The 144,179-nt window shown below is 47.4% G+C and overlaps 3 protein-coding genes, 1 long non-coding RNA gene and 1 pseudogene across 4 annotated transcripts in view; all 5 read left to right on the forward strand.

The window, feature by feature from the left end:
• The first annotated feature begins 14,449 nt into the window (after positions 1-14,449).
• On the forward strand, positions 14,450-28,781 carry LOC119443203 (neprilysin-2). The gene is made up of 2 exons (XM_037708367.2): positions 14,450-14,720; positions 26,578-28,781. The coding sequence occupies exons 1-2, from the start codon at positions 14,450-14,452 to the stop codon at positions 28,779-28,781; spliced, it is 2,475 nt and encodes an 824-aa protein (XP_037564295.1).
• Positions 28,782-63,830: 35,049 nt separating this feature from the next.
• Positions 63,831-83,527, forward strand: LOC119441283 (estradiol 17-beta-dehydrogenase 8). The gene is made up of 3 exons (XM_037705906.2): positions 63,831-64,053; positions 77,230-77,429; positions 83,126-83,527. The coding sequence occupies exons 1-3, from the start codon at positions 63,885-63,887 to the stop codon at positions 83,525-83,527; spliced, it is 771 nt and encodes a 256-aa protein (XP_037561834.1). The 5' UTR covers positions 63,831-63,884.
• A 2,484-nt stretch (positions 83,528-86,011) lies between these two features.
• LOC119440841 (ras-related protein Rab6-like) lies at positions 86,012-86,650 on the forward strand (annotated as a pseudogene).
• Positions 86,651-115,434: 28,784 nt separating this feature from the next.
• Positions 115,435-131,518, forward strand: LOC125943693 (aminopeptidase Ey-like). Its single transcript, XM_049663157.1, has 4 exons — positions 115,435-115,727; positions 121,265-121,417; positions 128,528-128,639; positions 131,390-131,518. The coding sequence occupies exons 1-4, from the start codon at positions 115,435-115,437 to the stop codon at positions 131,516-131,518; spliced, it is 687 nt and encodes a 228-aa protein (XP_049519114.1).
• A 4,564-nt stretch (positions 131,519-136,082) lies between these two features.
• The window catches only part of LOC125942868 (uncharacterized), a 16,486-nt gene continuing 8,389 nt past the window's right edge, over positions 136,083-144,179 (forward strand). The window contains exon 1 of the long non-coding RNA XR_007465384.1: positions 136,083-136,197. This is a non-coding gene — a long non-coding RNA (uncharacterized LOC125942868). The remainder of the gene's footprint in view (positions 136,198-144,179) is intronic.

Consider the following 144,179-nt stretch of genomic DNA (forward strand, 5'->3'; position numbering starts at 1 on the left):
CGCAGAACTGTTGTCGACGCCGTCGCCGTTTTGCCCGCGTTCGCACCCAACGCGCGCGGCGTTAGTGACTGTTGCCAGGGCCTCTGGGGGCAGCTCGGAGGTTTTCGACGAGATCAGAACGGGAAACTCATCGGGCAGCGTCAGAAGTCTTTACCACCTTCTCGCCTCGCAACGTTTTATTGAGATAGTAATTATATGGACACTCAAAGCGGATTTCTGCCATTGGCGTCCCCGTCGCCGTGAGGTTCCGTATGACGTCAACGGCGACGAAATCGTTGCCGCGCGGTGGACGCTGTATGTGCGAGTGAAAGGGAGCGAGGGACGCACGCTTTCATGGGGAGCGAACGCACGGCGGAGAACAAACGCGCGTTCTGCGCCGTGCTCCCTGAAGGGCTGCAGAATTAAGCGTCTCTTTCCTCCTTTACAATCACCATATATATATATATATATATATATATATATATATATATATATAGAGCGAGCGCGACTGCTTCCGTCGCACGAAAGGCCGTGGGGGGGGGGGGGAGGCAGGAAGGGAGGAGACGTTTAGCTGCGGCACCAAATGTGTATCTTTATAAAAATGTCGCAGTTTCACCCGAAAGGCGAAGCATCAGTTGCGATAGCAACTTAGTAGGGAGCTATACAGAGTAAGGATAGTAGTTGTATCAGCTGTATAAACTGGGACATGCAGCAGCACCAGCAACGCACAGAACTGTTGTCGACGCCGTCGGCGTTTTATCGGCGTTCGCACCGAACGCACGTGGCGTTGGTGACTGTTGCCGGTGCCTCTGGGGGCGGCTCGGAGGTTTTCGACGAGATCAGAATGGGACACTCGTCGAGCAGCGTGAGAAATCTTATCTAGCTTTCTAGGTAGGTATTTCTATGGGGGCTCAATGCAAAAAAAAAAAAAAAAAAAAAAAACCCCACTGCCCAAGCACTCCGTACAGATGGTTCACCATCGTATCTGAAACGCGCGGCCCTGGTGTTTAGCAGTGGGTTAATCCCGACGCTTCTAGTGGAACGTAAGCGCCAATGGCGGGTGGATGCAGCTAACCATGATGCCGAGCTAACTCGAGATATCGAACGCATGCGACAACGGCGAGCCAATGAGGCGGCGTTACGGGCAGAGCAGCGTCAACGTGGCAATGGCGGGAACGCGTTCACCGGGGCCAACGCCCGCTTTCGGCGGGAGTTTCTCGAGAGGCACTTTGGCTTCGGCTGCGACGAAATGTCCACGTTGAAATCGCTAAGTGGAATGCAAGCGCCAATGGCGGGCGGATGCTGCTAACCACGACGCCGAGCTAACTCGAGATATCGAACGCATGCGACAACGGTGAGCCGAGGAGCCGGCGTTGCGGGCAGAGCAGGTACGACTCAGAGAACGACGTCACTAACGGCGCTGCCAATGGCGCGCGCGCTTGGGTGCGACGTAGAGAACGACGTAACTGACGGCGCAGCCAATGGAGACGTTTAGCGAAACATGGGACGAACGGTTTTTCGTTTCGCCTAGCCATATACAGCTTTCGCTTAAAACTCCCGTGTACCGTGCATTTGGGGGCACGAAGAACCCCAGGTGGCCAATATTAATCCGGAGTCCCCAACTACGGCGTGACTCATAATCAGATCGTGGCTTTGGCTCGGAAAACGACATAATTTAATTTCACTAGATATAAGTAGCGTTTCCACACCCTCCTAAAGTACTGTCCGTCATCAGTAGCCCTTACATAAAAAAACTTCCCCGACGATTACGATACTCCATAGTGCGAAATTTGAGCGCAGCTCTATACGTGTTTTCATTTCACGACATATTAGCTGGCGTGGACAATGTCTCGTGCGGCACATTGCAAACGGAGCGAAGTGTGGCGCGGCTGCCTCGCTAATCGGTAGATCGCAAGAGGCAGTGCGGGGGTGACGCGTGTAAGCGATTCACAGCAAGCCGCCGCACACAGACCTCCGCTCATGCAGCGCTTTGTTTCCATACAGACGACGCGCGCTACTCTGGCGCAATCATCGTCGCCGGAATGCCCGTCTGGCGCGGCACTACGTATTTCTTCTCAGGCTTTCGCCATGCCCCCCTCCTCCGCTTTCCTCTTCGCGCTCTCTTCGCTGTTGCTGTCTTTCATCTGCCGCAGCGCTCTGCGTTCGCTTCCAGCCTTCGCTGTGCTCGTTCGTTCGGTTACGAGAGACAACGCCGCCGCTCGCCGCAGGAGCGAGCGCCTAAGCTGCGCTCTAAAAAAGAGTCGCAGTTTCGCCCGAAAGGCTAAGCATCGATTGCACTGACAAATTTGTAGACAGCTATACGATGTAAGAATAGTAGTTTTATCGGCCGCATAAAGTTGTAAAAATTCGCTTACTAACTAAATTAACAAGCACGGTGTCACGCGCCCACTAGTAAGTGTGGACGCATCTCGCTCGATGACCAAGGAAACTCACTGTCAAAACGCTGGAGTGAGCAAGCGCGGTCGCAGCAGCGAGCGAATTGACCTTCGTGCTGTCTCTCGCTTCAAGGGGAAGTACACGTCGAAAGCACAGTGCATACGAAGCTACCGGCACTCGGCAAACTTTGTCGACATCGCTGATCGCTTTGAAGATGAGGCCCGCGTGGGCGCGAACTTTGTACATCGCAGATCGCTTTCAAGATTCGGCGGCCGCGCGGCCGTGCCGTAAAAAGTCGTTGCAGCAGGACGCACCCCCTCCCTTTCCGGCGCCTCCCCCCCCCCCCCCCCCCCCCCCCCCCCCCGGTGCCTCGCGCGCTAAAGAAGACGGCGCGCTTCCGCCCCGCCTTCCTCCCTCGCGTGCGCGAGATTGAGAGCCGCGACCGTCGGCTGACCCTCGCAAGCTTTCACTCGTACGCACAGTGTACGGCGCGCAGGGACGATGTTATCGTGTTCGGACTTTGTACGGAACAGCACGGCGACGACGACGGCAAAAATGCGCTTGGATCGTGTCCATATAATTGCTATCGCAATGAAAGCAAATGAGCATCTGTGCTCGGCTAGCTATACCTTTTCCAGAGACGATCGGTGGAAAAATCAGATGAGGCACGCTTGGCTACAGCCACCGCAGCTCTGCGTGGACAGCTGGCATATATGTTCCTAAGACTCCTGCTCTGATTAATATATTTAACGTGTGACCACCGCGGCGGTTCAATAGCGGTGGCTTTCGATTCTTGGCCGCGGGTTCGATTTTTGGCCACGGTGGTCGCATATTGCAATGGGGACGGAATATGCGACCGTGCACACGAAACGGCGAAAGTTCCAAAGCACGGTCGTCGAATATGAATTTGTGGTCACGGATCAAGTTCACCTGCTATTTGTGCATGTACCACATTACTCTCCAGCGTAATGTGAACTCGCGGTCACGGATCAAGTTCGCCCGCTATTTGTACATGTAGCACATTGCATATACCAGCGTAATGTGAACTCGCGGTCACGGATCAAGTTCGCCCGCTATTTGTACATGTAGCACATTACTCTCCAGCGTAATGTGAACTCGCGGTCATGGATCAAGTTCGCCCGCTATTTGTACATTAGCACATTGCATATACCAGCGTAATGTGATCTCGTGGTCATGGATCAAGTTCGCCCGCTATTTGTACATGTAGCACATTGCATATACCAGCGTAATGTGAGCTCGCGGTCACGGATCAAGTTCGCCCGCTATTTGTACATGTAGCACATTACTCTCCAGCGTAATGTGAACTCGCGGTCACGGATCAAGTTCGCCCGCTATTTGTACATGTAGCACATTGCATATACCAGCGTAATGTGAACTCGCGGTCATGGATCAACTTCGCCCGCTATTTGTACATGTAGCACATTACTCTCCAGCGTAATGTGAACTCGCGGTCACGGATCAAGTTCGCCCGCTATTTGTACATGTAGCACATTACTCTCCAGCGTAATGTGAACTCGCGGTCATGGATCAAGTTCTTCTGCTATTTGCGCATGTAGCAAATTGCATATACCAGCGTAATGTGAACTCGCGGTCATGGATCAAGTTCGCCCGCTATTTGTACATGTAGCACATTACTCTCCAGCGTAATGTCAACTCGCGGTCACAGATCAAGTTCGCCCGCTATTTGTACATGTAGCACATTACTCTGCAGCGCAATGTGAACTCGCGGTCACGGATCATGTTCGCACGCTATTTGTACATGTAGCACATTGCATATACCAGCGTAATGTGAACTCGCGGTCATGGATCAAGTTCGCCCGCTATTTGTACATGTGTAGCACATTACTTTCCGGCTTAATGTGAACTCGCGGTCACGGATCAAGTTCGCCCGCTATTTGTACATGTAGCACATTGCATATTCCAGCGTAATGTGAACTCGCGGTCACGGATCAAGTTCGCGCGCTATTTGTACATCAGCGTAATATGAACTCGCGGTCACGGATCAAGTTCGCCCGCTATTTTTATATGTATAGTACTTTACTTTCCAGCGTAATGTGAACTCACAGTCATGGATCAACTTCGCCCGCTATTTGTACATGAAGCACATTACATATACCGCGTAATGTGAACTGGCGGTCACGGATCAAGTTCGCCCGCTATTTGTACATGTGTAGCACATTACTTTCCAGCTTAATGTGAACTCGCGGTCACGGATCAAGTTCGCCCGCTATTTGTACATGTAGCACATTGCATATTCCAGCGTAATGTGAACTCGCGGTCACGGATCAAATTCGCCCGCTATTTGTACACTTACGGCATTACACATTCCAGCGTGATATGAACTCGCGGTCACGGATCAAGTTCGCCCACTACTATTTGTACATGTAGCACATTGTACATATACCAGCGTAATGTGAACTCGCGGTCACGGATCAAATTCGCCCGCTATTTGTACACTTACGGCATTACACATTCCAGCGTGATATGAACTCGCGGTCACGGATCAAGTTCGCCCACTACTATTTGTACATGTAGCACATTGTACATATACCAGCGTAATGTGAACTCGCGGTCACGGATCAAGTTCGCCCGCTATTTGTACATGTAGTACATTACATATTCTAGCGTAATGTCACCTCGCGGTCACGGATCAAGTTCGCCCGCTATTTGTACATGTAGGGCATTACATATGCCAGCGTAATATGAACTCGCGGTCACGGATCAAGTTCACTAGCTATTCGTACATGTAGCACATTACATCCCTGCGTAATTGCTGTTTACTCCCGTACGCTCGAAAAGGTATACCCGCTGCCGTGCCTGACATGCCACGGCATTGCACTGCTGAACGCTCAAGGTCACGAGTTCGATTCTCGACCGCGGCTGCCCGTATTCCGATAAATGCGGAATGCAAGAACGATCGTGTATACCGTGCTTTGGGTACACGTTAAACAACCCCAGGTGATCAAAATTAATCCGGAGATCCTGGTTTTGGCACGTAAAACCCAGGAATTTAATGATATTGCTACATGCAAATTGCTTGTTTCTTGGGGACGATGCGCGCGGGCGCCCCGACGAAGAAGACGAACTGCTCCTTGTTCTCGAGCTGTAGGCTGAATTGGCCAGCGCTGCAGTTGTAATCCAGCGTAATGTAAACTCGCGGTCACGAATCAAATTCGCCCGCTATTTGTACATGTAGCACATTACATTCCAGCGTATATATTGTACATGTATAGCACATTAATTACTTTCCAGCGCAATGTGAACTCGCGGTCACGGATCGAGTTCGCCCGCTATTTGTACATACATGTATAGCACAATACTAGAGTTTACTCTCAATTAACCGCGTCCGAAACCACGGAGAAGCTCGCCGTGGTCGGAGTTTTATCAGTTTACCGCTGTAACCGCATCGTGGAAAACGTTAGGGTCCCCACTGAGTCTGTTATTGCGACTTTCGCTGGTACATCGTGCCCATCAGAAATCAAAGCATGGCCCCTTCTCTTCGGTGTTGAACATCTTGCTTCACGCCCCCTGCAATGCCGCAATTGCTGGAGATTTGGTCAAAGTGCAGGTGGATGCAAATCTGCATTGCATTGTTGCACATGTGGAGAGGGACACCCGAATACCGGCTGCATTGCACAAGATGAGAAATGTTGCCTCTGTGAAGGTTCGCACGCAGTGGACTACGCAAATTGTCCCGTTCGTGCGCAAGAAATCTAAGTGCTTGAAGTTATAGATGAGAGGAGGTGCTCTAGGAGAGACGCTATGACGATTGTAAAGTAGAGGGCCCACGGATATGCTGGAGTTACCGCACGTCGGCCTTCTTTCACGGATGCGGCCTTTGCGCAGACAGTTGAAGCCGCAGTTGAAAAGACAATGACAAAAGCGATGGATCGATTGGCCGACAGCCTCTCAGAATGCTTATGCCAGCTAATAAGTGCTCAGATGGCTAAACTCGTAAATATAACGCCATCTCATCCTATTGTAACTTCTAAGCTAACGCCACCAGAAGAAATAAGCAATAATACCAAAGAGAGTTCGCTTCCCTCAAATGACAGCCGTGGGATATCTAAAACCTCGGCAAGTTCTGATCAAATTCACACGTTGGACTTGCACGTCTCTACTGACGTTGAACTCGATGCTCGAGTTCAAAAACGTAGCCGATCACCTTTAAAAAAATTAAATTATGGGGTTTTACGTGCCAAAACCACGATCTGATTATGAGGCACGCCGTGGTGGGGGACTCCGGAAATTTGGACCACCTGGGGTTCTTTAACGTGCACCTAAATCTAAGTACACGGGTGTCTTCGCATTTGACCCCCATCGAAATGCTGCCGCCGTGGCCGGGATTCGATCCCGCAACCTTCCGCTCAGCAGCCCAACACCATAGCCACTGAGAAACCACGGCGGGTGTAGCCGATCACTTATAAAATGTGCATCTTCATTGTTGCCCCAAAATAAGAACAAGAAGTCTGCGCCAAATAAGGTCCTCAAGGAGAGTATTTTAGAGAAGGGTGTTGCTAGTGCAATACTATCTCCACCATAGCAGCTTTAAAAGTATTGCAGTGGAACTGTCGTTAAATTTGTGCAGCTTCCACAAATTTATCGTGTCTCGCTGCTCAATTAAATTTGGATATAATCATTTTACAAGAAACTTGGTTAGCCGCAGAAAAAAAAGATTTCATCTCCGAAATTATCACTGTTTTCGTTTAGATCTGTCTATAAGAGGTGGTCGATTACTCACATTAGTATCAACCAGAATTTGCCACAAAGCTAAGATAGCATTGATACTTATGTCCCCTGAATTCGAAATTATAGTAATAGCCTTAAGTCTACCTTTATGTCGTCCCTTTTTCATCGCGAATGTATACTATCCTTCAGGGGTTCACGACACACGACCTCTGGATAGTGTAATTTCTACTAACGGAAATGATGCCATATTGGCGGGTGACTTCAACTCTCATCATCTGGCATGGGGCTTAAAAACAGATCCGTGCGGTACTCGACTATGGCATTGGACACAGGACAATCTCTTATTTAAAAATACGGGACGTCCTACTTTTGTTTCTACGTCCGCTTCTACTCTAGATTTGACATTCACAGGGTCAGGTCCTTGCGTATCCTCTTGGACGACTGTTGACTATGCTACAAATAGCGACCACATTCCGGTGATCTTGAAGTTATGTGCCCAGTGACATACGTATTATCTCAGGCGCGAACATACATAAATTACAGTAAATTTCAAAGTAATTTGAGGTCATCATTGGCTGCCATATCTGAAGCGAATTCTGAGCAAAAGCATTAAGCATTTGTTCATTCTTAAAGGGGCCCCGTAGGAAAGCTGAATTTAAGGTTCACGCAATTAAAGATAAATTCTCTTCGCGCTGGTGGAATGATGATTGCTCGCGAGATTATAGAAGAATAAAGGCCGCCTGAAAGAAATTATTAAATAACCAATGCCCTAAAAATTGGTCAGACTATAAATTCGCTGCCGGTACATTTAAACGTACTGTGTCGAGAGCAAAAGATGAATATGACATAAAGCATTTTGATTTTCTTGCCAAACCCAATAACAGACGCGCTCTAGTTGACTTTCTTAGATATAAGAAAATGCTTCCGTTGCCCGTAAACGTAGCATCTACAGTTTTATCCCCACAAGACATGATGGAGTCATTGGAGATTATTGCTAAAGGGCTTGAGCATCGCTTTTCCTCTAATGTTCCTCCCCCTACGTTGATTTCCGCCATAGATGAAGATTCTAAGGAGATATATGCAGATGCATTGTCAAATGCATTAAGGAAAATTCCAAATGCCGCTCCAGGCCCTGATGGAGTCACTTCGCCCATGTTAAAAATCTTATGCAAAGAGTCGCAAGAAGACCTACTAAACATCATAAATTACTCTGTCAGAGAAGCTTCAATTCCACTAGAATGGAAAATTGCAAAGGGTATACCATTACCTAAGAAACCTTAGGCAACATTAGGCCAATTGCCCTAACATCACATTTTATAAAGCTAATAGAAAGAGCCTTACATGTTCGAGTTATGCATATTATAAATAATAGAATTATTCTAAGCCCATGTCAAATTGGGTTCATGCCTGGGTGCTCAACATGGCAGGTGCATATTGACCTGGAAACTCGCATAAAACTTGCACGACGCCAAGGCCAATATGTGGCATTGCTTACACTTGATACCACCTAGCCATACGATAGCGTTGAACACGGGATAGTGATAAGCCGACTGCAGGAACTTAAATTCCCCAAATATTTATAAGCTTGGATTACGCAATTTTTAGAGGCAGACAATTTTATTGCTTTCAGAACGGCTTTTTTCGAGTACATATAATCAGGCAAGAAGAATTCCATAGGGGGCAGTGTTATCTCCAATATTATTTAATATATTGCTGAGCTCCATCCCATCTCAAGAGGACGTGCATACTTAAGTGTATGCGGACTAGCATTCTTCTCATCGGCAGAGGACATTCACACACTTTACGAAAACATGCAAAAATATTTATCTGTTCTAGAACATTGGCTAAATTCAATTCGTCTAGCTCTAAACGTGAACAAATGCTCATTGCTTGTATTTCCTCTGAAGGACCCAGTACATATATCTCTGTCGTACCAGTTCGCTATCATTACACAAGTAGATGCTATCAAGTATCTTGGAGTTCTACAGTGTAGAAATGGGTCGCTCAGGAGCGAGCCGGATCTTGCGAGCGGCTCTTTATAAAGAGCGAGTGAGCGGCGGTTGAGCAAAAAAAAAAAAAATGTCACAGTTTCGACCTAAGGGCGAAGCAATGAATGCGATAGCAACACAGCAATGTCATACGAAGTAAGGTGAGCGGCTTTGGTAGCAATATGAATTGTACTAAACATGAGCAAGCAGGTGTGCTGCGGCGTAAGTAGACCGACATGGAGAGAGACTCGATGACCACGAGAAGGCGCGTGTGAAACGGTGGTGTTGATGACAAGCGCTGCCCGTGGGCAGCGCGTGCGAAGGGACACACCTGTAGCGCTGCACTGCCGATCCGGGCAGCATTGCATGTGTAGCGTGCGTTGGAAAATGTGGCCCGACTATTACTAACTGTGGTGTGAGCGCGCACAAACAAACATGAATAGATCACACTGAATGACTGCAGACAACGACTGTCAAAACGCTGGCAGCAAGCGCATATACGCCGCAGCGGCCGAAGGTACGTGCGGTCTATCGCTTCAACGGAAACTGAGCGGCGAATGCACAGCGCATAAAGGTCAGAGCCGTGTGGAGATAAGAGATGGTGCGAGCGAGCGACGAGCGCGGTTGTTGGCAGAGTAGAAATGCGCCCCCTCCCCCCGCTCCCTCCGGCGCTCGCTTCCCGCTTCCTAGCTTGCGCGTGGAAGATTGAGTGCGTTCGCTCTCCGTGACCGCGTGCGTCCCCGCACGCTTCCGCTCGGGCATACGGCGCGCGGCTAAGATTTTATCTATACGGAACCTCACGGCGACGGCGACGACGATGGCGACGCCGACGGCAGAAATCTGGTGGAAGTGTCCATATAATTGCTATCGCAATAAAATGAGCGGCGATTCTTTTGGAGAAAGGGAGCCGGTTTTCTCGCGTTCAGAGAGCCGTGCCGATGCGTTCCGTCAGAGCCGTGTCTTCTGCTGGGTGCGACTTCCGCGCCATCTATTAGCGGTACGAGAAAGCAACTGCCCTCCCACCCTTCCTCGCAAGAGTCGCCTTCACCCCCTCGCCTTCGGCGGAAGAACGAAAGAACCGCCGCTCACTTACTGAACCACGGCTCCCTCGCTCTTCAAAAGAGCGGCTCAAAAGATCCGGCTCGCTCAGGAGCGAGCCGCTCTTTTCGCCACGGCTCCCTCGCTCTTCAAAAGATCCGGCTCGCTCCTGAGCGCGCCGCTCTTTTCGCCACGGCTCCCTCGCTCTTCAAGAGATCCGGCTCGCTCCTGAGCGCTCAGGAGCGCGCCGCTCTTTTGAAGAGCGAGGGAGCTGTGGTTCAGTAAGTGAGCGGCGGTTCTTTCGGAGAGAGGAAGCCGGCTGGGCTTTCTTTCGTGCCGGATCTTTTGAGCCGCTCTTTTGTAGAGCGATTGAGCCGTGGTTCAGTAAGTGAGCGGCGTTTCTTTCGGAGTGAAGAAGCCGGTTCGCTCTCCTTGAATGAGCAGTGCCGAACCGTTCCGTCAGAGCTGGGTCTTCTGCTAGGTTTCGAGGTTTCGATTTCTGACCGACGAATGGTGGCCGGTGTGGGCAGACTCGCGCTACTGGTACTGGCTCGCAGTGTACGTGTGGTGTGAGCAGCAGTCCCTTTGGTTTTTTGTGCGTCCTATGGTGTGGCACCCGATGCCACCGAGGGGAGAAGTAAAGAAATCTTAATTGGCAAAGGATGGTACCGTTCGTTGCCTGCTGCTGTTCGAACGATGTCTCACGACTCTCACCGATCGCACATAGTGCGCTGGTCCAATAACACTTCGAAGATGGTCTTCCATGTCTTTAAAGACAACAGGTGAACGTACAGTTTACGTCCTGGTCTTCATTTGTGCTAATTAGTGTAGTCATGAAAATGTCGCCTATGACATCCACTTCAGTGCATTTTCTGAGCGTGTATCATTAACACGTCATTAAAACGAGGCCAGTGATCTGTTGAGTTGTAATAGAACTTCATTTCTTTTTTTTTCTTTTTGTCCTGGCGTATGATGGCATGATCGCCAGTATAGCGCGTGCACTCAAGAGGAAAAAAAAAAAAAAACCAAAGGTACGTGCGGAAGTTTTGTGGATCTTTCGTATGATTTTTGTATATTACTTCAAGAAATGATTTCTACATTCATTTTGCATGGCGTTACAGCTTACTCATTATAGTGAACGTACGTATGTGAATAAATGAATAAAGTTGAAACACAATGTACAATCATTTTGTGTTTTTATTTTGACAAAAGTTGATTTTAAAGTACCACAAAAACAGACAAGCTTCTGTAATGACGATGAAGTTACATATTTTTTTTTTCTGAAAAAGGTACGTCGCATTTTGCCTGTCACAGTATTATAAACATTTTATCCCCAATATCAGAAAAGAAAGTTTCATTTCATTACAACTAAAAATTCACGCTTTTAATATATGTAAAAATATTCTCTATACATAGCGAAAATACCAATAACACGTACGGTTATTAAATTATGCATATATCGTTTTTTCAAAGCCAGATAATTATATAATATGCATAACACAGGTTACACGTTTAAGTGAACTGGTGAGCCGTTCAAATGAACCGGTTCATTTCAGTGAGCTGAGCCGTTCCGAGCCGCTCACTGAAGTGAGCCGTTTTGCCCATCGTTTTGCCGAGTGTGACAGGGGCCCGCGAATACACGTAGAATTGCCGCGCGACTGGTCGCTCGAGGCACTTTGCATTTATTCGTGGGCTTCTTTCACGCTCGGAAAAACGCTTTTATGTAGCAAGTATTGAGCAACAGAAAGCTGTATCGGGAATTTTTCATGCTGCTCTACAATTTTCTCATTGACACTTTGACAATTAGCACAGTACTTCTCGAGTTAGATAACTCATTACAATTAGCTAATTAAATCTGGAAACAATACGCACTAGGCTTGCTTCGCGTAACGCCGTACTTCTTTTTTTTTTTTTTAAATCGTGCTGCGTGATAGCTGGGACACCCTGTATATAATAGCTCTCTTTCATGGCGTACGCACACAGATTATATTGCAGCAAAGGGCGTTCGAGTGGTGGGGTTATTACGTATGCTGAGAAACAGTTGATCCGGGATGTGCAGGGCCGCCTTGTTGTCAATCTACCGTATGTACGTACGACCTGTCTTGGAATTCGGTTCTGTGTTATACTCTGGGGCGCCTGCCTATAAGCTTCGCCCTCTTGTTTTTTTATAGAAAAGCAGGCATTAAGACTTTGTTTAGGGCTACCTAAATTTGTAGCAAATTCTATTTTATATCTAGAAGCAAGAATTCCTTCTCTTATAATTCGATTTCGCGTACTTGCCGTACAAACATTATAAGGGCGTACGAATCACCAATAAGACGTTGCCAAAAAGTGTTCATTTCTAAGCCTAGTATGTTTTTCGATGTACATTGGCCTCGATTTCGTACACCTCAAGTTATTTTTGTTCAAAGTATTCTTGATCCGTTGAAAGTTAGAACCAGAGAGGTAAAGCCCATTTGCGCGCGAAGGGAAAAATTCTCTTCACATACAGTTTGACGATATTTTTCCAAGCAATGCAAAACACCTGCCTTACGAAATGTTAAGTGCCACTCTACAAGATTATTTAATGCAATCACACACTTTACGAAAACATGCAAAATCATTTATCTGTTCTAGAACATTGCCTACTTTCAATTCGTCTAGCTCTCAACGTGATGGTATCATCTTGTCTACACATATGACAAATCGGTGAGGGCGCCAGACCAGCTCTGTGTCAACAGAAATATAAAGTCCATGATATTTAAAATCTGAATGCAAAATTTTAAGCCTGCTTTTCTTTTACAGAAATATAATTTTAATTGCTTTATTTTTATGGTTATGGTAAAATATTCATAATTACAAAATGACGCAGGCTTTAATCTCCATCTTCCCATTCTACCTTACCAGTATAAAAGTTTGCACTTTACTGGACATTTAATTTCTACCTACCCGGTTGTTGGCCACTCTCCTGGAGTGGGTACGTGCCAATATATCCCACGGATCTACATCTACATCTGCAGTTATCAATAATCAGATGTCGTAGTAACAGACTCTCGGTCGGTATGTGTGTCGCTTTCCTCGGCAACGAATACAACTACCTCAAATGTGTTTCAAAATTTAGTCCCTACAACGTCACAAAAAATTAATTTGCTCTGGGTTCCTGGACACTGCGGTTTATACATAAACGAAATGGCAGATTTATTAGCCAAAACATCTTTAAATGGACATGTGCTTCATATTTTACCGGATACAGCTTACGTCACTGCATCGAGATTCAGAACGTTTTGCCTACGAAATGACTTAAGCAAATTATCGCTGATCCCATCTACAGACTTTCAGCATCTCGATTTTGGCTGGAATAATCAGCGGTGTCCTTCTCGGCAGTTAGAAGTTACAATGTCCAAATTACGCTGTTGCATCCCGGAATTGAATTTCTATTTACATAGAGCTGGTCTGACGATGTCCCCTCTGTGCCAAAATTGTAAGGAAATTGAAAGAATAGACCACTACTTTTTATGTTGCCGACGTTACTTAAACCAGAGAAAGATATTACTCGAAGCTCCACTCTGCAAAATTGGATTAAGATTAAATACACCAGTATTATTATCATTTGGGGCCTCCACCCTCGGTTACTATCACAGAGACGTTTGTTTCGCAGTGTTTGAATTTTTAACTGAAACAAGACGATTACCCTGTTAATTATTGTAACTTTATTCTACCTATCAGATCAGTATTCATTTCGTTGAAATTTGTTTCTCCAAATTCGTTAGTAACATTGTATTTTTTCTGACCTTGATAGTAACCTCATTCCCCGCCCCCCCTCCCCCCCCCTTCAGTTAGTCTGACAGCTCGTTGTCACACTATTCTAGTTATAACAAATTTTCTCTGTTTTTGTTTTTGCCTTCTTTTACTTTGCGTTTCTCATCGTCAAAAATATTTTTTTAGCTACCTACTGCCGCCCGATTCTTGGCCTATCCCCCTCAGTGGGTGTTAGCCATGATAAAGGATCATCATCATCATTATCATTGTTGTATAAGGCATCGCTGCCGACTGCAGCGCCATTAGATGGCGCGTGCTTGGAGCCGGCCTGAAAAGAAAGAAGAAGATAGAATAAACAGTCAGGGACTGAGTAATGGCTGTAATGTCTCCTTCCAGTATCCTGCACGATACAACATATTTGGCGACGAGGATTTAACAGCCCTTGTGCTACCGGCTTGCCCCTCATCTGTGCCTTCGATTGCTGCCTATCATCCTATACGATGAGTATTTCGGGACTACAACCGCCACCCCCTTTCCTATCCTCACCTGGACACCCGGTCATTCCATGGGAGCAATGGATTCAAGCGTTCAAGAACTACATGGTGGCGTCGGGCGCCTCCGACCTACCTGCCATGCGTCGGATGGCGATTCTGCTCAACTGCTTGGGCTTGGAAGGTCAACGTATCTTCCAGACTCTGACGTCGGAGGACGACCCGCGCCTTTTGGCTTCGAGCGCCGCTGGAGAGACGTTGACGGCTCCTGGCCCTGATGAGTTCGACCGCGCCATTGTGATCCTTGCAGACCACTACAAGAGCTCTGTCAACGTCACTGCAGCGCGTCACCGTTTCCGTCGACGTGCACAAGCCCCAGGTGAGACGGCCGTCGATTACGTCACCGTGCTACGAGGTCTCGTTGGAGCATGCAATTTCGGTGACTTGGCGGACGATATGATACGCGACCAGCTCATAGAAAAAACTACCAGTGAATATTTGCGCGAACGTCTTCTTCTGGAAGAGTCTCTTACGCTTTCTCGGGCTCTTACCATTGCGAGACAGCATGATCAAGCGACAAGAGAAGCTAAAGAACTTGCACGACACGAAGCACAAGTGCATCACGTTAATGACGAAAACACTTCAGAGATCAAAGAGAAGCACTGTGGCACGTGCACATGCTATAAGAAGCAAACTGAAAGTCGTCGAGCCTTGCAAGAGCAAGAGTGTTATCGTTGTGGTTCTTTAGACCATCTTGCGAATAGCCCTCTCTGCAAAGCTAGGACACATAAGTGTCGTAAATGTGGAAAGATTGGCCATCTGGAAAAGGTCTGCAAGTCTCTCCGAAAGTCTGCGAAAAAAGTTCAGCATGTCGCGGAAGACGACAAAGATACAGCTGACCCAGACGATCACTTAAGTGTTTGTCACATCTGGAGCCGTAAGAAGGGAATTTATGCCGTGTTGGAAATTGAAGGAGTTTCCGTATCGTTCCTGATTGACACCGGATCATCGGTTTCAATCCTAGGCGAAGAACTTTACCAACGTCATTTTGCTACTGCATTTCCTCTGACATCAACATCCGTCCAGCTCCTCGATTATTCTAAGTCAGCAATTCCAATCAAAGGATGTTTCATTGCTCCAGCCACATTTCACGGCCGATGCACTTCTGTTCTTCTGTACGTTGTGCCTGGAGGAACAACCATACTTGGTTTAGATGGTATCGCAGCTCTGGATATGAAGATTCAAGGATCGCCGCTCAGGTGTCTGCTAATGACACAAGAAACTCCTGTGCTACCTCCTGAATTACGTTCCGAGTTCGAGCACTTGTTTGAAAAACAGCTAGGAACTGTCAAGGGTTTCACTCACAAGGTCAGAGTTCGAGCGTCTGTTCAACCAGTGGCCAGCAAGCTGAGACGACTACCACTCGTCATTCGTGAGCAAGTCTCGGCAGAAGTACAAAAATTAGAAGCTCAGGACATCATTGAGCGCGTCGACTCTTCAGAGTGGGTCTCACCAATTGTTGTAGCCAGAAAAAAGGATGGCTCGATTCGCATGTGCGTAGATCTACGAGAGCCAAACAAAGCTATAGTGGTGGACAGTTTTACCCTGCCACAAACTGAGGAACTTTTGAACAGCTTGGCTGGAGCACAGCGATTCTCCAAGCTAGATTTAGCTTCGGCATATCACCAATTGCCACTAAGTCCAGGAAGTCGTGATCTTACGACGTTTATAACACACGACGGCCTATTCCGCTTCAAGAGGGTTTGCTTCGGACTGGCATCGGCACCGTCAGCGTTTCAGAAGATGATGCATATGATCCTCAAAGGATGCAAATGCGTGTTATTTTACATTGACGACATAATCGTGTACGGACGCACCCGAGAGGATCACTTGGTCAATTTGCGCGCGGTTTTGAAACGGCTCTCTGATGCTGGTCTCAGGCTCAATCATAAATGCGTTTTTGACGTCGCAGAGTTGACTTTCCTTGGCCATGTTGTCAGCGCCAAAGGGTTATTCCCACTGACGTCATCTATCGAGGCGATAACCAAGGCACCATCACCTACAAATATCAATGAACTTCGTTCGCTGCTGGGACTTGCAGGCTTCTACTCCAAGTTCATCCCGCATTTTTCTGATGTTGTGGAGCCAATGCGTGCTTTGCTTCGAGGAAATGCGCCTTTCGCTTGGACTGCAGCAGCACAAAGCGGCTTGGAGCAGCTGAAAACTCTGATAACGTCTTGCGAAGTTCTTCACCTTTTTGATCCTCAGTTACCTGTGTACGTTACAACTGATGCCTCAGGATATGGATTAGGTGCTGTACTGCAGCAGGCTAACGGAACATCACTGCAAACTGTCGCGTTCGCCTCTCGTACTCTGCAACCACATGAACGGAAGTACTCGGTCGGTGAACGCGAGGCCCTTGCCTGCGTCTGGGCCTGCGAGCACTGGCACGTTTACCTGTGGGGCCGACCTTTCATTTTGCGGACAGACCACGCTGCTTTGGTTACGCTCCTTTCAACGAAAGGCACAGGTCACCGTCCGTTAAGGATTGCGCGCTGGTCATCACGGTTGCTGTGCTACAACTACACCATGGAGTACAAGAAGGGTAGCGAAAACGTCGTGGCTGCCTATGCCTGCCGGTTTTGCTTCGCCCAGCCATGGCGACTCCACTCTATCCCTTCTTTCGCTCCCACTTACCCCTCCCCGTTGGCGCTGAGCCGTGCTCCCTCAAGGGCTGCAGAAGATAGCGCCAACCTTTCCCTTTCCCTCAAGAACCACTTATCGACGCACTCTCCCGGCTGCCCCTAGAGAATTTCATCCGCGATGCACCCGAAGAAGAATTTATATGTCTTCTGTCCCCAGTAGTTACCATGCAAGAGCTTCAAGAAGCATGTGCCGCCGATCAGGTTATCTCTCAAGTGAAGCAGTTTATCACTACTTCTTGGCCTGACAAGAAATCCCTGTCAAAAGATCTGCTACCGTACTTTCACGTGCGATCTGAACTCTCTGTTGTTAGCGACGTTCTGTGCCGGGGTGACAGGATTGTCGTGCCTACAACTTTGACACGCCGTGTTATGGATCTGGCACATGAGTCACACCCAGGAATTAGTCGCACCAAAGCTCGTCTTAGAGAGTCATATTGGTGGCCATGCATGGATAATCACATTGAAGAACTTGTGCGCACATGTGTAACTTGCCAGTCATGCGACAAATCCGCGCGTACATCTGCAGCTCCAATGCAGCCCGTCACTCTTCCCGAGAAAGCTTGGGAAAAAGTCGCTATCGACATTGTGGGACCTTTCACGCAAGCTTCAGCCGACTGCCGTTTTGCCATCACAGTTATTGACTATTACAGCAAGTGGCCAGAGGTGGCTTTCGTACGAGATGCGACAACATATACAGTGAAGAAATTTCTACTTGAACTTTTCGCAAGAGAAGGATATCCACGCGGTAGCGTATCCGATCATGGACCACAATTTTCTTCAGCGAATTTTGAAGAATTTCTCACAGAGCGCGGAATCACGCATTATAACTCTTCTGTGTATTACCCGCAAGCTAATGGTTTGGTTGAAAGATTTAACAGGGTATTAAAGTCATACATTCAATTGGCCCTGTTAGAACGCCGTGTTATGAGAACAGCAATGCTTGATTACCTGCAAACATATCGCTGTACGCCTCATGCGACTACTGGTGTTGCACCCGCTGTTCTTCTTCATGGACGACAACCTCGAACCAGACTCGACATTGTGGGATTGCCTGACAAATGTTTCAGCACGGACCCTTCAAAGGCACTGCAGGAGTTGCGAGAGCGCATCAGGAACAAGCAAATCAAGTCGAAGCGTTACACCGATGAAAAGCGCGGTGCCAAGGAACCCAACTTCGTCGTTGGTGACTACGTCCGGGTTAAATTACCTGCAGTTCATGGGAAGCTATCTCCACAGTTTTCTGCGCCCAAGAAAATTATTGAGAAGCGTGGACCCGCCTCTTACCTGTTAGAAGATGGCCGTGTCTGGAATGCTTCCAAGTTAGCGGCCGTTCACCGCGAAGCTATCAGCAAAATGAAGTTCGGTACCTCTGCTGTCATGAACTGGTCACCGGCATCCGATAATTCCGCTACTGTAGCTGTAAATCACCCTTCACAACCTGGCACGTCAAGCGCGGATAACTATGAGAATGCACGCTTTAACCATGAACCACCTGCTGCAGAGCGCACGCAACAAGCTTCATTTAATCTGCCGGGATGCGAAGCCCGCGTGAGAAGAAGCGCCCGTAACAAGAAGACGCCGAAGAAGCTGCAGGACTACATTAGGCAATAATGGACAAACAACCGTTTTCTTTTTTTTTTCTTCGTGTTTTGTATTTTTTTTTTTCCAAGAGGGGATATGTTGTATAAGGCATCGCTGCCGACTGCAGCGCCATTAGATGGCGCGTGCTTGGAGCCGGCCTGAAAAGAAAGAAGAAGATAGAATAAACAGTCAGGGACTGAGTAATGGCTGTAATGTCTCCTTCCAGTATCCTGCACGATACAACAATCATCTCTTGTAAATATACATTTTCAGTAGTCTCCATTGCATAATCCTTCGTTCGCGTAACATTTTATGGAGCGTGCCGTTCCCCGTCTTCGTCACGGAGCTCCGCAGCGGCCGCACCGTCCAGCTTTCCACCATGGCTCCCGGTGACGACACCTCGTCTGCTTCTACTCCTGCGACTCCAACAACAACGTACGTCCTGGTTGCTACTCCCCGCGATCCTGGCATATTCTCCGGTCAAGATAATGTCGACGTTGAGGACTGGCTCAGCTTGTATGAGCGTGTTAGCCGAAATAACCGCTGAGACCCTACCATAATGCTAGAGAATGTCCTCTTCTATTTGGGCGGAACACTTCGTGTGTGGTTCCGGACACACGAGGACGATATCTCTAGCTGGGATGCTTTCAAGGAGTAGCTCCGCGACCTCTTTGGAAATGCGAACGGTCGGTAGCTGGCTGCGAGAAAAGAGCTTGCTACCCGAGTACAGTCTTCCAGTGAATCGTATGTCTCGCACATACAAGACGTCCTCGCTCTTTGCCGGAAAGTCGACGAGAACATGGTCGAGGTTGACAAAGTAGGCCACGTTCTCAAAGGGATCGCGGACGACGCGTTGAACTTGTTGATCTTCAACAATGTGTCCACCATCGACGTCATTGTCAAGGAATGCCGCCGCTTTGAGCTCGCCAAAAGCCGCCGCGTCACTCCACAATTCTCCCGTCTCCCTAACACGGCTGCGACGTCGTCGTGCGTCCACCTTACCGCTTCACCCCTCCCTCCCCTAAATGAGAACGTCACACGTATTGTTCGCTGCGAGCTCGAGGCTGCAAGTCCTGCCCCGTTCCATCCACGCCCACTTGACTCCACCATTGACCAACCAGCCCCAGCGATCTCCCTCATTCAGGCAGTTGTGCGGCAAGAATTTGCCAACCTCGGTTTTCCTGCTGCCTGCTCCGTCTTCCTACTTGACGCCAGACCCGTGCCGACAGCTGCGCCTCGCAACGATCTGTATTCCCCTCCCAGATACCGCAACCCTGCAGAGTGGAGAACTCCGGACGACAAACCAATCTGCTTCTGATGCCTCCGAATTGGCCACGTCGCTCACCACTGCCGCAAGACCTGGACGTCCCCGCGTATTCGAGCTACTTTCCCCCATCTCCTCGCTCATATGCCGACACTTGCCACTACTCTCCTCGCCGTATCCCTGCTATCTCTGACGTATCCGTCGATGACAGTGGTCCCGCTCGCTCGCCCTCACCACAGCGCCGTCGGTCTCCGTCGCCCCAGCCACGCCGCTATTCGTCGCCGACCAATTATGGCCCCTCCCGGACAGAAAACTAGACCATGCAGCTCCTGGGGGTGGTGCTGCATTATCTCCATCGTGTCGAAATCCTCATTTGACGCTTCCAACGAACCAGACCTTACTTGATGTTCACTTCGACGGTGTTAATAGACGACGGTGTTTGACGGCGTTAATAGATACTGGAGCCCAGGTGTCTATAATGAGTTCTAACCTTTGTCGTCGACTGAAGAAGGTTCTCACGCCTGCTACTACACGAGCCGCACGCGTCACCGATGGCAGCACTGTTGCCGTCACTGGAATGTGTACTTCCCGTATAAGTATCGCCGACCGCCACGTTCCAGTTCTTTTTACACTGCTGACAAATTCTCCCCATGACCTAATCCTTGGACTAGACTTTCTTACGGCGCATTCAGCTATGATCGGCTGTTATGATAGTACTATTTGCCTAGAACTTCCTCTACTCGCGCATATTCGTGCCGAACTGCCGAACAACTATCGTATACGACCGCTTTCGTCCGCCTGCCGCCTAAAGCCTTGACGTTCGTCGGTATGCTACCATCTTTCCCTGCGCCCGATGGTGATTATGTCGCCACACCTGTTCTTGATGACCTTTTGATGAGCAATATCACTGTGCCTCACTCTGTCGTAACCGTCACCGATAACCGGACATGCCTCCCCGTCGTCAATTTTGGCCTGACAAAGCAAGTTCTACCCCAAGGCATATCGGTTGTAACGCTGCGTGCTATAGGAGATGACCACATCACGGCGTTTTCCGCAGACGTCTGCTCCGATTCTTCATGTCCACAGGATGCTCTTTGCCCTGACGCAACATTTAGTCCCATGATTGCTGCGGACCTATTGCCTGAACAAGCAGCAGCTCTGTGTCGCCTTTTCGTTTCCTACCACGACATATTCGACCTCAACAATCGACAATTGGGCCAGACTTCAATTGTTAGGCATCACACAAATACTGGTGATGCGAGTCCTATTCATCGCCGGCCATATCGAGTTTCTGCTTCAGAGCGTAAGGTTATTCAAGATGAAGTGAACAAGATGCTTGCCAAAGGCTTTGTTGAACCCTCGTCGAGCCCTTGGGCGTCGCCTGTTGTGCTTGTTAAAAAGAAAGATGGCACGTGGCGCTTCTGCGTAGATTATCGTCGTCTAAACCAAATTACCAGAAAAGACGTGTACCCCTTGCCTCGCATTGACGACGCCCTCGATTATCTCCACGGTGCCAACTACTTTTCATCAATAGACCTTCGGTTTGGTTATTGGCAAATTTCTGTGGATGAAAAGGACCAAGAGATGACCGCGTTCGTCACCCCTGATGATCTATATTAACTCATAGTTATGCCATTTGGTCTATCCAACGCCCCAGCCACGTTCGAACGTATGATGGACTCTTTGCTTCAAGGGTTCAAATGGTCAACATGCCTCTGCTACCTAGACGACGTTCTCGTATTTTCACCTACATTTGAGACACACCTTGAGCGCTTATCAGCGGTTCTTAAAGTCTTCCGCGCGGCTAGGCTCCAACTAAATTCCTCAAAGTGTCACTTCGGTCGTCGGCAAATTACAGTGCCTGGCCACATTGTCGACGCTTCCAGTATTCAGCCAGATCCGGAGAAAATTCGTGCTGCCACGTTTTTTCCTGTACCTCAGTCTGTCAAAGACTTCCGAAGTTTTGTAGGACTCGGCTCCTACTTCCGACGGCTCGTTAAAGACTTCGCAGTGATTGCCCGACCACTTGCTGATTTTCGGTAAGGACGTGCCGTTTACGTGGGGTCCCGCTCAAACTTCCGCGTTTGCCCACCTGACCAACATTCTCACCACGCCACCTATACTAGCCCACTTTGACCCATACTCTCCTACAAAGGTCCGTATCGATGCCAGTGGTCCCGGTATCGGAGCCGTCTTAGCCCAACGCCAACGGTGACGCGTGATCGTGTTATCGCCTCCGCTAGCTGCCTCCTCACAGCAGCGGAGCGCAACTATTCGATTACAGATCGTGAATGCCTGGCTCTCATCTGGGTGGCTTCCAAATTCCGCCCGTACTTGTATGGCACGCACTTCTCTGTAATCACGGACCACCACGCGCTCTGCTGGCTTTCCTCACTCAAGGATCCTACCGGCCGGCTTGGTCGCTGGGCTCTGCGGCTGCAAGAATATTCCTATGCAGTAGTATACAAGTCGGGCCGCCTACATCAGGACGCAGACTGTGTCACGCTATCCAGTGGAAGAACCACCCGCTGACCCTGACACCGATGCCGACGCTTGCGTTTTCTCCGTTTCTCCGCTGTTACACGTCGCCGACGAGCAACGTCGTGATGCCACCTTACGCACCATCATTGATCGCTTGGAATCTTCGCCCTCTGTTTTGTCCCTGCACTTGTTTGTTCTCGGGGACGGTGCGTTATACCGCCACAACGTACGTCCCGACGGTCCTACCCTACTCCTCGTCACTCCTAAGCACCTCCGTTCAGCTGTTCTCCAAGAACTTCATGACTTACCAACGTCAGGTCACCTCGGAGTCTCGCGCACCTACGGCAGGATTCGCCGACGCTTCTTTTGGCCAGGCCTTGCCCGCTCCCTCCGGAAATACGTTGCGGTGTGGGAGAGATGCCAGCGCCGCAAAACACCATCGACGCTCCCTGCCGGGTACCTTCAACCGCTCGACATTCCTTCGGAGCCATTCTTTAGCGTTGGCTTGGACTTACTTGGCCCTTTACCTGTATCAACGTCTGGCAACAAGCGGGTCGGTGTCGCGACAGATTACGCCACGCGCTACGCCATCACCAGAGTGCTTCCAACAAGCTGCGCCACAGATGTCGCCGATTTTCTTTTACGCCACTTGATTCTACAGCATGCAGCTCCGCACCGACTGCTCACTGACCGTGGTCGGACATTCCTTTCTAAAGTCATCGCCGACATCCTGCAGTCCTGCTCAACCCGGCACAAGCTGACTACGTCTTATCGTCCACAGACTAATGGTCTCACGGAGCGTCTGAATCGAATCCTGACACACATTCTTGCACAGTATGTCTCGTCCGACCATACTGATTGAAACCTTGCCCTACCCTATGTCACATTTATATAGTTACAATTCTTCGCGTCAACACACTGCCGGTTGTTCCCCGTTCTTTCTGTTGTTCGGCCGAGAACACACATTGCCACTGGACACATCCGTTCCATCCGCCGCAACAGAGACCACCGATTATGCACTTCACGCAATCACCACGGCAGTCCAAGCACCCGCGGGCGCCCCGACGAAGAAGACGAACTGCTCCTAGTTCTCGAGCTGTCCGCTGAACTGGCCAGCGCTGCACTTATCTATTGTAAATATGCATTGTAAATAGTCTCCAGTGCATAATACTTCGTTCACGCAACAATATTAAACTCCACAATTTGAGTTTATTATAAGCGGTATATATTAACTACTATGTCTTTACATCGTGTGCGCTATCTCATTAGACAAGACTTTACAACATTAAAGAAATTTCTGATAATTACAAAGCCTTTTCACGGCAATCACGTGGCGACGCGCCCATTACTTGCCTCGGCTCGCGCCGTTGCCTCCATGCTTACATTGGATGTACTATCGACCAAAAAAGTTTACGGATCATGAATTCTCAGAAAACGCTAAATATCCGAGCAGCCTTTAGATGTAACCAGTAAAACCATACATCACAATGTTGTTCGCATATACCAGTTGAGACTGGAAATGGCAATACCAGGCTGCATTTTGAGGCTGCGGAGATACTCAGCTTTTTGTCAGATTCCTTCAGACATAGTCATGCACAAGACATAGTCATGCTCATGACTATGACTTCTACCACCATCCTTTAGTGTTTCCTTCACCTGGTACCCACTTCAGAACCCATTTCAGTGGTTTTTGAGTGTAAATGTTTTTGCGCTGGGTCATTGTCATTTTAGTCGACTGTTTTATGACCTACATGACAGGCAGGTCATGACATTCATGTCATGACCTATCATTCATGTTCGTCATACACTGTTGTCATAGTATGCCAATTTTGGCACTTGCCAAGTTAACGATACGACCATGAGAGCACAAAGACGTAGGCGGCTAGATAGATAGATAGATAGATAGATAGATAGATAGATAGATAGATAGATACATACTGTCAAAGTGGCAAATGTTTGCCAAGAAATTCACATTAATATACATAGATACAAACATATCTACAGCCCCCCAGAAATTGTGTGACGTACCCAAAGAATGCTCACGCATTAAAGTTACGGCAGAACTGATCTCACGATGGCTGTCGATGCAATACGATCAACCTTCGAGTAATGCAGTGAGAAACCGTACTTCTGAAGTCATGTTTACATCTGAAATTGACCCGGTTTGCTAAACTGGTTAACCTCCCTGCTTTTCCTTCTCCACTCTTTCCTTCCTGGAACTCCAAGTGCTTCGGCTATATGCGACATACTCCGGTGTAATCCCACTTTGCTATGGTAGTCGCTTGTCAAGGTTGCTCATGAGCATGGCGGCACGACGATGACTGTATTTTGCCGACACTGTGACGACAATGGAATGACGATTCCACAATGACGATGGTATAAAGACTACAACAGTGTGACGGCGGTGACACGAGGAAAACGGAAAAAACGCAAGTGCATGAAGACGGTGGCGTGACGACGACCATATGAAGACAACCGAATGACGAAGCTGGAATGGAATGACAACGATGGAACGACCACGACGACACTACAACGACGCTATGACAACGGGCGTCGATGGGGTGACGATGATGGAATGACGACAGTAGAATGATAAAGCTGAAATGATGACGATGCAATCACCGTGACGTATTTAGCAAAGAACGCTTATCGCATTAATATATAATTGCAACTGTTGCGTCCACGTGTGACGAGAGAGCAGGAGAGGCATATTTTCTTCACACCTTGGCTGGTCGAACCAGCCAAGGTTACTGAGCCAATTTTACCTCTATTTTCCAGGCTGAATTAATGACCATCATTCTAGCCCTGCGCAAGTTGCCATCAAATGCGTCGAGATCCGTTATTTTAGCAAATTCACTATGTGTGTGCTCCGCGCTTACGGGCAAAGAGACGCGAAAATGTTGCGGAGACTCGATTATTTAGTCCCTCCACATTTATCGGTAACTAACTTAATTTCAGCACCAGGTCGCCGTGGAATAAATTTAAATGGAATGAGAGACTCTCTTGCCAAAGTTTCTCTGGATGTCCCGGTAGTTGCCCTTTTGCCGGTGACGGCCTACGTCACTTCAGCAAGATACAGAAAACCCTGCTTTAATCAAACGGCTACAAAACAAACCATACTATCGAATGCGGACTTCCATAATCGGCAGTTTCCCTGCACTTCTCAATGCTGTCCATCACGTCAATATGACGTGGAATTCGTCACGTCAATATGACGTGGAATTTACTGCGATGCCGCATTTTACAGTTAAATATTTATTTGCACAAAGCTGGTCTGACGTATTCCCCTCTCTGTCACTTGTGTAATAAATCGGAGACCATCGATAATTTCTTATTGTTCTGTCGTCGATTTTCGCTGCAATTAAAGATATTTCTCGAGGCTCTGTTTCACGAACTCTAAGTTTCACGAACCACTAACTTCCCAAGTTACCCTTTCTCTCAGATCCTCGGCTCTAGGCTTCAGCTACAGGGATGTTTGCCTTGCCATATATGGATATGCAATATCAATGGCAGCACAAGAAGGGTGGTCTTCTCCTCATTTCTTATTTCTTGAATATTTCTCATGCAAAATCTGAGTTTGATTTCGTTCACTTTTTATGAATTCTGCAGGATTCCTCTCCAATTTCTATTAACCCCTTTATTGGCCTTTATTTCTCCATATAATCTTCATCATCATCATCATCATCATCAGCCTATATTTTATGTCCACTGCAGGACGAAGGCCTCTCCCTGCGATCTCCAATTATCTTACCTTACGATCTCCATATAATCTTACTTTACTTTAATTGTACTGCCCGCTCCTTGTCCAGCAAGCCCACGGCACTGCCAAAAAGCTCTGCCTGCCGGTCCAGACGTGGGAGCAGCCCACTTTGTGAGGCAACTCACAACTTGCAGGACCCAATAAATGTTTTCCTTCTTTCCTTCCGTGGCCAATGCCCCGTGGTGGGTATCTGCCACAATAAGGAAATCATAATCATCATCAGATGAGACACGTGCAAATGCAGCTCGCATATTCGAGCGCCGGCGTGGCTCGCAGCGCGTTCGGTGCGATATACGTATGGCTGACGGCGACCAAAGAAACACCGAAAACGTCACAACAGGTACGGTTAAGTCAACGGCAAGACCACCAGTTTTAAGACGCAACGCGCAGACCCAACGCGGTGGTTGGGCAGCAGCCGTATGGAGTCTTGCGATTACCACCACAGCGTTGCTGCTGGTGTCGATCGTGATCACTGCTTTCGTTTCTACCACCGTGCTCGGCAGCCGGGCTCTTTCGCAACCTGGTGCTCAAGCAGCGGCGTCTGTGGTGGTGTCCACTCGCCCAAACAGGAGCAGCGTCTTGAACGCGATGCCCAACCGGAGTGCAGTCGGAGCCTGCTACTCAGCGGCGTGCGTGGAGCAAGCGCGTCTGCTGCTTCGCCAGATAAATTCCAGCCGCGACCCCTGCGACGACTTCTACGCGTACGTGTGCGAGGATTGGGCGCTGACGCGGCCGCTGCCTCCAGGATCCGAGCGGCTCTCCATGGACACTATTCTGGTGGACGGCTACGCCGAGCTGCTCGCCGTGGAGCTGCGCGAGAACGCCACGAAATTCCCCGCGCTGCGCTTCCTGATGGACAACTGCCTGCACCCTCAGCCGAACCTCTTCCCCACGCTATGCGCCATGTTCTTAGACGCGATCCGGCTCAAGCCGTGGATGGCCCGAGCGTCGTCGAGACACCGGAGACCAACGGCGACTGAAGTATCTCGCAAGCTTGCCGTCGCCTTCCGCGTATTGGGAGTTGACGCGCTCTTCAAGCCCTTCGTTTTCAAGGGCGGCTTAAGCGCCAAGCGCTTCGTCGGGCTTGCAGAACCATCCACAGTGCTGATGTCGGGCCCGCTGGATAAGAAGGAGTACGAGATGGTCCGAAGGGCTCTCGCGCCCCTCTTGGCCTTCTTTCAGAACGTTACGGACACAGATCTGCTGCAATTCGAGGAGCGCCTTGCTCTGATGCTGAGTCAACCTCAGATCGACGCAGAAGCGCTCGCCAACGGCAGCACTGTCAAAGTTCGCGACCTTCCTATCTTGCCGAACCTCGAGTGGACGAGCTTCCTGCAGAGCGTCTTCGACAAAGGTCTGCGACCCATCACTGACAAGACGTACGTAAAGTTGAGCTCGCCCGACTACATCGTGCGTCTGACGCGCAGCGACTTACTGCAGTTTACGAGCGAGCTGCTGGGATATCTCGTGTTCCGTGTCATGATGGTGCTGTCACCGCTGCTCGATGACCATGACGCGCGCGACCAGCTGGCCTCGGTGAGCTACGCGCGGCACCCGGAGTTCCCTCAGGTACTGCCGCAGGCCCACTACTGCCTGCTCCTGCTCGACCGCTTCGAGCCGAACCTGCCTCTCCACCTGTCGCGCCACTTTGCCGCGTCTATTCTTGGCGGCGAAAGCGTCGTGGCTGACATGATGTCGACACTTCGTGCGGTGCTCTTGGGAACGGTGCAAGCGTGGCTGAGTCTGACGAGCAACGAGTTGAGGGCGCATCTACGGGACAAACTGAACGCCGTCTCGTGGGAGCCTCTCAGCCCACCGGATCTGAAGACGGGCACCGTGAGGACCGCGTACGTGGACGCCATCTATCCGAGAAACTCGCAAATGCCCGCGGCGCAGCTCTTTTACAACTGGATCCGAAAGTCCCACGAGAAGAAGCTGATGTCGCGCATGAACCGTCCGCGCGGAGGAGAGGACGCCGCAAGCTACCCGGGCTGGACGGGTGGCTTTCTGAGCGCCGAGAGTCGCCTGGCACCGCCTTACGATCGGCTCGAGATACCGCTGCCCGTGTTCGACCTGTTCCTCAACGCGGACCCCGCGCTGCGGCCCTTGCAACTGGCGCGGGCTGGGCCCAAGGTGTACCGATCGCTGCTCCGAGCCGTCTACCACTGGGCCTACAACTTCGAACACAGCTTCGCGGAGGACAAGGAAACCGGCGGCCGGAGCGCGACGGATCGTTTCGACGCACTTCGGCTCTGCCTCGAGCGCCAGTACGCGGCGGTGGCGTGGTCCGATCGAAGGATGCAGCTGGATGCGTCACGCACTTCGTGGTCCGACCTGTGGGACTACCTTGCGGTCAGACCGGCGTTGGACGCGTTTGTGCAGTTTGCTCGGCTCGTGGCGCCCGACTACCGCTTGGCGCTGCTCGAGCACTGGGATGCTGGTCAACTCTTCTTTGTCTACTACGCGGCCAACCACTGCGAGAACAGTAATCAGCGCTTTCTGCGCAGGATGGCCGCTCAGGGTCCGCACAGTACCGCCTGGTTCCGCGTCAACGGGCCTCTAAGAAACGTGCCCGAGTTTGCACTGGCCTTCGACTGCAGGCCCGGTTCGTTCATGAACCCAGTCGACAAGTGTGTCTTGCATCAGTGAGCTCCGCGAGAATGAATGAAACACGGGTCTTGAAGGCATGGCAATTAGACCAACGCTGGGTTCGTTCAGTTCATACTTGCGGTTGTTTATTTCTCTGGCGTTCCCTATAACGAACTGTTGCCATCCGACATTACATATATGTGGCATGTCATTTTGTATTTTTTTTTTGCACCTGTAACGAAGTAATGAAGTAGCGCTCGTCTGTCGTCTCATTTCTTCTGTCTTTGTGTATATCTGCGCTGCAATTAAAGAAGTAAAAATGCACACACACACATGCATGGTACGCGATGCGGCAATGTGTGACACTCTCTTAGCTGTCTCGCTCCACTAATATATAATTAAAATTTAAGAACATAAAATATCTGCTAGACGCTCGAGAGAGAGAGAGAGATAAAACTTTATTGTGTCCATGATGGGGTCTGGGGGCGGTGGGGGTTGGGAGACTAACCCACAGGCCTCCCCTTCCTCAGACGGCGGCCAGCCCTTGCTTTCTGGCGGCGTCTTCGGCCATCCGGACGGCCCACAGCTGCTCTTCTGGGTCCAAGCTGAGCAGCCAAGTCTCCCACTGCTCGGCCGTAGCTATGCGTGTAGTGTTAGTGCGGTGGGTGTTGGTGGGTGTAGCTTTCGGGCATGCCCAGATGATGTGATCGAGGTCAGCGTGGGCCTCGCAGGCTTTGCAGAGTGGGGAGTATGCATCCGGGTAAATTCGGTGGTATAGCACGGGGTTTGGGAAAGTTAGCGTCTGAAGTAGTCGCCAAGTGGTGGATTGTGATTTATTCAGTGTTTTGTGGGCTGGTGGGTAGCGTAATCGCTCTCTGCAGTAGTGGAGGAGGATTTCTCTGAATGTGACCATGCGGTCGCGCGCGTGACCACGGTGCAGAGCTAAGGGCTCGTCAGGATCGGAAGACGCAGGAGGCGGATGATGCGCCTGGTGTGCGAGAGCTCGGGCGGCATCGTGGGCGGCTTCGTTTCCAGCCACACCCGAATGACCAGGGGCCCAGATGATCTGTACGCGGCGTTGCCTTAAGGCGGGTGTGCCGGAGAGAATTTTCTGTGCTTGGGGTTCTATGAGTCCTCTTGTGTAGTTGCGAATGGCCGTTTCTGAATCGCTGATGATGTAGTGTGCATTGGTAGAGGCATAGGCCAAGGCGATGGCCGTTTCCTCTCCCTCTCCCTCTTCGGGTTGAGTGGTGAGTATTGATGCGGCCGCGGCGAGGCGGTGCTGCGATCCCGCGACTACGGCGACCGCCATGGCGTTCTGGTGGGGGTATTCCGCGGTGTCCACGTATAGGCTACATCTGCGGCTTTCGTAGATGTTTAGCTCTGTCTGCACGTCGCTCCTGATTGTGTTCTGGGAGTGTTCTTGGTTCGCTCCTTCTTGTTCCAGTCGTAGGCGTTTCCTTCGTCGTTGGAGTAGGAGGTGTGGTGTCTGGAAGCGGCGATGACAGGCCTTATCGCCAGTCGTGTGGTCCTTGCCGCAGAGCGCGCAGCAAGGGTGACAGGTATGATCAGCCGGCGGATTTACTGTGTCACAGCTCTTGCATTTCTTCTGGGTCGGAGTGGGGCATACATCAGCCCTGTGGCCTACGGTGCCGCAGATGTCGCAGACCTCAATGCTCTTCTTATGTAGATAGCATTTGTATTCTGCTCCGCGATAGTAGACATAGTACGGTACTTGCTTTCCGTCGAATACGATGAGCACTGAATTCGTGTTGCCCATGCGTCGGGCCTGCAGAATCGTAGGGTTCTTCTTGTAAACGAGGCAACATAACATCCCTTCATATGACACAGAGCTAGACGTTCGAAGTTATGCGATAGTCACATAAAATTCGCATGTACAGTCACTTTGGTATTGCCCTGTCGGCCAGGGTTTATAAATGTTATTTTCCTCTAAATAAATTTCAGTTGGGAGCCAGCGCCAGTGTCGTGTTCATTTCTGCCTTGGTCCTTGTGCGTTTTGCGCTGTTATTTTCCTAAACATGGACTGCTATATATTTTCGCAATAAGCTCTGCCTTTATTTTGGCGAGATGTGTCACTATGCTGCTTTTTCTCACATCGCTGTGCTCATTATGCGTCGTCGCCTAACAGAACCATGACAAATTATTTTTCAGTAAAACATTAAGGCGCTATACTTTGTGGGAACGCTGACGTGAATAGTGGATAGGAGCCAACCGTGGACAAAGAAGAGGACGGACGCGCGAGCAGTGGTGCGAGAAACGCGCGAGCTGCGGCTGGGCGCCCTTGGGCGCGGCCGGCCGAGACTGGAGCTGTGGCCGGGGATCGCGGGACCGAGGCGTTTTCCCACAACTTATACAAGACGGAAATTATATACTATACTACAAGCAGGAAACATTCATAAACCGAACGCAGGGGCTTATTATTTAGTCTAAATGTCTGCAACAACGATGTTATCAGTGTTCAAAGGTCGTACATTGTGCCTTGCTATTGCTTTTCACATATTAAAAATGATAAATTCTGTAGTTTTACGTACAAATACTACGATCTTATTATTGGATGTTGTGAAGGACTTCGAAATAGTTTAAACTAGCTGGGGTTCTTTACAGTGCACCCAAATCTAAGTACACGAGCGCTTTTGCCTTTTGCCCCCTTTGAAGTTCGGCAACCGCGGCCGTGATCGAAACCGCGACCTCGAGCTTGCTTTGATTGCGATAGCAATTATATGGACACTCCAGGCGCACATTTACCGTCGGCGTCCACGTCGCCGTGATGTTCCTTGTAAAGTCCAAAGAGCGATAACAGTCGCCACGTGCGTTATGCTGCATGTGCGAGTGAACGCGTGTGAGGGGAGCCGACGATCCCGGCTCAATCTGGCGCGGGCAAGAGAGGAAAGATCACAGGAAACGCGCTGTCTTCCGTCGCTCGAAAGGACGGTAGGAGATGGGAGTGAGGGAGAGGGGGGGGGGCGTTTTTTTTTCGGCAGCAACTGTGTATTTCACGACCGCGCGCAAGGGGAACCGACGACCGCGGCTCAATCTCGCACGCGCAGGGAGAAAAATCAAAGCCCCTTTATTAAACAAAGATGGCTGAACGCGAAGCTTTCTCCCATGCAAAGTGCATCAAAGTCAAACTCTATAGCCAACGACCACGCAACGAACCCCAGAAATGCTCAGCGACCCGATGCGATGCATGTGTGATTTGATTGCTTGTTTAGGATTGTATTTTTTGAACGTTGAAGTTGAATGAAGACACATTTCGTTAAGTTGCATAGCCTTTATTTTAGATCATGTCGTTGATTACACGCACACACCAACACCACCTAGATAGCACAAGACCTACACACTCCGATCCATGACGTCATGCTACCAGGCCCGACTGCCATAGAATCTAATGGGGATGCTCCCGCGTAAGCAACAGTGATTTTGACATCACCGCTTTCGTCACGCCATCATTGGCAATGGAATTTTCGGGGCAGGCAGCATGACGTCATAGACAGGAGTGTGTAGGCCTGTGCTATATAGATGGTGTTGCACACACACACTTTCACGGACGACTCTACACTCGCACAGTATTGCCTTGTGGTCGCTGTGGTAGACGGTCAGAGGCTCTGCTGTTGCCGATACACGGGATCGGCCTTACGGGTACGATCGCGCTCACGCTTACGTTCGCATACGGCCGCCTCTTCTGCCGTGCGCTGCACTCGCGGCCTACCCATAGTGACGGCCGGGAATGCATTGCGCTACGCGCGTAATGCAATGCAGATATATCCAGTTCGTCTGGATCGCGTGGCCTTGCAGTTTCCATTGTTCTTATCGGTGCAACTGCGAATGTAAACTGTAGTGTTCTATGATACGTATGTCGTGCGCCGTTATTCTATTGTGTGCTCAGATGTGCAGCCGTTGTTCTATTGTGTGCGCAGATGCGCGGATAGTTCCATTGTGTAAGTTGGCTTTACTAGCCGCGTTTACATGAATGCGACAGTAGCGCATCGCATTTCCAAGCGCATTTGGGAAAGGCGATGCGACGCCGTTTACATGTAGCGCATTAACTGTCGCGAGAACGTAGCTCCACATGGTGTCGTATGAGGTAAGTGCAGCCCACTTCCGGCGTAACTGGTTTCCGGTAGTGGGCCGAGTGCGTAAAGGAAACGCGAGTTGGCACTCGTGTTGCGAAATCCGAGTGGCCGCGAAGGTTCCATGGATGGTGCCGAGCCAAGTGCCGAGAGGAGAATATATCGAGAGAGAACAGAAAAACGGTTTTATGTAGAAATGTACATATTTTACAAGGTGGGCTCCATGATATTGGAGCCGTCTACATGCTAACATCTTTGCATGTTCTAGCGTTTACATCTCCGAGCGTCTCAAAACACTCAAGTCGCGCTTTTTATCCCTTTCGTTTCCATCTTTCACTCGACGAGGGAATACACTTTGGTTCTTCTTAGCCAATGACCATCTTCGACCAGTTCGTCATATCCCGCTCATGATGTGCCATCGTTTCCTGCCGGGCTCCGCCTCCAATCTTGCTGATCGCCCCCGCACACAGGCAACGGTTGACACCTTAGGAACCAAACGTTGATGTAGTTTCCACGGGAATGCTTGACGCTGGCCCCTTGCAAGAATTAGTCGCCTCTCCGCGGCGGTCAGTTCGCGGAAGTCACCATTTCCAGGGAGAGCGGTGGCTGTTGTCTCAGAAGGGGCTCCAGGTTGGCGCGTCACAGTCGGCGCCGGGCCTCGTTGAAGCTCGGGCGGGCGCTGATGCTTCACGAAACACACCAAGAGCGACGTTGTCGTTTTAGCTACGCACGAGGCCGATGACCCATTGCAGTCTGGGGACTGATTCCACATCCATCAGTCCCAGGTGACTGACGTCGTGACACTTCCCGGCCGCGAGAAACGACAAGCGTGAAGAGCACTTGATATTGTCACGAGCAATGGCAAAGACAAAGACGTTGTAGTGGGGCTGGGTCAGAGGCTCTCTTGTCGGACTGAAAACCTGCTGGAACCTGTGCGCTCTGTGCAGTCTTGACTAGGCAAGCGCTAGCCGTTCACGGTTAATTAAATACTCCCCGTAACATCTTTTTGGTGGAGGTTGCGGGCTCTATTCCACCCGGCCCTGGATCTTCGGAGCGGACGCCACGTTTCTCCCGCCTCCATGGCCGAAGACAGTACGCAATCATCGCAGCCCGCGCCTGCGGCGCCGCCGACCGTGGTCCTTTCGCAGCCCCTCGACCCCGGCACGTTTTGCGGCACGGACAACAAAGACGTCGACGATTGGCTCCTCTTGTACGAGCGCGTCAGCAAGCACCACAGGTGGGATGGGACTCTAATGCTTGCCAACGTCATTTTCTACCTACGGGGCACGGCTCGGGTGTGGTTTAACACGCACGAAGAAGAACTTACAAGTTGGGACCTATGCAAGGAGAAGATGCGTGCACTGTTTGGCCGATCGGCCGCGCGCCAAATGACAGCCCGGCACGAGCTGGCGGCCAGAGCTCAGACGTCCACGGAGTCGTACGTCGCCTACATTCAAGACGTACTAGCCTTGTGCCGTACCATTGACAAAGACATGCCAGAGACGGACAAGGTTGGCCACGTGTTGAAAGGCATAGCTGACGATGCCTTCAACATTCTCATCTGTAAGAACTGCACCACGGTTGACTCCATTATCACTGAATGCCGGCGGTTTGAACAAGCCAAAAGCAGGCGGATTACTCAGCGCTTTAACAGACTCCCGAATACAGCTGCGACATCCTCGTGCGATGATCCCGTGACGCCCCCTCCGTTCTCGCCGCCTAACAACTTGGCCAGGATTGTTCGCCAGGAGCTCGAAGCCATGGCTCCAGCCGCTTATCAGGCACCTGCTCACGACCATTTGGCGACACTCTCTCTCATTCAGGCCATCGTACGTCAGGAGGTTGCCAATATGGGCGTCGTATTTCCACAAGCGCCTAGTTACGCCCCTCCGCCCATGTGCGCGTCCGGTCCTCCCACTGAACACCACAACGCCCCAATTGTTGCTGCTGCCGCTTCCGCTCCCCGGTTCACACCCCGCTACCGCAACCCTTCTGAGTGGAGGACGCCTGACGATCGACCAATCTGTTTTTCTTGCTCTCGCGTCGGCCACATTTCACGCCACTGCCGCAATCGTCGCAATTACCGACCAAGTTTCCCCGGTGACCGCCGCCAAGATCGTGGCCTGTACAGCACATCTTTTCTTGACGACCAACTCCCGGCCCGTGATCCTCACCGTCTTTCTTCGCGCTCAGAATCGACCTACGCCGATATTGCCGCACAAGGACACTGGTCCAGCCGATCGCCGTCACCTCAGAGTCGCCAGTCGCGCTCCCCTCAACGCCGTCGCTCTCCTTCTCCGGCTTCCTCTGGACACCACCCGGGAAACTAGCCAGTGCAGCTCCGGGAGGTGAGGCTGCATTGACGACAAGGAGTGCAAAACCTCTATCGACCCCTACTTCAAGACGAAATTTGCTCGGTGTTCTCGTCGACAGCGTGCCCGTTACTGCTCTCATCGATGCTGGCGCCCACATATCTGTTATGAGTTCTACGCTCCGACGCCGCCTACGCAAAGTGCTGACACCTGCCGTCTCTCCTACTGTGCGAGTAGCTGATGGCACCCGAACACCTGTTCTTGGCATGTGCACTGCCCGCGTTACTGTTGCCGGCCACCACACTTCAGTTCTCTTCGCCGTTCTCGACGCTTGCCCACATGATGTCATTCTTGGCATTGACTTCTTGAGCGCCCACTCTGCCCTCATCGATTGTTCTTCTGGCACTTTGCGGCTCGAACTGCCATTGTGTCCTGATGACACCGCATCAAGTAACGCTCGCCTACGTTCCCAGGAGTTTCTACGACTACCCGCGCAGGCTGCTACCTACGTCCTTATGTCACCGTTTCCCCCAGTCCCTGATGGTGAATATGTGGTCGCTCCCCTCACAGATCTGATCCTTTCGCGCAACATCGCACTTCCCCATACCGTAGTGCTTATTGCCAACAACAAAACGTTGCTTCCAGTCCTCAACTTTTCTACTTCGGCCCATGTTCTTCCTCAAGGAATTTCACTAGCCGAACTGTCACCTCTGGAAGAATGCATTGTTTCTGCATTCGCTGCTGACGCTGAGACCGCGACGAAACCTGCCATACCGGCGCCAACCCAGGCACTTCTGGACAAAATGATATCTCCCGACCTCCTACCTTCCCAAAGTGCAGCACTCCGTGGTGTCCTATTTTCGTACCTGGACGTATTTGATGTTGCGAACAGTCCACTAGGACGTACACATGTAGTGGCCCACCGCATCGACACTGGAGACGCCAGCCCCCTTCACAAGCACCCTTACCGAGTATCTCACTCTGAGCGCGAAGTCATCCAAAAGGAGGTGGAGAAAATGCTTGATAAAGATGTTATAGAGCCTTCCTCTAGCCCTTGGGCATCCCCTGCAGTGCTTGTGAAAAAGAAGGACAACAGCTGGCGGTTCTGCGTCGATTATCGCCATCTCAATCGGGTAACGAAGAAGGATGTGTATCCTCTCCCACGAATTGATGATGCGCTCGACTGCCTCCATGGTGCCAAATATTTCTCGTCGCTAGATCTCCGCTCGGGATACTGGCAAATTGCCGTCGATGACCGCGACCGCGAGAAGACCGCATTCATCACACCCGACGGCCTCTACCAATTTAAGGTTATGCCTTTTGGGTTGTGTAATGCTCCTGCAACTTTTGAACGCATGATGGACACTCTTCTACGCGGTCTGAAATGGTCGACCTGTCTTTGTTATCTGGACGACGTCATCGTTTTCTCGCCCAGCTTTGACAGCCACCTCCCTCGACTGTCGGCCATTCTCGACATCTTTCGCCGGGCTGGCCTCCAGCTCAATTCGTCTGTGTACCTTTGGGCGCCGCCAGATCAAATTACTTGGACACTTAGTCGACGCTACTGGTGTCCAACCAGACCCTGACAAGGTCCGTGCCGTCCGCGAGTTCCCAGTTCCACGGTCCACTCAAGAAGTACGCAGCTTTCTTGGGCTCTGCTCCTACTTTCGCCGCTTTGTTCTCAACTTCGCGGACATTGCTCGACCCCTCATGGACCTACTCAAGAAGGATGCGGCCTTTTCTTGGGGCGCGGACCAAGCGTCTTCCTTTGCGTCGTTGATTTCTGCCCTCACTACACCACCTGTGCTGGCTCATTTTGACCCGGCTGCTAGAACAGAACTTCGCACTGACGCAAGCGGCCATGGCATTGGTGCTATCCTCGCCCAAACACAGAACGGAGCCAACCGTGTGATAGCGTATGCTAGTCGTCTTCTGTCACAGTCGGAGAAGAATTACACAATCACTGAGCGGGAGTGCTTAGCTCTTGTCTGGGCTGTCGCGAAATTCCGTCCGTACCTATATGGACGGCCGTTCGTGGTCATAACAGATCATCATGCGCTCTGCTGGCTTTCAACACTCAAAGACCCCACAGGGAGGCTCGGCCGTTGGGCATTACGATTACAGGAGTACACGTTCTCGGTAGTGTACAAATCTGGCAAGTTACACAATGACGCCGATTGCCTCTCCCGCCATCCCGTTGAACCATCCGACTCCACTGAAACGGACCCCGACACCTATGTCTTGGCGATAACAGACTTCACCCATGTGGCCGACGAACAACGTCGAGATCCATCTTTGCTCTCTCTTATTGACCGTCTGCAATCCGGCACCCTCGACCCTTCCCTCAACATGTTCTTGCTTCAGGATAACGTTCTTTACCGCCGCAACATGCACCCCGACGGCGCAGAACTCCTGCTCGTTGTCCCGCATCATCTGCGCAGGGATTTCCTCATCCAGTTTCATGACGCCCCCACTTCCGGGCACTTAGGCGTCTCCAGAACTTATGATCGCATACGACGACGCTTTTTCTGGAAGGGCCTTTATCGGTCCGTTCGCCGCTACGTAACATCTTGTGACCTGTGTCAGCGTCGGAAGAAACCTGCGACTCTACCCGCTGGTCTCCTTCAGCCAATTGACGTTCCAGCCGAGCCATTTCATCGAGTGGGCCTGGACTTGCTGGGTCCCTTTCCAATTTCCACGAAAGGCAACAAATGGATTGCAGTCGCTACGGATTATACCACTCGATTTGCAATTACTCGAGCGTTGCCAACCAGCTGCGCCACAGACGTAGCCGACTTCCTACTGTACGACGTCATCCTCCAACATGGTGCTCCACGTCACCTACTTACAGATCGCGGTCGCTGCTTCCTGTCTCGTGTGGTTGACGATCTACTTCGATCATGTGCTACTCATCACAGCTTCACGACCTCATATCACCCTCAAACTAATGGACTCACCGAACGCTTAAACCGTACACTGACCGACATGCTTTCCATGTACGTTTCCGATGACCACCATGATTGGGACGTTGCGCTCCCGTTCGTCACATTTGCATACAACTCATCGCGTCATGAAACTGCCGGCTACTCACCCTTCTATCTTCTCTTTGGACGCCATCCCTTACTACCCTTTGACACCTTGCTCCCTTCTGATCCGGCCTCCACGTCCACGACTTCCTATGCGCAAGATGTCATCACGCGTGCGCTCGTCGCGCGCACAGTAGCCCGCGCTCGGCTCACGTCATCGCAGACCGCACAAAAGGCCATCTACGATCGTCGACACCGGGATACTGATTTTCCAGCGGGCTCTCTCGTCCTTCTCTGGCTCCCATCTCGTCGCGTCGGCCTGTGTGAAAAGTTAATGTCGCAGTACGTCGGACCCTATCGCGTGCTGCGCCAGGTGACTCCTGTCACCTATGAGATATCTCCCATGGCATCCACCTCATCGACTGCCGCACCGCGAACTGACATCGTACATGTTTCCCGCCTCAAACTTTACAACTGTGATAATCCATTTTGATCACAACAAGCACCGGGACGGTGCTTCATCGGCCGGGGATAATGTCACGAGCAATGGCAAAGACAAAGACGTAGTGGGGCTGGGTCAGAGGCTCTCTTGTCGGACTGAAAACCTGCTGGAACCTGTGCGCTCTGTGCAGTCTTGACTAGGCAAGCGCTAGCCGTTCACGGTTAATTAAATACTCCCCGTAACAATATGTTCACGTCTGTCGATGAGGCCTCCTTTGTCCCGAAGGACCGCCAGACACAACACTCGCGAGCATGGAGGAAGAAAAACATTTTTTCCTTCCTCCATGCTCACGAGCAACAGGACTGTGCGACGCACCTGCTTTTTCAGCCCCCATGTTTGTTTTGATGTCTCGCAGTGCGGCAGCGGCCGCGCCGCTGGTTGGTTGGCCGGTTGTAATCCCGCAGCGAATGCTTTCCCATAATTCCTGATGCGATACGCCATAGAATATTCTAGTACACTGTAGCCATAGAGCATGGAGGAAGGAAAAAAAAACTAGGAGGGAGCGTCACGTGACAATCTTGAAGCCTAGTCATAAAAAATTTAAAGGAATGGGATGATGGGAAATAGGCCCTCACGTGATAGGCAAGCGGTAGATTTTACTCGGCTCGCTTCGGTGGCTTCGGTTTCGTCTGCTGCGGGGGTTTCGAGTGTGTGAAGCAGTTGAGTCTCGCCGCTTAATTCGGAGACATTCGCCAACGCTGTTGCCAACGAAGGCGTCGGTTAACCGGCATTGCGCCCAGCAACCCGGGAGGACCACCTCAAGGACAACTGGTTGCGTTTCAGTGTGGTTTCAGGGAAACGAGGGAACCTTTCGCCCTGCAAACGTGTGAAGGCAACCAAGCCACCCTTCCGACGACGATTCGTTGCGTTTGACGACGTCTTCTGGGAAACAATGATGCCTTTCGCCCCCGCAACATGTGCAGGCGATTAAGCGAGCGTACAGGGTCCGAAGCGACTATTTCCCTACGAAAAAAAAAAAATGCGTCCCGTCTTGTGCCCAAGGATGGACTGGCGAGCCGGAGACTCCGAACATATTTAGGGCCGTGCCGGCCCGTAGTTAAGGTAGCGCAGTCGACACTGTTGCTCGAGATCTGCTCAAAGTCTTCGTCCTCTTAGCAGACCGGCGAGAACTCCCGTCAGCAGTAGGCGCACCTGCGTGATGAAGTGTTGTATGCCAGGATGCCCTAATCGAACAGAAAATCAACGCGATGGTCTGTCCTTCCATAGGTAAGCACAATGAACGTTTCTTTTATTTATGAAAATGGAACTGCAATATTCGCGATCGTTAGTGACTACGTGCTCGTGTGAATTATAACTGACGAAATAGTGGTGCAATACTATTCAAGCAATTTTTTTTCAACTTTGTCATAATTCCCACTAAGTGTTAAACATTTATTTCTCCTTAAAGTACTTTTATCAGCTAGCGTACACTCCTAAAAAGCCCACAATGTGAAACCATTCATTATTGAAGAATTACATTTCCTGCTATAAAAATTATTATTGACTGAATTTTGTATGTATTTCTTGTGGCTGAAAACAATCAAACTTTCAACAAAACTAATAATTGAAGAAACCATGAAAGATTAGTATTCACATAACATACCAAGTTTTGTAATAGTCGCCAAGAACAATAATTTTGTAGAGAATATTCTGCTCGTAGTAACTCGGCTTGTGAGTGCAAAGTTCAAACATCATGTTGCAAAGTTCAATCACTCCTCATGTTGAGGCTAAATGTCATTTTCTTTTTTTTTTCAGAAGATATGATGTTTGTTGACATATTTTAAACAACAGGTAAATGACAGTTGAGATAAAATAACGCAGTTTTACTTTAAATTACTGGAGTGAACATCATTTTCATTCATTTATTAGTAGTACCCTGAAGGCCTGGAGGCATTACAGAGGGGTATGTGTTAAAGCTATATCTTTGATATTTTTGTGTGAAACATGCACTGCAAAGTTACTACAGCTACATTTTCCCCGAGATTCAATTAGCTGTATGTGTATTTTACAAGCACACTTAGATCAAAGATAGTTTTCTACACAAGGGGATGCGGTGTGTAGGAAAAGCATGCATAGATAATGCGAGGTCTTTTGCATGACTCTGCAAAGTTTGTGTAAATGCATTCCACAGCAAATGTTATTTATTGTTGAACCTTAAAAATATCTGGTGGGTTATTCTTTAACTGCAGACACTTGCAAAGGACGATGCCACAGCAATGAGTCAACCTAAAGTGAAGCAGCTACATCCACGGGAACATAACAGCATCAAGTTGAGCCAGTAAGTTGATGCACAGCTGTATGCAGCCATAATGCATGTTTCCAGTTTGAGCATACCTTTTTCATGACTGTGGTAGAGGTCCCCCACCATTCCTGAAGTGAAATATGCTTGTCTTATATTCAGGCAGGTCTCTCTCAAGCCACAATGAATATGGGCATCTCTGAGGGCTTGTCTGATTGATGTGCTAGCAGAGGGTACTGCTACATCTGCTAGCGCGTCCTTGACTGATTCAGACATCGCTGATGAGCCTTCCGAAATCCAACATGTCCTGGCATGTTTGATTGTCGTAATGATCACAGTGCTTGCTTAAGACATTTTCTCATATGTGTGCCTTGGTTCATTCATGTTCTGATCTGCTTTGCAAAAATCTGGTGTTTCCATGTAATATATATTTTGGATTTCACCTTTAAAGTAATTATTTCAGTTTCAAAAATGCATATGAGACTGTCATACAGCTTTTTGTAAGATGTTTTCGACAGATTTAAAAGATATATTAGTAATGCTCAGAATGAAGAGAAAGATAGAACTGTTCAAACTATCATTGGCTACATTGCAGCCCTTTTTTGACACAGGTGACAAGCATACTGCGTTCAAATCTCATTGTTAACACCGGCAAAAGCAAGTGCTAATGAATGAAAGCCATATATGCTACATCATAACCTCATTTTAGTCAATCTAGGATAAGTACAAGATAAGGAAAATAAAACAAACTGCAGCAAAGCAGTGTTATGTAAGATGAAAAACTACTTTTTTTCAGTAAAGTTGGAATAAGGAAAACACACTCCTTCTCTGAATTATATTTCAGCCATGTCCTCTCATTACAAACATAATTAACACCCTTGCTAGGCTCCAACATTTACTACAGTAATAAAATTTATACCATGCCAACTGTGCTGGTAAGCTTTATCAACCTTTTTTGAGACAGTAGATAAAAAATACAGTACATAGCCACAGCCACTGATCTCCCTAACAATGTCCTGCTTGCTGGTCATTATTGTGCTTAAATTTTAAATGAATCCAATGGTGTCGCTATTAGTCCTGAGTTTTAGCTTCAACTGTGCATCTGGTGTTTTGTTTGCACGGTCAGCAATTTCAAGATATGTTGCAGTAAGCAGACCCTCCTCATTGCACTTGGTGTATTTTGTCCAGTCTCCCAGTCCAAGGCCCTCCAGGACGCTCAGGGTGAAGCTTCTGCAGCACTGCCTACACACAACCCAGCGACACCTGGAACAGCAAGGCATACTATGTATGGTGAGGATAATACTCGACCACTACAATTTTTACATACTTGTTTCCTTAGGTAACTGCAAGTGAAGTGGCATATATTTTCGTGGAAACTGTTTAATAGCTGAAGCATGATAAATGTCACTCAGTGAACTGCACTTGGACACTAACATTTATGATCATGGCAACCATCTAATTAAATACTGAAACATTCATATTCGTCCGCAGCGGTATGAGTTTCCGCAGGGTTTGCATTAAACACCAATTAGCGGCCAATAATCCTTTTTCAATTTCTCTTTTCCATTCAAATGACACAATAACTAGAAGACCAACAGGTTTTTCACAATTTTCTATGCTGTTTATATGTTCAATCGGTCACAATGAGCCGTGATATATGAGCTCAGTATATTTTGCCCACTCAAACTGAAAGGCTTCTGTAAAACATCTCTCATTGAACTATGCTACATTGGCCTCTTCTGTGTTAGTTGTTTTGTACTTCTACCTTTCCTGCCTACAAAATTAAGTGGCACTAGCAAGCTCATGTGGAGGGCAGTTTTATGCCCCCACAGTTTTTAAGTTCACAAAAGTGTAAACGGAAACCACTGTGAGCAAGGTAATGACCTAAAATTAAGCATTATATATTCTTCATAGCTTGCACAAGAGTGTATGCCACAACAATTAAGTAATTTGTTCTGCATACGTGATTTGTGTCATGGTCGCTCATGCACCTGTTACAGCGCGTGATATTTTGCAGCCACAGCCAGCAGAAGACGCACCTGAAAAGGCCTTTCTGAGGCATGAAGTATGGCGTTACACAATTACAAACTGCGACCAAGAAGAAGAGGAAGACTTTACGGCAATCCCCATCAACAGCTTTTTCAAAAGGTTGCTCATCTCGAAAATGTCAGAAGATTTATCTGACAATCGCATTCTAGGAAATGAGGATGTCGCCATATTGCAGAGTCTTGGTGGGGCAAAAAAAGACATGCTCATGCGTCAACTGCCACATAAGTCTGGTGCCAATAATGTCACCCGCTTACTCGCCAGAGCTCAGGCCATTTGCTCTGAATTTGCATTTTTATTCTCCTAGAGCATACAGATATGTACGAGGTGTTTTCAACACATGCCTCCCGCATCCAAAGACACTGTGTAAATGATATCAATCCATTGATAGGGCTGCTGGTTTTAGAGGCAATGACTGCATTGGCTATCAAGGTAAAGCACGGCTCTCCACATTATGCAGTCTGGTTGTGGATGAGATGGCCATTCAGAGAAGTGGTGTGGGATGGGAAAGGCTTCCATGGATATGTTGATATGGGCATTGATGTCAATGATGACAGCTTTCCAGTTGCCAAAGATGCATTTTGTTTTAATGCTTGTTGCAATCAATGGCAGATGGAAGCTGCCGATTGGCTACTTTCTGGTGCATGGCCTTGGTGGTGAGCAGAGGCGCAATTTCTAGTGCACTGCACGAGCTCTTGCTTGAATTCAGGGCATGCTTCGCGAGCTCGTCTAAGGTGCGCCAGACTTCAGTTACAAGGCACAGGATCATCACATGCGACGACGCACGCGCGATACGTCAGCAGCCCTACCGCGTGTCGGCAAAGGAACGCGAAGCGATTCGTACGCAAGTAAAAGAGATGCTTGAAGTCGGCGTGATCGAACCTTCCAACAGCTCATGGTCGTCTCCGGTCGTTCTTGTCAAAAAGAAAGACGGAACGCTACGCTTTTGCGTCGACTACCGGAAGCTCAACAACGTAACTAAAAATGACGTGTACCCACTACCACGTATCGACGACTCGTTAGATCGACTGCGGCGTGCCCAGTACTTTTCGTCACTCGACTTGAAAAGTGGATACTGGCAGATCGAGGTAGACGAACGAGACCGCGAGAAAACTGCCTTTGTGACTCCCGACAGCCTTTACGAATTTCGAGTGCTCCCTTTCGGTTTGTGTTCAGCCCCAGCTACTTTCCAGTGAATGATGGATACTGTCCTCGCTGGATTGAAGTGGCAGACTTGCCTTGTGTATCTTGACGACGTAGTTGTCTTTTCTGAAACATTTGAGCAACATCTTCATCGCCTGCGGCATGTGCTAGAAGCGTTCCCATCGGCTGATCTCACGCTTAAACCAGAAAAGTGCCACTTCGGTTATGAAGAGCTCAAGTTTCTTGGACACGTCGTAAGCGCGAAAGGCGTTCGACTCGATCCCGACAAACTTGCCGCTGTAGCAGCTTTTCCTCCTCCTACCGACAAGAAGGCCGTCCGACGCTTCCTGGGCTTGTGTGCGTATTGTCGCCGCTTCATTGACAACTTCTCGAAGATTGCGGAACCCCTGACTCGCCTTACCAGGGATGACACGCCATTTACCTGGACGCATGAGCAACAGGCGGCCTTCACTGACCTACGACAACGCATGCAGTCAGCACCCGTCCTGGCACATTTCGACGAAGAGGCTGACACCGAGGTGCATACTGACGCCAGCAACATCGGCCTTGGCGCAATACTCGTCCAACGTCAAGACGGCATTGAACGAGTAATAGCCTATGCTAGCCGCTCGCTGTCCCGTGCCGAGGCGAACTACTCTACTACAGAAAAAGAGTGTCTCGCGGTCGTCTGGGTGATCACGAAGTTTCGCCCTTATCTCTACGGCCGCCCCTTCAAAGTGGTGACAGACCACCATGCTCTGTGTTGGTTGGCGAACATACGCGATCCTTCAGGACGACTGGCACGGTGGAGCTTGCGGCTACAGGAATTTGACGTCACTATAGTTTATAAGTCTGGCCGCAAGCACGGAGACGCCGACACGTTGTCGCGTGATCCCGCCGAATCTGTCAGTCGACAGTCAGAGGACGACGACGGCTTCCTGGGCGCCCTTACTACGTCGGACTTGGTCAGATGGCAGCGTGACGACGCTGAAATTCGACCTCTGATCGACCACTTAGAGGGCCGTCAAACAATCATACCACGCCATCTACGTCGCGTCTTGACGTCCTTCTGTCTACGAGACAATGTGCTATACAAGAAGAACGCCCGCCCGAATGACCGAGCCTACCTCCTAGTAGTTCCCAAAGACTTGCGGGACGATATTCTTTTCGCTTGCCACGACGAGCCTACATCTGGCCACCTCGGCTCCTCACGAACGCTTGCTAGAGTGCGCGAGATGTATTACTGGCCCGGGCTGTCGGCAAGCGTCAAACGGTATGTTAAAGGCTGTCGTGAATGTCAGCGACGAAAGTCACCACTCCTGAAGCCCGCCGGGTTATTGCAACCCATCGAACCACCTCATAAGCCATTCAACCAAGTCGGCTTGGACATTCTTGGGCCGTTTCCTCTATCAACCGACGGCAACAAGTGGGTGATTGTCGCCACTGACTATTTAACCCGCTATGCTGAGACAGAGGCGCTCCCACGAGCCACGGCTTCTGAGGTAGCGCAGTTCTTCATGTGTCACATTGTCTTGCGCCATGGTACCCCATCCATTGTTATCACAGACAGAGGAACGGCGTTCACGGCACAGCTCATGGACGAAATTTTTCAACTAAGCAACACCAGGCATCGAAAGACGACCGCTTCCCATCCGCAGTCCAACGGCCTTACGGAGCGACTAAACAGGACCATCACAGACATGATCTCTATGTACATCGACGTCCAGCACAAAACATGGGATCGTATCCTGCCTTATGTGACCTTCGTGTGTAATACCGCCGTACAAGAAACAACGCGCTTCACACCATATCGCCTCGTCTACGGCCGCGAAGTACAGACGATGCTGGACGCTATGCTTCCGTGCCACGACGCCGAGCACCTAACTACTGACGCCGAAGAGTTTGCTCAGCACGCTGAGGAGGCTCGCCAGCTCGCGCGGCTGCACATCGGTGAGCAGCAAGTCTCCGATGCACGGCGCTATGACATCCGTCACCGGCAAGTGCGCTACAGTCCCGGAGACCAAGTGTTGGTGTGGACCCCTGTTCGCCGCCGTGGCCTTTGTGAAAAGTTGCTCAGCCGGTATTTTGGCCCATACAAAGTGCTGCGCCGCATTAGTGACGTGAACTATGAAGTCGTTCCAGACAGTGCGGCGCAAACACGGCGTAGACAACCACCTAGCCCTGACGTCGTTCACGTCGTACGCATGAAGCCGTACGTTGCGCGTTCGTGATCTTTACGCTCCCATTTGCACCTCATGCACTAACGTCTCTGTTTCAAGAGGTAGAGAATTGTTTTTAGCTACGCTGCTGTAGCTATCACTGTGTTCTGTGCGCGAGCATCTTCATTGAGCGTGTTTTCTTTTTTTGTTTTTTGTTGCTGTTTTTTTCCCTTTCCCACACCACTTCTTGAGCATCCAGCCGATGCTCTTTCCGAGGAAGGGGGGAAATGTCACCTGTAGTAGTGGGAATAGGGCAAGCGCAGAGGCGCAAGAAGAAAGAAGTGCGCGTGCTAACCGCCCCCGCTCGATAGTTAGCTCTCGCCGCCATTTTCTCCAGAGCCCAGCTGCTCATAAATAAACGTCGTTAGCCCCCTTTGAAGGCGCGTGGCAATATGCAGCTTGCGCGAGTGTTTTGTGGCTGGATGAATGATGTGCGTACTTTCCATGCTTTATTTGGATCGATATTTCTGCATTGTTTACATCATGTATGTTCCGATTTCAACAGTTTTCAACAGGCTGTCTGCGTATGTGCGGTCGTCGTCACCGTCGTCGTAGCGGTTTTCGGGTGGCGTTGCGCGGACTCCAAAAGCTCTTGCCAGTGCAGCGGTCACCGCGTTGACCTCGGGAGTCGTTCGTTTAAACCGTCGCCTTGCAGCACGCTCGTAGCGCGCAGTGCCTTCATTATTTGCTTTGTAGCCTAGCAAAAGCGCTGGCGCCCAGTCCGGGTTCGTTTCCTCACAGAGCTTGGATGGTCTCCCTACAAATGCAAACAAATGTGATTCTAGCGCAGCGTTAAGTGCGCCTTATGTAATATTGCGCAGGCTCACCTGTTACGAAGTGGGCGCCGCACACTCGAATGTTTGGGAGATCGCTCTTGAGATCAGCACGCTTGATACGCGCAAGCCACAGACTGCGCCGCTTCGAGCTAAGTGCTTTCATTCGTTCGTCCTGTCATTCCAAACCTTCGGAAGCCGAAAAAGGTTCCTGTTTGCCGACTCCTTCCTCGAGCTGCTTTTACTGCGGTTGCAACACCCAACAACTGCGCAAATAGCCATTGCAAAACAGTGCCATTCGCATACGACTAACAGCGTGCTGCCATATGGTGGTGCTCCGGGTGCTCCGATATGGCGGAAACCTAACCCAGCGTTGGCGGAAGTGACGTCAGTGCAAGCCATGTATAAATGGCCCAAGGCGCTTGCTCAGGGGCAGCGGCAGTGTTGACTCGATTGTGTCCTTTCATGTGGTGACGCGCGGTGAGCCCCGGCTCCCCGGCGTTCGCAATGGCTCAGTGCTCTGCCCATGATAAAACGGCAAAAGGGCCAGAGAAACCGATGGTGTGCTCTCTGCATTTCTCGCCCTCGAATTATGTGTATAATCCTGCCCTCGGAAAGCATGTTGGCGTGCCCCAGGGGCCAGTCCTTTCTCGAGCAGCTGTTCCCTCAATGCGGCCTTCATCAAACCCCCTACCGGTGCCCCTGCAGCAGCAAACTGGCGGCTCGGTGAGTGCTGAATGTCATTAAATAAAGCCACGAAATAACCATACCGAGTACGTGCGCAACTTTCTACGCTTGTTCTATCGGGAACATCGTCGCCTGGCGGACCGGACGCTTTGCCTTCCGTCGACGTAAACGAAGCTCTGCTTTCCGCCGGCGGCTCACCGGCATCGCACGCGGAAACACCCACCGCTCGAGCACGGAGGATCATTTCGCGCTCCGTTTCACTGAATATCGCTGAAATGCAGTCCTGCTTCCCTGGCGAGCTCTTCGTTGCAAGGTTCAGCGGCAGTAACGGTATCCATCGCGGCGAACGCAAACGCAGCGACCATGCATGCAGCCATTGATGCATCCAGTGCCCCGGCCGTTTACGCAAGCGCTGATGTATCATGGCGCATTCTGATTCGCTGAGAGCAATGAAATCTGTGACGAAACTGCTTCAGTGCCAAATCTGGGGTGAGAGAAATTGAGGAAGAGATATTTGGTCTTTGTTTACGAATTTCTCCGCTAATAACTCATATTTTTGCACCCAACAAAAACTGCATGCATTCCTGAAGGTCCCTCTTTTATTCCAGCTGAACTCCCTGTTTCTCTTTAGTGTCCCTTTAAAATTAGTTTTGGCTCATAGATGTTCCGCATCAAGTCCAAGGGCGATAACGCCATTGCCACGCGCCGTATGCTGTATGTACGAGTGCAAGCGTGCGAGGGGAGCCGACGACCGCGTCTATGTCTCGCGCGCGAAAGAAAGAAAAGCAGGGAGGAAGCGCGCCTTCTTCCATAGCGCTCGAGGCACTGGCGAGGGAGCGAGGGGGTAGGGATAGCGGGAAGCGTTGCGCCCACTCCAGTTGTGCTCTGGCATCAACTGCGTACTGCGCGGCGGCGCGCGGTCGCGCGGGCCGTATCTTGAAAGCGATCTACGTTGGGGGCAGAGTCTACGCAGTGTAGGTGCGTCGGCGGCTCGTAGCTTTGTGCGTGCTGTGCGTTCTCGGTGCTCATTTTGCATTGAAGCGATAGACAACAGCACGAAGGTCACTTCGCTGGCTTTTGCAGCGGCGCTTAAATTCCACACGCCAGCGTTTGACAGCGCGTGTCGGCGCTCATCGAGTGTGATGTGTTCATGTTTGCCTGTGGGCGCTGATACTATGCTTGTTAATATAGTTAATAAGCGAATGTTTATAAGTTTATACGGATGATAAAACTACTATTCTTACTTTGTATAGCTGTCTACTAATTTGCTATCGCAATCGATACTTCTGCTTTCGGGCGAAACTACGACTTTTTTCGCACGTAGGAATTAAAATAATGTTGTGTGTAGTTCAACACTACTCCCATTTCTCAATTTTTCCTCTTTCCCGGCTCTTACGTTTTTTACGGCCACGTGAAAAACGTATCAGCGGGGCTCTACTGTATTTACTTTTAGCGCTTTACTCAAACTCATCTGGTCACAAGTTCATATTGGTTCTCGCAGCTGCTGCGGTTGTGCGTGTCGCAGTCCCAATTTTTCGACTACGCCATCGCAGCGCAGTCGAGAACAAGAAAACGGACGCTGTATCCGTCAGTCGAAAACGGGAGTAGCAGAAAAAAATAGAGGGCAAGTTCAACTGCCGCCATAACGTGACGCCGCGGACGTGGGTCAACTTAAAAAGTGCTGGTACCGCCACTGCATACCGCCACAACATACCGGTACATGCCAGTACATACCGGTACCGCCACGAGAATTCCGTGTCTTTGTATACTTCCATGGGATTTTGTCAATCCCCAAGTCGTGGCCGTTGTGGCGGCGCGTACCGGTATGCCTCATCCTCCTCATCCACACGTCCGGCGAAATCGGCAAAGTCGGCGAGGCTGCCGTAGCAGTCGGCCATCTTGCTTGCTAGGCGAGAGTAGCGAAAGTCGCACTTAAAGGGACACTAAAGAGAAACAGGAAGTTCAGCTGGAATAAAAGAGGGACCTTCAGGAATTCATGCAGTTTTTGTTGGGTGCAAAAATATTAGTTATTAGCGGAGAAATTCGTAAACAAAGACCAAATATCTCTTCCTGAATTTCTCTCACCCCAGATTTGGCGCTGAAGCTGTGTCGTCACTGATTTCATTGCTCTCAGCGAATCAGAATGCGCTATGATACGTCACCGCTTGCGTAAACGGCTGCATCATGGCTGCAGCGGCAGCATCATGGCTGCATGGCCGCTGCGTTTGCGTTCGCCGTTATGGATACCGTTGCTGCCGCTGAACCTCGCAACGAAGAGCTCGCCAGGGAAGCAGGACTGCATTTCAGCGATATTCAGTGAAACGGAGCGCGAAATGATCCTCCGTGCTCGAGCGGTAGGTGTTTCCGCGTGCAATGGCGGTGAGCCTCCGGCCGCGCCGGCGGAAAGCATAGCTTCGCTTTCGTCGACGGAACGCGAGGCGTCCGGTCCGCCAGGCGACGATGTTCCCGACAAAACAAGCGTACAAAGTTGCGCACGTACTCGGTATGGTTATTTCGTGGCTTTATTTAATGACATTCAACACTCACCGAGCCGCTAGTTTGCTGCTGCGGGGGCACCGGTAGGGGGTTTGATGAAGGCCGCATTGAGGGAACAGCTGCTCGAGAAAGGACTGGCCTCTGGGGAACGCCAAGATACTTTCCGAGGGCAGGATTATATACATAATCCGAGGGCGAGAAATGCAGAGAGCACACCATCGGTTTCTCTGGCTCTTTTTCCGTTTTATCATCGGCAGAGCACTGAGCCATTGCGAACGCCGGGGAGCCGGGGCTCATCGCGCGGCACCACGTGAAAGGACACAATCGGGTCAACACTGCCGCTGTGTCATGGTTACCGTTGCACGAGACATGAATCAGGACAAAGACACAAAACACATTTATGATATACCACACCGATAAGTTCACGTCAAACCTATACACAACCGCAAGAGTCGTTACACTGAGTTTGATGCATTCTTCTTAAAACGTCCTAATCACGTGCGATGTGGCGCTTACATGTCTGCTTTGATGTGCTTCTTGCGCATGGCCCGTTGGAATGCTGGCGTCTCTGATGATGGTTGTCTCCACAGAATCGGCCTGGCTTGTCGAGCGATGTCGTCGGTGAGGTTATCCCCGTAGCATAGGACGGGGCCGTTGTCCTCGGACCAAGCCTTGGCTGGCGACCACGGTGCACAGCCGCGGGGCGTGGAGGATCAAGCCCGACTGGTGCAGGTCCACTGGTGTCCTCCTCCTACTCAGTTCTTCGATATCGATGCCATTGGTTCATCGCCTTGTTGTTGTTGTTGTTGTTGCCTCAAAACATGGCTCGTACCCACGAGGGGGATTGGCCACACTGGATAAAATAAAACATGCACCTAACAACGAACAAAATGGTAAAGGTGAATAATCAAAATTAAGATTTTGGTAACTCCTTAACACAGATTTTAAGATGTCCTATACTTAAATTAACTTAATAAAAATTAAGAGAAAACTAACTACAAAAATAACAAAGTAACATGTCCCACGGTCGGTGCCCTAGCAGCGTAACCTTCCGGATGCTTCAATAAATTTGTGAACAGCAGTGATCATAGAGCCCTGACTTGTGCCTAATTGACAGGCCCCAAAAGACAAAATGTTTGGCGTTGTAAGTGCCAAACCCAGATTACTGCTTGGAAATAACAGAAACATTCTACGGAGGGAGGAGAAGCGGTGGCAAGAAAGAAAGAAATGGTCAATAGTCTCCGGTTGATTACAAAACGAGCAGAGATCAGTGATTGATAAACCGGATCTATGAAGATAAAAATTTAGGCGGGGAACTCTGCAGCGAAAAGTTGACAGCGTCACCTCACATTGGCGTGAAAGGCACTTGCTCGTGTTCCACCGAAATTTTAAATGTTGAAAATCGTCTGAAGAAAGTATGGACGAGTCATGGCAACTCAGCAATAAAAGGCGTTTAAATCTAGCTCCTGTTATAAAAGAGAAATCAGGAAGAATATTTATGACCGGACCATTTAGCGATGTCGAAGCGAGCGAGTCAGCTGATTCATTTAAAAAGATTCCACTATGTCCGGGGACCCAGACAAAGCGGACTTCGGATAAATTTTCTGGGGCAAGAGTCGAAAATATACTCAGTAGGTGTGACTGATTATTGGAAGTTAAATGTGTACAGACCGAAAGCGCATCTGTAACAACTATTACCTTAGAATTATGTGGACCCAATTTTCGGATGGCAAGAATAACTGCCAGAAATTCTGCAAGAAATATTGGAGTGTAATCAGCGAGACGGAGAGCAAAAGACCAGTTGAGTTGATTCGAAAAGATGCCAACACCAGCCTTCTCTAAATTTTGTGATGCGTCCGTAGAAATAACCAAATGAGACGGAAATTGACTAAGATGGTCTTGAAGGAGACCTTCAAGTATGCGCGCAGGAAGAAGTTTTGCGTGTTTTGGAAAAATATCATCAAAAGTTAGTTTTATCTTAAATGAATTAGATTTTGGAGAAATCAGGCGCGGAAGGCTAACTTGAAGTTTAGATAACAGCGATTGAACAAAAATAACTTGTGGCTGTCGGTAACGCCGCCATCCTGTTCTGAAAAATGATTCTGGTGAATTGATGAAAACGGGTTGCAAATTGGAAAGGGGTGTATCATAAAGCTTCAGGAAAGTCAGGACAGTAAGTTGCTTAAATCTGGAATCAAGCGGAATAATTCCAGACTCCAGATAAAGAACATTATTAGCCACAAAACTTGGCAGCCCGAGGCAGAGACGCAGCGCTTGCCTTTCCAGTAGAATTAAAGGTCTTAGCTTGTATGCTGCACATCCTGAAAAAAGAACACAACCAAATTCTAGGATGGGGCGGACGTAAAGCTTATAAATCATCAGCAACGTAGATCTACGCATCCCTGTGTTTTTATTGCTGAACCGGCGCAACAATGCCATTGCACGTTCTCCTTTATTAGCATTTGCTTCTATTTGCTGCTGCCAGTTTAGCTTACCATCATAAGTTATCCCTAAGTACTTCAAAGTTGGAACTTGCGGAATCGGCTGATTACGATAATGAAGAGAAATAGAGACATGATTTGACAATGGAAACACCAGTAGAGCGCATTTCTTTACGTTAAGCGAAAAAGACAGGCCGTCCAGCCAGGACTCGAGTTCAGACAAATAAGATTGCAAAATTTGGTATAACGTATTAATATCCCTTGCTGATGAGAAAAATGCAATGTCATCAGCATAGAGATAGAGTTGTACATCCTGATGGATTGGCACAGAAGATAACAAAATATTGAACAAAAGTGGCGAAAGAACTGATCCCTGTGGTACGCCTCTCGTCTGATTATACGTATCCGATGTCACCCCATCCTTGAAACAAAAAAATTCTCTATCTAAAAGGAACTCTTGTATCCAGGCTACTAAATAGTCTGGAACAGAACAGCTAACTAATCGAGAAATTAAAATTGCATGTTCGACACTGTCATATGCTTTTGCAATATCTAAAGTTACCAATGCCGATATATCTCCTGATTGTCCTGCGAGTCGAATGCGGCTTTCTAAATCAACGTGAGCTGACCAAATGGAACAATGAGGCCTAAATCCTATTTGTCTCGAGCACAGAATACCACGAGAAGAAGTAAATTCAAGGAGCCGGACATGAATTACTTTTTCTACAATTTTGACTAGATTCGATGTAAGTGCAATTGGCCGAATGTTGTCCAAGATATATCCGAGGTTTTCTTTTTTAAGCAAAAGCACAATTTTTGCAATTTTCCAAGAGGTCGGAATCCATGTATATTGTAGTGAACAGTTAACTATATTTAAGAGCTCATCTGGGAAAGAGTCAAACAATAATTTAATCATAGTAATGGTGATACGGTCCGGTCCAGGAGCCGATTGATGGGCAGATGACATCGGATAATTCTGTCATGGTAACTTCTACAAATTCAGATGTAGAAATCTTGAACCTCCTCGGTCTGGGACACAGCGAAGAAAAGCGCGCTTCAAGCCCTTTCGCGATATTATTTAGTGAATCCGCCGCTTCTTTGGGGGATAGAACAGCAGAAAATGACCATACGGACTGTTGAACATCTTTTTTGTTGCGTAAGAACCTAAAAAGTGCCGATCTTCTTTCTCGTTTTGACAAAGACGTATGTATTGCATTTTTTTGTTCATCTTTAGATTTCGCCACAGTTCGTTTAAATAGAGCTGCATAGAATTTATAGTCCATCCAATTTTTCGGTGAATGATTATGTTGGAGACTTTTCCACGCTGCTTTTCTTCGCCTATAATCCCGTGTGCAAGCATCGTTCCACCATGATGACTTCGACGGCGAGCTGCAAGACATAACCGTAAACTCAGCAGGCTGAATAGAAGAGTTTAAAAGCGATACGACAGAGTCAGCCCTCCGTTGTTCATCATAAGTACTCAACGCTGATAAGCCTGCATTTATAGTTGATTTATAAGTTGTATAATTAATGAGTCGTCTTTGTCGTATAATAGGAGCCTGACGTGAAAGCATAATTTCAAAAGTGATGGGTAAGTGATCGCTACTTGTTCCATTGTCAAAGGTGTCCCAAGATGAAATAGACATGTTAGCAGAGGAGAAAGTCAGATCTAATGCAGAAGAGAATCGCCCACGTAGAAAGGTAATTTGTCCTGAATTGTGACATTGAAAATTGTTGTCATGCACCCAATTCCACAACCTCTTTCCACAACCATCCGTTTTAATTCCCCAAGAAGTATGATGCGAATTAAAATCTCCTGCCAGGAGCGTTGCATTTGAACAGTTTCGGAACAGTGAGTCCAGGTGATCAGTGTTCTTGACTCCGTTCGGGAAGTACGTATTAACCACTGTAAGCACAGAGCAACCTGGCAGCAAAAAATTTAATCCTAAAATTTCGCAGTCTGAACACACATGTTCAAAAGTTACAGTTACCTTATGATACATTTTTGATGAAACAAGTATTAGCAGCCCACCGCCCCTACCTGGACGATCTAAACGAAATGTTCGAAAATTATTAATAGTAAATCTTTGATGTGACGAAAGCCATGATTCCTGAAGTAAAATAACATCTGGTATTATTTTGTGTACTAAATAAAGAAGGTCAACGTAACCTGAGGATATAGAGCGGCAATTCCATTGGAGAACCTTTACTGATGCTATGACGATCCTAGAATGGATGACTCCACGGATGAACGCAACGCATCCTGCTCGTGGTGATCATTGTTCTTTCCTTTTTTAGGCTTAGATTTAGGAGTATCCGTGGGAGAAAGTGGGGAACCCTTGCGTCTATTGCTGATGGTCCCAAGCCTCATGTGTCCAAATGGGTGGCTAGGTCCCGCAGTTGCTGAGACCGGAGAACAAACTGAGGTATCGGACTCAACCTCTGCCTGATTTTCAAAGTTCGATTCACTTGAATGGCGCGCGGGAGTACTACATTGGGTTGGGTCAGCAGCAGCAGAGTGCGATTGGAGGAGGCTATTAAATTTGGCAGTTAGCATCTCAGTTATACCTTCGGCAAAAGTATTAAACAGTCGCTCCATAACTATTGGCATTGCCTTGTCAATGGCTGCGGCTACAGCGGCCGAAACTGTGGCTTCTAGGGATGTTGACTGACGGGAAGCAGCTGCCGCGTAACCAACTTCGCGCTCCTTTATTGCTGATATTGCTTCCGCACGGGAACAATGACGTTTCTCCGCGATCTCAAGCACCTGAATCTCATGGCCTCGCGCAGGGCAGTTACTATCTGTAGCACCATGAGATCCATCGCACAAGCAACACCTAGGTGCATCTTCGTCGCAGGCTGATGTAGAGTGAGAGCCGCCGCAATTACAGCATCTCACTGAATATCTACATGCATTAGCACTGTGGCCAAATCTCCAGCAGTTTCGGCACGTCGTCGGCACGTCGTCGGCCTTGTTGTTGTCTTCGCCCACTCTCCCCGCGGACTTCTTCCTTCTTTTCTTCTAGCGGGTTTCTCCCATTTGCCACCTCGCTCCTTGCAGGCCACGTCAGCTTCCTCCTCTTCTATCTTCTCTCTCCTCTTTTTCTTCTTCTATTTCCGCTCGTGACAATGCGCCCTCATTAAGAGTTTTTTCTCCAAAACACTGCTTCTCCATCGTTGTTTCGGATAAAGTCCACGCAATCACCATTGTAATAGTCACCATGAGCACCACACCACACTGAACACGTCACTTTCACATTGCACTTGCACTTCACATTGTCCAATATTACAATCATCTACTTAACAGGTCTTTCTTGCTCATTTAAATGTCTCTACAGATGAGCTGATAATTTGTCTGCGTCACCAAATCCCACATATTTTATGTACATGCGCATAATCAACACACCACATAGTATAATTCAGTCACCTTTTAACTCATCAACCTTTCACTGTCGGCACACGTCACAAACATGCCCAACCAAAGGATTTCATATTATTGTCCTCACACCAGGCGACTTAAACAATACGCTCCCACGTTACCTCTACCTTTTATATATTCTAGGTTGAAGCTATACTCCTGCAGGCTCCAACGCATCAGTCTGTTATTTGTGAACTTGGCTTTCGTTAGATATTCTAAGGGTTGGTGGTCTGTCTGTACACTAAAATGCCGTCCGTAGATGTGAAATTTTTTCACTGCCCACACTACCGCCAGACATTCTTTCTCGATAGTCGAGTAATTTCTTTCCGCTTCACTTAATCTTTTACTAGCATAGCATACCGGGTGCATTATTCCACCTTCCTTTTGCAGCAAAACTACTCCGAGTGCCTTACTGGATGCGTCTGTCCGGAGTACAAACTCCTTTTCCATGTTTGGTGCTAATAGCACAGGAGGTTCTGACATGCGTTGTTTCAAAACAGCGAATTCGTTCTCGTGCACTGCCGCCCAGCGTACAGTGTTAGGTGCTCCTTTTTTTGCCAATTCTACTAATGGATCGACCAGGGCTGCATAATTACGAATGAATTCCCTGTAGTATCCTGTTAATCCCAAAAATGATTCGACCTCTTTCTTGGTATTTGGCCGCTGTGCCGCTTGTATTTTATTCATAACATCCTCCTTTGTTGCAATATGCCCCATCCCCAAATTATGTCCAAGGAAAGAAACTGTTTCGAAGCCCATCTCGCATTTAGTGGGTTTCACTGTCAGTCCTGCATTCCTTATTTTCTGAAACAACGCTTCCAGAGTAGCCAAATGTTCCGGCCAGTTTTTCGTTGCGATTAGAATGTCATCTATGTAGTGTGCGACGTTAGGCAAGCCCTCTAGTACCTTTCTCATCAATTTTGTGAACAATGCAGCTGCTGTTTTTAGTCCAAACGGCATGAACCTGAACTGAAAAAGCCCCTTGGAACATAAAAACGCCGTCTTCTCTTTTGATGACTCCACCACTGGGATTTGCCAGTATCCATTTGCTAAATCTGGTTTTGAGAAAAACTTCTTGTTGGCTACCTTAGCGAACATCATATCTACTCTAGGGATGGGTTCTGCATCCACTACTAACACATTATTCAGTCGCCTGAAATCAACACACACCCGATTTGAACCATCTGGCTTTTTCACCAGTACTAGTGGTGCATGGTATGCCGAATTAGATCTTTCGATAATTCCAATTTCCAGCATGTCTTGGATTTCTTTGTCGATGGATTCTTGTACAGCTATTGATAATGGGTATTGCTTGACATTTACGGGTCTATCAGTAGTTAGTTGCAACCGGCATTCAATGTCTTTTGTTTGCCCAGGCTTGTCTGAAAAGATATCCCCATATCTTCGTAATAGGCTCTGTACTTGTGTTATCTTGTTCTCGTCCAAAAGGCGATTTATCATCACTTTCTCCCAACCCATACTTCTTTGTGCGTTATATATGGGTACCTCTTCTTCTTTTGTTTCTTCAACTATCACCATACATGAAGCTTTCATCCCCTCTTGCCTACTCCTTTCTTCATACCTCTTCAACAAATTGGCATGGAACACTTTCTTTCTCTTATTTATCAATAGCTCATAGTCAATTTCGTTCCTTCGTTGCGTCACTACGAATGGTCCCTTCCACTGCATCAGCAGTTTATTGTTGTCGTTAGGAAGCAAAACTAACGCTTTGTCTCCCTCCTTTAAGCATTTGTCGACTGTTTTCCTATCGTAGTTCTCTTTGTAGCGTTTTTTGGCTCTGTCTAGATTTTCATGGGCCATCTTGCAGGTTTCTTCGAGCTTCTCCCTTAGGTCCAGAAAGTAAGTGTAAGTAATTTTTGGCTCCGATGCCATGGTCTCGTTACTCCACAGCTTCTTGAGTATTGCCAATGGCCCCCTCACTGGTCTACCATATAGCATTTCGAAGGGCGAGAATCCAAGGCTTGTTTGTGGTACTTCACGGTACGCAAAGAGCAGTGCAGGTAGGTATCTGTCCCAGTCCCTTGGTCTTTCTTGGCACATTTTCCGTATCATTGTTTTCAACGTGGCATTGAACCTTTCTACTAATCCGTTAGGGTGGTAGGGCGTTGTAAGCAACTGACGGATAGACATAATTCGATTTATCTCTTTTATTAAATCCGAGGTAAAATTCGACCCTCTGTCACTGAGTATCTCTTTCGGTACCCCATATCTGGAAAACATTTCCATTAAAGCTTCCGCTACTTGCACTGTGTCGATGGTTCTCAAAGGAATGGTATCCGGATATCTTGTGGCCATATCTACCATCGTGAGCACGTATCGGTTGCCTTTGGTAGACATAGGGCTAATAGGTCCTACAATATCAATGGCTATCCTCTGAAACGGTGTGTCAACAGTTGGCATCTTTCCCAACGGTACTCGTCCTACTCTACCTTTCGGTATGGATGCATCTTCTTTCTGTTTCTTGGCAAGGTCGGTAGGAGTGACATTTAGGATTTGTATACCAGGTACCTTCAACAGGCGTATAGGTTGACTTGAAATTGCCGCTCTCGTCTGTACCGCTAATGCAACTGTGTCATCCTTCTTATCTTTGGTGCATGTACGTCATTGGGGCGTATAATTGTTCCCGTCGTTATGATGCCCTTCAGTGGTGATCTCATCTGTCTCCTCCTCTTCTTTCTTCTCTCTCCTCTTTTTCTTCTTCTACTTCCGCTCGTCACACGCTGCCCCCGAGCAAGCGCCTTGGGCCATTTATACAGCCCTCAACACTACACACACGAGGCATTTTCTGGCTGTTTCCCGCGAAGTCGACGTTTTTCCAGCCACGCAACACGCAACCAATCACCGTAGAGCGGAACAGGCGCGCTCAATGATGCATGGAGCGAAAACGAAACTACGAAACTATCACGACTGGATGTAGAGACATGCTATTTTTTCTTATTTATTTAATTTTGTACTAAACTTGTACTTCCTCGCTTGAAACGGTTTAAAATGTTGGCAAATGCTGTTTGTGTACGTTTAAGGTGTATTTCATTTTACGTTTTATTAACAGCGATAAATCGCTCTCGACCAATCGCGACCAGCCTGCGTTTGTAATCTCCGACGTCATGAACGTGTAGTGCGCGAAATTCGAAGGGGCGTCAGCACCTATCCTCCAGTTTTTCGCTATTTTCTCGCTTATTAAACATCTGTTTGTAGTAAGAATGGTATGAATGTGATCGTGAAAGGATAATCTACGATTTAAGCTTAACTTCCGGTTTCTGTTTAGTGTCCCTTTAAGATTGCCAATGGTTGTACTTTACTTTCTGGCACTCAAGTATCGATTAAAGTTTACCATAAGTACAAGATTTGTCTATGAAAGGCGTTAAGCATCGACCGGCTACTTGAGTCATAAGTTAAGGGTAAGTTCCCTTTGTAAATACGGGCCTAAGCATAGCAATGCTGAAAGCAATGCTGGCCAAACTGCGCTCATGTTTTAGCGCGTGGTGCACGTTGTTTGACCGGTCCACGACTGACTACGAGTTGTGGTTGTGTGCTGTGAAATTGTGCGTGTGTGGGTGTTCGCGGTGAGCTAGGGTTGGGTCAAAGTACTGTTTCCCGATGAGTGACAAAGCCGAAGACGTCAAAAAAGAAGATCGCGCTCGCCATGGGCGCAATAACTGGCATAGCACCTGGAGTGCACGGATAAACAAACAAAATGGCGGAACGAACATTTCCTCATGCGGCATGGTGAAGCATTGGTGCACAGGGTACAGACGATGATGTCTTTAAAGACGGATAAAAACTTCCATTACGTGGTGTATTACGCAAAAAAAAACATTAATATTGATAAAATTTAAAGGTGAGCTAGTTATGATGATTTTATTTGCGCGGTTTTCTTCGTAGCTGCAGCTATCTGGAAACGACAGTACTCCGCCCAGCCGTAATGGTCATTGCCGAACTTCGGCAAAAGCTCCATTAAAGTTCCTTAGCAGAAGGCAGACTGTGTGACACCGAGCGCATCTCCTTCGAGACAAAGATGACGAAGTTCACAGGAGTTCGCGGGTGCCCGTGTGACAGAGACATCCAGCGAAAGCGCTCATTTTTTTTCAGTCTCTCCCTTCACAGACACCCGTCACTGACAACGACCGCACGTGACTTAACTCTAATAACCTGTCAAAACTAACCTGCCAAGGATGACAAGGCCGCCTTTGATGAAGACAGGTCCTCCTATCAAAAGGTTGGCCAGACGTTTAAGACACCTTATCTCTGTTTGTAACTTTTGTACTACGGTGTGTTACTACATTCGCTGGCCCCCTTCATGATTTTGGATTTTCATTATGAAAGCCATATCGAGAGATCGGTTGTACTCCGATGATTTCTTAATTAACTGATTGATGACATGAATGTAATTCATTTTAGAATACCCCTTCTTAAGCCCGCCTGTTCTCCTAATTGATTAAAGTCGAGGGTTGCCTTGATTCTATTGGAAATTACGTTGCTGAATATTTTATACAGTACTGAACGCGAGCTAATCAACATAAAATTCTTCAATTCTTTAACGTCTCACTTCTTATGGATTAGTATAATGTTGGCGTTCTTCCAGCTCACTGGTACACTTGAAGTCGTGAGCCATTGCGTCTAAAGGGCCGCAAGCTTCTCAAGTAGGATATATCTTCCGTCTTTGAATTAATCGACTGTTATACCATCTTCTCCAGCAGCTTTTCCCCTGGTCATGTCTTGCAAGGTCCTTCTAACTTCATCGCTTGTTATAGAAGGAGCCTCTGTATCCTGTTCATCACTACTCTGCTCTGGATACTGTACAGGTCAGTATAGAATTATTCAGCTGCCTTTACTATATTATGGAACTTGCTGATGACGTTACCTTGCTTGCCTTTCACTACATACATCTTGCCCTGTCCTATGCCAAATTATATTCTTACTGATTTCACGAGGACGCCATTTTTTACTGCTTCTTCAAATTTTCTGGCGTTATAATTTCGAACATAATTCGACTTCTTTATTATTTTTTATCAGCTTTGACAGCTCAGCCAATTCAGTTTTGATCACTTGGTACTTTCATGCTTGGCCTTTCTTTATTAGATTCTTTGATACTTGGAAGCGCTTACCTTCTTGCTGCCTTGGTGCCTTACCTCCCACTTATATTACTGCTTCGGAAATCAACCTCGAAAAGGTTTCATTAATTACCTCAATCTTATCATCTTCCTGTTCTAAAGCTGCATACACGTATGCGACCACCAGCCTGAATCCATCTGCTTTTTACTTGAATGCGTCGAGGTTGACCTGTTTCTTCCAGACTAATTTTGCTTTTTATCTCTTCAAATAGAGAGCAAGCCTAGATTTCGCTAACCTATGATCCCTGCTCGTTACCATACCTAATGCTTGTACATACCGCACTATGCTGGGGCTGGCATAGAGTATGAAATCCACTTCATTTCTTGTTTCCCCGCTAGGGTTTTCACAGCTACACTTCCTGTTGTTGCGCTTCCTGAAGAAGGTATTGATTATTCGGAGTTGATTAATTTCCATGTTCTACAAGTACTTACTCCTTTGCTATTCAGTGAGTCGATGCGGTAGTTGTAAATTGTCTATTCCCCAGCCTGCTTTCCCCCACTTTCGCATTGAAGTAACCTATGATTAGAGTATATTGAGTTTGCATCTTTCTCAGTTCTAATAAAACATTCTCATAGAACTGTTCCATTTATTCATAATCATGACTAGATGTTAGAGCGTAAGCTTGTACTCCATTTAACCACATCAGACATGGCGTCCACATTTGTGGACGCCCTGTTTGTGGACGCGACCTATTTTTGTCATTGCTGTGCAGTGGTCGCAAGGTATATAGCACAAACATTATGCTCAGGGTAAACTGAACATTCTGCTAACCTATATTACTTCTATTTTACTTCTGCGGGATATGTATAGTTACAGCGCACCGCTTTGGTGAAGGCACTACCGTGTTTTACGTGACGTTTAACATGGGGTTTGTCGGTAGCGACCTCGAAAATTTTTTTCTTTCTTGAAATGCTTGTGGCGAATAAATTACTTGTGTATGTGATTCGAGCGGGTGATTCAATTTTTTTTATGAAAAAAAAACGTAGCACGACTGCCTTTGCAATATTGAAATATCTAGTTACCCTCTAATTAGGATGACTCATCATAAAATGCACAAGAAGTCATTATACCACCTTGATTTGCTTTCAGTGGAGTCTCAAGCACTTTGGCGTAAAATTATGTATGTTTCACGCATGTATCGACAGTCGATCATAATTCGTGTCCGAAGGGATTAATCTATAAAACCTATTTAGCTCTATTACAAAGACTGCTACGCTCTCATTAAGGCTGTAGAATTGATCACTGTTGCCCGCTATGCGTTTATGAATTGGAAATCCTACCCTGCATTCTCTGTCATCTGGACGACCTGTGAAGCAGAGGGCGTGACCGTTAGTCGGCACTGTGTAAGCCTCACCAATTTTACCAACCTCACTTAAGCCAGTGAAATTCCAGGCGATACGTGAGAATTTCTCAAATAGCCCTGCTAAGCTACCTTCACTTGAGAGGGTTCGCGTGTTAAACGCTGCCTGGTCGCAATCTTGGTTTACATTGTTACCCAGTAGATACATTTTTTGGGGGTATTTTTATGTTTATCGGACCATGTGAGAGTGACGATGCGGACACGTGTTCAGGATCCTGAATGAAATACATGTTGCTTGCTTTCCAGAAATACACAGTTGGCAGTCTGCGGTCGTGGTGTCGTGTGTGTTTCTTTCGTGTGCCCTCGTTTATTCGCGCAGTTTTAAAAACGTTTAAAATTCTACGCAGACAACGTTGCACGTGTTTGATACGCCCGCCTCGGAGAAGACAGAACCATCCATCTACGTAAGGACACAATCTGCTTTAGCTTGCGCTCACTTGCACACGCATTGGTTTGCGCTTTTATCTGCATATTTCACTCAGTACTAATTGCGCCGAACGTTAAGTACAATCAGAACTGGACTTGCTGCTGAGCTTTCAGTAAAGGAATGAGAATGGAGAAAGAGTTATGCTGTAACAAAGAAGGACGGTTCGTAGCACACGTTAATTGACGTCGCAGCCACACAGTCTCTCCTTTCACGAGCGTTCATTAGCGGTGCAGTGGTGCGTCTCTATTGTCGTGTGCCTCCCTTCTCCCTTTCCACTGCCCCCCTCCCCCATATGTCTGCACCTTGCATTTTCTCTACCGCTGACCGTCACGCAGTCACGAGAATTACCTGGCTTACCTAGAGATTGAGCGAACTAAGGCTAACGTCGATTAAAAAAAAAAAGGATAACTTATCTCTAGTTCTTCCGCTGACAACCACTGTTTTTGCATAGCTGCCGAAGCGATATTTACGTATGCCATCCCGCTTTCCAAACATTATTTTTTGTGCTTTCAGCGTAGGCAGGACTTTGCGTCTTCGGAGCCAATCTACAACGCCTTGTTTGATAGGCCCTATAGAACGGGCAAGGAGGTAGTAAGAGTCTTCACGCATCGAGAAAAATTAGAAATGAAAGCAACAAGCGAGAGAGAACTCACTCAGCACGGCAACACGATAAAGGCAGGAATGTATCGAAGAAATGATGTGGTCGGGACGAGGGGGCGCTTCCGCGCTACTAGTGGAGGGCAGCGCGTTACACAAGCAGGTGGCAGTCGGTGCCTGGGGAAGGAAAGAGGTAGATAGGCTCGCGGCGGTGCGAAGTCGAAACCAGAGCTCGACGTCTGCTCGTGGAGAAATGTCTGCGGAGAAAGAAGGCTCCCTTGCAGGTCGCCTTGCCGTGGTCACTGGCGGAGGTGGCGGAATCGGAGGCGCCATCTGCCGAGTACTAGCCGAGAGAGGAGCTCGCGTCGTTGTCACCGACATAAAACTGGACGCGGCACAGGCAGTGGCCAAATCACTCCCAGGTTGGTGCAGACGTGGATTTTAAAACAGGATATTGCGGTAGCCGGTAGCCCACTGTTCGGCACCTGCACCCTTGAACCACCGTGTTTCTAACACGGATACTTAATTGTTAAGAAACGTTTTTTTTTCACTCTCGATGAATATGTTGACTGGAGCACCTATGGTATATTTAGTCACACACTTGGTGTACGTAGTCGAGAGTTGGACGAAAACTCGCTAAGTCAGGTAACATATTAAAGGCGTCCGGTCACTAAACAAGATAAAAGATAATTTACGCTTCGGAATTTGAACGTGGTTATTTGTTCACAATGCCCGGCCATTGACCAAGCCTTGTGAATTGAAGTTTCAGAGCCCATAAATATGTGCCGCAAAGTTGGTTCAAACGTTAATTGGCGTAATCATGTTAATTATTTAATTGAACATTTTGATTTTTCGTAGAAATAATGGGCTACCTCAACGAGTAGAATGGTTAGAATTGTGCTATCTGCCATAGGCAATTAAAAAAAAGTTCTGTGCAGCTATAAAAAAGTACCCAGCAAAATGAGACCACACATGCAGCGGTGGAAATGCTGCTACAATTGCTCCTATCTGCTTCATTACGTTGAAGCTGCTACATACGTGCTACAAGTGAGCGAAATTGCTCCGAAGCTGCTCCAGGATGATCGGTGCTTCGCAATCTCTGAAACCAAGGCGAGTATGAGTTGTGGTCGACGCCAGATGGCGGTCGCACTACCTAATGAGAAGAGTGCCGTCACAACCCCTGCCATTCATAAAACTAAATTCAATGAGCCAAAAGGTCATATAGCTAATCCAATCCAATGCGTGCTCGCGCATGTAAGCGGTAGACCATAAGGAAACTCTGTGTGACATATTAACCGGTCGTCGTTGTTTAGGATGAAGTTCTGGCGGACCTAGTACTGCGTGCTAGGTTCATTATGAGTTGGCGTGTCCCGCATTCGTACTTCGTACTAGCGATGTGGCCATGGTGGGAGAGGTGTTCCTCAACCGTCGATGTGCAATTTGCTCGTTCGGCGCGGCCGTTGTGTCATATGGCGCACTCAGCAAACTGGATTTTATTACTCCCTCGCTTGTTATCAGCTGCTTTGTTGTGTGTTGCATTGATCTGTGTGTGATCATAACGCAGCGAATTTGTAGCTCGGCCATTTTACTAGCTAAACGACTTTTGGACGAAAATTAAATTGCTCTAATGACGATTCTGCATATCACGTGAATGTATTGCCGTTAGTTTTTTGTGCCGTTGTGTGGCTCGCTTTACCACTGTGGACGCGCGATATTTTATTTTTCGGGAGAGAGAGAAGTCAAAAGGGAAAGGCCGGAAGGTTAACCAGGCTGAGTCCGGTAGGCTACCCTGTACTGGGGACGGGGGAAACGGGATTGAAAGAGAAGGAATAGAGAAGTTCACACTTTGCACAGTTACACAGACAACCGTTCATCGCTGAGTTATTCACAAGTGGTCATACTGGCTGGTGCATTTAAAAAAATGCAGCAGTGCCTTAGTGGCCTTGCACATAGCAGACGCACGAGGTCACGGGCCCAAGATGTCCGCTGTAAAAGGCCTGTCATATAAGTGCACCAAAGCTGTCCGAAAGGCACACCTCTCGTCTTCGTGTGTGGCAGTCACATAGGAAATGTTTGGTGGCTTTCCCAACACCACATGTGATGTAATTAGCCCGCCATTCCAATTAGGAATGAGTAGGCGCTTGTAAAAGACATTCCTATTCGCTGGCGGCACAGTAACGTTTCATCTCGTCGGTTAAAACCCGGTAAAAGTTGTCATTTCATATGTGGGTCCATGGCATACGAAAGCCGGTTGGTAAACTCCCGTGTATTCCATTTGTTTAGAGTTATGATATGGGCAAGACCGCTGAGGTGCCGCTCTGCGTCCCTTCTCGAGAATTGGTATCAGCTCCCTCCCTATTTCCTTCGTGTCCTTGTGTGTATATGTACAGTGTACAAACCAAACAACAACAACAACAACAACAACAACAACAACAACAACAACAACAACAACAACAACAACAACAACAACAACAACAACAACAACAACAACAACAACAACAACAACAACAACAACAACAACAACACTAATAATAATAATAATAATAATAATAATAATAATAATAATAATAATAATAATAATAATAATAATAATAATAATAATAATAACATCAATATCGAGGTTCTCTCACTCTTTTCATGTGCCTCACGGGCAGCTTTGTCGGCACATTCATTGCCAGTGACGTTGCAGTGTCCGGATAGCCACTGAACACTGAAATACAATGTGGTGGCCTCTGTCCACCGTTTCAGAGAGAGAGAGAGAGAATAACCATATCATTACTAAAATGAAGCTTTGGAGAGAGGCGTTCTCATTCCAGAATGCCTTGAGCTCGGGCCGCGTCCTGGGCCGTCGCAATCAGCTGTTGCTGATCCCCGAGGTCGGAGCTGGCCAATTGGCTCTCTCCCAAAGCTCGTTGGCTTGATAAAGATTCGGACGATGTAATGGTGCCTGTCTGCTACCCCTTATTATCTGCCTGAGGGACCCGGGCTCTGTGCAGAAGCAGCATTGTGGAGAGGAGGAGGAGCGAAAGAGAGAAGGCAGGGATGTTACCCAGAAATGCGTCTGGTTTGCTACCCTGCTCTGAGGGATGGCAAAGAGGGAATAGAAAAGAATTGTGTATCGGCTATGAGGTGATTTCTGGTTGGGTGGGGGAATGTATTGACTTGTAGAGCTGGGAGGAATCGCTGCTGCTCTCTAGGTAGTGACTTGTACGGGGGTGCGTATTTTCTGCAGGTTAGCTTGTTAATGTTGTGTGCTGTCTTGGTACGAGACTTAATAATTGAACTTAACTTAATAAATAAGCTTAATAATTGAATTGTTTGAAGCAGGGATGTGACTGGCTTATTGAGCTTGTTCACGTTTAGTCACAATTTAGTTGAGTGTGCTGTTACCGGTAAGCTGAGCCCACCGCTATAAGTACGCTGAGCTTGCCATTTGGGCGAGGATGACAGGAGAAAGTGAATGCATCATTGCGGCTTCAATAACGTCAGAACAGGAAGTTTGCCTTTAGAACAAACACACGGATGCATTGTCTTCCATCCGTCCATCCACCTAATCTAATCTATGTAATCCTCTTATACCAGCCTTGCGGCAGAAGGTGTCTACCTGCTTGGACCACTACGTATGTGCTCCTGGTCGAGATGCCGTCATACTGATTGCACAGCCGTCATTCCAGCCTCAGAATCTTACTCCCGTCATGCATTCGTTCTCACACCGCCGTAGCGTCGCCGTCGTGCTCGTTCAGTCGTCGTAATTGCAGCTTCGTGATCTGACTCTGGTCATGCTGTCTTCTTCACGCCTTCTACTCCGACCCAGTTGTGCAAAAATGCTTGGGTCACTGGATATGTGTCCGGGGTCGTCATGCCGTCGTGGTTATTGCATCGACGTCACTGCCGCTTTGCCATCCAACCCTCGTCGTGCCGTCGTCATGCCATCGGCGTCGTACCGCCTTTTTCCAGTGGCGTACCAACTATTTCTCGAGTGCATGCATGGGGCAAACCGCACACGATCTGACTCTCTCTCTGTCTATATATATATATATATATATATATATATATATATATATATATATATATATATATATAGAATGACTATTACAATAAGTGAAAAAGCCTGGAAATGCGTCGGTTTCTAAATATCACATGGTGAACCATGGGACCCAAATTATTCTTTGAATTTGCATTTATTTCTTGCAACTATATAAAAGTTCAAGATGTTGCAGGGACAAAAGGCAGTGAGTGCCCCGAGGTCCCTGATCTCGAGCAGCATCAGTGCAGCGCAGATAAGAAAATGCACATTTGTTACAGACCATTTCAGTAAGTAAACAAAGAAAATTGCGCTTGGTGTTTAAGTCTACAGCACAAATTTATCGCTAGTTAAGGAAATAGTATTGTCGAGGTTATACACAACGAGGTTATACACAACATATGTGACTTGCAATATTCCCAAGAAAAAAAAAAAGACAGCAGATGTGTACGACCTTGGAGAATTACAACCAGATTTCCAGCGAAGTTGTTTCTTTCGACCAGATTCAATAAAAGTTTCAGTTTCCTGTAATTATATCGCATAGTTAAAACGATTGCCCGTATATGACTCTTCCATTTGAAAACTTGCCCGCATGTAATGCTTTGGAGCACTTGTTCTTGTATTTTTTTTAAAAAGCCAGTAATTCATTAACACACATCTTACTTCGCCATAACATGTACCATGGTATACTCCCTCCCTCCATACTCCTCCGCCCCCCACCTCCAGCCACTCAAATTTCTCTAGATATTAAATCGGTTGAGTTCACAGTTCTCCGAGAGCAACGGGATAAATTCTGCTTTGTTCGTAAAACACATTCATGAAGCTCCGGATCACTTGCTTGCGTAATTTGCTGCATATATCATAATTAGTCCCCTGCCTTTGAAGATTACTTACACAGTGCCCATACCGCGCCCTTCATTTTCGCCAAATATAAACAAAGTGTCTTGTTTAGTTCACCGAGGACATCGCTGAAGGCAACTAGGAACGCCTTATGACGCATGAAAATAAGGGTGAAAAAAGACGGCTCAGTAATTATTTGCAATTCTTATAACTAGACCAGGAGCGTAAACATTTTGTCGCACGTTGCACTTACCATGACTCCTCTCCCTTTTCCAAGAAATATAAATCTGTTGGAACAAACAGCTATGTCTGGACACTGAGAAGCATAGCTGAAAGCGGCCATATCACGCGCTCTAACGCTTAATTAAAATTTTTTTACGAAGCCTGTGTTTCATTCAACCTCATTTAACTTCGCACAAGGAGTTTTCATAGCGTACCACCAAATTTCGCTAAATTTGGTCGTGGTAGCGTTTATAGTTCTGTTAGGGCAGTGAGCTTAATTCTGTCCCGCTCGTTAGATAGGCTCATAACACTCTAAGAGTGCCTGTATACGTAATTTATTGCAAAAACTCCAATTACCCATCTATTGGAACTTTACCTGCACATCAAACATTACCTAGTTCTCAGAGTCACAAAACATAAAGAAGCTGCTTCCTTTAATTCAGTGAGGACACCAGGTGAACCCAATATATCACGCATGAAAAAGTAAAAAGAAAAAAAATGAGGGGGTTAAATAATTATTCGTAACGCTTCTAAATAAGCCAGAAACGTTATAACTTCGCGACACATTGTAGTTAAAATGCTGCCTATTTCGTCAAAGTATGAACCTGGCTAACAACAGCAGTGTGGTACTTCCGAAAACCTGCTTACAGTTTTTTAAAGCTGTCGCAAATACACTTGGCGTATTGCTCCCCCTAGGTTCGTAAAATGCGACTGCAGTTGTAGTTTTAACTATGACACCGCAGCCGTCTATTCTATTGGAAAATGCGACTCTAAGCCACTTATTTGGAACATTAGCTACACGTTGCCCATACCATGCCGCTAACTTTCCCCAGATATAAACAAAGTGCCTTGTTTAGCTCACCGAGGACACCGGAGAAACAACCTATACGCATCCCGTGTGATGCACGAGAACACATGAGAAAACGAGGGTTTTAGTAATTATCGGCAACACTTGCATTTAAAACGGGAAAGTGAAAGTTTCGCAACGCACTGCGCTTAAAATTCTCCCTATTTTCATGGAATTTAAAGTCTGGATTTCGTGCAGTTTTTCTAGGAGTCTGTGAAAGCAGCGGTATGAGACCCTGGAACACTTCAATATGCAACTATCTACAGAGGCTGTGATGAACCTACACCGAATAAGCACCATATCGCACGTCACTCAGAACATTGATTCGTACTTTGAATAACTATAAACACCTTGCTCCACATCGTTGATCTAGTATACTAGGGGGGGGGGGGGGGGCAACTAAATGCCGTTTTTCGATCACATAAGCAACCGACGCAGTTCAAATTTTCGGTACACGTCACCAAAAGGTGGCTTCATTTCTTCAAAATATGAAATATCTGCTGTTCTTGGTCATCAGTTCCGTGTTCTATTGGTATTGAAATGGCTCTGCGCGTTCGAAAAAGGTCATTTTCACAAAGATACATATAGACGTGATCCCACAATGAAATTTGGCAGTTAGACCAGTAAGTGGTTTGATTACATTTTTAATTGTGATAATATATTTAGACGGCAACACTACGTAGACTATCGATAGTGCACTGGGCATGATGACTATCGTAGACGATGACTACCGTAGACTATCGTAGTCTGGTCAAGTATGTAGTCGATAGAAGAGAAGAACTCCGCGCCTTGGAGACAGTCAAGGGCGTCGTGAATTCTCAGAAGAGGGTAAACATCTTTACGAGTTATTTTGTTAAGACGACGGTAATCGACACAGAATCGAATCGATCCGTCCTTCTTCTTAACAAGAACAACGGGAGATGCCCAGGGGCTATCCGAAGGCTGAATGACGCCGCGCTTGAGCATGTCAGCTACTTGGTCATCGATTACACGGCGCTCTGTCGCGGATACACGATAGGGTCTTTGTCGCAGTTGCGCACTAGTACCCGTGTCGATGCGATGACACACAGTTGACGTGCGGCCCAAGGGAACATGCTGGCAGTCGAAAGACGAACGGAACTTGTCGAGAAGGCGTAGAAGCTGGGCGCGTTGGGAAACAGTCAACGTGTCGGCGATGGAGCCATGTAAGACATCGGGCAAAGTCGGCTCCTGCGCGGGGTTACAGGTCATTCGGGCGACCTCATGAGTGGTGATGGAACCAGTTGGCATGTCAATGATGGCGGCAGGGTCGACACACTGGACGCTGCCAACGCACTCCCCACGAAGCAAAGTGAGAGGACAGGACAATCGGTTGGCGACGAGCAGTCTGCTGACACCGGCATGAACGTCCAAAAGAGCGAAAGGCAGCGGGGAACATTTGCGACGAGCGAAAATTGCAGATGGCGTAAAAAGAGAGCTGGCACCATCAACAATGTTGCATGACACCGTGGCAAAGGCAGATGAGTGCGCTGGAATTGCAACGTCTTCGGCAACAAATACTTTATCTTCAGGTTCACGAGCGTCAAGGAGTGGGGCATGACACAGCGTTTGAAATTCCACTGCAGCACGAGAACAGTCGATGACGGCCTTATTAGCGGAAAGGAAGTCCCAGCCCAAAATAAGATCGTGCGAACAAGAACACAGCCCCAAAAATTCGACGATGTAGAGGAGGCCGTTGATCACAACGCGAGCAGTACACGTAGCTGCAGGTGTGATGTGGTCGGCGCTTGCAGTACGAAGTGATACATTTGACAGGGGCGTCGTAACCTTTCTGAGCGAACGGCAAAGATGGGCACTAATAACTGAAACTGCGGCACCAGTGTCAACGAGAGCGAGTGTAGCGACGCCGTCCACATGCACATCAAGAACATTAGCCGCAGAAGGGAGAGGCCTTGGTCTGTTCGTGGGTGACGCAGTTGTTGCCTCTGGAACTGCGGCGATTAGTTTTCCCGTTCAGGCGTAGAAGGACGACGGCGCATCGGCGAAAGCGAGCGGCGTCGAGGCGATGGCGAACGGCGGTCAACAAGAGGGCGGTGGTCGGAGTAGGAAGACATCGGGCCAGGGTTCTGAGACGCGGAGGATGACGGGTATGGGGAAACGTATGGTTCGGTGTCGAAGCTGCAGCGGTAGGATGGTGCACGGCGACGGCAAAATCGTGCAATATGGCCAGGTAGACCACACGCAAAATTGGCCGGTTGTCAGGAGTGCGCCATTGTCCAATGCTGTGTGGGTACCGCGGCTGAACGAACTGAGGAGCTGGACGCAGTGGCACAGCTGATGGGCATGGCGCAAAGGCCTGACGTGGTGGCCGCGCGAGAGCCTCGGCGTAGCTGAGAGGTGAAGTCACCTCGGGAAATGCAACAGGAGTCGGCACCGGCGGAGTCTCGAGGGCAGAAGGGAGAGCTGCGCAAACTTGCTCGTGGATGACCTGGCGAAGATTAGCCGGCAAAGGCGAGGGTGGTGGCATGGTTGAGGACAGCAGCGAAAGCTGACGAGCGACTTCAGCACGGACGAACTCCTTTATCTGGCCAAGCAGGGAGTCCATCTCAGGAGCCGCGGTCATGCTCGCGAGGGTTTCGTCGGACACAGGTGGGCGCCGCTTGAGAAGACGCTGTCTGCAGAGCTCGTCGAAACTCTGGCAAAGCTCAATGACCTGAGAAACAGTGCCTGGGTTTTTAGACAGCAGCATATGAAAGGCATCGGCGGAAATGCCCTTCATGATGTGGCGTACCTTGTCCGCCTCCGCCATCGTCGCGTTGACACGTCGGCAGAGGTCGACGACGTCCTCTATGTAGCTGGTGAACGTTTCACCAGTTTGTTGGGATCGGCTTCGTAGGTGTTGTTCAGCGCGAAGTTTGCGCACGCCAGGGCGGCCGAAAACGTCTGTGATGCTGGTTTTGAAGCTAGCCCACGTGCGGAGATCGGCTTCGTGGTTTTAGGGGCGAAGCTCCTTAGGGTGTGGGTCTGTCCCTCCTCTGTGGTATGTAGTAGTAGTAGTAGTCGTCGTCGTAGTAGGTAGCCACGTCTACTTTTATGAAAGAAAAAATTCCGAAAGTTGTGTCCGTAGCGCGGAATCGAACCAGGGACCCCTCGCTTCCGAACACGCGGTGCTAGCCACTACGCCACGAAGCTTTTTTTTTCTTTATTGCCGAAATAACACGTTACAGGGAATAAAACGTGGCAGCCAGACTTTGGCTACCGCGGCATTAAAATCTTTTCATACATGCCAACACATCAAATACAGGGATCCAGTCTGGTGGATCGGCTAGAGCACGATACACATCTCGCACACGCACAACACTTTCGATAAAATGTTCGCGAACAGGGCGTACATTTTCATCAGCATGCCGATATTCCATTCTCGTTTTCCACAAGGCGTGGAGACCCAGGACCATGATTAAATCGTTCGGAATATCCTCGGATACGCCTACCGGCAAGAAATGAATGCCATATGGGTCAAGGGGTAATTGTTTCTTTAATGTACGCTGAAGCACATCCCAGTGAAAGATTGGGTCCCAACAATCTAGAAATGCGTGCTCGATCGTTTCTGGTTTCTTGCATAAGGAGCAGTCAGTAGTCCAGGGTACAAAGATGCCTTTATCTTTAAGCCAGCTTTTAACAGCGAGTGTGTTCGTGTGCAACTGAAAGAAGAAGGTTTTAACTGATGGTTGTATAGGCATTTTCTTTACTCGTTTGAGCACATCCTGTCCTGGGCCTCCGCTATGTGGGATACGGTACAAGGGCTCTGGGAGCATGTTTTCCACATAGGTCCTTATATAGTTTTTCCTTCCTAACATTAAATAAATACTCTAAAGAAAATCGTGCGTTCAGCAACCTGAACGAGAGAACCACTTCGCGTAGGTACCCGGTTACAGAACCGTTGATCATTTCACGCGACGACACTATAAGTTCCGGGAGTAGTCGCCGCAGCCTCATTTGCATGACAGTACGGAGGAACTGGTGATTTTGATCCCGTAAATACACAAATCGTGACACAACCTGTCTCAAAAAAGTTGTCGCAGTTTAACCTGAAAGGCGAAGCATCAATTGCGATAGCAAACTTGTAGAGAGCTATACGGAGTAATGATATTAGCTTTATCAGCTGTATAAACTTGGACATGCAGCAGCATCGGCAACACGCAGAACTGTTGTCGACGCCATCGGCGTTTTGCCCGCGTTCACTCAAAATGCGTGCAGCGTTGGTGACTGTTGCCGGAGCCTCTGATATAAATAAGCACTGCGTGCCGCAGCTAAACGTCGCCTCCCTTCCCTCCCCCTGCCCCACGGCCTCTCGCTCGTCGGACGAAGGCGCGTTTGCTCTACATACATGGTGATTGTGAAGGAGAACAGAGACGCCTACTTCTGCAGCCCTTAAGCGAGCACGGCGCAGAACGCGCGTTTGTTCTCCGCCGTGCGTTCACTCCCCGTGAAAGACGCGCCCCTCGCGCCCTTTCACTCGCACATACAGCGTTCGGCGCGCGGCGACGATTTCTTCTCCAAATGACGTCATACGGAACCTCACGGCGACGGCGACGGCGACGCCGACGGCAGAAATCTGCTTTTGAGTGTCCATATAATTGCTATCGCAATAAAACAAATGAACAAGACCAAGCCCTCCTTTTTTAACAGGGCGAAACAAATTCGTTCGGCTAGACCGCTCCCAGGTGGACGCCCAAATAAAAACAGCAAAAACACGGTGGAGTTTTTGTATGCTAATTCGGGATGGACATAACACATTCATCACATACCAGGTTTTCGAAATTAGAAAAATGTTGCAGACAGTAGCCCGTGAAAAAATAGACAATTGCCTGCCTTGCCATGCAGTAGACTTTTCTTTCGCGCATTGCGCCTGGTCAGACCAGTACGCTTCTGGCTCACGATAAGATTCAACTGGCACGCCTAGGTAACGCGTTGGAGTTGTCGACCAACGTAACCGAGAGAAGTGCTCTGGCGTGACATTCCAGTCGCCATGCCAAAACCCGTAACTCTTATCCCAGTTTATTTGGGCACCGGTGCAGTTACAAAAATCCCAAACGATATTAGTGGCTTGTTTGATGCTCTCACTGTCCAAGCAGAATACGGCAACATCATCTGCGTAAGCCAAAATCTTGACGTGTGCTGTCTGCAGCCTGAAGCCCGTAATAGCTTCACTGTGGTCAATGGCCAAACAAAGCGGTTCGAGATAAAGTGCGAACAGCTAAGGTGACAAAGGGCATCCTTGCCTCACTGAGGAGCGAACGTTCACGCTCTCCGTAATGTCACCGTTGACTATAATACGCGTGGTGCAGTCCGTGTACGCCATTCTTACGCCTTCTAGTATTACATGGCCAACATTTGAGTGTTCTAGAATGCCGAATAAAACCTCGTGCGATACACGGTCAAAAGCTTTTGCCAGGTCGAGCTGCATCATTGCCACTACGCCACGAAGCGCACATGGACACATGCACCACGATGACAATAAATACCCAACATTAACGAAAGACTGCGCGTTTCTAACGCGTTTGTGCTAGCGCGTTACGGCCCGTGTAAGAAGCTGGTGTAAGACGCTGTGGCCTCTCCGCCTTACCCCCGTATTCATAAACGCTCATCGACTTGAACTTGACTTGCCACCGCCTTGGGCAGCGCGTTCGAAACGCGTTGAAGGCGGTGGCAAGTCAAGTTCAAGTCGAGGAGCGTTTATGAATACGGGGGTTATACTCTCTCAGCAGTCATGCGATGGCGTCGGCAAACGCCCTGCACGTTCCGGCATGTGTAAACGGCTGCGTAAGACGCTGTGGCCTCTCCCCCTTACTAGAGAGTACTGCACGTTTCTAACGCGTTTGTGCTAGCGTCCCCTTAAGCGGGAGATGGTGCAATTATAATGAAGGGCGCGGTTATAAAATAGGAATGACGTCACATATGGCGCGTGTCATTGGTGGAAGTCAATCGTTCGATTTAGTGTGGCGAGACTGGGCGAATTACACGGAAGATTCACGGTTTACCGATGATTCCCTCCGGAGCTTCGCCCACTCATCATCATTCACCCCGTGGATATGCGGTGTTTTTTTTTTTTTTTTTGAACCAGAGCTTGGCGACTCCCGATAAATAGAATATCGCGTTGGCTAGCTTGAAGGGATCGTCCCATTTGTTGGTGTTGCTGCCGCGTTCATACGATTCCAGCCAATCTTCAACGTCTTTCTCATCGGTGCCGCTGAAGATGTCAGGATCCCGCTGACGCTGGGCACCGGCACATACGATGGCTGGAGTAACCGGTGGGGATGTCGGGCTGGGGTCGTCGGGCATGGTGGACGGCAGAGTTCGGGTGCGTAATTCCAGGTTGGGGGAAAACCGCAGAACCTCCACCAGAATCTAATATGAATACAGGACAAGATAACAGCAGGCAGCGTGTCTCAACCAGAGCAGCTCACGCAATCTCGAGCTCGCGCCTCCCGGACGACTGGCGATGTGGCTGCAGCGCCGGTCATTCCTCTTCACTACACATCATTTTCAAGTTTCCGTTTTAACAGCGAAGCTGTTTAAGCCAGCCGTAATTTGTGGTGCGTAGCAAGAAACACTAAGAAAGAAAATAAAATAAAATTTCTTGCCGAGGCGGGATTCAAACCCGCGAGCACCCGGTCATAAAGCGAGCGTCGCACCCACTAGGCTATACATCCACTGCTACAGAGTATGCATTTATGCGAACCATAGAGTTTCATATTACTATAACTTAGAAACTCTATGATGCGAACCATATGATTGCGTTCGAGCGTCGTCGTCTTCGTCCACCGCTGGCGCGTTTGTACGCCCGTGGTGTGCGAAGTGAAGAGGTTTTGCGCGTTATGAGAGCGAGAGAGAGACGCATTCACGGAGCGGGTCTCCTGGAACGCGGTGTCGGCATTGGAACGCTGTGTCGGTGATGCAAGGTGCGCTATGCAGCGCGCAGTGACGGCCGTAAGTCCGAGACGCGCGAAAAGAAATTATCATCATCATGAGTAATAAGATGAAAAGTTCGTGCGAACTTCCGGAAAATGCTGGGCTACGATCGCCCAGCTTCGCTTTTTCAGGCGAAGCCACCCGAGTGCAAGGTTATTTGTTTCGCGCTGTTAATATTTCAAACTGAGAAGATTCAACATAAAAGGCATGCGCTGTGGGTGTTTTGTTTCATGAGATTTGTTTATAGATTGTCATTCTCAAAATTCCGAGGAACAGCTTTGCCAAGAATGTAATACAAGGTATGAGCAACATTAGTGATAGAATGGTGTGGCAATATAACCCACATATACCGCACTTCATATAAGAAGGCATGGCATATACATATACTTAAATATATTCGGAGGGCCTGCGTGGTCGGGGATGATTCTTTCGGCCGCAGACGCCGGCACCGGCGCCGACACCGACGCCAATGCCGGATTTCCTGCGACATGGGGCCCTTAACTCTACCGCGTTAAAATAGGTTGCGCGCGGCGACGCGAACAATGTTCGTCGTGTTTTGGAAGCGTGGCTTGTGAGTTTGCACCGGTGGCTGGTGCAGCTAGGGTGGCCTCGGAGATTGCCCCGGTATACGCAAGCATACGTATACGTAGATTTATATGTATACGTATAAGTATACGCCAGTATACGTACGCAATGCGTGACATTTCTTTGCAGGTGAAGCTGATCACCGGGCTGTGCAGGTGGACGTGGGAGAGTCGGCGTCCGTCGAACACCTGTTCGAGGTCATCCGGGGGTTCAGTGGCGACACGCCGGTCAGCATAGTCGTCAACTGCGCCGGCATTGATACACCCTTCACTTTAATCACTGACTCGAGCGAAGCAGACTTCGATCGTGTGATAAGGGTCAACCTCAAGGTGAGAAGCAGATTCCGTAACACTATACCCCAAGTGACGCTACAGCTGCGCAGGGAAAACCGGTATGACCCAATATAACAATAGGCGCATTAATAAAGCTTCGCCATACCGCTCGATAAAGCGGCCCACTGGGCCCATACTGTGAAATTGCCTAAGGAAATTCAATCGGGGGCTGCGTAAAGTGCCAATCGGCATCCGATCGAGGGGGGAGGAGCATAAAACATCTATTAACAGAGATGAAAAAAAGTGACCCACTGCTAAAATGGCTGCGGCTTAGCTCAGCTAACCATGGATATGCAAAGCGAAAGCTTGGTTTAGCCTGGTTAAGTCTTGGTTTCACTTGGTTAACCTTTGATTTAGCTGTTATTAGTATACTTATAGGTATACACTCATCGTTAAGCCACGTATAAATTATAAGCCCACACGTCGAATGCCGCGTTATGCAAACAATACAACGAAATCTTTTGATGAAAGACAGCATCAGATGTAGAGAAGTAGAACGCGTCATAACAAAGTCCTAGCAGAGAAGTTTGCTATAGGAAACTGTATTAGTTTCAAACGGAGCGTGTTTTAATTTGTGTCTGAGAAGGGAAATTTTTTTGGAAAGCTAGCTGAGTCACATAAGTAAGAAATCTGCGAGCTTAAGCTTAGGTTATTGGTTATTGTGACACCACGGTACTTGTATTCACTAACCTCCGTAAGTGGTTGAGATGCAAGGCTGTAGGCAAACGATAAATTATAATTTTTTTCGTAATTTTTATCAATATTGTTTTCTTTATGTTAGGTTCCATTTTCCAGCGAGCGCACCAAGATATAATGTTTTGAAGGTTAAAATTTAATGTGATTTTGTCTTGCTGGCAGGTAAGTTCAGTAAAGAGCAAACACTGGTCAGCAATCAATTTCAATGCTGTAGCGTAGAAACACAGAACTACACTTTTATGACGATTGCCTTCAGCTTTCTGTATACTATTACCAAGTGCCTTAAAGTTTGTAATTAAGAAATTACTTGGTGTAACTCGAACAAACACTGAAGTAATTGCTTTGGTTTTTCTTGGAAATAATGTCCGCTTGAGCATATAATACATCTGTAGTGACGTGACATGCGTAAATTTTGGTGCCTTTTTTAAAAAAGTGTTTGAAGTAACCAAGAACACTCTATGTTTATATGATCAATGAATATGTGTAGATCTTCCTCAATGTTTGCACGCGCTTTAACTGGAAGCTTATGCAGATGACACGACTATCTTAAGCGCAGCTAAACACGGGAATTCAATAATACCAAAAGATTAATGATGACATCATTTATATTTCTGACTGGGGCCAGAAAAATATGCTTTAGTAATGCTAGTAAATCCAACTTCGTTACCCTTTCGTCTTCTAACAAAATTATCACTTGCGCCACGGCCATACCTCGAGAAACATTTGAAGTTTGTGGCTGATATAGTCTTGCTAACCTGGAAAATCGCATGTAGGATTAAAATTTTGTTAAAAGTTCGTCCTTAATTCAGTTTTTCAACCATTCTGTCTCTCTAGCACGCCTTCTTTGATGTTAACACAATCTATTAGATTTCATCAGGGGACAATTCTAATTACTTATCCTCAAGTTAGCGCATTCGGAATCAAGCTGTACGTAGCACAGTTTTTAGACGTTTCATGTCTAATGCCTCTTGGTTACTTTATACGCGTGTAACGTTTCATCTGCTAAAAAGCTTAACAGATATTTTCTCGGCGTTTTGTGTACACGTTCATGACTGGACAGCTTCCATTTCCTTGGCAGCATCCCAGTCGGCTATACTTTGTGTTCCGCCCAGTCGCTCTGCTACATCTTGTTACCAAATCCCAGAACCAATTACGGCAAGCTCAGCGGCAAATTTTTAACTGAACGTCTTGGCCCAACACGTGATCGTCACGTCAGAGCGCGCGGCAGGTTTTATTGCCTCCGCTATGCAGGCAGTGCTACCGACATACGACAGATTCTGTCTCGCGTTTGCTCGTCCCAAAAGCCCCAGCGAGAAATCTGGGGACTTTTGATTCTCAAGACATGGCTTTGCCCAGGTACTACGGAGGACGACGCGCTTTGCTTTGTTTAACCGACACTTAAACTTGCATTCAAACGGCATCAAAGCGGTTGAAACACTGTCCGTAATAGCTAAGCGGAAGTTTTTTGTCTTTTGCGGCTGGCCCATGTCACTGGGGCTTCACGTAACATATGGTTAGCCTCTTCGCGCAACTATTTCGCCAGCGTCACTGTACTGCCAGGGCCAGGGTCGTCGGCGATGGTCCCTTCATGAGCATGACGGGACCACAATTTGCAAATAAGCTGCAAATAGATATTTCACAATAAAAAGAATTCGCAGAATCAACGTGTGATTACTCATCCGTCTGCGGCCGCTAAAGCGGCTTCTAACGAAGCCCCCCTCCCTCACTCCACTCTGCGCTTTTCAGCGGGTCGCCACGCTCCCCTTGGCAGAAACCTTCCGTGTCAGGCCTGTTGGTGAAACATGAGAAAAAAAAAAGAACATGTAGTGCAGAAGTTAAACGGGAAAGTAATATAATAATACATCAATATATATATATATATATATATATATATATATATATATATATATATATATATATATATATATAAAACAGCATTATCGCAGTCAATGCAATGCTTTTGCGCGGCGCCACGAAATACGAACAGAGAGCGACACTTTTCCGTAGTATTCAGTCGCGGAGTGCAGTTCGGCTAGGGACAATGGAGCAAAGTGCTTTCTTCTCTGTAGCACCCACGGAAAGGTACATTTCGAGAAGCAAAAAACAGCGCATTTCTCTCTCGCAACTCACGCATGCGCATAACGGGAGAGGGGGGGGGGGGGGGTCAAGCGCGAGAAAGAATCTCTCGTGAGCTACGGCGCGGCAGCTGAACAAGTGCGCATCAATTAAAAATCATCGGTAACCAAACATTCCTGACCAATGCGCCGAGTCTCATAGGTCAATCACGTGTCGGGCCGACCCTGAAAGAAAAAAAAAAAAAACCGAAGGAAATGGCTTCACAGAGAGTTCGCTTGCGAAGGCTGGCTGCGTGACGTTTAAGTTTAAGTTTAAGTTTATTCATCAACGATATCAGTTTACAGAGAAGTGCATACATAATTAGTACATACACAGGGAGTCCCAAAGTTAAAAACTGTCAGGGGGACTCCCATACATGAAAAAAAAAAAAAAAAAAAACGAGATATAGATCAAGCATTGGTTACGGTGCTTTTAGAAACAATTAGAAAAAATAAGGAATAGTGCGAAAAACAAGAATATAAGGCTGTTTAGTAAGACAAAAAAATGGCAAAGAAAACTTCTGTAATAAACAAGCAATTCAAGTTCACAATGCAATAAAAATGGGGGTAATATACCAGGTAGTATTATAGCTACGTCAATTATTATTATAACAATCACAAAAGTCTGTTGTTAGGATGAAGAGAGTTGTAAAAAATATTTCTTAACTTGGTTCTTGAATATATGTACTGTGGGTGATGATTTAATGGTATGTGGAATAGAATTCCACAGTTTGATTCCCGCAAATGTTGTAGTTAACTTACCATAGTTGGTGCGCACTTTAGGTAAAAGGCGGTTATCGAGTTCAGAGAACCTAGTAACGTTAGTATTTACAAAAGTTTCAATGATAAAGCCATCTATATGTGCAATATTACGAAATAACTTATATATCACGATTGTTAACTTAAACTGAAAGAGCTGATGAACAGGATGAATGTTTAAACTGCAATAAAGTGGCGTTGCATTGGATTGGAAATGGCTGAAAGTCATGAGTCGAAGCGCCTGATTTTGCAGGCGTTGAAGTTGGCTGAGGTGTGCGAAGTATGTGTTACCCCATGCTGATATGCAGTAAGATAAATGACTGTGAATGTGCGCATGATAAAGGGAATGGATAATGTGTGGCTGAAAATATGAGCGGGTTTTGATTATGGCGCGTATTCCAAAAGAAATCTTACGTACAAGCGACTGCGCATGAAGATTGAATTTCAGGTGCCTGTCTAAAACTACGCCTAGAAACTTTGTGCTATCAGATATTGGTATTAAGTTGTTGTCGAGACATACAGATATAGATTTCGAAATTAGTGTCGGGAAAGAATGAAAAACCATGAAAACCGTTTTTAGCGGATTGATGCACAACATGTTCGTTCGACACCAGGAAGTTATGTTATGCAGATCAACGTTAACATTTCGCTGTAGCTCGTCGACATTATTAGCGCAAGTAAAAATAGTCGTGTCGTCTGCATATAATATACAGTCAGTAGTTGTCAAAACGTTAGGTAGGTCGTTAATAAATAGTAGAAACAGTAGCGGGCCTAGAATTGAGCCCCGAGGAACGCCTAGATTTATGTTTTTAGCAGATGAGAGTTTGCCGTCAATCTGAGCAACTTGAGTACGATTGGTTAGATAGCTAGAAATAAACTGAAGTGGCGCGCCAGTTATGCCGTAAGATTCAAGTTTATGTATAAGAATTTGGTGATTAATGGTGTCAAAAGCTTTCGTTAAATCTATAAATACACTTCCAACCAGCAAGCCTTGGTCGATTGCCTTCTTGACTTTATCGGTGAAGGTTAGAAGCGCAAGCTCGGTTCAACCCTGCCGAAAGCCATACTGTTTAGGTGATAGTAGATTAAATTTTGCTAGATAGGATGATAAACGTGTATGAACTAGTCGTTCAATTATTTTACTAAAAATGAAAGAATACAAATAGGCCTGTAGTTATTCAGAATTTCGCGATCGCCTTTTTTGTAAACAGGTGTTATTTTACCAACTTTCAGCGAATTGGGGAATATGCCTGCTTTAAACATTTTGTTAACAATATCTGCTATGATAGGAGACAGTTCATTAGAGACTAACTTGATATGAGATGGGTGAACAGAGTCTAGGCCAGGTCCAGTAGACTTAAGCGAAGATATAACATGAAGAACTTCCTTTGCAGTCGTAGGTCGCAAGTAGAAAGAATGAAGATGACGAGGCAATGTCGGTAATGGGGGATCTGCTTGAGAATCGCAACTACTACTGAAATGCTCACTGAAGGCATTCGCGATATCAGCTGGAAGACAGTATGTTTGTGTGTCAGTTTTTATTTTAGTTAAATGGTCACGACATTTATTATTTAAGAACTCGTTGATAACCTGCCAGTTGCGTCTCGTATTATTGCCATTATCCAAGATCTTGTTCTGAAAGTAATCTCGTTTGGCACATTTAAGTGTGGCTGCAAGTGTGTTAGAATATTTCTTGAAACGAGATTTAAGTTCACAGTTAAATGGCTCACAAATTACCCTTTTGTGGAGCCGATTTTTCTTTAAGATACATCGAAGTAGCGCCCTCGTGACCCAAGGTTTTCGAGGGGAACTAAAAAAAAAAAAACGAGTTATGGCAAATGTAGTAGTGCATTCGTGAATGCAGCGAGTAATTTCAGCCAAAAACAACTGATAAGCCTCTTCAGCGCATGATTCACATAATACGTAATGCCCCCTCCTAGTTTATTTCTTCCCACCATGAAGATAAGTTTCAAATTTCGTGGATACGATGAAATTTTGTAGCCGGCCTTATTCTAACACAGGGCACCAGTAGGCAACGCAAAAGATGACAACCGATGTTCCTTTCTTAAAAAAAAAAAAGTACCGACTTCACTGGACGTCACGTTCTCACCCGTTCCCCACCAGGGCCCATTTCTAATGAGCCGCGCCGGCATCCGCCACATGCTCTCCGCGGGCGTGAAGGAAGGCACCGTGGTCAACGTGTCCAGCATCACTGCCAAGAGCGGCTTCCCTGGTCTCAGCGGCTACGCGGCGTCCAAGGCGGGCGTGCTGGGCCTCACCAAGACCGTGGCGATGGAAGTGGCGCCCATGGGGATCCGTTGCAACGCCATTTTGCCGGGCTACACGCTCACGCCCATGTCCGCCCACATGAGCGAGGAGGACCGCGTGGCGTACCTAGCCGGCATTCCTCTCGGCCGGGCAGCGCAGCCGCGCGAGATGGCCGAGGTGGTGGCCTTTCTGTGTAGTCCCCAGAGCTCGTACATCGTCGGCGCTGTGGTCAACGTCGCCGGAGGAGCATCACCTTAACAGAATCCCCAGGAACGCCGTTATCCGTTGGTGTGTGGGCGCTGTGAATAAATATAGCTTGTACACGCAGCGCCCAATATTTTTAAAGAGAAGCTCTCTTAGCGAGTGAACCCTGCCGAACTTTGTTTGAGCGCGGCTGCTGCTGCTGTCTGCCGAATAGCGCAACACAGAACTGCAGGTAAGTAACGATTGGGTTTATACGTATAGCCACCGGTTCTACCCACACAGATGTGCCGATGCGCGGCTCGGTTCTCTATGCAATTACGCAACGAAACGACAAAAACTGCACAAATATCCTTACGGCAACAAATATACGCCTTCAAGAGCATCATTCCTTAATGATGATGATCGATGATTAGTGGGGTTTATTAGTGCAATGGCAAGGGGTCCCAATGAGTGCCAAGGCGATGATAGTGACGTCATTGGTACATGAACTGTGAATTACGAAGGGTGGATGAAACACGGCTGTATAGAGGTTGATAATTGCATAAATATATACGTATAAAAGCTAACCAATGATATATGACATGTGCTATGAAGATACAATGTATTACAAAGAGGTTATATACTAAAATGCGTCGCTGCAAGTCGCTACTATCGCAGGATCGCAGCCGCTGGTAAGAGGATGTGCTACGAATCTCGTTGGCATATAACATACAATGTATCTTGTAAAGAAATTAAAACTGATTTATAGTCAAAAATGGTTATGTTCCAAAAGAAGAATACCGGATGAATGGGAATGTGGCATCCGTGTGCTGGAGCTTTTTTTCGTTCAGCTTCTGCTTTCCGACACTCCACCAAGACGTACAGAATGGTCAGCCTCTCACCTTCTGCTTCTTCTTTCTGGGGTTTTACGTGCCAAAATCAGTTCTGATTATGAGGCACGCCGTAGTGGAGGGTTCCGGAATAATTTGGACCACCTGGGGTTCTTTAACGTGCACTACAACGCAAGCACACGGGCGTTTTTGCATTTCGCCTCCATCGAAATGCGGCTGCCGCGATTCGATCCCGCGATCTCGTGCTCAGCAGCCTTAGCTGACTGAGCCACCGCGGTGGGTCTGCCTCTCACCACATCTACTACAGAGGGTAAGTTCACCACTAGTCAGCAGGTAAGAATGGGTACCGTATACATACGTGTCCTATTCTCCGTCAACAGAACATGACATCAGTTTGTCGTGCTCTTGTTATCGAAGGCGAATTTCAGAAGTTTATTCTGAAGCTAAGCTAAAGTTTATTCGAGGTTTCAGCCTCCCAAATGGATAGCCAAACGTTTCTCGGCCTTTGCGCAAGAAAGGCTGTGGGAGGGATAGCTATTGTGGGCTCAGGGCCGTGGTTTCCGAGACAGTGGCCAGCTGAGGCTCTCAGAGGCGACACAGGGTGCAAAGTTATTGAAAAGACAACCTTTACTGCCCGAAGCCCCAGGCCAAGCGAGCAGTTTCCCGATCGCCGCTCCTCGTGCTCCGGCCCCAAGCTGGCTGCGCGGGGCGCGAGCGCATGCGCCAGGCCTCGATGGGGGTGTTGGTGGCACAGCGGCGCTGCCATGCGGCCGGCGTCCCCATACTGCCCCTCCCCTGCGGATGACGGATCTATGTCGAGGTCGAGGAGGAGGTCCTCATGGGCGCTTGTGGCTCAAGTGGAGCGAGTGCCTCCGCACCCGGCAGATGCTCCTGGTGGTCATCAAAGACCTCTCTCCCGAAGAAGGTGTGGTCTTGCGGGTGATGCCGTCGGCGTTTTGCCCGAAAGGCCGTGGGGGGACGGGAGGGCAGGGAGGCGACGCTTAGCTGCGGCACCAAATGTGTATTTATACAAAAACGTTGCGAGGCGAGAAGTTGGTAAAGACTTCCGACGCTGCTCGACGAGTGCCCCGTTCTGATGTCGTCGAAAACCTCCGAGCCGCCGCCAGAGGCACCGGCAAGTCACCAACGCCGCGCGCGTTCGGTGCGAACGCGGGAAAAACGTCGACGGCGTCGAGAACAGTTCTGCGCTTTGCTGGTGCTGCTACGTCTCCAGGTTTATGCAGCTGATAAAACTACTATCCTTACTCCGTATAGCTCTCTATTAATTTCCTATCGCAATTGATGCTTCACCTTTCGGGTGAAACGGCCGACATTTTTTAATGTAAATACGCATTTGGTGCCCCAGCTAAACGCCATCTCCCCTCCCTCCACCCCGTCCCCCCACGGCCTTTCGCGCGACGGAAGAAGTCGCGTTTGCTCTCCGCCGTGCGTTCGCTCCCCATGAAAGCGCGCGTACCTCGCGCGCTTTCACTCGCACATACAGCATACGGCGCGCGGTGACGATTTCATCGCCGTTGGACTCTATACGGAACCTCACGACGAAGCCGACGGCAGAAATCCGCTTGGAGTGTCCATAAAATTGCTATGGCAATAAAAATGTCTGTCCGGGGGCTCGTGTGTCTAGGACACCCCGTGCGCTTGTTCGCCGCTGTGTGTGATTTTTTTTCTTGGGGTGAAGGGAGTCGTCATGTCCAGTTTGGGTGACTTCGGCAACCCTCTGCGAAAGTAAGTTCAAGCTCGTGTTACTGAGAGAACAAAGAGTTGGGAATACTTCCCCCATTACACGTTTCATGTATGACAGCTTTGTAAACACATACCAGGCCACAATAGGCATATAAGTTTTGTGCATGAGCATGTACCTAGAAGACCGTATAGTCCGCCTACAGCTGTGGGACACAGTAGGTCGAGTGCGATTTAGGAACCTCATTCCAAGTTACATCAGGGATTCTACAGTTGCTGTAGTTGTTTATCACATAACCAATGCCATATCATTTAATCAAACATCCAAGTTGATAGATGGTGTGCGAACGGAAAGGCGCAGTGATGTCATAATCATGCTTGTTGGCAACAAGACTGACCTCTCTGACTACAGGTAAGTGACGACAGAGGAGGGCGAGAAGAAGGCAAAAGAGCTCAATAGACACCAGTGCAAAGTCAGGCTGCAACGTCAAGCAGCTCTTCAGACGTGTGACAGCTGCCCTACCAGGGACGGAGAACACAGAACGGAGCGAAAGAAGACATCATGGAAGTCGATCTCAAAGATGGCCCCACGTTGGGTGCCAAATGCGGACTCAGGGCCGTGGCTGCAGAGCCAGTGGCCAGCTGAGGCTCTCAGAGACGACACAGGGTGCAAAGCCATCCAAAAGACAACCTTTACTGCCCGAAGCCACAGGCCAACTGAGCAGATTCCCGATCCAAGCTGGCTGCGCGTGGCACGGGCATATGCGCCACGCCCTGATGATGATGGCGGCACAGCGGCACAGCCATGCGGCCGGCATCCCCGTACTAGACCAGGCGTTCAAAATTAAGCTTTACGGAATTTTGAAAGATCACCTGTGGAGGGTAGCGTAATTCTTATCGTTGAGCTGGGTTATTCCAAGAGGCGGACATTAGTAGCCAGAGAAATCGAAACACTTATTCAATTAATTAAGAAAAATTGAATACTGAACTTCTTATTTAATTACTTTACGACACATATTGCAAGTGACGAATTGTAGCCGGTGAGTTCGCAAGACGCATTCACTTGAAATGAATTTCCAGGATGACACCAGTTTCGAGATATTATTTGCCAAAGTGTAGCACGAAATACATGGGCGTTCCAGCTATTTTCGCGCTTCAATGTATAAAACAGCATTTTGGAAAAAAGTAAGTGGAACTGCATTTTGGAAGTAAGTGGAAAAGTAAGTGCAACTGCCAGTGCATTTTTACGGCGAGCTTAATGGCGCGTATCTGCAAATTGGTGTTAGTCTGGAAATTCATTCCAAGTGGATACGCCTCACGAGCTCACCGGCTACAATTCGTAATTTGCAATATGTGTCGTAAAGTAATTAACTAGGAAGCTAATTAGTAAACTATTGTTAATTAGTTCAATATGTGTTTCGATTTCTCGTGCTACTAACGTCCGCCTCTTCGAAAAACCAAGCTCAACGATAAGCCATTATGCTACTGCCACAGGCAATTTTTTTAAAATTCCGTAATGCTTAATTTTGGACACCTGGTATATGATAGTTAAAGACCCCCATTGTTAGGGACGTATAAAGCTTATTTGCAAGCATATTACCTACTATGCCTCTGTGCCTTGGCACCCAATATGTTACGATGTGTTGGTTAGATGCATACAAAGTACTGTTACGGGGCCAGGGTTTGATGAACCTTCAACGGCGTCTGCTTGGAGCTTGAAACAGGTTGACCATCGGAGAGGGTTCGGCACGGAAGAGGAAATGACGTAAAAACAAATAACGGGAGTTTAATGCATCGTTACGGGTGAGCAGTGCACTCCAAAGAAAAAAATAAAAAAATACAGGAAAGCGTTCAGCGTGCGTGCTCCTGCAGGCGAGGGCAGAGAAAAAGTCTTCTCTACATGGCGGTTTGCAGGCTTTCTTATGCCCTCCACCATCCGGGAATTCTCCTTCTCTGGTGCCCCCGTTGCAGAGGGCCTTTTCAAGACACGTCAGAGCAAACCAGGCGAAGTAGTGGGGGTGGGCTGCCGCAGTGAGGATGGATTGCCGCAGTGAGGGTGGACGTCCCAAGCGGGGATGAGCTGATTTTGCACATTCCGCGCATACTCCCCTTGCACACACGCGGCGGACATGTCTGTTCATGCTGACGAGCGTGACGGTTCGGCACGCCGTGTCCCATGCGTGTGGCACTGTTCGTGGCCGCGCAAAGTGAATCGTAACAGTACATAGAGATGAGTAGAGGTCATTGACTACTGGTTTCTTATGTTTCCATAGAGACACTAAAGCTCTCACTAGGCCTAGAGAAGCAGTAAATATAACAGCCCTTTGTATTTTTAATGACCTTATGTGTTTAACCACCGACAGTAATGCATAAGCCTCTGCCTTAAGGATGCTCGTCTCTGCGTGCAGAAAAGCTTTCTGAGAAGGATGACCCGGCTTCCGCGTAAGATACGCTATTTGGTGACTTCGATGCGTCGGTATAAAGATTACTTTGACTGGAGTTCCAGAAAGTGCATACGGATGCGCATCTCTGGAGCAGGCTTTGTGACTTCGACAGATGACGTATGGCGTATCGAATTCTGTATCAGCTGCCACAGCCATGGTGGTAACAGCCTTGTTGGAGCCATTGGTCGATGTACATGCAGTGGGACATTCATTTCTTGATTTACCTTCCTCACATGTAGTGAGAAAGGTTCTCACATTGAAGGTCAATTTTAACATAATGTGGCAGACATCAAAATATTGAGTTTTTATAACGCAGGTGTTCAGGATTAGAGTGCACTTTGAGGAAATATGTGAAGCTTATTCAGGGTGTTTCAGCTAACTTTAGCCAACTATTAAAAAATACAAGCATAGGCGCTACGCGTGTCGTATTGGCACAATATTGTTCTGAGCCGTATGGAGCACGTATTTTCAATCCGCCAAGCTGGGTAATTAACAAATATTACTTAATCAACTTTCTAATTATTAACTCTAGATAAAGTACTGAATATAAAAGTTGTAGCGCTTGTTCACAAACATCGGATGATTTCATCTCTGCGAAGATGAAACTGCCCGCATTAATTTTTTTCCAGCGTTTCTTTAAATTGTGTGAAGTTTAAAAAATACCACATGACTGCCGGTTAACGCGCCTAAAGCCCCTATATATAAAAAGTAGCGCCAACCCAGGACCGTTTGTGCGTACAGCACTACAGTACACAAGCCCGAGAATGGCAGTCGGAGCGCGCTGGAAAGATAAAAAAATATACAAAAGCGCAACGCGTGCTTCCACGTGACACGGATTGGTCAATGGGGGAGCGGAGGAGGCAGGGGCGACAGGAGGCGGCGAGGAGGAAACGCCAGGATGAGCGCGGTGGTGGCAAGATATATATAGAGGGGCCGCGGTTTTAGTGCTCTCAAATGCAAGTTGAACAAATTAGCAAAGGCTGCTCCGTGCACAGAGGTCGATTCAGCAGGCTGTCAGTGACTGTGATCATGGTTTTTATCTTCGTCGTTCATCACACTGTTACCCTCTCCCCTCCATCGTGTTTCTTCATTGGTCCGAAAAAAAAAAAAAAAAAAAAAAAACCTTAGCTTGCACTGGAGGCGCAATGCTAAAGAGACAGCGGAGCTGATGGGCATCTAGCTAGTCCTGGCTTTTGGGCTAGGCTAAGCGCTACCAAGTCATCCCCAGAATTTTCCGGAATTTATTGATTATTGATTGATTATCGATCAGCTATTCATTGGCTATCGCAAGGTATTGGCCATGTATTTGGGCTAGGCTAAGCCCTACGAAGCCATCCCCAGAATTTCCCGGAATTTATTGATTATTGATCGATTATCGATTAGCTATTCATTGGCTATCGATTGGCTATAGCAAGGCATTGGCCACCGCAAGGTATTGGCCACGTATTCGGGCTAGGCTAAGCACTACAAAGTCATCTCCAGCATTTTCCGTAATTTATTGATTATTGATCGATTAATGATTAGCTATTGGTTGGCTATCGATGACTGACTAAGGTTAAGCAGTCCCAACCATGCTTAGTTCGACTTAGCCAGGATCCTTAGCCCTTTCTGCACAACCGCCAGGATCAGCCCACATTTTTTATCCGCGACGGACGGACTAACGGCCGGCTTAAACAGCTGCGCTGTTAAAACGCCTGCGCTGCGTCGAATGCTGCCTCCGGTCCCGTATCGCATTCGCACGTGGCGGCCGCTTTTTCGTTGCGTTTTTTTTTTCCTTGACAAGGTACGCCTCTTTTGTCGCTTAACGTCCCTCGCAGTCACCGACAGCCTCCTCAATCGACCGCTGCGCGCGGAGCAGCCTTTGCTAATTCGTTCAACTTACATTTGAGGGCACTAAAAGCGCGGCACGTTAGCGGGTGGTAACGTGGTATTTTTTAAATTTCGCGCACTTTAAAGAAACGCTGGAAAAAGAAATTAATCAGGGCAGTTGTCTTAGCAGAGATGAAATAATCCGATATTTCCGAACAAGCGCTACAACTTTTGTATTGAGGATTATTCGCTAGAGCTAATAATTAAAAAGTTCATGAAGTAATCTTCGCTAATTACCTAGCTTGGCGGATTGAAAAAAATACCATGACGTGCTCCATACGGCTCAGAGCAATAAGCCAATATGACACGTGTAGCGCCTATGTTTGTATTTTTAATACTTGGCTAAAGTTAGCTGAAACACCTTGTATATATGTTCTTTGCAGGTGGAGTGACCACTCATTGCATTCTACGTATAAAATTTATGTAGACTTGTTCTGAAGGCACCTGTGGCCAGGCAAACGCCTAAATACCTAAATGGTGAACGGGATCCAATATCTTCAATGCACTTGGAGCGGCATAGTGATACACCGCGGAACCATAATCCAGACGTGGCCGTACGAGCTAGGCTCCCGTACAGGTTCATTAAGCAACCCCCTTGTCGTTTGGGCAATGATTTTAAAAATGTTCATTGTTTCTAAACATTTGGCTTTCAGATACTTTATATATGCAATGAATGGAAGTTTAAAGTCGAGTATGACACCTAGAAATTTGTGCTGTGTGTTCAAAGTTAAGCGCTGGCCATGAAGCTGGGTCATGAAGCTGGCCATGAACTGAATCGCCAGAAAAGCAGGAGCTTTTCTGGTGATTCAGTTTAAAGCCGTTCGCATTTGCCTATGTTCAGACATTGTTCCGTCCAAACTGAACATGTCGTTCGCAGGCTGCGATGTTACGTGATTTAAATCCAATCTGCACGTCATCGACATACGTGGAATAAAACATACTATGTGGAATACACGAACGTAGATCATTTTAACAATAAAACGGGTACAGCTAAGTATGCCACCCTGCGGTACCCCAGTGTCCTATGTAAATGACCTAGACAGAGCAATTCTATAACACGAAAGGTACGGTGTGAGGGATAACTTTCAATTATGCCAAGCAAGTTGCCACAAATACCCATTCCCGATAGATGTCTCATAATACCGTATCGCCGCATGGTGTCATAGGCCTTTTCAATTTCTAGAAGAGCCGACAACGCATTTTTTATGGGCAAATGCATCGCGAATGTTAGCCTCAATGCGCACAAGGTGGTCGGTTGTGGAGCGGCCTTCTCGAAAACCACACTGGTAGGGATCAAATTTTGTTCGAGCCTAGGAAATGCAAAAGATGGCAATTTATCATTTTCTCGAAAAGCTTACATAGGCAGTTGGTGAGCGCTATCGCATGGTAGCTTGTTACCAAGGATGTATCTTTACCCTGTTTCAGAACTGGGACAACGATAGCTCATATCCATGTAGCTGGAAGGTGTCAGGCTGTCCAAATGTTAAAAAGTGCGAGCAATGTAATTTGTGTGTTCGCGTCTTGATCATGTCAAGGATCCTGTCTGCTCCCGGCGCAGAGCTTTTGGAGACGTTCAATGCTACTCTAAGCTCGGGAATGTTGAAAGGACGGTTGTATAGATCGTTTCCTCTGCATTTTTGGTCCAGCGTCTTGCGTTTTTGCATTTAATTGTAATTAAGGAATGTCTGTGAATAGTGCGTAGAGCTAGATCATACTCAACAAGTTTACCACGGGCGTCTGCCTGATCTTCCAAGCTGTTTTCATGCTTATTTGCCAAGGGAAGTTGATGCGACCTCTGTCCCTTAAGTCTTCCGAGCCCATTCTACACTTTTGTTTTCTATGTATACGAATTCATTCCGGAAAGAAACCTCTCCCAGCTTGCTCTGCCAGCCTGACGTCATGTGCGCCTTCCGTGGTTTAGTCTGTTTTAACAATATTTTCTGCAGTTGCGCGTCGGTGCACAATGCCCCGTTCATTGTGTTGCCTCATTTAAGCTTGCCTTCAATCATCGTTGAACCAGGGAACTCGTCTTCCACTTGAACGACAATGTGTTTGAGGGATGAACTTTTCTGCTGCGTCAACAATAAAGGCAGTAAAGTAAGCTAGTGCGTCATCTATCGTAAAACCACTTATAAAACCTCGTGATAAGAAACTTGATTCTTTAAAATGATCCCAATCTTCGGAGGCTAGTTTCCACCGAGGGGCATGTGGAGGACATTCGCGTTGCTCTGTTAAGTTTCACGTTACCGGGAAGTGGTGATTTCCCAAATGATTTCTTATCACACTCCTTTCCAAATAAAGTAGAAGGACTTCAGAGCCAATCGCTAAATCTATAGAAGAATAGGAATTATGATAGACATTGTAATATGTAGGCTCCTTCTTTTTAAGAAGGCATGCGTCTGTATGTATAAGAAAGTTTACAATTATTATGCCTCTCGAGTCGCACCGGGAGTCCCCCTAGAGGTTGCTATGGGCGTTAAAGTCACCGGTGATTGTGTAAGGATCGGGGAGCTGTTCAATGACACTGTAAAATTGAGCTGGTAGTTGGACGGTATCTAGGTGAAGAAAATGGTTATCAGCTTGTTATACAAAATTGCTCGCACAGATGGAGCCTCGAGGAGTGTCTGAAGAGCAAACTTTAGTTAGTTAATTCAGGTTTAATGGCGCAAAAGCGACAAAGGCCATGCTGCGCCAGGCACAAGGTATTAAGAAATGAAATGTTAATGTAGCGAGACTTGCGTTACCTTATATTCTATGTATTAAACGGGCTTCAACTAAAAACTTGAACAAGTCAGTGAATGGCACTAGTGGATCATCTCCCAATAATAAGGCGGGGTGTAAAGGTATGTGTAAGTTATACAGATTCTGCAGAATTTTCCGTCTGTGTGTTTCTATATGTGGACATGTCATAACAATGTGTATTACTGTGAGTGGTTCATGACACTTATCGCAGGTTGGCGGATCTTCTTTTCTAAGTAAGAAGTTGTGTGTCAGATGTGTGTGCCCTATTCGAAGTCGACATAGGATCACCTCGTAGAACCGTTGCTGGTGACTGCACGATTTCCACTCGCCAAGCAGGGGTTTGGTTATGTGTAACTTGTTATTAATGCAGGAGTCCCATTCTTGTTGCCATTTTGATGTCAGGGCTTTGCGAATTGCTCGTATGCTGTCTTTGTATGGGAGTTTTGTGTGTGTTAGGTCTTTGTGCGCTGCCATGGCCGCGCATCTATCTGCTGATTCGTTCCCTGGTATCCCAACATGGCTAGGGACCCAGCAGAATCGTATGGTTCGTCCGTATTTGTTATTAAGCACCATGTTTAAGATATCGCCAAGCAGCGGTTCACAGTCGGATTTTAAATTTAAAGCTCTGAGTGCACTCAACGAATCGGTGTAAATGACAGCATTCTTCTGTTTGTCGGTGATAACTTTGTTTACTGCCGTCCATATAGCCATAACTTCGGCGGTAAGGACTGAAGCAGAATTATGTATTCGGATGCTATTTTCCCAATTTTCCGTTACGGTTCCCACACCCACGTATTCTTGTGTTTTAGAACCATCTGTGTAAAATTCTGTGTGATCTTTATATTTTTCTTGAATAGTGCGGAACTCTTGCATTATGTGTTCGTGTGGGGTGTCCTTTTTCTTTAAGAGGGTTAGTGTCCAATCACATAGTTGTGTGCAATCGCACCATGGGGCCAGTCTTTGCGTCCTTTCAGCAACCTGCAGGACCTCATGAGGAATGTTATAAATCTGACAGTATTCCTCATGTCGTAAGACAAGTGGCCGTATCATGTTCGGTTTATTTGTGTAGTGTAATCGAGAATTGCATTGTGTTACGATTTTGTAGCATATATGTTGTGGCGTTGACCGAATTCTCAGTACATAGGAAAGGGTTAGTAGTGCTCTGCGGTGCTGTAGGGAAGGCTCATTGCAGTCAACGTATAAACTTTGGACAGGCGATGTTCTGTAGGCACCGCTCGCCAATCGTAGGCCAAGATTGCGAATTGGATCAAGTCGTTTAATGTAGGATTGCCTGGCTGCACCATAAACTACACTACCGTAGTCGAGAATGCTACGCACAAGGGACCGGTAAATACGTAGTAGGCATATTCGGTCAGATCCCCAGTTCTTGTGCGATAACACTTTGAGAATATTTAATGCTTTCTTTGCCTTAATTTTTGTTGTGTTAATGTGGGCTAGGAAGTTCAGTTTTTTGTCAAATGTTACGCCTAAGAATTTGTACTCTCGTTTGACCGGTAGTGTTGCGCCATCCAGTGTCAAAACTGGATCGCAATGTAAGCCACGCTTCTGGGAAAACAGCACTGTAACGGTTTTGTGGGTTGAAAAGCGGAAACCATTTTTGTCGGCCCACTGTGTGAGATTATTTATTGTTATTTGTAGCTGTCTTTCGCAGGTGGATAGGTTTGAGGCGCGGCAAGCCACTTGCAAATCATCGACATATATTGAATGCCTGACAGACGCTGGAATGATTTTGTTAACAGAGTTAATTTTGACTATGAAGAGAGTCGTGCTGAGAATGCAACCTTGTGGGACGCCATTTTCTTGTGTAAATGTGCGTGAAAGTGTTGTGCCGAGGCGTACCTGAAATGTTCTATTTGACATGAAATCGTATAGGCAGTTTAACATTCTGCCACGAATGCCCAAATCAGCCAGGTCTCTCAAAATTCCATATCGCCATGTGGTATCGTACGCTTTTTCTAAGTCAAAGAAAACCGCGAGACAGTGTTGTTTGTGTAGAAACGCATCACGTATTTTATGTTCTAGTCGGACGAGATGATCAGTGGTGGAGCAGCCCTTTTTGTATCCGCACTGGTGCGTGTCTATTAGGTGTCTTGATTCAAGGATGAATGCGAGTCTCGCGTTTATAATGCTCTCATATGATTTGGCTAGACAACTTGTTAGTGCAGTGGGTCTGTAGCTGCTTGGGGATGATGCAGTTTTACCAGATTTTAGAAAAGGCACTACTACTGCATTTTCCAGTGTGTAGGCATTACTCCAGATTGCCATATCTTGTTGAAAAATTGAAGGAGTGCCTCTACCGATGCCTGAGATAAGTGCGCCAGCATTGTGTAGTGGACCCGGTCAAGACCTGTTGCTGTTTTTTTACCGGCCGAAAGAACTCTGTTTAATTCCTGCATTGTAAGAGTGTCATTATATAGTTCCATTGAAGCACCGGTAGTGGGAAGTCTCTGTTTCTCAGCCGACTCTTTGTATTTTAAAAATGTGTTTGAGTAATTTGCTGAGCTTGAGATGTTATAAAAGTGTTCGCCTAAGAAGTTGGCCTGGTCTTCTAGTGTTGTTTGTGTGCCTGGACTTGTAAGTAGTGGTATTGTGTATGATGTGTACTCTCCTTTAAATTTTCTAACCTGGTCCCACATTTGTTTAGATGTGACCGAACTATTAATTGAGGATACGTATTTTTGCCATGACGATTTCTCCGCCTGGGGCCGAACAAATCTTGCTTTGGCTTTGGCCTGTTTAAAGCCTAGGAGGTTGTTGTAGGTTGGATACCTTCGTAGGATTCCCCAGGCCTTATTTTGTTGTTTTTTAGCTTCGGTACACTCGTCTGTCCACCACGGATTGAGTTTTTTGCGCAAAATACCGGATGACTGAGGTATCGCTGTTTCTGCGGCTGAGATTATAACCTCAACGAACTTTTTATTGAGTTCGTGAACGCTCAGTTCTGGTGAGAAGACTGTTTCCAGTTTCGCATGCTTCATAAAAACTGGCCAGTCAGCGAGCTGCAGTTTCCACCGGCGTGGCTTAAAGCCTAAGGTTGGTGGTGATGGTAAGAGTTTTATGATTGCGGGCAGGTGATCACTACCATATGACGTGTCGAGGGCTTCCCATTTAAGATCGCTAAAAAGAGACGGTGAGCAAAAAGCTAAATCTAAACAACTAAATGTACGTGAAGTCGGTGAAAAATATGTTGATGCACCTGAGTTTAGAAGGCAGATATCATTTGACAAAATAAAATCTTCAATGAGCTGGCCTCTTGGGTCAGTTTTGTCACTGCCCCAAAGAGTACCATGAGCATTGAAATCTCCTACTAAAACAAAAGGCTCCGGCAACTGGTCTGTTAAATTTTCTAGATCCTTAATATTAAAATGGCTATGGGGTGGAAGGTACAGTGAACAAATGGTGATGGTCTTGTGAGATAGAACGGTGACCGCTACAGCTTCGAAAGATGTATTTAGTTGGACGTTTTGGGTAGGAGTGCCGCCTTGCACGATTATGGCGACTCCTCCTGACAGACGGCTGGAGTGTTCGCGGTCCTTACGTATGACCGTAAAACTTTTCAGAAAATGTGTATTTTTGGGGCCTAAGTTCGTTTCTTGAAGGCAGAATGCAACTGGTGATAGCTTATTTATGATCTCTTTTATGTCACCTAGATAATGGATCAGGCCTCTACAATTCCAATGGATGATGAAAGCCATCGTAAAACGAATCAAACTGTTTACTTATGTGTGTGTGAGCTAAAAGTGATAGGTGACAAGTAGTAAAAAGATCACTATAATCAAGGGTGGTAGCCGTTCAGGTTACCTGTCCCTTATTCGGCGCGGTTATAGCAAGTTTGTCCTTCTTGGTGCGCTCCTGGGAGCGCGGATCTTTTGGCGTCGATGGCGCCGGGGTGGAGGTACCTGGCGCCGATGGCGCTGGGTACCTCCATCGCCTTCTCCGAGGCGCTGGATGATCGAGAGCCAGGCGCCGAAACGCGCGTCTCGGGCCTTGGGGTTCTGTTCAACTTTGGGCCCTGCGACACAGCGGTCTGCCTGCCCGTATTCGATGATGATAGAGCAGCACTGGCTGCTACCACCAAGGGGGCGGATGGAGTCTCTGCAGGAGTACCGCGCGCGGACCCTGTAGACTCCTGAAACCGGTGTGGTGCTGCCCCCTGCCGCGCCACACTGGCATAGCTAAGTTGAGGTAAGTGCCCTAGCCTTTTCCTCGCTTCATAGAATGAGATTTTTTCTTTTACAGCGATTGCGATGATTTCTTTTTCTTTTTTCCAGCAAGGGCAGCTCCGTGAGTAAGCTGGGTGGTCTCCCTTGCAATTGACACAAAGTGCTGGAGCATTGCAATTGTCAGAAGGATGGTCGTTGGCACTACACTTGGCGCATGTTTCTTTGCCTCTGCATGATTGTGAGGCATGCCCGAACCTCTGGCACTTGAAGCACCGTCTCGGATTCGGTATGTACGGTCGCACGTTGATTTTCAAGTATCCTGCCTCGAGTGAACTGGGCACACTACTGGTTCCAAATGTGAGTATCACATGTTTTGTGGGGATTTGTTGGTCGTTGCGTCGGAGTGTTATTCTTTGTACTTTGATTACGTTTTGATCTTGAAATCCTTCAAGGAGCTCTTCGTCACTAAGGTTCAGGAAGTCTTCTTCTGATATTACTCCCCTGCTTGTGTTCAGTGAGCGATGTGGAGAGACTGTCACGTTCATGTCACCGATACTAGTGAGTTCAGTGAGTTTCTCAACTTGTTCTTTCTTGATCAGTTCGAGGAGAAGGTCTCCGCTGGCCATCTTTGATGCTTTGTAGTTAGGACCAATCGTGTTTGCTAGGCATTTAGACACTAGAAATGGTGACAGTTTTCTTATGGTTGTGTTGCCTTCGCTGTGAAGGACGTGGTACTTTGGGTAGGTTTCTTGGTTTTCTTTCAAAAAGAACTGGAAAGGTGCTTCGGTGCGCCCCCTTTTTAGGGGGCGATCTTTGAGGGGGGGGGGAAGCGTTTGCCATGTAAGCTTTGAACAATTCGGCGGCGATGGTGGCCACCCACCACCGAGCCCAACAAGGGGACGCTACTAGGTTGGAAAGATACCTGCAGACGCCAGCCATGCATCGCCGCTATAACCTAATATAATATACCCAAGGTTGGATAACTACACAAGGTTAACCCTCGCTGCCCGGAAGATCGGAAGTAAAAGGAAGTGAAAAGAAGACAGGATAGATTGAAAGTGAGAGAAAAAGACGAAGATTGAAGAGGAGGATAGGAAAAGGCAACTACCGATTCCCCCCGGGTGGGTCAGTCCGGGGGTGCCGTCTACGTGAAGCCGAGGCCAAAGAGGTGTGTTGCCTCAGCCAGGGGGCCATGCAGGTCCAAACACCCGGCTTCGGCTCAACCTCCAGGATCCTCTTTTCCCCGGACACGGCTAAGCCGCGCACGGTTAGACGCGGGAGGGTCCAACCCCCATGTGCTCGGGTCCGTGGTGTCGCAACACACCAAACGCCTACTTGCGCAGACGGCCCTGCGGGGAAGAGCAAACTGTTGGCAAGCAACATACTTATTTACAGCTATAACGACACCTTCGCACGAGGTAGAAACGTTGTCATGGTCTTTACGAAAAAATGGCACATTGCGTGAGAAAGTTCGACTGTGTAGGCTTTAAGTGTGCTTCTTGGACGCACAGCACCTTCGGATTAAATTTACGTCTGAGTTCTGTGACGTCGTTGAGGTTACGAAGTCCCCTGACGTTCCACTGTAGTATCTGTGTATGCATGTTGCAGAGGCTCTTTGTGCTGTGTGTCTAGTATAAGAAAACTAACTTAAAAAGCTCCTGTTGGGCCCTGTGATTCGGTGTTCCTTTTTTGGAGCGATCGCGAGAATCTTGCTGCCCCTTAAGCTCTGGTGGTGCCGTCTGGCTGGTTATGTCCATCGTCTCTTGCAAGGCGCTGGACACGTGGTCTTGCGAGCTGTTGGTTTGACGTGAAGGCCTCGTCACGAGAGACAAGACCCTTGAGGTCACCAGCCCGGCGGCCGATGGCACCTTCTTCTTGGACGGCGGAGCAGCGCTGGCTGCATTCACCAAAGGGGTGGATGGCGTCACCGCCATCTCACTGTGTGTGGGCCGGACAGCCGCCGGAAGCCGTTGTGGCGGTCCCCCCAGACGCGCCACTTCGGCAAAGCTGTTCTTGGCCAGGCATGATGTGCCATGTAGTGCCTCATTGAATCGAGATATTTACTTTGGCTTTGATGTGACAATTGCGTTCTTCTTCCATGATGGGCACGATCGCGAGTTTGCAGTCGTGCCCGTTACAGCTGATACACTGAGGAGTGTTCTCGCATGTTTCGGAGGAATGTTCATTTGTATCACACTTGGCACAAGTCAGCCGCCCTCCTCAGTTCTGTGAACTGTGACCACACCTTTGGCACTTGAAGCATGTGAGAGTATTTGACACGTATGGCCTCACACGAATCTTAATGTACCCGGCCTCGATCGACTCGGGCAGAAAACTTGAGCCGAAAGTAAGTACTAGGTGTTTGGTCTGGATTGATTTCCCGTCACGCCTCATCTTAATTCGTTTAACACTGACAAAGTTCTGGTCACTCCAGTCCTCCAAATATTCAGCCTCAGCCAGCTCCAACAAATCAGCATCGGAGATGCCGCACGAGTGGTATTCATGGTACGGTGCGGGGGTCACTGTTATTGGGCAGTTCTCATGTTGTTTCTGATCGCGGAGCTCCAAAAGCAGATCACCGCTTGCCATTTTCGATGCTTTGTAGCTTAAACGGAAAGCTTTAGTCGGAGATTTTTAAACGGGGAAAGGTGCGATCCTCTTTACCGTCTTTTCTGCCTTATCAGAATGGTTGGCATGAGACCGTGGAAAACTTTGCTTTCAATTGCGAAAAAAATGAAAGACATCTTCGCTGCGCCCTCCTTCTGAGGGCGATCAGAGAGTTAGGAGAAAGAACTATCGATAACAGTATTTACAGATTTCAGTAGAAAAGCAAGCCGCGCACCGTGGACCCAACAAGGGGACGCGGCAAGTGCTACGGATGCCAACTGTACGTTTCCGCTATAACCAAATATGTACAGCCATGGTTGGTTGTTCCACACAAGGTTAAGCCTCACTGCAGGGAAGATCGGAAGTAAAAATAATTGCCTATCTTGCACTGGAGGCGCAATGCTAAAGAGACAGCGGAGCTGATGGGCACCTAGCTATTCCTCGCTTTTGGGCGACGCTAAGCATTATAAAGTCATCCCCAGCATTTTCCGGAATTTATCGCGAAGCGCGGCTTCTTCTTCGGGAGTACGAACTATCTTTAGACGTCTCATGACGTCTACTGATCGAGCGCCGCCGCGCGCACGCTTACATAGCTGTTGCCTCAAGGTCAGCGGATGCGCAGATACAATCGTCATGATGGCGCATGCGCATATCTCGGCGCGGCGGCGGAAGCCAGTTGCACGCAGTGCCTCCAGCTACTGCCGAGCTGCTACCGACGCCGCCCGCGTTTTCCCGGCGCGAACGCTGGAAACGGAGAAACGCGGGAGGCGTCGGCAGCAGCTCTGCGCGTTGCCTCGTTGGTGCCGGGGAAACGCGGGCGGCGTCGGCAACAGCTCTGAGCGTTGCCTCGTTGGCGCTGCTACAATTTCTTTCTCTCGCTATCTCGCTCTCATTTTCTCTTTACCTCTCCCGAGCACTTCGCGTGCCGCGCGCATGCTCTCCTTTCCTCTCCTTACGTCCCATGTCAAGGCAACATGTGCACGGCATGGAGAGGAGGCGAGGAACACGCCGCTCCGCGAGGTGGTTGCTAGGCAACGCAGTGACGTCATAGCTTGGCCAGGTATTGTGTGGGAGAGAGAGAGAACAACTTTATTTAAAAATAGACCCCAGTCCGGGTACGCCAAAAAGAGCGAGGCCTAATCTTCAGACAGGCCCAGAAGTTTAAGGTGTACGAGCAGTGCTTTCATAATATCTGGGGAGGAGTCCGCCAGCCACTCCTCCAGGGTCGCAGGTCTTCGTGTAGTAGGTATTTGACTGAGGCTCCCGCGCATGGCTGCATGGGCACCCGGACAATCCCACAGAACGTGGGCGTTATCCAGGAAACCACTGCACGCCTTGCCTTGTATGTAGCCTGCTGTTTCTTGGGGCACCGTGCGTCGCGAGCACCGTGCGGTCCCTTGCAGTTGAAGCACCTAACTTCACATTCGTGCGCTGTTCGGTCGGGATGGATGGATAAAAGTTTGGTCGGGTCGTTGGGCGGGAGGAAACTGTTGTCCAGATGTCTCACAACGAGTGAATTCATGAGCCGTGGGACACACATCGGCTCGGTGGCCAATGGTGAAACAAATGGTACACTGCACAGCGCGAGGGCGAAGAGGTTGTGTCTTTGTGAGCCACAGGCCCATCTTGACTTCCTTGGGCGCCGTGTCACCCTTAACAGTGAGGAGTATAGTCTCTGACTGGCCTAGTCGCCGTGCTGCCAAAATTTGCCGGTCTTCGATGCTGATTATGGACAGGAGCTAGCTGATCGTCCGGGATATCCTTATGGAGGCCTTGGACTACGCAGCGTGCGTGCTGTGCTTCGGCTGCCACGTAGGCGGTCACATCATGTCGTTCTCCGTCGAGTGTCATTGAGCGCAAGCCAGCGAGTTTCTGAGTTGCCGATTCCCGCCCGTTCGTTGCCGCGACGAGGTTCTGCAGCTGTCTGACTTGTATATTGACGTCGCGCACCTCAGATGCCGTGAGACCGGCAGCGACGCCGATAGCGTTCGTGACTTGATACGTCGGATACTTTGCAAGGTTGAGTTTTGTGCCCAGCCTCATGATTATGGTCTGAGGGCTAACCTGGCGTCGCACGACATGCACATGAGTGAGGTTCTTTCTTCAAGCTTGTCTTGTAACAGCTCCATAGCCGCTTCTTCGTCCATGACGCCGGAACGCCCAGTCGCGTTTGCCCCAGCCGCCAGCGAGGCTCCGGCGGTTAGGGATAGCGAGGCCGCCGTGTCGCAGATCCACGAAAAAGCTTCCGAAACGGGAGTACACTGCTCCGGCTTACACTACATGATGTCGATGGGGTGCCGGAACACTGGTCGCATCCGTCAGAAGAGTTGAGCGTCGTATATACCTTGTGTGGGAAGGCGGCACTTCTTACGGTTAGCTACTACAACAGTCTGAAAGTCTGAGAAAAAAGTTCAGCATGTCGCGGAAGACGACAAAGATACAGCTGACCCGGACGATCACTTAAGTGTTTGTCACATCTGGAGCCGTAAGAAGGGAATTTATGTCGTGTTGGAAATTGAAGGAATTTCCATATCATTCCTGCTTGACACTGGATAATCCTCACCTGGACACCCGGTCATTCCATGGGAGCAATGGATTCAAGCGTTCAAGAACTACATGGTGGCGTCGGGCGCCTCTGACCTACCTGCCATGCGTCGGAAGGCGATTATGCTCAACTGCTTGGGCTTGGAAGGACAACGTATCTTCCAGACTCTGACGGCGGAGGACGACCCGCGCCTTTTGGCTTCGAGCGCCGCTGGAGAGACGTTGGCGTCTCCTGGCCCAGATGAGTTCGACCGCGCCATTGTGATCCTTGAAGACCACTACAAGAGCTATGTCAACGTCACTGCAGCGCGTCACCGTTTCCGTCGACGTGCACAAGCCCCAGGTGAGACTGCGGCCGATTACGTCACTGTGCTACGAGGTCTTGTTGGAGCATGCAATTTCGGCGACTTGGCGGACGATATGATACGCGACCAGCTCATAGAAAAAACTACCAGTGAATATTTGCGCGAACGTCTTCTACTGGAAGAGTCTCTTACGCTTTCTCGGGCTCTTACCATTGCGAGACAGCATGATCAAGCGACAAGAGAAGCGAAATAACTTGCACGACACGAAGCACAAGTGCATCACGTTAATGACGAAAACACTTCAAAGATGAAAGAGAAGCACTGTGGCACGTGTACATGCTATAAGAAGCAAACTGAAAGTTGTCGAGCCTTGCAAGAACAAGAGTGTTATCGTTGTGGTTCTTAGGACCATCTTGCGAATAGCCCTCTCTGCAAAGCTAGGACACATAAGTGTCGTAAATGTGGAAAGATTTGCCAGTTGGAAAAGGTCTGCAAGTCTCTCCGAAAGTCTGAGAAAAATGTTCAGCATGTCGCGGAAGACGAGAAAGATACAGCTGACCCGGACGATCACTTAAGTGTTGGTCACATCTGGAGCCGTAAGAAGGGAATTTATGCCGTGTTGGAAATTGAAGGAATTTCCTTATCGTTCCTGATTGGCACTGCATCATCGGTTTCAATCCTAGCCGAAGAACTTTACCAACGTCATTTTGCTACTGCATTTCCTCTGACATCAACATCCGTCCAGCTCCTCGATTATTCTAAGTCAGCAATTTCTACAAAAGGATGTTTCATTGCTCCAGATACATTTCACGGCCGATGCACTTCTGTTCTTCTGTACGTTGTGCCTGGAGGAACAACCATACTTGGTTTAGATGGTATCGCGGCTCTGGATCTGAAGATTCAAGGATCGCCGCTCAGGTGTCTGCTAATGACACGAGAAACTCCTGTGCTACCTCCTGAATTACGTTCCGAGTTCGAGCACTTGTTTGAAAAACAGCTAGGAACTGTCAAGGGTTTCACTCACAAGGTCAGAGTTCGAGCGTCTGTTCAACCAGTGGCCAGCAAGCTGAGACGACTACCAGTCGTCATTCGTGAACAAGTCTAGGCAGAAGTACAAAAATTAGAAGCTCAGGACATCATTGAGCATGTCGACTCTTCAGAGTGGGTCTCACCAATTGTCGTAGCCAGAAAAAAGGATGGCTCGATTCGCATGTGCGTAGACCTACGAGAGCCAAACAAAGCTATAGTGGTGGACAGTTTTCCCCTGCCACAAACTGACGAACTTTTGAACAGCTTGGCTGGAGCACAGCAATTCTAGAAGCTAGATTTAGCTTTGGCATATCAACAGTTGCCACTAAGTACAGAAAGTCGTGCTCTTACGACGTTTATTACACACGACGGCCTATACCGCTTCAAGAGGGTTTGCTTCGGACTGGCATCGGCACCGTTAGCGTTTCAGAAGATGATGCATATGATCCTCAAAGGATGCAAATGCGTATTATTTTACATTGACGACATAATCGTGTACGGACGCTCCCGAGAGGATCACTTGGTCAATTTGCGCGCGGTTTTGAAACGGCTCTCTGATGCTGGTCTCAGGCTGAATCATAGATGCGTTTTTGACGTTGCAGAGTTGACTTTCCTTGGCCATGTTGTCAGCGCCAAAGGGTTATTCCCACTGACGTCATCTATCGAGGCGATAACCAAGGCACCATCACCTACAAATATGAATGAACTTCGCTCGCTGCTGGGACTTGCAGGCTTCTACTCCAAGTTCATCCCGCATTTTTCTGACGTTGTGGAGCCAATGCGTGCTTTGCTTCGAGGAAATGCGCCATTCGCTTGGACTGCAGCAGCACAAAGCGGCTTGGAGCAGCTGAAAACTCTGATAACGTCTTGCGAAGTTCTTCACCATTTTGATCCTCAGTTACCTGTGTACGTTACAACTGATGCCTCAGGATATGGATTAGGTACTGTACTGCAGCAGGATAACGGAACATCACTGCAAACTGTCGCGTTCGCCTCACGTACTCTGCAACCGCATGAACGGAAGTACTCGGTCGGTGAACGCGAGGCCCTTGCCTGCGTCTGGGCCTGCGAGCACTGGCACGTTTACCTGTGGGGCCAACCTTTCATTTTGCGGACAGACCACGCTGCTTTGGTAACGCTCCTTTCAACCAAAGGCACAGGTCACCGTCCGTTATGAATTGCGCGCTGGTCATCACGGTTGCTGTGCTACAACTACATCATGGAGTACAGAAGGGTAGCGAAAACGTCGTGGCTGACGCACTTTCCCGGCTGCCCCTAGAGAGTTTCATCCGCGATGCACCCGAAGAAGAATTTATATGTCTTCTGTCCCCAGTAGTTACCATGCAAGAGCTTCAAGAAGCATGTGCCGCCGATCAGGTTATCTCTCAAGTGAAGCAGTTTATCACTACTTCTTGGCCTGACAAGAAATCCTGGTCAAAAGAGCTGCTACCGTACTTTCACGTGCGATCTGAACTCTCTCTTGTTAGCGACGTTCTGTGCCGGGGTGACAGGATTGTCGTGCCTACAACTTTTACACGCCGTCTTATGGATCTGGCCCATGAGTCACACCCAGGAATTAGTCGCATCAAAGCTCGTATTACAGAGTCATATTGGTGGCCATGCATGGATAATCACATTGAAGAACTTGTGCGCACATGTGTAACTTGCCAGTCATGCGACACATCCGCGCGTACATCTGCAGCTCCAATGCAGCCCGTCACTCTTCTCGAGAAAGCCTGGGAAAAAGTCGGTATCGACATTGTGGGACCTTTCACGCAAGCTTCAGCCGACTGCCGTTTTGCCATTACAGTTATTGACTATTACATCAAGTGGCCAGAGGTGGCTTTCGTACGAGATGCGACAACGTCTACAGTGAAGATATTTCTACTTGAACTTTTCGCAAGAGAAGGATATCCACGCGGTATCGTATCCGATTATGGACCACAATTTTCTTCAGCGAATTTTGAAGAATTTCTCACAGAGCGCGGAATCACGCATTACAACTCTTCTGTGTATTACCCGCAAGCTAATGGTTTGGTTGAAAGATTTAACAGGGTATTAAGGTCATATATTCAATTGGCCCTGTTAGAACGCCGTGATATGATAACAGCGATGCTTGATTACCTGCAAACATATCGCTGTACGCCTCATGCGACTACTGGTGTTGCACCCGCTGTTCTCCTTCATGGACAACAACCTCGAACCAGACTCGACATTGTGTGATCGCCTGACAAATGTTTCAGCACGGACCCTTCAAAGGCACTGCAGGAGTTGCGAGAGCGCATCAAGAACAAGCAAATCAAGTCGAAACGTTACACCGATGAAAAGCGCGGTGCCAAGGAACCCAACTTCGGCATCGGTGACTACGTGCGGGTTAAATTACCTGCAGTTCATGGGAAGCTATCTGCACAGTTTTCTGCACCCAAGAAAATTATTAAGAAGCGTGGACCCACCTCTTACCTCTTGGAAGATGGGCGTGTCTGGAATGCTTCCAAGTTAGCGGCCGTTCACCGCGAAGCTATCAGCAAAATGAATTTCGGTACCTCTGCTGTCATGAACTGGTCACCGGCATCCGATTATTCCGCTACTGCAGCTGTAAATCACCCTTCACAACCTGGCACGTCAAGCGCGGATAACTATGAGAATGCACCCTTTAATCATGAACCACCTGCTGCAGAGCGCACGCAGCAAGCTTCATTTCATCTGCCGGGATGCGAAGCACGCGTGAGAAGAAGCGCCCGTAACAAGAAGACGCCGAAGAAGCTGCATGCAGGACTACGTTAGGCAATAATGGACAAACAACCGTTTTTCTTTCTTTTTCGTTTCTTTTTCTTTTCTTTTTTTCTTCGTGGTTTGTATTTTTTTTTCCAAGAGGGGATATGTTGTATAAGGCATCGCTGCCGACTGCAGCGCTATTAGATGGCGCGTGCTTGGAGCCGGCCTGAAGAGGAAGATGAAGATGGAATAAACGGTCAGAGACTGAGTAATGTCTGTTGTATCCTTTCAGTATCACGCACGATGCAACAACCAGTTTGGCTGTAAAAACCTCCTTGGTGTCTGCTTTTGTCGTTTATGTTACCTATGGCATTCGTATCGGCACGCCGTCGACGATTACATTGGCGTCTTTGCTCCCTCCGTTGCTGTTCGTACGCGCGCTGCTCTTCGACAGTCCTGATGACGCGTGGCCTACACATGGCAACGGCGGAACGAAATGAGATTACGACGACAGAAGAGAAGTGAAATTCTACGCTGGAATGACGAGCGGCAACGGAGCCAGCTATGGAAGAAGACGATGACGACGAACGCGCGAGCAGTAGAACGAGCGCGTTTGCGCGGTTGGGCCGAGCGGCGCCAACGAGCCAGCTGTGGAAGAAGACGACGCCCGAGCCATTGGTGATGATGATAGTTTTGGCACACAGACGCCACGAAAGTCCGGATCTTAGCCATTACAGCTTCGCTATAATATGATCACCTCTTGTATGTCAAGCGCTGAAAGGTTCCCTTCTGGTAGGAAAGAAGAAGACGGAAAGATAAAAAAAGCGCGGGTCGCTGCGTCAAGGCGCGTGGTCTCGCGTCTTGCCCCAGCTCGCGACTTTAGCACCCGCTGGTCGGATTCGGATATCGCCATTTGCAGCTTCCGACGGCCTTGCGAACGACGTCTCTCCTGGATCGTCTCCCGAGAGCCTTCTCCGTTCTCTCGCTACCAGCGTAGCCGTTCCCTGACTACTGCGTTCGGGCTTGACGTGCAGCTCTGCGTCCAGCTCCAAGCATCACCGGTCGAGACAGCTTCCCGGCGTTACGCCTAAGCCTTTCACCGAAAGTCCACCGAAGCAGATCAACCATGAACCGGGTCCTGTCGGCTGAGCAGCGGGATCTTGTTGCGGTGAGCCTGACGTGTTCGTTTTTTTTTTCTCAGTGAAGTATTCCCATCATTCGGGCCAAAAGGGTACCAATGCTCAGCCGCTGTCCTTACAGGTTAATTAGCGCGCGCTGATTGCCTTTTTCTTTTTTTCCGAGATCATGTGATAGGAACGCGACGGTTGCCAGAGTATACAACCGGCCGACAAAATTTTAGCGACCAGTCTGTGCAGTTTTGCCGGCCAGTTTTTTTGTCTTCTTTAGGGCAAGAGGGTTTTGATGGCGTGCGTGGCCCGTGCTACGTGCCACATCCTCGTGCTAATGGCGGAAAATGCATATTTCAAGCCTTTTTTGGTAAAGCAATTGACCCGATATTCAACCGTAACCTTCGATCTTTCGTCGTTTGTCATCATTGCCTGTACTTTGAGCGAACAAAAAGAAATATTCTTTCTATGGCATTTTTTTTTGGCAGCGATCACTTCACGGCGTGCTTCCTTGCACTGAAACAGGCATCGGCCCTCCAGGTTTGATTGTGAGCACACCTACAGCTAACGCTACAAGCCAGCAAATGTATAGGCAATTAGCAACATCCCAATCTTAGCCAATCCTGTATTTGTCTGCAACAATTTTGCAAAGGTAGCTGTTACCCGTTAGTGACTAGCTTAAATTGTGTTGGGTCAAGGGTAGCTGTTACCGGTTAGTGACTAGCTTAAGTTGTGTTGGGTCAAGGGTGACTGTCGAAAGAGACAGCACGTCTTTTTTTCAAAGGGACGCTAATTAGCAACGCTGCCTTACTAAAAAAAAAAAAAAAAACTGGTCAATGACCGTGACCTGTTGTATACTCCTGCTTCTTTTTAAATTAACGTTAATCTTTTCTTTGCAAAGAGTCATCACGTCTTTTTTTTTCAAAGGGACGCTAATTAACAACGCTGCCTTATGTAGACTGGTGAATTTCTGTGACCTGTCTTACACTCCTGTTAGTTTTAAATTAACCTTAATCTTTTCATTGTTTTTCTGCCCTCATATGGCCAGCAAAAGTTCACCTTCCGTCCTGATAGTTAAATAACCACGTTTGGGGCATTGTGGGCCTCGTTCGTATAGGCTTTTCTGACCGACATTTCACGAAACCCGCGTTTGTCTTTTAAGCACCTTGCATCTACAAAATAATGAAGGACGCATACATAGCTTTTTGAGGTCGTGTTAAGGCAAGTAAAGACGAGTTTATTGAATTGCAGGAATCGTGAAACGCAATGCAAGGTAAATACATCTGGTAGCGAAGCTTCCATAGAAGCCCATGCGTTCAAAACATGGTTGCTTACCGGCGGTTCATGGGGCTTAGCGCCATCTGTGTGAGGAGGGAACACTTCCGGCAGAAGAAAAAATAATTTGACGTCATATCCGTTAAAAAAGTAAGTGACGTCATTTTGTTTTCATAGGCGCGAAATTTGTTTTCGGAGGCCTGCCATTAGAGCTGTATATTCAAATGCCTCGCCATTCGACTTCATGGGCGTTCCGAGTTTTCAGCGCGAAAAGCGATGCCGGAAAAGATCAGCGTACGGGTGTCGAAATCGCATCGCTGCACAGAACATACTTTCTTTGGAGGCTGACGAACACTTTGGGCGTAGATTGCGTAGAGTGCTCTTCCTTTCGTCGGACGCCAAGCCCATCGGCCAGCGCTGTTGGACGAAAACAACTAAAGTAAACAAGTATCTGACGGTCGCAACTCGCTACTTTTGACTGCACAGTTTAAGAAAAAATAAAACTACCCGCGTCACCTAATTCAGACAAACGTCGACATGCAGCACAACACATGTGAGGGGGGCGTATTGTAACAGGTGAACTTTACGAGCGCGCCTTTCCACGCACTCCAAGAGTTGCATGGCATTGCAAGTGATAGCGGCGTCAATGCCCGCCGCTATCGATGGGCGCTCTCACGGTGGGCCCTGAAAAAAGGTATTTATTGATAATGATCAAGTAAAATACAGTTGTATCTTTTCTCGCCATGCGTATACCAAATGAATTAGGAATTTTCTTTTCGTTGAATGAATCTAACTGCGTCTCGCTTTAATTTAAAAACGCTTTTTTCTTTCCCAGTGTTTATTCCCTACAAACATAGTCGCGCTTCAATCGCTGCTCCCATAACCACCCTTGTTGATGTCGGTGACAATTGGTTCTGAACCGCTTTTCGCCCGAAGCTTCGTGACCTATGTGGATCGACCTTGCGCAATGTTGCAAAATTCCATAGGTGGTTAGAACATTAAACGCTGGTCAAGGAATTCTTTGAACACTCTATAATCGTGTGTATTCTGCGCAACACAGTTCAAAACTACTGCAGGAGAGCAATGCCAGTTTCAATTTGGCACCTAAACCACATCGCCAATGTCAGCATGACCGTTATGAACTTCAAGTTTTCACGGGCTTGGGTTGTTGCGTACAATGGTGGCACGGAACTATGAGACAAGCTCCGAGTCTTCCATTTCAAAGAAAATTAGATGCAGTTCTATTGATAACCACTCAAATTGTGAGTGGATGTAAATATCCGTGACATCAAGGAGTTATTTAGCAGAAACGTTGACAACTTTGGCTTTTGTGCTCGTTTCGGGCTGGCCAATTCTTCGTTAATGGTTATTGATCATTTCCGCATTCCAGAAGTCTGTTTTATCATTCGAGTTTCAATCAAAATTATTCTTTGGTTAAGAACGTTCCTGCAGATGAACCTGCAGGATTTCAAAGGATTGTGAAGTCATAAAGAAGCGGCGGCATCGTTCACCCTCTCGTTGTGACTACAGGTGGCCTGTGGCATGCACAGTAACTGGCAAAGGTTCTGGAGCCAGTGTGCGCATGACGGTGGTGGGGATGGGGACCGATGCCTTCATGGTTGCGTATATGAAGTTATTAAAACGCAGGAATTTGAGTCAAATTGGCTTAAAAAAAGTGGACATTCTTAAATTTCGAAGCCGACTCACGATGTTTCCTTGACTAATAGCAAAGTTGTCTCAGTTTGATTGTTTGGGAGATGTTTTGTGAGGGTTTAGTATGAGTGTTATCATTATTCGTGAAAATCACATGTAACATCACCAGGTGTCCCATTTAACATAAATGTGGGTGGTGAACCCCACACAGCCCAACCTATTTTTCATACACTAAATTTAATGCTTCAAATTTCTGATTTAGGCCCAGAAAAGTCAGCGCATAGGCCACTATAGTAATGTCTATGGCACGCTGAGGCAGAATGTCAGTTGCGGGTAGCTTAGAAAACCAATTAATAAATAATAACCAAGTAACTATATTTAAACTAAAATAAATTCCATTTTTCAGTTTGACTGTAAGGTATAGAAAAATATATAATTTATTCTAATTTCTTTTAATGTTGAATGATGTTTTGGCTTTGTAGGGTTAAGTTGATAGTGTATTGTTTACATAAATCATTCATAACGTCAATAATGCACTCAAACGTTGTGAAAAATAACCAAATTATTTATGGTCGAGCTGCCTTTAGCAAAACAAGTTTAAGTTTAAGATCGCCCGTCGCCATTAAAATGTGTAAATTCACACCTTTAAGAAAAAAAAAAAAACAGCTTCAAGAGATATGCCTGTAGTGTAGGGCGCGATGGCATTTACGTTATTCCTGCAGAGCACCATTGAAAATCTTTGAAAAATACCCGTCTCGAGAGATTGCCCAGCGCTTTGAGTCTCGTGTTGTGCGGAATGCGATACGGGGAAATTGACTAAGCTTGTTGCCCTTCCACCGTTCTCTTCGCATGACTCGGCGCGCGGTGTGCTTACAGCAGCGACTGAAGAAGGCGCAGGCGAAGCGACGCCATCACCATGACCGCTTGTTTAATGCTATGATCGTGCTGATCGTGTTCATCGTATCACTGCTCGTGCTCGGATTATTCATTCGCTACGTGAGCCGCGGCCCGCGGGTCGTCCGGAAGAGGACGGAATCAACGAGTGTGGACGACGGGACGCGACCACGTACCACCACCACCGCCACCGGCGCCACCACCACCACCACCACCACCACCGGCGCCACCACCACCGCCACCACCACCCAGGCGACAAAAACCACTGCAGTAAAAGAAAGCACCACCCACAGCAAGGAGACTACTGTCCAGACCACGACTGCCGTGCCGGACCCGTCTCGGCCCCACAAGCCGAAGCCAGGCAACGAGCATTATTCTGGCGATCTTCCGGCGGACGTCAAACCGAAACACTATAATGTCACGATCACATTGAAGGGTGAGCGCTCTATTCAGTCCTTCAGGTTGCGTTTAATTAAATTTAATTATGGGGTTTTACGCGCCAAAACCGCGATCTGGTTATGAGGCAGGCCATAGTGGGGGACTCCGGAAATATGGACCATCTGTGGTTCTTTAACGTGCACCTAAATCTATGTACACGGGTGTTTTCGCATTTCACCCACATCGAAATGCGGCCGCCATGGCCGGGATTCGATCCCACGACCTCGTGCTCAGCAGCACAACACCACAGCCACTGAGCAACGACGGCGGGTACTCCTATACCTTCTGTCAGGGTTATGAATGCAGTCCTGTAAAGAAAAAAAAAGAAACCTGCTTCTTGAAGATAACACAATGCCGCCTCGGAAGTTGTCATTGCTATGGCAAAGCTCCGCCCTTTAAAAAGGTCTGGATTTGAGCATTGCTCATAGTCAGCGCCTGTCCTGTCTGTTTTTTTGTCTCGTTTTATCGCGCTACTAGTCCGTAATGAGGTTCGCCCTTTGATAGGAAATTAATCAAGTTCAGAGCACATATGATATGGCAAGAAAAAAAATCGCTAGACTCTCACTACTCGCCTGGCGTAGAACTCATTTATGGTGAGAGGAGCATGCTCCTAAATTATTGTAAAAATTTTAGCAGTATCGCACAGCAAACGTTATCAAAAACAAAATTTTGCGATGCCCACAAGATCATCCTCGTTCACTAGAACACTGGCTGTAGGATGCTCGGAAGCATTCCGTTTGAAAATTGTTTCCGTGGTTTGTCCTCCTAGTGGTTTGGGGAAACTTTGTAAGCGTTTCCTATAATTGGGCATAAAAGGTGTTTATCAATTTTCAGTTGACGACTAATTGACACATACACCTAAATATTTGCCCTCGAATTGCCGCTAAGGTTTCCCACAAATTCTCAAAAGATATGTTTCATTTCATTTCATTTTATTACCTTAAGGACCCCTCTGGGGCGTGCTCGGAGATATTGTTTTATTGCGATAGCAATTATATCGACACTACAAGCGCCTAAAGTGCAAACATGGTAACATCGTTGCCGGGCGTCGTACGCTATACGTGCGAGTGAAAGCTTGCGAGGATCAGCCGGCCATGGCGGCTCAATCTCGAGCACGTGATGGAGAAAGGCGGGCTTCGTCTGTCACGCGCGAAGCACGGGGGGTGGAGGCGAGGGAGGGTGAGGGGGGCGTTCTACTTTGGGGGCGGCCACAAATCTTGAAAGCGATCTGCGACGTGGACAAAGTGCAACTAGTGCCGGTAGCTTCGTATGCGCCATACTTTCGACGTTTAGTTCGCGTTGAAGCGAGAGACGGCACGAAAGTCAATTCACTCTCTGCTGCCGCCGCGCCTTCTCACTCCAGCGTTTTGACAGTGAGTTTCGGTGGTCATCAAGCGTGATGTGTGCATGTTTACTTGTGCACGGGTTACACTGTGCTTGGTAATTTAGTTAGCAAGCGAATGTTTACCAAGTTTATACGGCCGATAAAACTGCTATCCTTAGTTCGTATAGTTGTCTACTTATTTACTGTCGCGATCGACGGTTTGCCTTTCGGGCGAAACGAGACTTTTTTTTTTCGGAAAACCATGAAAACAGGCATATGCTTTTCGGTGCTTCCAGTCACATTCATAGCTTCGCTGTAAAAAGAAAAAAAATGGCAGTTTTGACTGAAGGCTATGGACTGACAGCGATATGAATGTTTAGCGTTGCGCTTGGGCTCCTCACGTGCTATTTCGACAATGTGCAGGTGCGACATGACGTGACGCTGCGCAGCAGGGACATCTTTCTGGCAAATGCCAGTCGTGGCATAACGCTGACGCAATCAAAGATGCCAACAGTAGCGTTAACGCTCGCTTCTGCGCACCTCGATGGCGTTCGAGATGAAATTGACGGGAAATCGCGGATATTTTTAGCGCCCAAAGAAAGAGTCAGCTCGACGCTTCCAATCCGTTCCGCTCGGAATCTCGGACCGGTGCTTGCACTGCGGTGTGGTACGCACGCATCTGCAGAACAAGAACGCGATAGTGTTCGCGCGCGGAGCGCTATTGGCAGCAGCAGACTGCCGAAACACTTACGTGGCTCCGCCAAAGAGCCGATTGAGCGGAGCGTGACGATGCGTAGACTTGACTTGGCTTCGTCGTTTTGCAGCTAACGCACTGCCGGAGGGCCTTCTAAAGGCGTTGCTATGGGCAACGCATGCGTAGTCAATATCAGGACCGTAGGGACGGCGGTGGCGCCACAGTGTACTAAAATAATTCTAGCACGCTACATGCTGCGCCAAATGGGCGACCGCGCGTTGTGTGTTTGTATATTTGCCATCAAAATGAACATTTTGGCGACCTCATAAACAGTGATCGAGGAGGGCGTAGTAGGTACTGATTTTGGCCTCTCGGTGTTATTCAACATGCACCTATACATATTCGAGCATCATTGAATTCCGGCGCGGTCTCGAATGGAACCCACGACCTCGTTCTCAGCAGCACTACGCCATAGCCCCTAAGCAAACGCGGGAAATAGGGGATGTCTGCTTAGAATGCCATTCCCCACAACCAACGCTTTATCGCACATGCACATGTGTGTTATACACCGGGCTTAGCGGACAGGAAGCTCGGTGTATAAATGAAAAAAAAAAAAAACATTATTGCCTATTGCGGCCACTGATCTTGATCGCAAAAATACCTTGTCATGCGGATCGTAAGCACTCGGTAGTTTCCGACTTCGGGCACTCTTGGTTTGTGACAACCGATCGGGTTTGTTACGGCGAATGCTCATCGCTTTGCTCCTTTTTTCCGCCACCCGCTAGGCTGCGTTCTGTCGCTGCTGTCACTGTGGGAAGTTTCAGCGCAATGGGCTTGTACACTTACTGAGTGTTGAATGTATGTAATTGTTTGGAGTTCTATTTGCCCTCTGGAAGAGAGGCGCACAAAAAATTTAGACGACATAGTTAACCTATATTAGTGCCGCAGAGTTTGGTATTCACTTAGAGAGATTCATTACGACTGAGATTGGATATTGCTTATCCGTGTGGTGACGGCGAAGACAATGAATTTACATGTAGGTGTGCCGTCATGAGTCGTACGATCCACAGGCGTCGCAAGGACTGACCACGCAACCAAAGAATACCCTTAAATGTGAAGCAGCTTTGTCATGTAGCTATGACTACGCTTTAATTATATTGACGCTTAGGGAAAAATACAGCTTCGTATAAAACAGGAACACTGAAAAGTAGAGGCTGCAGCAATGGCTACATGCGTGATGTCCCATACTTGTGCTTCAAAACTGTTTTTTTAAGGTGATAACGTTTATTACCAGGCGTCTTTCAGATTCTTTATTGAAATTAACACTTCACCGTTAGGCGAACACCTACATGAAGGGTTTTTGTTCTTTTTTGCGAATGTGTGTTTCGAAGACGTAGAATATTCAAGCTTCTGTTAGCAGCTTGAACAACATGCTTGCACGTGCTGGCGACTGTTTGCGAAATGACCGAATGTCACGATGACAGGACTACGAGCATTGGTGTAATACCTATTGTCCCCCCGCTCCATTCTTGCTCCCTCTTTTTTTTTTCTTTACACTGCCAGGCGCAAACCTAGCCAACAGTGGCATGAAAGTCACCGGCAGAGCAGAGGCCTCGCTCGAGGTGCTGAAGACCACCTCGAAGCTGATCCTAAAGGCCAAAGCCAGCACCATCAAGGAGCTCAGAATGGCAGTACTGGAAGTTCCAGCCGCGTCGGGTGAGGAGCCTCATGGTCTAAACATCACAACCCTGAGCACGAGCGGCCCCTTTCTCATCGCGGCACTTGAGACTCCGTTGGAAACAGGGAAGTCCTACACGCTGGTCACCGAGTACGACTACGACAAGTCCGTGCGAGGCGGACCAATCTCCCTGACGGCGGAGTGAGTGAATAGATCGTTACAGTGTGTCCATGCGCCATTGCCAGAATACCTGGTTAGCGGAGACGTTTGCAGCATATACATTTTATAATGGGCACCGTTATGATGATGATGGTGATTTAATGGCATCCTCTTTGAAAAGGGGAGCCGAAAAATAATTCACATAACCTGCTTAATTTAAGCAAAAGTATGCTGTACATGATTTTCATGTACAGCATTTGGCAGCATGTAAAGCATTCTAGCATTTTTGTATACATTTTTTTTCTTACTTCCTCAAAACTTTTCTACCTTGTACCGCTACCTATGCCGGTAATGGATCCATTCGTATCAATATCTTCCCTACTGTTTTGCACCAATAATCTAAATGTTTCTTGCTTATCTCAACTACTGATCGGTTGATAGTTCCATCCAGTTTAAATCCAGGCGCTTCAGGAAGTTTTACTTTACCTAGGTCTCTAACTTAGTTGATTCCTTTCCATTACATTAGGGTGTACTGAGTGGTCTCCGGATTTTCGCTTCAAAATACGTACGCCTGATCTTGCTGAAAATATTTGCTCCGGTATGTTTTTGTCCTTAGGCAACCAGCTGGAGCCTCAAATAGCAAGGCACTTTGCTTCGTGTTATTGTACAGATTTCCCTTCTAATTTCCTTCTTATTCTTGTAATTATCTCCATGGTCTTTCTTGTTTCCATTCTTTGCATCCAATTCACTGTTTCTCTCGCTTTCTTTTTGATGACTCCTGGTTGTCTACTTACTCATTCTATTACCCTGTATTTGGTTGCCAACTTTCTTGACCTCTTCCTCCATTCTGTGTCCACGCTTTTCAGGGACACATGTACACTTTAGCCGCTCATTTATTTTGAACCATGTTCGTGAGTCCTTCTTCAAAAATAATCTTGCTCTGCACTTCTCCGACTTCAAAAAGAGGCCTAACCCATGTCACCCTGCACATCCTCACTTGTGGTTTTACCGGGGGCTTCCAAAGCCAACCGGTCTCCCAATCTTTGGATAATTTCCAGCCCCGACAAAATATTTGATTTTAAGCTTAGAACGGCATTTGCGAACGTTAGCGCTGGCACTATTACTCCTTTCTATATTCCACACATCCCCTCATACTTATTAAGGCGCCAAAGCGCTCTGTTTTATTATTGCTGTATTCCGCTTCCCCTTTATTTTCAGATTACCTTGGCGAGTGCTTGAGTAAGCCTTTCCTTCGTTTACGTGTACGCCGAGGTGTTGATATTGCTTGACTTTGGGTATGACTCGCTTTTGAATTGACAGCACGTAATTACTCGTCTCTTCAATAAAGATCGTAATTGCCATAATGCGTAGGCAGTGGCGCCATCTATGGGTAAATTGTATGCTGGCTTGAGTTAGTGCTTCGTGTTGTATGCCAGGTATACGTTTGGCGGGAAGTTTCTGGTAGTTGTTTACGTGCTCACGTGGTCTATATGGCATGACTTGGCGTCATCTACGCGGGGAACGGTTCTGTGAGAAGTAATGGCGTGAGTTTAGTCGACATGGCTAGAGTGTCTGCTATAGCGTCGAGGAGAACACAGCAAGTAGTGCGACGCGCTCGTGTAAATTTGAACCTACAATCAGCCGCGGAGATAAGTTGCGTATTTCTGAACATTTGTTTCACGAATGTGTCCTTACAGCAGCATTCGTGCTGTAATTCGAAAGCTATACTTTACAAGCAAAGAGTAGTTACGAAACATTTGACGATCCTAATGGCGTGGGTACCAATCTGCCGTGGAATAAGGTGCGCTGTTTACATTGACAAGCGTTCAAACTGTTACCAGTGGAAACATTGCACGACCACCTCGTTTCTTGGATGAGGTTACGGCCCCCGAATAAAATACTTTTGTTTAGTAATAACAGCATACCGCACATTGTGAATCACACTTTTCGAGTGACGTTCCGCAGAATGCGCGAACGTCCGAAGCAGTGAGATGTTGGGTTATAGATCTGTTCGATATAGTGCATGGTACAAGCATGCGGCATGACCTTGCGAGTTCTTAGTGTCGTCGGGTTTTATTTATGCGATCCCCTTTGGATATTACTGCTTCGCAGGACAAAAAGGCAATGGCTAAGCACAAAGCTTACGCGTATCATGCTGTTTTACCAACCGCAGTGATCGCTGTGTTGCTCAACGCCATCGGCCTCATGCAGGAGGCTAAGCTAGACATAGCGTCGTTACCTTTAAGTCTACTGAAGTTGAAATGCGTGGCAATGATGCCGGTGGCTGACGCAAATATTTTAACGATTGGCGCTTAGTTGTTTCGGGATATGATTGGGTTGGTCGTACGCGAGCATTGTTGCCACGTAAAGCGATCAGATAATGAAAATGTTTTACGGTTCACGCGGGCAATTCACAGACGCCGGCTTTCGGAGTCGATTGAAAACTGACAACCAAGATTGTTCTCAACACATAGACACACATTGCGGCTGATGCGCGTCGCATGTTTGCGCAGCCAAGATAAATTTCCGGATAATGTAGTTACGGCTGCGCTCTTCGACGAATTTGTATGAACTGACACCACTTGAATTTCACGGAAAACATCTCCAAATAGTTCAGCAGCGCCGCGGCTGCTCGCACAAGCCAGAAAGGGGGAAAGGCTCGCCGAGCGGCCTTCCCTCCTAGCCCGATGAAAGCGTCTATTGTAACTGCCCCGAATAGATAGAAACAGCGCAGAAATCACGGGGATTAGACAGAACTATACACAGGAGCTCTGTTTTGACCGGGTCTGTTACGTTTATTAGTTTATTCCGCATATTTACTCGCCAAACAACGCATGTTTGTAGGCAGTAACTACGCTGGTAGCGACTTTTGATGTGTTGCACAGCAACCCGCCCGAATAGTTTTTGTGACGTGAAAACTGTCGCCGAGGCGAAACAGAAACAACTGCATTCAGTAATGAAAGTTTTTGCTGACGCTTTACACCAGCTGAGTATCCCCTCCGTACACGTTTTCATGTACCAGTGGTGCTATTCTGGACAGACGCCATATTGTCAGAAATTGTAATGCCGGCAGTTTAATAACCAATAATAATAATAATAATAATAATAATAATAATAATAATAATAATAATAATAATAATAATAATAATAATAATAATAATAATAATAATAATAATAATAATGATAATAATGATAATAATGACAATAATGACAATAATGACAATAATGATAATAATGACAATAATGATAATAATGATAATAATAATAATAATAATAATAATAATAATAATAATAATAATAATAATAATGATGATGATGATAATGATAATGATGATGATGATAATTATAATGATAATTATAATTATAATAATATAAAATAATAATACAAATCCTATGCTAACAATAATTTTAAAAATACGTTAAAAATTTTATAAACAATATAAAGATAGCCCCGTTTTCCCATCAGGACCGAGAGGATTTCGAATCCGACAATATCGCGCGTCGTACTTGTGTAAAATGGATAGTGTTTAACGCAGGCCGACCGAAGACTTAGCTCTTTAGCCGCGCAATTGGTTAGAAAGACTCGGCACGGTCAACAACGGTCGCGAATATGCCGCTGCAGACCAGAAATAGGCGACGCGAGGTAACTGGCCTACTTGCGTACACTCGCCCCAAGCGGCTCTTACGCAAAGGGCACCTCGCGGACTCGGGGGAAGCAGATAGGTAACGGTGCTTCTGGAAACGCTGTTTTACTCTTAATGAAAACGATACACAGGGTCGTAAAACGCTGGGCGTCAGGCGTGGAGAGACTCTGCCTGCGGTCAGCGAAGGGGTTGAACTGGGGGTGGGGAGTGGGGGTGAGGTTGGGTTCGCGCGGGGCCGTCTCCGAAATGCGTTTAGATCTCCTTGTTACTTAGGAACCGGAGCCCTATGGTGTTGACGCCATTCGTTGCTTACAGTAGTCAACTGTCTTCGGTTGCTGGCGTCTTTACTTTATGCTGATGGTGCAAAATTAGGTTCATCTCTACATAACACCACCGTTTAGTTAACAAGGCGACTTGTGCTGAAAGAACCATCGCAAGGATCTGCAACACCCGTGTTCGATCTTAATTGGTCTTTTAGGCAATTGCAATAGAGCCTAACTTTTTTTCTGCATTCCGCCAGCAAGTTGCAACACCTTGTGTAAGGTTGATAACTATCATGATAACAATCATAAGGTTGAACATACGTGCCGCAGGGTTATGAATCGGGGTCTCTTATTTTTCTGGAAAACGTGAAATTGAAATCGTTTTGCTTGGCTTGCACTGCGCCCTATTCGGTTTGTTTTATTTCAAGACAAGATGCACCAGTTGTACGCAGCAGAGCTTTATTAAGGGCGACAGGTTAATAACGCTGCAAAATAAATAATTAAATGCAACTTAGGATTCATATTTCATTCGACAATGACTGAATATATTAGAACGATATATGCGTTTATATATTGTACGTTCTTGTGCGTTAATCATACACTATGTCAGGATGTTACTTATGCTTTAAACAAATATCGGCGCCCAGTTTAACATACACGGCTAAGTACGAAGCTGTAATATACGGGTTTTGATTTCATTGGAATGTAACAATACACCATTTTTTCAAACTATTTAACGCTACAAGTCATAATTCCGCTTGTTTCGATTGGTAGGACTTCGGGCCGCCTCATAAATTGAATTTCATTCGGATAAACTGGGCAATTGTTTAATGAGAGCAATTCTGCCTTTCGCGCATACACTCGTAGTTCAGATTAGCGAAAGCGCATTTTAGAGAGCTTCCGAATTAACGAAGCGCTTTTGATTTCCCTGCAGGTACTGTAGAGCCTTATGATTTGGAAACCTGGAAGTAACTGAGTTAGACGTCTCGCCAGATTTGAGTCTTGAGGTTGAGCATAGGTAAATTGTTAGTAATATATGGCTGTGCCAGATATCAGCTCAGGTACTTAATGGTAATGACCCGTGGTGGAACACAACACATGTGAGCGTGCTCGCTGTCTGCACAAAATGGGAGCGCAACACGAACGTATGTTTTGCTCTCGAATGAAGTAATGGTATTTATATTAGCGCGTGATTTGATAAAAGTATTGTCGCGTGCCATTCACATTGTGAAAAAACCAAGGTGAAACTGTATTCGTACAAAAAATGGACTTCAAGCTTCCTACGTCCATAAACACATTTCAGCCAAGATTGAATCACGGAGACGACCCATGGCGTGAAGTAATGGCGGTAAGCAAAAATCTTGATTGGGTAACGATCTGTTGCTAAGGAAATGATTAAGGAACGCGTGAGGTGAGGTCGTAATTATCCCAACAAGTGATCACGAAAAGAACCGCCAAAATCGGAGAACATCGGCAAGCGCCAAAACTCAAATGTACGACGCAAGCCGCGTCGGCGAGCGCGGCTCCTATCCGGCAAGCAAAGGAAAAGGTGTGACCTGCGAGACGTTTCGAAACGTCGGTACAAACAGCTGGCATTACAGCTCTGACTAGGTTAGCTGAATGGGTAAAAATATTGTCATACGAAACGGCGCCTGACTTTCAAACGGTGCAGGCTCGCCAAGATGCAGCTCCAGAAAGGCGAGGCGCACGCCGCCTTCCCGTGCTTGGAGAGGACCGGCTGGAACGTTCCTGTGGCGCTCACGCTGCAGATTCCCAAGGGCCACTCCGCCGTCGCGAATGCGCCCATGGACGGACAGCCGGGAGGGTGAGTCCTGCGAGCACTCGATCCCAGCAACCCAATGCCCCGCGTCCGTGACATTCACTTGCCACTGAGGAGCGTGTAGATTTGGGTCATATAGCATTTGACAGCAAACGGGGCCAGCCGATATACTAGTAGACTTCAAGGGAGAAAAATGGAGCTGGGGATACCATGCAATGTGTAGGGCAGATAAGCCGTGGTCCATTCGAGTTCCAGAATGGGTACCAGGGAAAAGGGAAGTGCCGTCGAGGACGGCTGAGAATTAGGTGGTGTGATGAAATTAACCAATTTGCTGTCACTGCTTAAAATGGATGTCGCTAGGAGAGACACTTGCCCTGCATTGGGCATACAAATAGGATTATGAAAATTCATGGGGCGTCCCCATTTATATGGGGACGGAATACCAGCGAAGCTGTTTAGGCTGCATACATTATGAAATAATTTTTTTTCATGCGTTACCACACTACGCCGACACCGAGCTTTGTTGCCCGCGTAGCCCCGTGAAACGCGATATTATCGCCGCTCGCTGTTGCTTGCAAATGCGACTCGAAAAGACGCAACCATGGAAGCTATCGACGCCCGCCGCGGTGGCTCAGTTATAGTTACGGCGTTGCGCTGCTGAGCACGAGGTCGCGGGATTGAATACCGTCAGCGGCGGCCGCATTTTGATGGAGGAGAAATGCATAAACAGGCGGTGAAAATTACTCCGAAGCCCTCCACTACGTCGTGCCTCATAATCAGAACTGGTTTTGGCACGTAAAACCACAGAAAGAGCATGAAGGAAGCCACCGACAAACAGGCGAAATGTGAACAGTAAAAAAATTCGACAGAGGACTGCTTACGCGTGGGAATGCGAGAACCCTTTGGGGAAACATTTACGTCAGCCAGGTGGCTGCGATGTCACGTGTGCAATCACGTACGCACTAGGCACACATTTAGTCAGCCAGAACCATGAAGCCGCCGTGGCGTCGCGGAGGCATGCTCGTCTTGCAACCCAGAAGCCCGGGTTTGATTCCCACCCAGACCGAAATGTACCCTACTTTTCTTTTCAAAGCCTACAATTTACTTTGTTTACAGGAACCGGCCATTTTTTACTTGTTTTTATTCTTTGAGCCGTCGGCCATTCCTGTGCACGCGCAGTGATACGGTCGTAAGCCGACCAGGGTATACCTCCCACCTGGGAACGCATGTGGACGATGCATGCGTGGGCTAGAGCTAAACAGCTTCGCTATAAGAACCATGGCGTCCCGCACCTCTTTTGCGCCGCTATAACTGCCTTTTATTCGTGAGCTCGAAGTGGCTGACATTGCTTGCACAAACAACTCATTATTGACTTTTTAGCAGAAGCTAACTAATTAACTTTTTTTCGACTAACTATTTCGGGGCACATAATGAAATATACAAATCGTAGCCGGTGATTTTGCAAGGCAGGTGCACTTAATAACAAATTGTTATGATGCCACCAGTTTCGAGATATGCGTGCCCAATGTAGGTGATGAAACACATTGCAATTCGCAATATTTTTTTCCCTGCAGAACAGGGGAATAGCCGCACATTATACCACAAATGTTAGACTTATTTCAAAACTTATCCCAGTTGCAAAATTCATTGCACGTGGATGAGCTTTGAGAACTGAATGTCTTTATTTGTGCAATCTGCCCCAAGAATAAGAAACCTGTAAAGATCATTACGACCTACAAGTAATAATTTTGTAAATGAACAGGTATTGCTGTCTTTTACAAGAAATAACAGGAGCAAGCAGAGCATGAACGAACAGGTTTAGTGGAATAAAACGACATCAAACGGAAAGAGATGGCCAGAAGTGTGGCCAGGCATTTTATTAGAACAGACTTAATCTGCTAAACTGCGCAGTACGCCGTCAAAGCTGTTCTAGAATTTTACGGTGTGCGGAAAAAAATATCCTGGAACAATCGAAGTGGTGCCTGAGCGAAGCAATGTCTGCGGGCCCAAATAGTCGCAATTGACAAAAAGGGTCACCTATCAGTGTATTCAGGTGCATGAATCGGTGGTTTTTGGATCTACAATATAATGTCTGACAATAAGCACAACCGTGTGTCATATCGGTCAACGACTGGAACGTCAAATGATGAGTGTGACGAGGGTCAGAAGTTGCGGCCATATCGGTGCTAAATGAATGAAAAAGCTGGCACATTCCACGTCCTGTGGGAATCGATGTTATGCGAAGGTGTGTGCGGTGAGCCTACCAAGTTAACGAAACGACCATGAGAACACCAAAACGTAGGTGGCTGTTTCATGACCAACATGACACGCATGTCATGACATTCATGTCATGCGTGATGTCATGTCATCACGTCATGTAACCATTTATATCAGAATTCATTTCAGTGGTTTTTGAGTGTTCGTCTTTTTTCGCTGAGTCATTGTCATTTTTGCCGAGTGATGCTCATGACTACGACTTCTCCCATCAGCCTTTAGTGTATCCTTCACTTAGTGCCCACGTCCCAACCCATTCCAGTGGTTTTGAGTGTTAATCATTTTTCGCTGAGTCATTGCCATTTCTTGCTGAGTAATATTCATTAGTGAGTCATTATTGTATTCTACTATTATCGTTTCTATTATAACCATACTTTACCCATTACGATAAATTATGTTCGATTCCTTGCCACTTTGGGGATTTTTTCACCCAAGAAGTAGGCGGCTGTTTCATGACGTGTTTGACCTATCATTTAGGTTCGTCATACTTGTTATCCTATGCCTATTTCTGTACATACAAAGTTAACGAAACGACCATGAGAGCACCAAGGCGTAGGTGGCTGCTTCATGACCTACATGACACGCATGTCATCACATTCATGTAATGACCTAACATGTCCTGAAAAAAGTTGTCGCAGTTTCACCTGAAAGGCGAAGCATCAATTGCGATAGCAAACTTGTAGAGAGCTATACGGAGTAATGATATTAGCTTTATCAGCTGTATAAACTTGGACATGCAGCAGCATCGGCAACACGCAGAACTGTTGTCGACGCCATCGGCGTTTTGCCCGCGTTCGCTCAAAATGCGTGCGGCGTTGGTGACTGTTGCCGGAGCCTCTGATATAAATAGGCACTTGCTGCCGCAGCTAAACGCCGCCTCCCTTCCCTCCCCCTCCCCCACGGCCTCTCGCGCGTCGGAAGAAGGCGCGTTTGCTCTACATATATGGTGATTGTAAAGGAGAAAAGAGACGCCTACTTCTGCAGCCCTTAAGCGAGCACGGCGCAGAACGCGCGTTTGTTCTCCGCCGTGCGTTCACTCCCCGTGAAAGACGCGCCCCTCGTGCCCTTTCACTCGCACATGCAGCGTTCGGCGCGTGGCGACGATTTCATCTCCAAATGACGTCAAACGGAACCTCACGGCGACGGCGACGGCAACGGCGACGGCGACGCCGACGGCAGAAATCTGCTTTTGAGTGTCCATATAATTGCTATCGCAATAAAACTTCATGTCCGAACCCACGCTCATGCTCATGACTATTACTTCTACCATCATCCTTTAGTGTTTCCTTCACCTAATGCCCACGTCCGAACCCATTCCAGTGTTTTTTTCCAGCATATCTTTTTGTCACTTTGGATACATTAATGTATTCTACTATGATTATCGTTACTATCATAACCATACTTGCACCATTACCAACATTAATTTTCGATTCTTTGCCACTTTGTTTTCTTTTTTTACCCATGAGAGCACCAAGACGTAGGCGGCTGTTTCATTACCTACATGACACGCATGCCATGAGATTCATGTCATGATCTATCATTTATGTTCGTCATCCACTCTGTCATACTATGCCAATTGTGGTACATACCAAGTTAACGAAACGTCCATGAGAGCACCAAGAAGTAGGCGGCTAGATAGATCGCTCAAAGTGCGAAATGTTCGCCAAGAAATACTTCTCATTTAAAAAGCCAATTTTTGGGACGCATTTCCTGTTTTCAACATTTCATCTTCAAATGCGTGGGACGCGACCATAGAAAAGAGCATATTTGAGTGCTGAGCCTATAAGAGCTATGTTTTCTATGGTGTGTACGCTCTTGGCTTACCTTGCTTAGTTTCGTATTTTAGGGTGAACCTTGAACACCAAGCTTCTAAGCGCATTTCAACAGCGAGCGCCGATATGTTTGTGCCACATTACATCAGCTGTAAATGTAGTCCGTGTCTTTGCGCGATGGTTTGCACATGTTGTCACTAGGTATTCTACAAAAGTACCATTTTGTTAGTAAACGTGAACACCATTGCAATTTTTTATTTAGCGTTTCACTCGCAGAAGATTGAAAAGTGACAGCTTCTCGTCTTGATTATTAGCACTTACGATACACAAAACGCTGTCATTTGGATACGAGCGGATTTGCACAGCTATGTAACTGCTGTAAACGCAAAAGAAAAGCGGCACACAGATCGACCAAAGCGGGATACCTGTCACATGGGCATGGTTAATTTTACGCTGTCGAGATACGAATTATTACCTCATGTATTAATAGTAAGCGATCTAACCCAGTTGGTAAGTGCCGCGAAGAAAAGCGTCGAGTTAGGTTTTGTTTCCCACTTTAACCCTATTATCGAAAGCTTTTGTTCTCGCCGATGGAGTAAGTTTCTTTTTTCCTACAGAGCAGTGCGCTGATCTTTCTGGTCAGGCAATGAATGGGGTTATGTTTTCCTGTCAAGCCGAGCGTTTATCTGTTACCGTGAAGCAGTGCGGTTATTTGTTCCTGAGGGCTAGTGTCCTTGTTCCTGTCAGTGTTCTTATCTGCTCCTATCAAGAAATGTCATTATCTGTTCTTGTCGAGCATTGCGCTTATTTGTTCCTGTTAGGCCATGTCCTTATCTGTTACTGTCAGGTAATGTCCGTGTCTGTTCCTGTCGAGCGGTGGACATATCTGTCCCTGTCGAGAAGATTGATCATGTGCTCGTGTGGGGCATACTGAACATATTTCCGAAGAAAATCGTAGCGACGTTATGAGAAGGCACTGTTATGAAGGTTCCCACATTTTTGAGCTCATGCCTAAGTAATTTTACGACGTAATCGACACTTCGGCATATCCGCATCGCACATTACGATATTCCTAATGCGGCCATAACTGTTGGAAAATATATTGTTTTCACTGTGCTGTCGCGATAACTACCGCATGGTGGCATCTAGATGTCCAATAAGACTGTATATTATTGCAGCAAAACCATAAATAAAAATTTTACTTCAAACAATGTTGCAGAGAAAGTTCTTGAAAAAGATACAGTAAATTAGCAAGGTGTCGTGCCACAAAGTATCCAGCTACGACAAATTGACGAACGATTTATCATTCCCACGGGGCAGTCTCGCAGCGATACTTGAGCTGGGCGGTGATGTCTGACGTGATGACAAATTCGTGGCGTTCCTGCTGAAGTAACAAATTCTTGGCGGCTTCGATGACTTTTCATTGGCCGGTGTGTGTCTATCGGGTGGTCCGCTTTTGGTGGTATGGAGAGAAGGCAGGTGGGGGCGGTGAAACTGAATGGCACAGAACAGTTATTAAAACATTTTCAGTCACCATATGGTTCCGCGGGTGTTTGCTCCACGAATTCATTGAAAAGGAACTGCAGCATATTCAGGTGTTCGACGACCTCATATTAGTAGCAACCTCACTCGTCGCTGTTCCTGCTGCCATGCTTCAAGCAAATTCAAATAATGCAAAAAATACACGAAAAAGTTACTGCAGCAGTGCTTGCGATAAAAGAACTCACGGCGACTATCGACGGTAATGCGTCAGCATCGGACCAATATAGCCACACCTCGCATTGCCACCATCAAAGCGAGGGGTGCATGAGGCGTGTACTGCAGCGGGATTCCTCTTTCGCGCTTCCCGAAGAACGCTCTGCGGCAACTAGCGCTGCCACCGCGGAGCCTACTTGTGGCCTCCGAAATGCATGGCGCCTGAGAAACGCGTCATGTCCTCAATTGTTTCTGGAAACGCTGCGTCATCTATAGTGGCACTGCTACAAAGTCGGCGCGTAGCTCCCGAGACTAGAAGCGCGGCGCGCCGGTTCCTTCGAACGCTGAGAATCGTTCCCTCGCTTGCCGCACACTCAGTGGCACAAGCTCAGAACGTCGGCGAGTAGTTCGTCGAAGAGCGGCATATGCATTCATGGCACAGCTCCCTAAAGCGTTCATTGCATTTGCGGCGCAGCTTGCTGACCTCAAGGGCTCCTGTCCTTGAGGAATCCGTGTGACGTGGGTTCGATTCCGCCAAGCATCGGAGAAGTGTAAGGAACGTTCTTGTCATTTTAGAGCGGCACATTCCCAGCGGCGCATGACTAACTACCCAAGTTGGCATCAAAGACGTTCATTGAAGAGTGGCACGCACCTACTTGAACATACCCAGTAACCAAAGTTGCCACCAAAAATGTTCACTGGAATACCGCATCTACAGTGACCCATCTCGGCGTGACAGAGGTTCGCTGAGGAGCCCCACCCATGTACACATTGGCACATACTCAGTGACCCAGGTTGGTCCGAATGTTGGTTTCGAAACTATTTAGCCATTCGACCATTGACTACCCAGGTAGGCGGAAGAAGGGTTGTATATGTACGTTTATATGCTTGTATATTCAGATATACATACATACAAACGCCCATACAAAGATAGATCGCCCCCAGAAAGTGAGTCAAGTACCCAAAGAATGCTAACGCATTAAAACGTTTACAGCGAGCAACAGAAACCAAGCGTTATCAAGAACAAACTCTATCCGCCGAACACAAAAAAACCTATGTATGTATAGTACAAATAGAAGGATGACTACCGCAACAGGAGAGGGGGCCAGGTAAATGCACACGTATACCCAGGACAGCTGTCCTAGTGGGCGCCGTTCCACATAGCTGGTTGCGACGGCTGCATCTTCGAAATAATACGTAGAAGTTATTGAAGGAACAGGCCACTTTGGCAAACTGCCCGACATGTTTTCTCCGGCTCAATGCGTTCAGGGGTGGCGTACTGTGTACAAATCCAGAACTCTTCTAAAAGCACCACTGCCCAGCCGAGGGCCGTGTGCCCACTGTTTTTTCTTTTGTTTATCATCTGCTTATTTCGCATGAAAAGGCTCACAGAATACTTTTTACTATTTTGCAGTACTGGCAGCGTGAGCGTCATCAAGTTCAAAGATACATTGGCCATGCCTCCCGACATGCTTGCCTGGGTGGCATTCCCAACCACTCTGAAGCGGCTTGACGTCATTCCAGGCGTAAGTATAGAATTGTGAATGTTTTTGTTGTGACTGTTGGATTTTTGTTCTTGCTACAACAATGGTGCGGCACCTTGTGTGACTCGGTAATAGTGAAAGGGTCATGGTGAATTCGAATGACAGCATGATATCTCGGCTAGTCAATCCGCATTTTATTTTGCCTACCAATGACATTCGAGACGATGTGGCTTAAAGTGCGTGCTCCTATCTGTCCAAAAAGCGATACCGCAACAACTGTGAATATTTGTTCAGTGCACATGTGCACTTACACTGTGCTGCGCGTTTCCTTGTCTCGGAGGAGGACAAATGTATTTATTCTCTTAACAAATGCAGTGGCTTTAGCAAGGTTCGTTAATTTGTTTTGTTTTCCTATAGCTCACATTAAACAAAACGTCAGCTCCTAGTGTCGTCCGTTTGCTAAAAGAGTATGTCTAGCGAATGAAAGTTCCTTTTCATTGAAAGACAACTTGATAGTTGTATTGCTGTTGTAGTGACAGCGCTAGGCTGTTTGCTCAAGAGTAATACTTTTGCTGTTAGTCACACAAGAGGCTTTCTGTAAATGTTAATGGGACTGTTCAAGGAATAGTGGGATGCTCCTTCATATGGAGAGCTTGTGTGTACTACAAATCGGCTCTGCGGATGCCCACAAGGTGCAGGAGGTATCATGAAAGGGAGAAATTGCCATCCACCCGAATGTTGCAAGAAGCTAGAAAGGAAACCCATATGAATTTCTCAGAAAGAACGCTTTTCAATTGTGGAGAAATGCCGGACATGACGAATTTTTTCTCAACTGGGAAGCGTTCTTTCCGAGAATTCTGCACGGGTTTCCTTTCTGGCTTCTTGCTACATTCGGGTGGATGACAATTTCCCCCCTTCCTTGTGTATATTCGTAACGTTCCTTTTTTCTCTCTGTTGGGGTGTCCATTCGCGCAAAATGTCATGCTCTCTCATTTTCTCCTGTTTCGGCGAGCCGGGTCGAAAAATTTGCGTACTTAAGTTTGCTCTCCATACCATGTTTCGTAGCCAGGCAATTTCTCATATACAGTTCTAAAGCCAGATTGCTACACAGCTTCACTTCATAGTTAGCCACGTGCCGTTTTTTGTTTGAATTTTACGGCCCTCCTAATCTATGGTTTTCTTGCTGCGTTTATGTCATAGTATACTGTACTTCAGTTGAATGTAAATTCTGATAATATACGTTTATTTGACTCATATCGAAGCGCAGACCACGAAAATTCAGTTCTTTTTTGCTTATGTTTCTTTTCGTTCCTTCAGTTCCAGCTGCACTATTTTAGATGACCTTTAGTGCTGTTAAAACCAGCTTCCAAAATCTGTTGCGTTTTTACGGCTAACCGAAGCCAACAGCTATACTTACCTGTCATCTCATCGTCTGCAGCCTTTCTTCACAGTTTTTCTTGCTTAATAATATGCGTCGTCAACTGCAAACAAACGAATAACTGCCCATTCCAATCTAACTAAACTCGTGTGCGTTTCACTTTTGCAGAGTGCTGTGCGTGAGCTACAATGCAATGCCCGTCAGAGCACCCTGCCTTCACTTGTTCCTATGATCCTTAGCGCCAGACATATGCCTTACTCCTTATGGTCGTGTACTCAATCTTAACGACAAAGAAGGGTCCATTGCCCCCCCCCCCCTCTCCCCTGAACTACAGGTTATGACTTTGAAACATACTAATTTGCCTAACCTACCTACGTTTAATGATTGCGTACCTTAACCAAGAAAGTGTAAGAGCAAGGGTGAAGATCAATATGCAGAAGACAAAGGTGATGTCCGATAGTCTGACTAGAAAATGATCGCTAGTCAGCCATATGTCTATGCAGGAGTACGTTTATCTTGGTCAATTACTTACAGGAGATCCTGATCATGAGAAGGAAATTCACAAAAGAATAAAAATGGGTTGTAGTGCATCCGACAGGCATCGCCAAATCCTGACAGGGAGCTTTCATCGAAATAGAAGGCGTACAGTCATTGCATTCTACCGGTTCTAACTTATAGGGCAGGAACTTGGAGATTAACAAAGCCCGAGAACAAGTTAAGAACCCCGCAAGAAGCTATTGAAGAAAAAATGTTGAGCGTAACGCTGAGACAGAAAGAGAGCGGTGTGGATGAGAGAGCAAACGAGGATAGCCAATATTCAAGTTGACATTAACATAAAAAGGGAGCTAGGCAGGCCATTAATGCGTAGGGCAGATAACCGGCGGCCATTAGATTTATGGAACGGGTGCCCGGGGAAGCGAAGCGCCCTCGAAGATGGCTGAAAGTTAGTTGGGATGATGAAACTAGGAAAGTTGCAGGCGCAAGTTGGAATTGGCTAGCGCAGGACAGGGGTAACGGGAGACTTCTGGGAGAGGGCTTCGTCCTGCACTGGATATAAAGATAAAGCTCATGATAATAATGGCGATGATGATGACCTACTTGCTGATGATTGCTGCTACTTGATGATGATTTGCTGCTATACTTGCTTGCGATCAGCCTGGTTCGAGATAATACTTAATAGCAGCGCAAGCGGCTATAGTTATCAATTATACCGAACATTGCTTTGGCAGGTGTTCAAAAGGCAGATAACCCAGCATTGCATCTCTCTTCAAATGAGAACTGTTCCATGCGCACATGCTTGTGCCCCTGGCTTTGCAGTGGGTAACTAGCAACTTGTGTTCACTTAGCTTACAATATTTTTGCGTCGCGTCACAGTTCACCAACACGCCATCCTGAATCTGTTTTCGGTTTGCAGAAGATGTCAATTTACGCCAAAACGAAAAATGCGGCCCTAAAGGCGTCCGCCAAGAACGCCTTGGAGTTTCTTCTCAAGTACTTCCAGGGCCCCGCAACAGAACCGGTCACAAAGATCGGTGCGTATTGAAACTCCATTTTGCCGGAGTTTGTTAAGTTAGGCTATACTGGAACTGTTACGGAAAAGGGTTTACTTGTACAGCGTGCAGTACTGTACAATGTTTTGTGTACATCATGTCCTGCATGGTGTAACTGCTCCGAAACGACAGTGACGACGCGTGGGGTATCTGCGCTGACGTTATGAACATAACGCAAAATAAGTGAGCTGTAAATAAAAGCGCGAAGACACTGCACTGGTTATGAAGCAAAATATTTATTGCAGGTAGGTGATTTACGACCCGTTCTGTGGTGATTTACACAAACGTTCTGTGGGAACTGTTTGTGAACAATTTAAAACGTTTTTTTTTTCTCGTGAGAAAAAAAGCACCAGCTCAGGTGCGTCGCGTCGCAAAAAATAATCGATGACGGAGAATGGCTTGTTTTAAACGGATTGTGAGCCACTCTTCAAAAATTAGATGTTTGCGTAAACAGTGCGTCAAAAAATGAAATGTTTGCTTCCGAGTTACCACTGGGAATTTTCTTGCTTAGCGTTCGTTAAGGTGTCAGCCGGAGTAAATCGTCTTAAGCAAGCTACATTCTACCATCGACGCACGCTCAACCGGATTGTTACCTTAGCGCCTTTCAATTGCGAAAGGGCTACCATAGCCACTCTATCACCATTTACCGCCATGCACGAGCGAGAATATGTATTACGAAGCTTTCTTTTTAACACGAAAGTGTTTTATTCCGGGGTCCACCAAGACTTCACTGACGTATTTCCGTCACGGAAATACGTCATAGAACATAATACAAAGAAAGAAACCAGAAGAAAAAGTTCCACAAACATGCAAAATTTGGGAATCGAACCCACGACCTCTCGGTCCGCGACGATAGATCGCCGAGCGTTTAACCCATTGCGCCACAAACGCATTCGCAGAGAGCTACACAGACGCGCCTTATATATCTAACACTCCTCCGTGTACCCGCGCTCTTGCTCGGGGCGGTGCCGCCGCCTATGAGCAGAAAAGAGAAGTACTGCATTATGACACTAAAGCCCGGGATACATGGAGCGAACTTTCTCGACGAACTTCACGCGTCAAGTAACGACGCGGCGACACGACGCAGGATGTTTGCTGTGTTGCAATACATGCGGCGAACGCCGCCGCGCGTTGGCCGCCGTGTTGGCGGCGGTCCCGGCCGCCCGCTTCGAACTGAATTTGGCGTTGTCCTTGTAGAATTCACTTAGTTGGAAGCAAATGACTGCGTAAACGGCTTTCGCTTAGTCTCAGGCCGCTTCGACGACAGAGTATTATGGATAACCTTGAGTAGTTTTCGAGATCGCTTCTCGTTTCGAACGCGTCTAAGCCTAGCGAAAGAAATATCCGATGCCAACGCCATCTATCGGGGAAGTCGGGAGATAGGCATGACGACAGCATGTGGCCTCTGAGATCAGAATGAAACTTTTGCGCACACAACACGAAACAACAACGAAGAAGTACACAAGGACCAGCGGAATTATGATGCCAAACCAACTAGCCCGCCTATCCGTTTTAATGCAGTTCATTTCTAGTTTTTCGGGCTCTTTCTCTATGTAACCTCATTATGATGCCAAACCAACTAGCCCGCCTATCCGTTTTAATGGAGATCAGAAGATTTCTGTTGAAGGTTGTTGTAGAGAGCTTGCACTGCTTGTCTGTTTCCTCGCAGATCAGCGGATATGGGATGTACAAATACAACGCGATTCCTGAGAGATCATACTAGGAACTACTCAATCGGTGCAGAGACATGCAGACACGGCAACACCAACGCGATTGCAGACGACGCGAAAAGGCGCGCGCGCGCGAAACACCAGCATGCATTGCGACCGGAACTAGTGCCTCCTGATTGGCTGTCGTCCACCGCTGCGCGCTAGACGCTTCCGGCGGCGGCGTTCGCCCGACGAAAATGTTTGGACAGGCAGATCGGCTGCGGACGGCAAATTTCTTGACGCCGGCCGTCGGACGTTCGCCGCCCGACGAAGTTCTTCGCTCGGACGCCGGTTATTCGCTCCATGTATTCCGGCCTTAACGCGCACCGACAGTGAACGCTTCGGTGGTCTCAGTACTACGACGCCTCGATGCCAGCATTCGAAGGGACGCTGGCATCAAGAAGCACTACCAACGCCACCTAGGTGGCGTTCACCGTACTCAGCACAGCGGAGCGTGGCCTCCGCAATTAGCTCTGAAAATGTTTCTGAAGTTGATCGCGGAGGCTGCAATTACGACGCGCTGTACGCGCTGATTTGACTCGGTGACGATTCAGTTACGTGCTTTGTCTTGCGCGTTGTATTAGTGTGTCAGTTACGTGCTTCGTCTTTCGCGTTGTGCTAGCGTGTGCAGCGTAGTGCAGCTTCCATATGCACGACGGTTGCTCATGGTCATCGACGTTGGTAGTCGTGATGGAGGAGACGTGCCACCAGGCGTCAGCGTGGGTGCATCAACGCCTAAGGGCGCTTTAGCCACAAAACACCAATAGACATTATATATCAATGTGCAATAAACATTACACTACTTCTGTGAAGACACGTTTCACTTTCGTGTTCTATACCGATTCCTATATAAGAGGGATCAACCACATTTTTTTTTGTTATTGCATAATCGGCTGCGCGCGCGGACGATCGTATTCCACGAAGCGCCCTTGCACTGCGGCTGCTAGCCGCCGTCGCGGCCGACGCATAAATAAGAAAAGTACCGCCATCTACTCTTTCCTCCGCCGCCTCCTCTCCTAAAGCGCTTGCTTTTTTTCTTTACTTTTTTGCTTGCGAAAGCCAAGTCGACGGTGGCGCACCTAGAAAGTCCAGTGGACGTTCAAGCTTTCAGGCCGGGCGCGCGCCGCCGCCGCCGCCGCTGGCGACTGCGGCTGCGCAGAGGACTTTCAACATGACTCTGAGGCGGAAAAAAAGAAAATATAAAGAAGTGAAAAGCGCGCTATCATCGTCCAATCGGAGATACAGGAGAGAGAGAAGCGGCGTTTATCAAAGGATGGCGGTAGTTTTCTTATATAGGGGTTTTACGGTAAAAGCGCGCTATCATCGTCCAATCGGAGATACAGGAGAGAGAGAAGCGGCGTTTATCAAAGGATGGCGGTAGTTTTCTTATATAGGGGTTTTACGTATAAGCGTGTGTCAGCGCCACCTGGCGGTTTCCTCCCAAAGGGGCCCGCGCGAGCCGGCGCGTTCGACACACTTCCCCATTCTAGCCACTGTAACGTGGGCTCGATTCCACCCAGCATCGAAGAAATGTAAAGGAACGTCTTCGTCAATTCCCAGTGGCACATGCTAGGTAGCCACATTGGCGTGAAAGACGTTCACTGAAGAGCGGCGCACACTTACTGGCGTCCCATGTTGGCCCATGTTGGCGTAAAACTGTTTCACTGAAAAGCGGCACGTACCCAGTTCCGCATCTACAGTAACCTATGTCGGCGTGAAAGAGGTTCGTTGAAGAGCGAGAAATGTGTGCGCAATGACACATACTCAGTGGCTCAAGTTTGTCCAACTGTTTGTTTCAAGGCCGGAAAATGATTATATACAAATGTAAAAGATAACACCAGAAAAGTGTGCGAAGTAGCCAAAGAATCCTAACGCACATAAAGGTTTGACTACTCGATAAATCGTATCCGCTCGCGAAGATTTTACACTCATGTCGCGTACTGTCTAGCGTGTAGCTTACGAGTTTCACATCCCTCTGTGTATCTTCTTTTTGCGCCCCTGTAAGATTTTTTAACCACCCGAATGACACAATAAACACGTTAATGCCTGTGCAGCGCGCCCTGTCCGTGTACCGTGCTTGCGTTGCTTGTTTTTGTTAAAATCATGCTGAGCATACGCGTCATGATCCGTTTGTGGAATTATTTTGCTTGTGCAACAGCATGTTTCCTAAGAGCTGAGTTACGCAGGTGCCGCTATGATAGTATTTGTGAAATGTAACGTTGTTGCATAAAAATGTCTGACCAGGTAAATTAAATTACAATATAACGCTGATACACCTTGAATGCGCTTCTAGAGCACTTTTTTTCACGCGTTGTAGGGATACTTTTTAACCTACATTACACCAGCCGAGGTTGTTTAGTGGCTGTGGTGCTGTGAAGCTAATCACAATGTCCCGGCATCGAATCCCGGCCGCGGCGGCCGCACTTCGATGGTGGCGAAATGCGAAAACGGGCGTGTACCGAACATGAATCCGGTACACTCAGCATTATTGAATCTGGAGTCTTACGGCGAGCCTCATAACCAGATCGTGATTTTGGCACGTAAAACCACAGATTTTAATTTACCCTACATTGAGCTATATTATCTTGCTACCGAAAGCATTTGTATTGCGTCATCGAATTGAAAAGCCACTATTCGTTATCTACATCGAAAAAAAAAGGGACGCGAGGTTCTACCAATAGGATTACCTGCGTGGTTTAAACAAGAACGTTAAATAACCGATCAATTTACACGAAAGCCTAGCGATAATATCGGGCTTCAAGTTCAGACTTCGATGGTGCAGCATGCGCAGTATTTTATATTGTAGCTACTTCAAAGTTTAATGTTTAGTTGCTTGTTTTTGCAAAACAATTCTTCCAGACCTGGTGTTCGCCAAGGCATCCGAGACACAGGAGAGCCTTGGATTCATTGTGCTCGAGGAGACAACCACGCCCGAGAGGATGTGCGCGAAAATCGCCAACCAGGTAAGCAGGAAGCGCGCACCTGCAAGAACTATTGCTCCTTCGGTTGGGCGCGTACAGACAACACCGCATAAACACAGTCGATTTCAAACCCATTACCATGTGAAAAGTTCATCACATGCATCTCTATGGATATGTTTAAATAAATGTGTTTATAACAATATAGGGAATGTAAGCAATGTATAAATAAATCACTCTTGAGGTTTTTAATCTTGAAACGTCTGGGAGATGTCAATGTTTACTATGAACATAACGATCCTATTTCTTGTATTGACAGAAGCGAATTAACCAAACATTGGGTTGCTGAGGTTATGAGGCAGGCTTCAATGTACATTTTGGAATCGGCCTCAACTCGTATTAGATGTTACAGCTGCTGTTTACAAAAACTAACTGGGCCGGAGTTATTTCCACTCTTACTTGCGTCCGAGATGGCTGTATTTTATAAAGTTACGGTACGCGAGCAATTTGTACTCGTCCACAAAGGACCAAATTCTCTACATATTTCTAATTTTGTGCGCACATCAGCCTTGAAATGCCGAATATGCTCCCCAGTGATCTCGTTTTACTATAGTATACATCAAAGAGCGAACGTTTTGGTGGGGCGCCGGTAGCTTCGTATGCGCGCGTTTTCTCACTCTAGCGTTTTGAAGAGCTTCCGCGGTCATCGAGCGAGATGTGTTCATGTTTACCTGTGCGCGCGTGACGCCATGCATGTTTATTTAGTTTTCCCGCATGCTCCCGTTTCCGAAGTTCTTTAGGCGTTCGGATCCGCTGAGGCAAAAATAAAGAACACCGGTAAGTGCGTAATGAGCCCCTGTATGAATAAACGTTGTTGAAAACAGCGCATAAGTGTTTGCTGCTCGCTCGCAGGCGAATCAGCTTATATAACTCATTCAGATAGTCAATTCGGCAGGCGAATTGGTTTACATAGGCTTCTGTACTGGGCCGACACATAATCCGTTCAGCTGAACTGTTTTCTACGGAATTGCCAATGAAGGAACAAAGGGTACTTAAATGCATTCACTGCACAAAATATCCTTGTAGATTACAATGACTTCATCAAAGCGACGCTTTCTTTCGTCCCTCTCTGGATTCTGGTGCCTCTGGTTGTCTCTTTCTTGCCTTGTAAAATGAGCTGATCCCGGAGACTGTGTAGTAGGCAAGTGGCTTCATACTTTATAACGGGCAGTAAAGCCTAGGTGGGCCCGTGGGTCACTTGGGACGTGTTGTAGGGATGGCTGCGAGTTGCCGTCAAGCTGAGCAAGCACGTATTCGCTGTGCTTCTAAACGCGGCGCAGAACACGGAACAGTTACACGTGCGTAACCTCGACGCCAAATAATAAAGCTTCCGAGTTTGGAGGATTGTCAACCGCATCCTTGTGCGTACCTAAAAATAAATTTGCACGTTCCATCTGTATTTTCGTGTAGCATTTGCATGAAAAGTTTCAGGGAAGGTTCGGTTCGAATAACTTTGTCGCAACAAGTCCGTTGGATGTGTGATAGTTTTTTTTTTGTTATTTTTTGCATTTTTATTTCTCGTGGTGCCACGCCCTCTGCCTAGTGCTAATGCCGTACAGAGTGGCAGTTCCGGTGATGTTTTGTTGTCAGACGACGAACTGACAAAGTTTCCTTGGGAAGTGCTGGATTCCAATGTCCGTCCACCTCCTCTCCTGCATCCGTAATACCGAGTGGCTGGCACGTGTCCTTATGAAGAGTTGTGGCGTAAGATTTGTTTTGTGTGATACGGATCCGAATTAATAGGTTGTTTTACTGCGGGCCTGCAGTGGAGAACTGAAGTTCGCTAACGTAAACATCCAGTAGTTAGGCATGCTAAATACCGAAGCCGTCGTAGCTGGCACTCGAACCCGTTAACGTCGTGGCGGAGTGCTACGTAAGTCACGAAACGGCGTACACACTAAACATTTTAACACCCTTAAGGGTGTAAATCAGTTTGTCGCCAGACCCTAAGGGTGCTGTTTCCTACACCCTACAGTTGGGTTGCTGTTATAGCACCCTAGAAGAAGGGTGTCCAGCAAAATTTACGAAGGGTGTTAGGGTGTTGGTCCTCATTAACACCCATTTTCATAGGTGTTGAAAGGGCGTACACCCTTTTATTTCTACATTATACAGAAGGCAGGCTCTGCTGTACATGCTTTGAATTACGACTATATAGAGCGATCCACGCATAACTCGTGTGTGCCAGAAGGTTCAAGTGCAGCTACCAAACACGGCGTCTGAGAGCCAAGCTTAAAGCTTTGATAGGCATACACAACATTTATACGTGTGGATCACAATAAATATTAGTAATTCAGGGCCAAACCTGTCCTCACTGCACAAATTCAACCTAGCAAATTATAACTTCTGAGCGTCTCTATAACATCAATGGTTATTACGATTTACATATCCATATAAAATGTAATGCAGAGCAGCAAGACATATATGATACTGCATTTTCAATGAAAGTAAATATATTTATTCCATGCTAGAATACATAACTACATGATACATAAATAACAACCTAAAACGCAGAATCACCAAATACATTTGTAAGTACACAAAAATTTACATTTCCTACAAAAGTATGTTTTTTTACATATAACTGATCAAATCTGTCCTATATATAGGGTGTTTCAGTTCACTTGGGACAAACTTCAAGTATATGCAAATGCTCCATAGGTGGACAGAACCAAAGTAATGTTGTTTGCCGTCGCTTGGGGATACTCAGACTATTTTTGTGTTCTGCCTGATTAGATAATTAGACTTAATTATTTATTCAACTTCTCAATTATTATAATTGGATGACAAGTGTCAATTAGAAAATTGTATAGAGCAACACGAGAAACTCCCGATACAGTTTTCTGTTGCTGAATACGTGCAACACAAAAATTTGCCGCGTATCTGCGTGCTTCGCTGCAAATGTCGTCGAAAGACGATAGTCTTCTGCCGGCCGTACTACATGAGTGCTGGTCTGATCCGCGGCCACCCGTGATGCTGTTCTCGTACCATTTCCGTCCTGGCATGAAGGTTTGTTTGAACAGATTTCTTTTTACCGCATTATTTCATCAAGCGGCCATTTATGTTTTGCCCTGCCTCAAACAGCGCTTCCTTTATGTTGAATCGGCCGCATCTGGCTGGCATTGATAAAATTGAGGAGGCGCTGCGTGAGACATGGACGCCATCTGGCAATACATCGGGAAACATGAGCTTGTGCAGAGGGTTTCCTTCCTCCATGGCAGAGGGCGCTCGTCGGCGCGCAGTCGGGGAACGTCGTTCGTCGGCGCGCATAGCATGGCATTTTCAGCGCAGCTTAAGAAACTAGGGTCTTTAGAGTTACGTATCTATGTATTTTCTATTAAAGGAACACACCTCCTAATATTTACCTAGTGATGTTGCGCCTCAGATATGCGTAATATTTACTTTGTGATCGATAACGTTCACAAGTATGAACAGCCGTACCAGTTTAAGTAGTGTGGGCGGTAAGCAAGTGGTCCAACTTTGGCCGGGTGGCTGAATAGGGTGACAGACAGACAAACAGACAGACAGACAGACAGACAGACAGACAGACAGACAGACAGACAGACAGACAGACAGACAGACAGACGAAATTTTCAGCGTTTAAGTTCCCCAAGAAAGACTATCGTCTTTAAAAGTGTTTTTCCGAGCGTGAAAGATGCCTGCGAATACACGTAGAGTGCCTCGAGCGACCAGTCGCACGACAATTTTGCTTGTATTTGCTGGCTTATTTCACACTCGGAAAAACCATTTTATGTTGCATGTATTGAGCAACAGAAAGCTGTATTGGGAGTTTCTCATGTTGCTCTGCAATTTACTGATTGACACTTTTCATCTACTTATAATAACTGAGAAGTTGAATAAATAATTAAGTCTTATTATTTAATTAGGCGGAATACAAAACATTGTCTGAGTATCTCCAAGCGACGCCAAACATTACCTTGGTTCTGTCCAGCTGCGTAGCATTTGTTAACCGTATCAAAGTTAACCGAAACAACCTGTATATATGGTAACACTAAAACAGCCCGAGTTTGGTGCCACTTAATGGAGTAAATTTTCAATATTAAATTGCAGGAACAAATATTCTTGTTGTGGTGGCCTTAAAGATATATATATATATATATATATATATATATAACAAAGGTCAATTAGGGAAGTACATGAAATCCAGCGCAAGCACACAAGAAACACACCTGTTATTTTGTACACTAAAGTCATGGCAAGTCGTTGTGAAAAGTTGATTTGGAAAGTCGCTATAAAGCTTGACTGGCCAACATTTTTGATATACTGAAACAAAGTATGTTTCACACATGAACTTGCTTTAAATAAGGTTTGATCCAGGAGTATCATGATGATTTATTGCTCCTCAAGAAGGTTCCTTGAGCAAGAAAAGGTTTTCCCGCCTAAATGATTTTTTTTTCAAATGTAAATAGAGTTCTCTGAGCTAAAAATGCTGTGTAGCAGATTTTCCAATTACAATTGTGGTTTCTTTAAATTTTTGTAATGCGAAGGCACTGCATGGTCTGTTATAAGATATGTTGCTTGAAAATGTTTTTTTTTCTACTGCAAGACAAAAGCCTAAATATGCCACAATTATTACTGTTTAGGTGCGAAGTGCCGTATCAATGGGGGCCTTATAAAAACAAACCACTGTTCTTTAAAGTACTCTACTGGCCACATACGGATGAAGTTATCATACATTGGCAATCTCTAAATTATTTGTACTTGGTGCGATAATCGAAGATTAGGGCTGTAGCACGTGAGTACACATGAGCAAATAATGTTTATTAAATCGGCCATACTCTGGTTACTGAATGAAGCTTCAAATGTGTGAGTTCACATTTTTTAAACACAGGCCATCATGCATCAGCCAGTCATGCATAAATAAATGTTAAACATCACGCTTAATATTCTGCAACAAGAAATGATTGCATCAAACAGTATATAAGTATTAAACAGTATATATTAGTTGATTAAAATTAGAATAAAGTGTATACATTTGAGCTGCAAAATTGTAATTAATGCAGGAAATCACCTTTAGCTTTCATAAAGCGAGAATACTGTTCACGGTTAACCACAAGGAACAGGGACTCCATTGTCTGAGCATCTTGACCATAAGTGCAGCTGATGGCTGTGCTGGAATCCTACTTCCTGCATTAGCCAAATAACAACAGAATCATGAGAGTTGATTCTACATTTCATTACGATCCCATACACTGCGGGGAATTTGATAAGGCAACAAGCTTCTGAAAACAACACTCCTAATTATTCTGACTGAACACAAAGCACAGCTTAATTGGACATGACAAATGAAAGGTAGGCAAACTTTCCAGTTTTCAAATTTATAAACCGCGATCACTAAGTCATCGTGAATTCAAAATGGCATAGCAGCAAAAATAAATATACACTAGCCTTTTGACCATGGAAAAATACGAGCATAAAATGTAAATACACTAGCAAAGCCATCTCTCAGCAACGGGCATTTCTCCAGGAGCATGCATGTGACCGTAATATAAAACTCACAATATAAAATCTGCAATGTAGTTGTGCATTGCATTTCAGAAGCACTGCAGCAGAAGACTTCATGGGAGAAGACACAATAAGACTGCTATGCTCAAGGCATGAGAAAATAATTGTTTTTAATGCAACATTTATACACTACGAGACGAAGAGCACTATTGTACAGAGAGCTCACAAAAAGCTCGCAAAGCTCACGCAAAAGCTCACGCAAGCTCACGCAAAACACTCACAAAGCACGTACGGGCGCGCACGCACGCACACAGACAAAGCGTTCACAAAACGCGCAAGGACGTACGCACGCGCGCGCACAGATACCCGCATACAAGCACGCGCGCACACGCAAAGCGCTCGCAAAAAACGTGCGCGCGCGCGCGCACGCACGCACGCAAAGTACTCGCAAAACACGCACGCACGCACATACAAAGCGCTCACAAAACACGCACGAAAGCACGCACGCACAAGCACATAGAGACCCGCATACAAGCACGCGCGCACACGCGCGCACACGAAAAACGCTCGCAGAACAGCAACGCACGCCGCGCACGCACACATGTAAAGCACTCACACAACAGGCACGCGCGCACATACAAAGCGCTCACAAAACACGCACGAACGCACGCACGCGCAAGCACATAGAGACCCGCATACAAGCACGCATGCACACGCAAAACGCTCACAAAACAGCAACGCCCGCGCGCGCACGCACACATACAAAACACTAAAAAACATGCACGCACGCACATACAAAGCGCTCAGAAAAAAACACACGGAGGCACGCACGCGCGCGCTTACACACACACCAAACAGAAAAATAGCCCAAACCACGCTGAAGGAAGGCGTCCGGCAAGCAGCAGCAGCAGTACGCGAGCGCGCCAGGGTGAGCCAATATTGCGCCGGTACTTAAGAAAGGCGAAGCCAGTCCGTCACTCCTTTTTCTACGCAATACAAAACGAACGACCGTGTTACAAGCCCCCGCGCTGAACTCGAAAGGACACCACATTTCCGATAGTTCAAGCGCCAGGAACAAAGCGGGATTATGCAGACGCACCATGCCCGACGTGGCCACACAAACTTTAGTCACACGGGGGCACGCACGGGGGCAATCGAGGTAGCCATCTTGCCGTAGTACTGCGTGCAACTGCTTCTGCGCTTACATTACTGAATTATGCTATGGTAGCACAATGAGATACTTCTACAGCCAACAATAACATGTAATTTTTTTTTTTTTTTTTAACATGTAATCAAATAAACACCAAATGAACGGACACTTGCCTGAAACTTTCCATACTGACCGCCGACACCAGGCTCGTTGCAACTGCTCGTATCTGCCTCCGTGGATCCATCTTCCAGCGCGTGCCAAGGCTTTGAGTTGAGGTGGGGCACGATTAATACACAACGCACGGACCACGTCTCTGATTAGACCGGACATAAAGCCAATCACACGTTTAAAATTATTTCCCAGAGCGCGAGACGCGAACAAAGACAAAAAAGAGACAATGCATCTTTTGAAGCAAGAGCCAATGTGGTGGTGCAGCAGCTTCCGCCTTCCCGCCCTGCCGCGCGCCGGGTTGTCTAGGCAACGGTACAGCGTCGTAGCGTCAGTTCCGGTCGCTTTTCATTCAGGAGGGCGCAGCCGCGTAAATCGCGCTGCGCCGAACTCAGTCGAACTATAAAAATTATCTGCCGCTGCCCGTTTATTCTCACAGGTTTGCTTGTTGGTCTGGCCGCCTGCTTGCTGCCACTTCGTTGTGTTCTCTAGCTGTAGCGGTGAGCTGGGAGTTGTGAATACGTTTCGTGACGAGCGTTACGTTTTTTTTGACGATGTCTGGGCTGCATCACTGAGTGCAGCGCACAAATCGTGACCATGAGCGAGCCGATCAGCGTGCTTCTACAGGTACGATGAAAATACTGGCTGCGTCCGACCAAGGAGACCATGCCAGGTCACAGCATAAAGTTTCAGCGAGATTGTGGCTCGATAAGGGCGCAACATTATTGGTCGTGCCACGTGTGAGGCGCAAGCATTCACATCACTCGTGCGCGTCTGCCAAAGGAGTGACAGTTGTGCTCTGCCGCAGTACATGTTTCGGTTTCCATTTTTTTCCATATACCGGAATTCATTACATTGAAGCAATAAGCGGCATCAGTTCTTGGCATTCAAAGAACCATTTATGAACTATATCGATGATGGGTTTCAATTAAGTAATAAGGATCGTCTGACTTCGTTGGTTGACAAGTGAATTAGCCTAATTTTCATGCCTGCGTGTCTAATTACTGTATACCTCGAATCGTTTAAAAAGACATCTCACCGGGGTTCGCCACTTTTTTTTGGGCTGTTAAGGGCACCGCCAAATTCCTGCAAAATTTTTCAAGTTGCTTGCGCGTTTTTATTCAACTACCGCAGTATGTATTAATATTGTCTGATTGCACTGTAGTTTCACAGTGAGCACTAAATC

This window comes from Dermacentor silvarum, chromosome 2, assembly GCF_013339745.2.
Source record: "Dermacentor silvarum isolate Dsil-2018 chromosome 2, BIME_Dsil_1.4, whole genome shotgun sequence".
Lineage (NCBI taxonomy): Eukaryota > Metazoa > Arthropoda > Arachnida > Ixodida > Ixodidae > Dermacentor > Dermacentor silvarum.

What these genes read in the sequence shown, in the direction of transcription:
- LOC119443203 (XM_037708367.2), top strand. Translation starts at nt 14,450, where the DNA reads ATGGTGGCGTCGGGCGCCTCCGACCTACCTGCCATGCGTCGGATGGCG. An exon ending in TCGACGTGCACAAGCCCCAG is followed by an intron (nt 14,721 to 26,577) that starts GTGAGACGGCCG and finishes TTACCACCACAG; the next exon opens with CGTTGCTGCTGGTGTCGATC.
- LOC119441283 (XM_037705906.2), top strand. Translation starts at nt 63,885, where the DNA reads ATGTCTGCGGAGAAAGAAGGCTCCCTTGCAGGTCGCCTTGCCGTGGTC. An exon ending in AGTGGCCAAATCACTCCCAG is followed by an intron (nt 64,054 to 77,229) that starts GTTGGTGCAGAC and finishes ATTTCTTTGCAG; the next exon opens with GTGAAGCTGATCACCGGGCT. An exon ending in TGATAAGGGTCAACCTCAAG is followed by an intron (nt 77,430 to 83,125) that starts GTGAGAAGCAGA and finishes GTTCCCCACCAG; the next exon opens with GGCCCATTTCTAATGAGCCG.
- LOC125943693 (XM_049663157.1), top strand. Translation starts at nt 115,435, where the DNA reads ATGAAAGTCACCGGCAGAGCAGAGGCCTCGCTCGAGGTGCTGAAGACC. An exon ending in ATGGACGGACAGCCGGGAGG is followed by an intron (nt 121,418 to 128,527) that starts GTGAGTCCTGCG and finishes ACTATTTTGCAG; the next exon opens with TACTGGCAGCGTGAGCGTCA. An exon ending in GGCTTGACGTCATTCCAGGC is followed by an intron (nt 128,640 to 131,389) that starts GTAAGTATAGAA and finishes TTCGGTTTGCAG; the next exon opens with AAGATGTCAATTTACGCCAA.